Raw genomic sequence first — 144,179 nt, 5'->3', positions numbered from 1 at the left:
ACCCTTGTCCCAGGGTGTACTTCTTGCTGTCATCACTGCTCCTGCAGTGCCTCCACTGACGCGCTACTCCTGCCATGCCTCCCTGGTGGGACTTCAAGTTCCAGGGTGCCCAGCGATTTCACTGAGTGGACACAGCTGCGGGGGAGGAGCCATCACACGCTAAAAAGCGCTCCAGCCTTCCCGGGGCGCGGGGCGCGGGACGTGCGTGGGCTGCGCCTGGGCGAAGCCTGGGCCCAGGGCGTGCCTGTCCTTACCCGTCATTGACAGGAAGAGACAGGGCAGGGCCACCCCCCTTGAATTTATTCTCCATTAGCTTTGCTCCAAGACCAGTGCCAACGAGGGCACCATTGAACTCCAACCCTACCCCTCTTTAACAGCAAGTTAACTGATCACCTTTGGTGTTTTCTGGACTTTTATCACCTGTAAATGTTGCCTATCATATTTGAGTGACATTTTTTCGCCTGGACCTTAAGGTGATCTGCCTCAGAGGTACCCTCGCTTAAGAATATATCAAAGTCCTTTGTACCCTTCTTTCAAGCCTTTCCCCATAAGCCCTGTGTGTTTGTTTATTGCCACTTGATTTTCTTATTTCTTTTGATGGTTTTAACATAACTGGCTGCTCTTTCATATTTAAATATGGGGAAGCGCACTTGTATTCCCAAAAAAACCCGGGCCCAAGTTAATTCTTCTACCCCGCCCCGCCGACATCAATTGATAAGATGCTGCAAAGGGCAATAGGTGTTGTTACATCAGAAATCGAACGCACTGAAAGGCAGTTGTAAGTTACCCCTGACCTTTCCCGCCCATAGTGGACTTGCCCAGTCCCAATACGCCTTCTGTAGCGTTGTCATCTCCTGGAGATGATCTCCCGCCCCCCTTACTCCAAGTGAATGTCACAATGGCTACAACAAAATTGGTAGATGAGGGTGTAGGTACACTCAAGAACGGGAAACGTAAGCAGATAGCTGAGAGGACAACCACGAGTAAGAAGGCAAGAAGAGGGAGTGACTCAATGGCAGAAGATCTTGCCAATCGAAATCCATCAATAGAATCCGTATCAGTACCATGTGTAGATCCTAAGTATCCAGTCTGGGCACAGTCACTACTAGCAGATTTATTGTCCTGACTTAGTGATTTGATTAAGCAAGAGGTTGCCCCTTTAGATGATCAATTAAAATCTTTGACATCTAAGGTAACTATGAGGCAAATGCAACCTAGTGCCGGTGTACCACTATTTCCAGCAAGGGAGGGAGGACCAAATCCTGACCCTGATCCTAATTTGAGGGCACCTATAGGCAAAGAGGTGATTCTTAGCGTCCAAGCTTCTAATACCCGGCAGCTCACTAGTCGAGATCACATCTCTACCCCCCAGCACCCTGCAGCACAGCGAGAGCAAGACCACACTACAAATACAACACTGAGAACAGCTCGCAGTGCGGATGAGAGTACCCACCCAATGGTCAACACGTTGAGCACCCACCAACCCGCAAGTACTGTAGCAGATCCAAGTACAATAAGAGAAGAGCTGAGGAGCAAGGCAAATACAGCCCTGCCAATTATAAACTTTCCCCCAGAATCATCACCCTATGTATTTATTTTAACAGAGGTCCCACCTCTCAAAGACACTCAGAGAGAGACACAGCTAGAACTCAGGTACAAGAGCTTATTCTGGTTAGAAATATACAGGCAGTTCCCCTATGAGAGGGCTGGGGACATTTTAATGGTGCGGAGTGTAGATTGGGTGGGACCCAGTAATAAATCTAATCCAGGAGACTGTGTGGTCGTTAATTTTCAAAATCCCCAGATGGTACGTTTGTTAGTAAACCACCCCTGGTGAGCCTCGCACAGATGTGAGAGCTCTTCCGCTGGAATATTTCTATTCCCATTGTCTCAACGCTGGTAGGGCAAAAACACCTTTGGGGTATCTTAGACAAATGGAGGAGTAACAGAATCTTGGCCACAGATATCCTCCCAGTAGATCTTTGTTTTTTAATCTGCCTGAAAACAATCGATATGGGCCCCTGGAAGATGTAGATTGACCACTAAGTTTAAACGGTGTGGGCTCTCCAAAGAGTATCCAGGAAACCCAGGAAGTGTGTGTGCAGTTAGATCAGGGAAGCTCCAAGCTCCCCTTAGTGGGGATACGTACAGAAATGGGGGCTTGTGTTCAACCCACCTTGGGGAGTGGGGTTCCGGTGAGACCATCTTACCCACCTGGGTCTATATCCATTAATCTCTCTATCCATTCTAATGACACTATAAAGGGGATAAACCGTCCAAGTACAATCGAAGCTTCCACAGATTTTTCGGGAGGAGACTCATGCCCAGGTAGTGTGTTGAAGATCCTATCCTGGAACGTAGCTGGCATTAAGGGCAAACTTTCTTGCCCTGGGTGGGGATTTTGTGGATCAGTTTGACGTTTGTTTGTTCCAGGAGACTTGGGCAAGAGACAACTATGCTAGGGTGGGGTTTGTAATATTTAACATCCCAGCTACCACTAGAGAGAGGGCAGAGTGTCTGGAGGTTTATCCATTTGGGTTTCCTCTCATGTGGGCTGTATTCCTACTCCCCTGACTGCCCCCTCTAATGACATTGAATATGTAATGCTTAGCTTTCCTTCTAAACTGAGGCTTGCCCTTATTAATGTCTATTCTCGGCCTGTAAGCTTGTGCCAGGAATCCAAAACCCTTGATGATTTAAACTCTTTTATCCCCATGGTGCCGTTAAATTTGAGGCTGATAGTTGGGCGAGATCTAAATTTTCATTTCGAACCCCTCTCTGGCGCTCATGATATGATTATCAACGAGGAGGACCTGCAGTGGGCTATTCCAGAACCACAAGTCCATCCGGTCAAGACATGGTCCCCCTTGGTACTTCAAATAAATGCCATTTTTTAAAACCATTCTCTGAGAGCTTGTAATGGTCGCACATCTTCTGACAGGCCGGGTAAACCAACATTTAATAGAATCGGTCAAGCTTCTCTTATAGATTACATCTTAGTGGAGTGCAGATCATGGCATAGGGTTCTGGATTTTGCTGTCATGCCACAACATGACAGTGACCATAATGTCCTGACACTAACGCTGAAGGTCCCAGATTCAGGTATTCTCCCTGTTAATAATTCTCCTTGGAGAATAGTCTATCTCTCACCAGTAATAGGAGAAGAATTAGGTGGGGGGCAATAAAACAAACACCCGAGAAGCTGGGAGCTCTTTACGAAATGGTAATACCAGCCACACAGAACTTAGCAGCGTTCCAGACGATTGGGATAACCCAGCCCATATTTAGCAGGTTGTGGCACTCTATAAGAATCTGACAACTAAACTAGCCGATTTATTTAATCCGGTAGTACGCCCGAAAAAAACCAAAAATGATAACCCATATGTGGTTTAATGACAACTGCCGTAATGCCAAACGTGCGCTGTTAGCGGCCATTAAAGAAAAAAACAAGACATTAACTAAAATTAGGAGAGTTCAATACAAAGAAGTTGTTTGTCGAGCAAAGCAATTCTGGGAAGAGAATACATGGGTGGACATTAATACCGCCCTACTGAACCGGGACATGAAAGAATTCTGGGCCATAGTTACAACAGGTAGTAGGGAGGGTAACCCAGCGGTTGAACCAAATATTCCAGCAGAACTATGGGCTGATCATTTTCGGGCATTGTATGCAGTAGAAAATGATCTGGACCCACATTCTATTAGCCATAGAGCTCCTCTAGGCGACTCGGGCTCAGATAGTGGTCAGGTAGAAGACTCATCTGCCACTGCCCTTAGATACGTCGATAAGGTGGCTGTTGGGATAACCCTCAGTGAAGTCATCTCGGCAAAGCACCTGGTTTATATAGGTTGCCAGGGGATTTATTTCGGGAGGAACCATCCATCTGGTGTCCCTATTTCTGTGTGCTATTTAGTGCCATTATGAATGGCATGCCGATCCCTGATACCTGGGCGGGGGCAGAAACTGTCCCAGTTTTTAAAAAGGGCTCTCCCCTACACCCTGCAAACTATAGACCGATCAGTTTGATCGATGTCACACAAAAATTGTTTGCATGGGTACTATTAGATCGAATCCAGGGCTGGTTATAAGAGAATGACATCATAAGCCCCTACCAAGCCAGATTCAGGTTCACCTCTACCGTGGACCAAATATATAGACTCCAACTTATTGTTTGGAAGAAGGTATCAATTGAGGGTGGCAGCCTCTACTTGATTTTTGTGGACTTGAAAACAGCTTTTGATTTGGTGCCCAGAACTAAACTTTGGGGGGTGCTAAGAGAACTGGGGATTCCCACTTATTTGCTCAGCATGCTTATCAAGCTGCATGATGCCGCCTATGCTCAAGTAAGATGTGGCAGGAGTGGAGAATTAACCAACAGACTCCCAGTTGACAGATGAGTGAGACAGGGTTGTGTGCTTGCACCAACCCTGTTTTGCCTCTTTGTCAACGCTCTCATTGCACAACTTTCACAGGTTGAGGACAACGATGCCCCTAAGCTAACAAACTCAAAGGTACCAGCATTGATGTTTGCTGACGACACTCTCTTGCTGTCCAAGTCGCCGATGGGTACTGGATAGATTTGTAATTTTTTGTAATAATAGGGGCCTGGTGATTAACACCATGAAAACTAAGTTCATGGTAGTTAATCCGCCCAAGAAAACACGCTCAAATTCCCAACTAAACGGCATTGCACTGGAAAAGGTTTCTGTATTTGACTATTTGGGCGTCACCCTTACTGAAAATATGGAATGAGCGCCCCAAATAGCCAAAACCAAGCTAAGACCTCCGGGGGTATAGATAAATTGGTAAGAGAATCGACTACCAAATCTATTGCCCCTGCCATTGAGATTTACAGGGTGCAAGCGAGGGGAGCCATGCTGTATGGGGCCGAACTCTGGGGTCACTGTTCCTCTGCCCTTCTAAGTTAAGTTGAAAACAGTTTCCTTAGATAAATTCTGGGCCTCCCGCCTAGCACCCCGTAAATTCCTTTGCGGATAGACTTAGGCATAGCCCCGATCGAAGATGAGACTGCTCTACGGCCCCTAACTTTTTGGTGCAGGCTTTCGGTGACCCCGGAATTGGCTAAGTACCAAGCAAAAACCAAGGAGCTACAAGCTTACCCAGGGGTATTAAAAAAAGTTCCTTGGTTTGCTCATGTAAGGCATGTATGTGTAAGGATAGGCAAACCAACCCTCTGGACTAATCCTGAAGAAACCAGCTCTTTGGTTTCTCGAGCTGAACTGCTGAGAATCTATCGAACTCAAAAGCTCGAGGCCATCCAGGTAAATCCGAAATTAGGTGCTCTAATTACACAGTTCCTCATTGTTAAGGAGGACTACAAATAGGAACCCTTTCTGGATGACATCCTACCCTTTACAGCAAGGAAATTATATGTTCAGTTCAGATACAGTACTTTACCCCTCCGGGCCTTCACTTCTAAATTGGCTGGACTTGGGTGTCCTGCTTGTAATAACCAGGAGGAGTCTGAACTGCATGTTCTATTCTTTTGTCCCGGGTATCAAGCAGCAAGGCGGTGCTGGTTTATACAACTGCAATATATGGCGGCATACAGAGTTTTGAAGTATGACACCTCCAAGCCCATTGTCTTCTCTGTCTCTCGATTTCTAAATGCAATGTGGTGGAGGAGATGGGCTTTTTTAGAAAAGGAAAAACAAATGGAAATTGTTAGCCAGACTGCAGTATCAACACAAGTGTCCAATGCATAGACTATCGTATTGTCTATAAATGGGAAACAGCTTTCAAAGTTTTTATGTTGAATGTAGTTTTTTAATTGAATCCTGTATTTTTAACTATTTATTGTATTACCGCTGTTCTGTCATATGCATTGGGTTTAATTATTTACACTAAATGAATTCATCTGCTACCTGGTATCTCTGCCCATGTACTGTGTTTTTTCCTTTCTCTCGACACCTTAGCACTGTACTCTATTAGTAAAAAAGTTTTGTTGTCATGTGTAGGCAAATAATCTCTGATGGAATAGGTCTCATTTGCACTGTTTGGTATGTTTTAAATTTATAATGCTAGTTCCTTTTATCTTTGTATACTTTTATGGTCCCCGTGACCGAAATAAAGGTTTTTGAACTGAACTGAACTGTATTAACAAGAGATTTCACATAAATGAAATGCACTGTTAATAACTGAAAAGATGAGAAACTGAACCGTTGACTCACAGCTTGTGAGTTGTAAAGCCACAACAAGGCACCAACCTCTTTACAGGCCATTCATACACCTTTCATATGTGTGACACATACAACACCATTCACATAGCCAGCCGTGGGCCCAACGCATTCCAACACTCACATCAGCAGACAGCACCATTCCAGGGCCCATCACATTCACATGCCCACATGCCTGACACAGTAATCACCGAAGCTGAGGGATTGCGTGGCCTGATGTTTGGCTATCAGTGTGTGTAGTGACCAGTAGCAAGTCACTACTCACACACCACCAGACAAGCGCTACTCCACGCACACCATCAGCCAAGCACCAGTTCACACACACACTGCCAGCCAAGGACCAGTCCATTCACACCACCAGCTAATCACCAGTCCACTCACACTGCCAGCCAAGCGCCAGTCCATGCACACTGTCAGCCAAGCGCCAGCCGACACACACCACCTTCACCTTTAGGGGATTTTTATTACAAAAAAGAAAACACAAACAAACTGTAAATAGATACAAATTTACTAACACAAAATCTGAAACTACATACATTGCCCTAAGGCCGACCTTGAAACTGATCAAAAAATATAAAACAATACAGACCAGGCAGTTCACTTTACCACTCATGGATGCTCCCAAAAATTATTTTGTGTGTGGTACATTCTAAAACAAAGCAGGCACACACAGCGCAGAGTTAGGACACTCAGGGCAGTACAGATGAGTCTCCTTCCACATACCTCTTCGCCAACAGACTACATCTCCTACTGGGGAAGTCGTATGAGGGCGTGTTAGGAATGTGATCAGGAAAGTGGCGATCTTTCAATCTAGCCACATCCTCCACCACTTCAACTCTAGGAACACTTAACTGTTCCACTACAACAATGCCTATTACAGACCCCTGAAACTTAGCAAAAGACATCTTTGACTCAGGACAACAATACTTAAATACAACAAAAGTATTAAAGGTTAACAAGTGGAAAAGATGGATAGACAACTTCTCATACCAAATGTAAGCCTTACGAAGAGCAGTGTAAGGTTCCAACCTCTGAGCTTCTCTATCAACACCACCCATGTGCCTATTATAGTCTAAAATGCACACAGGTTTACACACTTCAGCAACCTGACCCCAAAGAGTCACAGGTGAAGTGCTTTCATCATGGATGGTAGTCAGCATGTAGACATCTTTCCTGCCACAGCTAGAGTTTTCTCACTACTCAACGCACTGCACTGTCCTCGCACAAGTATTTAACAAACAAGTTATTTTGGGAAACCTTTACGGTTAGAGCAGATTGTGCTACAAGCAACAGTGTCCACTTTGGTCAATTCCCTGAACAACTGCACAGCAGTGTAGAAGTTATCTACATATAAATAGTGACCTTTTCTAAAAAGTCCTGTACTAAGTTCCTGCACAATATTCTCAGTCAACCTGAAAGTGGACAGACAACCAGTGGGGTCAATCCTGAAATTCCTACCAGTGTACTCCCTGAAATTAGAGACATATCCAGTCATACTATCACACAGCATATACATCCTAAAAACCAAATGGCTCTTGAACAAGACCAAAGACTCATCCACTGCTATTTCTTTCCCTGGAGCATAGATCTCAGAAAATTGATCTACAAAATGATCAACGAAAGGCCGAATCTTAAAAAGACGGTTACAATAAGAGTGATCACATGGCAACGCTAAACCATTATCGGCAAAATGCAGCATCCAAAGCAGAATAAAATAGCTATCATGACACATGGCTGCCTGAGATATAGCTGTTGCCATCAAGTGACAAGTAAACCAATATGAAGACATCAATGGCTTCCTTAGCAAGCACATCAAAAAAGTTAAACCAAAGAACTTCTTCATCTCTTCCAGATTTGTGGGAGTCCACCGGGTAGCTCTAGAGTTGAGCCAAAGGCTGGCACTGTTGTCCCTCAAAAACTGTTCGGAATACAAATTAGTCAACAATCTCTGACAAAAATACATCGTACATAAACAACTGAAAAAAATGTATAAGAAAAACATTTTCAGTATCCACTCTTTACCCTGGAACACCAATAAAGTCTGGCAATGTCGGCTGCACCATGCCTGGGGCAATCCAGAGGTCAGCACTTCCAATGGGAGGCTGCAACCCAGATGCCTCTTGCTCCACTGTCGGCACCAGTAGCGGTCAGGGGTGGGAGTGCTGCTGGGCGGTGACGTGGGGCAGGGGAGGGGCAGGGTACGGGGTAGTAAACTACGGAATACAGCCAAATACAGGTAAGTAAGCACATAAATAAATAAAACAAATGTTGTTGCTCGCACTGCATCGCATTTAGCAATGCACAGCGCACAACAAAATTTGTTTTATTAATTTATATATTTACTTACCTTGGCCGAATTCCATAGTTTACTACCCCCCACCCTGCCCCTCCCCGCCCCTCTGCACTGGCCAGCTGCCCTCCCACCATTGACCGCTACTGATCAGCACATCAATGTCCTCCTCTAAGACAGGCACTTCATCTGCACTAAGAGTGGCTTCATCATCCGATGATTCCTCCTGGGCAGAAAACTCATTGCCAGAATCTTCCACTGCCTCCTCTGCCTCAGATGCAGAGTCAATCTCTGAACCATGGTCAGAGGAAGACTCAAAAAGCATACCAACAACCTGCTGAGCAGTAATCCTGTGGCTAGCCATAGCCCTTACAAAGAAAGGAGTCTTCACAAACAAGTCAACAACAACAAACACTGTGCAAAATAAGTAATAAAAAAAAGTGTGGCTTTAGCAAAAAGATCTATATACTCAAAAAGAATACGACTCACTTGCCAAAGATAGCTACACTCACCAGCACCTACTCTACAGAGACACAGCAAAAAGCAACGATATCCCACTAGAAAGAAGAAACAAAACCAATTACTCAAAGTGTCAAGGTTAGCAGCAGACAAGTAACCCAAGAGAAGAATACACAAGCCACTAACCTTAGGTGTCTAGCCAGCGGGGACCACGGAGAGAAGATAGTCTTCCCTATACCCGATAACACTGACCCTCTCCGGGTGAGGTACACACCGGAGACAGGTAGTCCTCCAGGTAAAGGGAAGGGTAGTTGCTCGGGGAAGGTTGTTGTGAAGACACCCCTCAAGGTCTGGTCTAAGGCTTCGGATGACTTCAAGTCACAACAATGTCTGTAAATACAAGAACACTTGTTTAGTACTGCTACGAGGCAAAGTTTACAAGGGAAACATATACACATATAAACAAGTGGTCACTTACGAATAATCACCGCTTGAATCGGCCTGAAGTCTGGAAAAAGGTGGAGACTCTAGTTCAAGCGGAATAGGGGCTGTTAAAGCACAGCTTGATACACAAGAAGGAATATTCAGGTTAACTTTCTCCTCGAGTAGTTATAATCACTATCGGGAGGGAAAAGGTTTTTGTTTGTAAGAGTTAGGTTCGGTAAGATCCACTGGGAAATATCCGCTAGAAACAGATACCTACTCTCATATAGCACGGCTGTGCTAAATAATGAATAGACCAGATTTCTACTTACTAGAAATACACAAAGTATTTAGGCGTCCTCAGCGGGAAGGCAAGCGTCCGCGCACCCTCTACTCTCGGCGTCCTCAGCGGGAAGGCAAGCGTCCGCGCACCCTCTACTCTCGGCGTCCTCAGCGGGAAGGCAAGCGTCTGCGCACCCTCTGCTCTCGGTGTCCTCAGCGGGAAGGCAAGCGTCCGCGCACTCGCTGCTCTCGGAAGGCTAGGTCCATACACGATCAAGAAACCGGAAGGATTGACAAGCAACCTGCAATGGGACGGAAGTGTTTTTATACCCTATCAGAGGGCATGGACTGCGTCGTCTGGCCCCAGGGCTTTCTGGGAGTTGTAGTGCTGCCTCGATATTTCTTTACACTGGCTCTCCAGCTATGGGTAATCGCTACAGAACCCCCTCTCGAGGATCGCCGACCCGGCGGTCGACCCGGCTTCCCTGGATACTGCTGATGAAATTGCGTAACCAAATCGGGGCAGTGGAGATTCTGCTCTGGTTCCCAAGTACGCTCTTCGACCCCAAATCCCTTCCAACCAACCAAATACTGCACTCGGCCCGATGGATCCGGGAATCCAACAACTCTTCTACCTCGTATTCCTCCAGTCCTTCTACCAACACTGGTGCAGGATGAACGGGCAATCTAGTGTCTACGTGACAAGGTAGTAGTAGAGAGACGTGAAAAACAGGATGAATTCTCCAGTTCTGGGGAATGGATACTTTTAAGGCCACAGGGTTGATGACTTCCTCAACACTATAGGGACCTATGTATCTAGGTTTGAGTTTGTTGATACCCCGGAGATGAATGTTTTTAGTGGAAAGCCATACCTTATCCCCCACCTGGTAGACCGGTTCAGGAGTGCGTTTCTTGTCGGCGTAGCGTTTCTGTGATGCCTGAGCTTCCGCCAAGTGACGTTTCGCGTCGATTTGCACAGCCTGTAAATGAGCATGATGTTCCTGAATACTGGGCAGGTTGGTCGTTACAGGCCACTCGAAGGGAAGAATGTTCGGATGGTACCCAAGGAGGCAAAAGAAGGGGGAACACCCCAGGGTGGAATGATCAGAGTTATTATACGTAAATTCTGCTAGCCATAATAGGGTGACCCAATCCGTCGAGTTTTGCAATGTGAAGCAACGCAGATATTGTTCGATAGTTTGGTTGAGCCTCTCTGTTTTGCCATCTGTCTGCGGGTGGTAGCTCGTCGAGAGTCTAGCATCAATAGCTAATGAATCGCAAAGGGCTTTCCAAAAACGGGATGTAAATTGAGTCCCTCTGTCCGTAATGAATACTCGGGGAATGCCATGGGCTCTGATGAGATGCTGCAAAATAATCATGGCCAGTTCGGCGGAAGTAGGTAGACCTTCCAAAGGTACGAAATGTCCCATTTTCGTCAAGTGATCTACTATCACCAGTACTGTAGTTTTTCCTTGACATAAAGGCATCTCGACTATGAAATCCATCGAGACCGTATGCCACGGTGCAGGAGGGATAGGAATTGAGCGTAGCAGACCCGAGGGTTTGGTGTGTTTTGCTTTTCCTTGGGTGCACACTGAACAGTTCCGTACGTATTTTTTGACATCATTTCGTAAATTCGGCCACCAAAATGAACGCTCTATGGTAGCTATAGTTTTATACACTCCCCAATGTCCGCCCAACACGGAGTCATGTGCCCAAGTGAGTACCTGCATTTGCAACCCAGGGTCCGGCACATACAAGGCCTGGCGGTAGTACAGGAGTTCGTCTTTTTGTGTCCTCCATTGGGGTTCTTCTTGTAGCCAAGCCTGGACGTCGATATCCGTTAAAGCCACTCTAGTATCTTCGAGGAAATCACTGGAGGTGAGTAAGGCAATAGTGGTTTCAGGGAAGGATTTTTCAGGAAGGATGGATGATGGTTCTATAGGAATTTCGGAATGGGTTTCATGAGTGTCTTGATTCCTCGAGAGGGCATCGGCTTTTCCGTTTTGAGAGCCTGGTCGATACTTGATGACGAAATCGTAATCAGAGAAAAAGAGAGTCCATCTCAACTGCCTGGGGGTTAGCGCTTTGGCAGTTTTTAAGAACAGCAAGTTCCGATGGTCCGTATAGATCTCAATGGTATGTCGTGCCCCCAGTAGGTAATGCCTCCACTCCTCACAACCTCTCTTGATGGCCAGCAACTCCTTGTCCGTGATCGAATAATTGACTTCGCAGGAACTGAGCTTCTTTGAGTAGAAGGCCACTGGGTGGATTTGTCCTGTTTCTGGGTGGCGTTGTGAGAGTACCCCTCCCAAGGCGTACTGTGAGGCGTCGGTTTCTAAAATGAATGGAAGTTGGGCATCAGGATGCCGCAAGATAGGGGCCTTGGTGAATCTGTCTTTCAAAATGCGGAAAGATTGTTCAGCCTCCTCTCCCCACTTGAAAGGAACATTTTTCCGTAATAGATTGGATATGGGGTGGATGATTTTAGAGAAGTCTTTGATGAAACGTCGGTAATAGTTCGCAAAGTCGAGGAAGCTTTGCACCGATTTCACGTCATGAGGGGTTTTCCACTGTGTGATGGCCTCCACCTTGCCACTTTCCATCTGAAAGCCATTGGCGTTGATCACATATCCCAGAAAGGAGACTTCTGTAGCGTGGAAGAGGCACTTTTCCAGTTTGGCGAATAGTTGGTGCTGTGGCAGACGACTCAGTACTTCCTTGACATGTTGTTCGTGTTCCTGGAGAGTACTGGAGTATACAAGGATATCGTCTATATACACCATACATATGGTATCCAGAAGGCCCCTGAGTACTTCGTCCATAAAGAATTGGAATGCCGCAGGGGCGTTGCATAAACCAAAGGGCATAACATTATACTCGAATAGGCCGAACTTTGTACGGAAAGCGGTTTTCCATTCATCGCCTTTTTTCACTCTGACCAGATGATAAGCCCCCCTGAGATCTAACTTGGTGAAGTAACGCGCGCCCTTTATCTGGTCCATCATGACTGGAATCAATGGAAGAGGGTATCTATTCTTCACCGTGATGTTGTTCAAGACTCTGTAGTCTATGCAGGGTCTTAATTCTGCACAGTCCTTCTTTGGGATGAAAAATAGGGGCGAAGAAGCAGGTGACGTGGAATGGCTGATGAACCCCGTAGCAAGATTCTCCTCAATGTAGTTTTGTAAATAGAGGTTCTCATGTTCAGTAAGGGCATACACACGACTACACGGAATGGTTGCACCCGGGAGGAGTTCGATGCAACAATCATAGACCCTGTGTGGGGGCAAACCGGTGGCCTTCTGTTTGTCGAACAGGGAACGATATTCGTTATATATCTCAGGCAGAGATGACGTACTGCATAGGTGTTTTTCTGAGCAAGCCACAGCCAGGTGACGAATACTAGGACGTTCTTCATTGTCTTCTTCGGACACAGAGAAGAGGTTGTAACAATGTTCCATGCAATAGGGAGAGGTTAAGGTGACGGTGCGAGCTGACCAACTCACTACTGGATCATGTAACGTGAGCCATGGCATGCCTAAGATCAGACGAAACTGAGGAGCAGCAATTAAATCAAATTGTATATACTCCGAGTGTTCTCCATGCTGCATTCGCAACGGGATCGTATGTTTAACAACAGGCCCAGAAGACAAAACGGATCCATCCACGGCCTTTACCTGTTCAGGTTCTTTCTTCTGTTCCCACGATATCCCAAGGGAGTCTGCGTAGTCAATATCCATGTAATTTCCAGTGGCTCCTGAATCTAACAACGCATCCATCTGCGTGTAGTTATCCCGGGTTGTCCACAGGGATATTGGCAAATTCATGTGTGCCACAGCAGGCATCATCGTATTGGCAAGTAAGGTGGAGATCATTGTTGGTTGCCGGTCCATCCCAGAGATCTCAATCTGGGTTGGACGTTCTAGTTTTCCGACGTCTCTCGTGATCCAAGAGCTGCCGTCTTTCTTGGTACAGTGGTTTTCTCCGTTTGTGGGGTTCTTGCTCGGCACTCTCTTATAAAGTGCCCCCCTTTTCCACAATACATGCAGAGTTTCATTTTTCTCCGTCGCTCTCGTTCCTCCGACGTCAGAGGACCACGAATATCCCCAATTTGCATGGGCTCCGTACCATCAGAACTCTTGGTGCTGTCTTCCGATGGGAGTTTGAATTTGGGATACCATCCACGTCCATCACCCCTGCTTCGATCTCCTCTTCTTTCCAACAGTCTATGATCTAATTGTACTGTGAGGTCGATGAGTTCTTCGCATGTTGCAGGTAATTGGACTACCTGCGACAAGACGTCCTTCAATTCGCTCCGCAGGCCTTGATAGAACAACGAGGTCCTCTTTTCTTGTGGCCAGTCAGTCTCGGCTAAGAGCCGATTAAAAGAGGTGATGTACGCTAGTAAATCCTGTGACCCTTGTCGCAATGTCAGGAGTTCTTTGTCTAAGGATAACATATGAGTCTTGCGATCGAAAAGTTTCCTTAAGGCAGTACAGAAGTCTGGGAATCGGTGTAGAACGGGATCATTCTTTTCCATCAAAGGGATAGTCCAGCTCGCAGCGTTTCCTCCCATATATGACATCATGAATGCGGTCTTTGCGGCATCATCTTGAAACACGGTAGGTTTACATAAGAAGTGGAGACGGCACTGGTTTAAGAAAGTCTCAAACTTCTTGGGATCTCCATAGAATCTCTCCGGGGCGGCCAAAGGTATTCCAGTGTTCTGAATGACGTGCACTGTGGGAGTGTGGTCTGTGGAGGATGAAGGTACGGCTGTGGGGTTAAAGAACCCACCCCCTGTTGCCATTGGGGTCGCGGGCTGGGATATGGATTGTCCGGGAGGAGGAAGCGTGGCTTCTCTAATATAAGACCCACCCCCGGGATTTCTTCGTGACATACCAGCGACTTCTCTACGCATGGTGTTCATATCTTTTCTAAGCTCTTGGTTCTCAACTCGGGAAGCATGAACTTCTTGTTGTAGTACGCTAAATCCCTCAAGTAACGAAGCCAAGGCCTCACTAGTATCCATGGCCCAGGCTGGTCTTTTTCCTTGGGCTTGTCAATCTGTCAAGGTTAGCAGCAGACAAGTAACCCAAGAGAAGAATACACAAGCCACTAACCTTAGGTGTCTAGCCAGCGGGGACCACGGAGAGAAGATAGTCTTCCCTATACCCGATAACACTGACCCTCTCCGGGTGAGGTACACACCGGAGACAGGTAGTCCTCCAGGTAAAGGGAAGGGTAGTTGCTCGGGGAAGGTTGTTGTGAAGACACCCCTCAAGGTCTGGTCTAAGGCTTCGGATGACTTCAAGTCACAACAATGTCTGTAAATGCAAGAACACTTGTTTAGTACTGCTATGAGGCAAAGTTTACAAGGGAAACATATACACATATAAACAAGTGGTCACTTACGAATAATCACCGCTTGAATCGGCCTGAAGTCTGGAAAAAGGTGGAGACTCTAGTTCAAGCGGAATGGGGGCTGTTAAAGCACAGCTTGATACACAAGAAGGAATATTCAGGTTAACTTTCTCCTCGAGTAGTTATAATCACTATCGGGAGGGAAAAGGTTTTTGTTTGTAAGAGTTAGGTTCGGTAAGATCCACTGGGAAATATCCGTTAGAAACAGATACCTACTCTCATATAGCACGGCCGTGCTAAATAATGAATAGACCAGATTTCTACTTACTAGAAATACACAAAGTATTTAGGCGTCCTCAGCGGGAAGGCAAGTGTCCGCGCACCCTCTACTCTCGGCGTCCTCAGCGGGAAGGCAAGCGTCCGCGCACCCTCTACTCTCGGCGTCCTCAGCGGGAAGGCAAGCGTCCGCGCACCCTCTGCTCTCGGCGTCCTCAGCGGGAAGGCAAGCGTCCGCGCACTCGCTGCTCTCGGAAGGCTAGGTCCATACACGATCAAGAAACCGGAAGGATTGACAAGCAACCTGCAATGGGACGGAAGTGTTTTTATACCCTATCAGAGGGCATGGACTGCATCGTCTGGCCCCAGGGCTTTCTGGGAGTTGTAGTGCTGCCTCGATATTTCTTTACACTGGCTCTCCAGCTATGGGTAATTGCTACACAAAGTCAACAAAATACACGTAGAGCACAAATGCAAGAAGATTTTGACACTCAAAAAACAGAAGACAAACATACTGCTATTATTACACCATTTGAAAAAACACATTCATGCAGGGAAATGAAACTCATTTAGAGTAAACAGTACCAAAAAAAAGTCTCTTACCAAACACATGCAACTACACAAACTTCAGAACCACCAGTAACGAAACCACAACCTGGAACATCAGTCTAAAGAGCAAAAGCCTTGAACTAGAATAAAAAAGAAAAAGAAAATGTTACAATTGCAATTCAGAAGAAATAACACAATTAACATTATAACACTCATTAAATGGTCAATCTGCCAGATGTGCCTTCAAATAGGGCTAAGATCATGGGGGGTGATCTCGCCCTAGGGATCTGGTGTGGAGGGGGTTTTCTACCAGGCCAATCTGTCCCCAGGTCGGGCAGAAAACAGCCAGCAGAAATGTGCCCCCTTGCAAAAAGAAAATAGATCCCTGGTGCCTAGTTGTGTTTTCTGCCCCCTCCCACCTGGGCGGTACAAAGGGGGTGGTGATGGACAGAGCATCTGAACGAATAGAACACTCACACCCAGTCAAAAGATCGGGGTTTAATCCATCACCGTTCTTTAGCCCACTCTGCTACCCCAGTACAGACATGGCCATATGCAAATCAGTGTGACCCTGTGCCTCATGGGAACAGTCCAGCCTGAACTGCCAAGCCATGCCTTCCCTGGACCGGAAACAAGCTTCCTAGGACCGGTTTCTGGCATTTCAGCTGTCTTCTGCCAGGCTTGCTTGAATCCAGTGGCAAAGTGAGCAAGGGACTCACGTCTGAGCATACCCTGCCAACTTATGAGGAACAAAGCGGTACAAAAGGTGGTGGTGATGGACGGAGCATCTGAACCAATCAAACACTCACACCCAGGCAAAAGATCTGGGTTTAATCCATCACCGTTCTTTAGCCCACTCTGCCACCCCAGTTCAGACATGGCCATATGCAAATCAGTCTGACCCTGTGCCTCATGGGAACAGACCAGCCTGAACTGCCAAGCCATGCCTTCCCTGGACCGGAAACAAGCTTTCTAGGACCGGTTTCTGGCATTCCACCTGGGGGCAGAAAGGCCAAAAAAACGGGAAGATCTGTCCCCACAGTGGGGCAGAAAATAAATATCTTAAGCCCCTTGGAAGCAACCCTTGGCCAAGGGGTCCCTTCCATCTGCAATAAAAAAAATCCCTGGTGCCTAGTGGGGGTTTCTGCCCCTCCCCCCCTTCATGGGAGCAAAAAGACCAAATAAATGGGCCAATCTGCACCAGGGGGTGGAGGGCAGAAAAAACAACAAGCCAAGTTGTCTCCCTTAGAATCGACCGGTGCCCATGGGATCGCTTCCTTACAATACAAACACAATCCCTGGTGCCTAGTGGGGTTTTCTGCCAAAAAATTGGCCAATCTGCCCCCATTGGGGACAGAAAAAATTCTATTTTTTTACCCCCTTTGGAAGCGATCCTTGACCAAGGGGTCACTTCCGTACAACTTCAAACAAAATCCCTGGTGCCTAGTGGGGTTTTGTGCCCACCCTGGGGGCAGAAAGGCCAAAAAAATGGGCTGAAAAAACATTGAGCAAATTTCTTCCCCCTTGGAAGCGATGCTTGTCCAAGGGGAAACTTCCATACAATAAATACATTATCCCTGGTGAATAGTAGGGGGCCAGAAAGGACAAAAAAAGGGGTTTTCTGCACCAGCTGGGAGGGCAGAAAAAACATCCAATACTTAATACCACCTTTGGAAGCGACCCTTGCCCAAGGGGCCGCTTCCATACAACTTCATTCAAAATTCCTGGTGGGGTTTTCTGCTCACCCCGGGGGCAGAACTGCCAAAAAACGGGGCGATCTGCCCCTAGGGGGGAGGGCAGAAAAAACATCCAATACTTAATAACCCCCTTTGGAAGTGACAGTTGCCCAAGGGGTCGCTTCCATTCAACTTCAAACAAAATCCCTGGTGCCTAGTGGGGTTTTCTGCCCACCCTGGGGGAAGAAAGGCTAAAAAACTGGCTGATCTGCCCCTGGGGGGAAGGGGCAGAAAAAATTCGAGCAAATGTATTCCCCTTTGAAAGCAACCCCTGCCCATACAATAAATACATTATCCCTGGTGAATAGTAGGGTTGTCTGCCCCCTTCCCCCCCGGGGCAGAAAGGCCCAAAAAATGGGGCGATCTGCCCCCAGGGGGAGGGCAGAAAAAACATCCAATACTTAATACCCCCTTTGGAAGCGACCCTTGCCCAAGGGGTCACATCCATAAAACTTGATACAAAATCCCTGGTGCCTAGCTGGGTTTTCTGTTCCCACTGGGGGCAGAAAGGCCAAAAAGAAAGGGCCAATCTGCCCCCAAGGGGGCGGGGACAGAAAAACATTAAGGACATTTGTGCCCCCTTAGAAGCAACCCTTGCCCAAGGGGTCGCTTAGTGGGGTTTTCTGCCCCCCTGGGGGCAGAAAGGCCAAAAAAAAGGGCCGATCTGCCCCCCTGGGAGAAGGAAAAACATCCAACATTGAAATCCTCCTTTAGAAATGTCCCTTGCCCAGGTGTCGCTTCCATCCCAAAATAAGACATCCCTGGTGCCTAGTGGGGGCATTTCTGCTGCTTGATTGAGACGCTGTGCGTGATTGTGCAGCACAAATGCCCTCCAGAGAGACATCAGGGGAGAGGAAAAACTCTTTCCTCTTCCCTGATGCATCAATGGCCAAAGAAAATCCCCCCCCCCCCACCCCCCGGAGCAGGAACACCTACCTACTCCGTCAGACGCCTTGAGGCAAATGGCTTCCAGCTTGTCCAGGGCTTCCTGATGATGCTGGCGCGTGATGTGCGCACTGACATCATGGGAATGCCCGGGGGTCAGGGGTGGCAGTGGAAACTCTTCCACTGCAACCCCCTTTGTGGGGGATAGATGGGCTGCCCATGGAGGGAGCGCCAGTGCTTCGCCCATGGGTGGGTGCCATGACTGAGTGGTTCCGTCATGAGCACACGCACACCGTGGCTCATGACGGAACCGCTCCATCATGAGCATAGAAAGGGTTAAAGAACTTATTATATGTAGTTCTTTTCTAACTATGCAGTTCTTTTCTAATAGTCCTATTGCTAAGACTGAGTTGAGCATATCCAAGTTTGAACTCGATAGTACACAATTATTTTCACTGAACACATTGTGTTTCAAATAAACTAATCCTCAAGAATAGAAGGTTTAGTTTCACACCTCAACAACGAATCCAGAGGTGGGAGGAGCCAAGCTCGACATCGTGATGGCCGCACGGTAGCTCGGCTCCGCCGGCCTCCCTGCCCAAACTCATTTATCCTGCCGCCCATCCTGCCCAAAAACAATAACATTTTATAGATGAAGGTCTGCTGATACTTACCACCCGTCCTGGTGGATCCGGCGTTCAGTGGGTCCGCAGCGGCGTCCTCCCAGGAAGTGCGGCCTCCGTGGGGTGGAGACCGGGGCCTTGCCTTCAGCGAGTAGCCGGCGAGACGGTGTCGGTGGCGGCCTCGGGTGGAGGATGGAGGCCGGCCGGAAGAGGCTGTTGTGCGAAAAAGCCGGAGGCAACTGAACGCGCCTGGGACTACCGTCCGGTGTCCAGAGGTGAGGTGCAGCAAGTTGTGTGTGGGGGATGCTGTGTTGGTGGCTCCCCCCTTTGTTGCCTTGCCCGGCCATTCCGAACCTCATCGCTCGGTGGCGGAGAGTGGCTCCAGCGGAGCGGTGGCGCCGGCGGGTCCCCCTCTTTTGGTGGTTCTCATTTCTGCATCGAGGTTGCTGTTTGGGTGCCTGAGGGGGATCCCGCGGGGGCCCTGCTTGTGAGCCCGCCCCAGGAGTTGGTTCCGAAAAGACGGCGCTGTAATCGCAAAATGGCGGCTGATGCCGTATGCTGTGGAGCACCCCGGGATGTCGATGCTGTACCTCTGTACTGTGCTGGGGCCTGCACTGGGGAGCGCGAACCCACGATTGGCGACGTCCTACGAGCGCTGAAGATTTGGCAAGTGACCTTGGCCCGGGATTCTTGTGTGCAAGACAATGTGGTGACCGCCATTGCTCCCGGGCCGTCCCTCAGAGATGCGGATGGGCCCGAGGTGGTTGCTGTTTTTTTCCCGCATTTTGGTGGGGGTAGCGATGTCTTGGTTCGCATGCGGGAAGATTTGCTGGTGATCATTGACACTGGTGTACATGACTGCCGTAAACAGCTTTTGCATTACCATCGGCGGAGGAGATCCCATGGGTTGCTTCCATTGGCCGTTCAGTGGCTGCTCCACGGCCTTTTCTCTCTGCTTTGTTTTATGCCCGCTACTTTGACATACATCGTGGCGATAGCTAAGAAAGGACTGGGGTGAGCCCGGTTCTTAATCCGGAGGACTGCTGTTCGGTGCACGGAGTAATGGACTGCCCCAAATTGAGATAATTTGTCGAATCCTTAATATGTATGGCTATCTGAAAACTTGCCAGTTTCGTTTTGGGCTACACTAATTGTTTGTATGGGCGGGGGTTGGGGGCCGTGCGCCCTGTTACATGGTATCCTCTCCCCTGGCTTTCCTTTGTCCCTTTTTATCTGTTTTCTTTCCCTTTCCCTATATTATCTCATTCTATATTTTGGGTTCATGTTTAGGGCGATAGGCACGCTGCTGGGAGGGGTAGGCCATAGCCTTCTGCAGGGGTGCAGGGTGGGGCGGGTGGATTGGGGTCTATTAGATAGTTACTTGTTTCTATGGCTCTTTTGTGTCCTTTTCTTGGGACTCCATGACTGTGCGTGATTCCCGCGGGGTGAGTGACTGGGGGGGGAGGATTGGGTATTCCTATATAATATGGTACTTTCAGGTTCTGCTTATCCTGACTTAGCCGCCCCGCCCCTAAGAATTTTTGCTGTCTGGATTGTTGATCGCCATTATCGCCATGGGGCGGGTCCAGTAACGTGGAGTCCCCTTTTCCTTTTTTCTAGTATTTTCGTTTTCTTTTACTCTCCGGGTTGGGCTGTATAATGATTGCAACTTTATCCGTCTCTCTGATGGTTTGACTATTATGAGAGTGATGTTCTGCTTGTCTTTGGGCACATGAGGTTGCGGGTGGACACTACCGAAGAAGAATTGCAAGGGCATCTATGGCTTGAACGCTTTGGACTATTCTGATGACAGATCTATAGATTCCCTATTATAATGTTGTTGGTTCTGTTCCCCGCCATGTGCACCAGGACGCTTATTATACAACCGATCCTTTATTCTTTCAACATAAAATTAACCTTCTCTGATCCTGTGCCCGGGGGTTACACTCAGTTAGCATTATGGACTCGCAGCATTGTGTAGTATTGCGTAACCACTCCGTACTTTTTATTGATATTGGTGCTTTCCCGTTTGTTCTGTGGCCGGCCTCTGGGTTGTAGGCCCGTATTTGTATGCAACCATCTACACAAATAAAGGTTTTCCAAAAAAAAAAAAAAAAAAAAACAACGAATCCAGAATATATGCCATGTTCTTTTGTGTCAAAGTATATAGATTTAGTTGTGTAGCTTTAAAGATATTCCTTAAAAACGTGTAGCAAATAAACGTCTTACTTTATTAATCCAAAATATATTAAAGTCAGCGCGTTGTGGAGAAGGACGGAATTCAGAATGTTAATTCACTCTATCTGAAAAAGAAATGAAACACAACATTGAAAGGGTGAAGTTACTCTGGATGTTCAAAATTCACAAACTATTCATTTAGCTTATTCTTTTCATTTTAACGCCGTCCTCGATCGACATGTAACCACAGCGTCTCATGCGCGTCTAACTTTTCTGCGTGAAATCCGGAAATTATATGCTACTGGATTGGGTAGACGCTAGCTCATGTATAAACGTGGTGGCCATTTTGGAATGGGGTCTTAATAATGGATGGTTACCTAATAAGTCACATTGCATGGTAAAGGTGCCTCCGATATAATTCTATGACCAATATCTTTACATAAATGCATACAAAACTTAGATAACAAACACAAAAATAAATGTGGTGTATGTCTCAGAAAATTTCCTTTAGGATATTTTAACCACTGTTTATAGAGGTAAACCGGGTAAACTAGCCCAGAGTTTGTCCATCAAATCAGACTAGAAAACATTTTCATTATGTTCTATCTGTAAACAGCATAGATAAAGAAAAAAGTATAGAAAAGGAACGCGTTGTTAGTTCCGTGCATTAGTCAATAGAAGCCCTGTGACTGAAAGAATATTCTATCATTCTTTTTATAATTTGATCATATATCGATCATCATTCTGTGAAAAACAAGATGAGACTCCAAGGAATCGGTTATAGATAGCACATTGAGGCTCATAGTTCTGTATTCCAAGTGCAAGGTTTTAAAATGCAAAGCATAAGCATTTCAATACTCGACATAATTTTTGAAATATCATCATCTATTACTCAGTATAAAGAAAGCCATTGGTGCATAAAGTTGTTCTGTCACTCGATCATATATATATATATATATATATATATATATATATATATATATATATATATATATATATATATATATATATATATATATATATATATATATATATATATATATATATATATATATATATATATTCACTGAAAAAACCATAGGTTTCACACCAGTTATGGTTAAGAATTATCATTTAAAAAACCTTTGAAATTCACTGAAAAAACCATAGGTTTCACACCAGTTATAGTTAGGAATTAGCATTTAAAAAACCTATTAAATTCCCTGAAAAAACCATAGGTTTCACACCAGTTATAGTTAGCGGGGAGAGCACCATCGCCTGCTGTTCTAAAACGTTGAGCGGCAGGATGAAGCTCATCGCATCCAAACCTTTGGTTGTGCAAAGAGCGCAGGACTCGTCATTGAATTGCAGCGCGCTAAAGCACAATAAGCAGCCTACTTAAGGTACTAAAACAAGCATAATTTACCCAAGACGATCGATGTGCTTGCATCACCATGGACTACAAATCCCATAATTCCAGCCAAACAGGACACATGCCTGTCCACGGATTTGCCTGATAGAAAGTGTCCATAAAACTGGTGACAAACACTGAGTGTCGACTGGAAGCAGCCCCTGAAGACGGGGGGAGTCCCCCAGAAACGCGTCGGGCATACTATTCCTTGCAACGTGGTGAAGCGTGCTGAGACATTGCAGCCCGGAGGGAAGAGCCCTGCAGTGTGCCTCTCATGTCACAGGCATTGTTGTATTAACATTTCTACGCGGCTGCCTGGCCGCGGGGAGAGCACCATCGCCTGCTGTTCTAAAACGTTGAGCGGCAGGATGAAGCTCATCGCATCCAAACCTTTGGTTGTGCAAAGAGCGCAGGACTCGTCATTGAATTGCAGCGCGCTAAAGCACAATAAGCAGCCTACTTAAGGTACTAAAACAAGCATAATTTACCCAAGACGATCGATGTGCTTGCATCACCATGGACTACAAATCCCATAATTCCAGCCAAACAGGACACATGCCTGTCCACGGATTTGCCTGATAGAAAGTGTCCATAAAACTGGTGACAAACACTGAGTGTCGACTGGAAGCAGCCCCTGAAGACGGGGGGAGTCCCCCAGAAACGCGTCGGGCATACTATTCCTTGCAACGTGGTGAAGCGTGCTGAGACATTGCAGCCCGGAGGGAAGAGCCCTGCAGTGTGCCTCTCATGTCACAGGCATTGTTGTATTAACATTTCTACGCGGCTGCCTGGCCGCGGGGAGAGCACCATCGCCTGCTGTTCTAAAACGTTGAGCGGCAGGATGAAGCTCATCGCATCCAAACCTTTGGTTGTGCAAAGAGCGCAGGACTCGTCATTGAATTGCAGCGCGCTAAAGCACAATAAGCAGCCTACTTAAGGTACTAAAACAAGCATAATTTACCCAAGACGATCGATGTGCTTGCATCACCATGGACTACAAATCCCATAATTCCAGCCAAACAGGACACATGCCTGTCCACGGATTTGCCTGATAGAAAGTGTCCATAAAACTGGTGACAAACACTGAGTGTCGACTGGAAGCAGCCCCTGAAGACGGGGGGAGTCCCCCAGAAACGCGTCGGGCATACTATTCCTTGCAACGTGGTGAAGCGTGCTGAGACATTGCAGCCCGGAGGGAAGAGCCCTGCAGTGTGCCTCTCATGTCACAGGCATTGTTGTATTAACATTTCTACGCGGCTGCCTGGCCGCGGGGAGAGCACCATCGCCTGCTGTTCTAAAACGTTGAGCGGCAGGATGAAGCTCATCGCATCCAAACCTTTGGTTGTGCAAAGAGCGCAGGACTCGTCATTGAATTGCAGCGCGCTAAAGCACAATAAGCAGCCTACTTAAGGTACTAAAACAAGCATAATTTACCCAAGACGATCGATGTGCTTGCATCACCATGGACTACAAATCCCATAATTCCAGCCAAACAGGACACATGCCTGTCCACGGATTTGCCTGATAGAAAGTGTCCATAAAACTGGTGACAAACACTGAGTGTCGACTGGAAGCAGCCCCTGAAGACGGGGGGAGTCCCCCAGAAACGCGTCGGGCATACTATTCCTTGCAACGTGGTGAAGCGTGCTGAGACATTGCAGCCCGGAGGGAAGAGCCCTGCAGTGTGCCTCTCATGTCACAGGCATTGTTGTATTAACATTTCTACGCGGCTGCCTGGCCGCGGGGAGAGCACCATCGCCTGCTGTTCTAAAACGTTGAGCGGCAGGATGAAGCTCATCGCATCCAAACCTTTGGTTGTGCAAAGAGCGCAGGACTCGTCATTGAATTGCAGCGCGCTAAAGCACAATAAGCAGCCTACTTAAGGTACTAAAACAAGCATAATTTACCCAAGACGATCGATGTGCTTGCATCACCATGGACTACAAATCCCATAATTCCAGCCAAACAGGACACATGCCTGTCCACGGATTTGCCTGATAGAAAGTGTCCATAAAACTGGTGACAAACACTGAGTGTCGACTGGAAGCAGCCCCTGAAGACGGGGGGAGTCCCCCAGAAACGCGTCGGGCATACTATTCCTTGCAACGTGGTGAAGCGTGCTGAGACATTGCAGCCCGGAGGGAAGAGCCCTGCAGTGTGCCTCTCATGTCACAGGCATTGTTGTATTAACATTTCTACGCGGCTGCCTGGCCGCGGGGAGAGCACCATCGCCTGCTGTTCTAAAACGTTGAGCGGCAGGATGAAGCTCATCGCATCCAAACCTTTGGTTGTGCAAAGAGCGCAGGACTCGTCATTGAATTGCAGCGCGCTAAAGCACAATAAGCAGCCTACTTAAGGTACTAAAACAAGCATAATTTACCCAAGACGATCGATGTGCTTGCATCACCATGGACTACAAATCCCATAATTCCAGCCAAACAGGACACATGCCTGTCCACGGATTTGCCTGATAGAAAGTGTCCATAAAACTGGTGACAAACACTGAGTGTCGACTGGAAGCAGCCCCTGAAGACGGGGGGAGTCCCCCAGAAACGCGTCGGGCATACTATTCCTTGCAACGTGGTGAAGCGTGCTGAGACATTGCAGCCCGGAGGGAAGAGCCCTGCAGTGTGCCTCTCATGTCACAGGCATTGTTGTATTAACAATATATATATATATATATATATATATATATATATATATATATATATATATATTCACTGAAAAAACCATAGGTTTCACACCAGTTATGGTTAAGAATTATCATTTAAAAAACCTTTGAAATTCACTGAAAAAACCATAGGTTTCACACCAGTTATAGTTAGGAATTAGCATTTAAAAAACCTATTAAATTCCCTGAAAAAACCATAGGTTTCACACCAGTTATAGTTAGCTGGAAATTTTACTGACATAAAACCATTCAAATTCCAACGTTATAGTTAATTGGACTCACTATAACAAGCGCGCCTGCAATGCACTGCTGATGATGTCACATATTACATCACTCATGACATGGTCAGTGACATCACTCATGACATCACTGATGACACCATCCAGTGAATGTGTGTCTTTCTGAAAAATAAATAGGTTTTATATATGTATTTGTAAAGGTCGATGGAAGAATAAATGGTTAAATAAGTGTGTAAATGGATGTTTTTTTAAAAAAAATTGATTGGTTAACTGGCTTATTAAGTGTATCTTAGTGAATACATATATTAGCGAGTAATTTTTAAATATTTAAATATATGTATCAGTGTTTCACTTTGTGTATAAGTGGCTGCATGGGATGGTGACTGACTCACTGTTTGTATGTGCTTTGAAGACAGCATATGTGCAGGACTGTATGGGTGGATGAGTGTGTATATGTGTGTGTTAGTGAATGAATGACTGTCTCACTAGTGTCTTTATTAGTAACGACATATGTTTTAATCTAGTATATGTGAGTATTGATGTATATAAGTGAGTATATGTGAGAGTGAGAGATTGAAAGAGTTCCTGTTTAAATAAGTATGTGTTTCTATAAGTGATTGTTTAAGAGAGTAAGTATGTGTAAGTTTCTTTAGATGTAAGGTGGCAGTGTGTGTATAGTTGTATATGCAAATAAATGGATGTTCAATAGTTTATTTGCATGTGAGAGTATGTGTGTGAGTAACTTTTGGATGACTGTCGGTGTGTAACAGGATGTATTGGTGTATCACTACATATGATGAGTGAGTATATGTATGAGTGACTATATAGAACTGTTGGTGAATGAGTGGATGTGTATATAGATGGTGGAATTACTGAATTGGTTGTTGTAACTGGTATGGGTATCTCCATTTTTTTGAAAATGTTAGTTTCTATTTTTGAATATGTGTTTCAAGGGTTACATTACACTGAAAGGAGGTCTGTCACTCTGTCACAAGGATGGTGTCATCAGTGATGTCATGAGTGATGTCACTGACCATGTCATTAATGATGTAATATGTGACGTCATCAGCAGTGCATTGCAGGCGCGCTTGTTATAGTGAGTCCAGCTAACTATAACGTTGGAATTTGAATGGTTTTATGTCAGTAAAATTTCCAGCTAACTATAACTGGTGTGAAACCTATGGTTTTTTCATGGAATCTAATAGGTTTTTTAAATGCTAATTCCTAGCTTTAACTGGTGTGAAACCTATGGTTTTTTCTGTGAATTTCAAAGGTTTTTTAAATGCTAATTCCTAACTATAACTGGTGTGAAACCTATGGTTTTTTCAGTGAATTTCATTGGTTTTTTAAATGCTAATTCCTAACTATAACTGGTGTGAAACCTATGGTTTTTTCAGTGAATTTAATAGGTTTTTAAAATGCTAATTCCTAACTATAACTGGTGTGAAACCTATGGTTTTTTCATTGAATTTCAAAGGTTTTTTAAATGCTAATTCCTAACTATAACTGGTGTGAAACCTATGTTTTTTTCAATGAATGTCATAGGTTTTTTAAATGCTAATTCCTAACTATAACTGGTGTGAAACCTTTGGTTTTTTCAGTGAATTTCAAAGGTTTTTTAATAGCACATTTCTATAGCTATGAAATGTTATATTTTTTATAATGAATCCTATAATGTATATTTATGTAATACTATTCTTTTTATGTATATTGTTCATATTTTTAATTTTTTTTGCCCTGGAGCGCTCCCGGTGCGCGTCCCGGTGAGCGCACCGGAAAGCGCAGTCTTCCGGCACGCCCCGGGGCGCGTACCGGTGAGCGTCCCGTTAGTGGTATTGCCGCGAATGAAAACATCATTGTGACGTATCGCGTAGCCGCGTCTGCGTGATACGCACGGCGTAAACGCACCTGGAAGCACTCGAGCGCATACGATCGCGCAAAGTAAGCATCCGACGCACTTACGCGACGCACCCCGGGGCGCGTAGCGTAAGCGCGTCTGGTCATGTGACCTAAAAATAACTATTTTCATTGGTTCAGAACAGTTTTGTTTTCCACATGATGAAAGCCCCCACCTTTTTTCCTCATTCTCACTTTGTTGTTTGAGTGAGGAAGACCTGCTTCTATTGTTAGAGAAATAGCTACAGTAGCAGCAGCAGCTGGAGCATCTGCACCACCACCACCACAAGGACCACCACAACATCACATTGGTGGTCAAGAAGAAGAGGAGGAGGAGGAGGAGAGAAGGCAGGGAAGGCATTTCCTGCCTGAAGACAATGCCCCATATAAACCTAAGGAGCACTTTATATGGGAGTTTTTTGAAATCCCAAGGGGTGCAAAGAAGGTAAACGCTGCAAAGGTGACCTGTCTCATCTGTGGCGCTGTACTATCTAGGGGGAACCCTGCAAAAAAATATTCATTTGGGAATCACACAATGATTCGGCACATGCAACGATTGCACCCCAATAACTATTCTGCAGCAGAGGTGAGAGAACTGTGCAGAAACCTTCCACAATCGTCTGCCAGCACCTCAACAACCAAAGAACCCACTCCATCGGGTCCAGAGGCAAGGCAGATGGTTCCGAACATACAAACTAAGTTTGGTGGATACAAAATCGTTTGCATATATTGTGGCAAAACAATTACTTATGGTGAGAAGAGTATTACCCTCATCAACGTTGCTGGTGATAACCACAAGTGCCCGAAGAAACCCTAATTTGTTTCAGATTTTTTTTTGCTCCAGTTGAGCCGTTTATAATTCCCTGTTTTTTGTTTCTCCCCATAAAAAATAAAAAAAAATATATAAAACTGTTCAGAAAAGCCAAAAAAGTAAAAAATGTTCACAAAAACTATAAAAAAATATAAAACAAGAAAAAGAATAAAAAAACAGATTTAGAACTACCTCCAATTTATAAAAAATGCTACTTTTTAAAAAAAATCTGTCATTCTTTTTTCCCCATGGTACGCTCCCCGGTTCGCTCCCCGGTGCGCGTACCGGGCGCTCCCCCCGCGCAAATCGAAAATGTTGTTTTTTTTTGCCCCGCAGGGCCCTTTTATGACCCCCACATCAAACCTAGGGGGTCAGGGGGGGGTTCTACCCTGCCCCCTTTTGGTCATTTCCCCCTTTGTTTTTGCCACCTCTTGTGTCTCGATCCTACCGAGACACAAGATGGCGGCCTCTCCGGACTGTTTGGAATGTTGACAGACACTCGAGAGCCAATCAGCTTTCCGCGTGCGAAGTCGCGTAGCGCGCTGGTTCGCGCCCCGGTGTGCGTACCGGGGCGTGCTTACAGATATATATATTTTTTTGAACCTAAATTACTCAAAATCCACTGGAGCACATATCTTGAGACATAGCAAAGGCACATCGGGCTACCAGTCCCTACAATTTTGCCAAGTTTGGTGGAAATCCATTCAGCCGTTCGGGCCAAAAGTGAGGTCGACCGCCCTATGGAAATTAACATGGGGAAAACACGTTTTGGGACCCCCCTTTTTTCTCGACCCCCGCTTGACGAATCCCCCCCAAACTTTAAGGGAAGGACCGGAGCTCTGCGAGGCAAATTTGAGGAAAATTTCAGGCAGATTCCTCAACCGGCGCCAAAGTTATTCACAATAGAATGTTGCGATTTCCCTATTCAAAATAATCCTAATTATAACTACCTACTGGCGACCGCCAGTAGGTAAAATACATATATATATATATATATATATATATATATATATATATATATATATATATATATATATATATATATATATATATATATATATATATATATTCACTGAAAAAACCATAGGTTTCACACCAGGTATAGTTAGCTGGTCATTTTACTCATACAAAACCTATGAAATTCCCCTGTTATAGTTAGTTCAGCTAACTATAACTCGCGCGCCCGCAATGCACTGCTGATGATGCCACATATTACATCACTCATTACATGGTCAGTGACATCACTCATGACATCACTGATGACATCTCAAATGACATCACTGATGACATCACGGATGGCATCATCCAGTGGATGTGTGTCTTTCTGAAAAATAAATATTTTTTATATATGTATATCTAAAGGTCGATGGAAGAATAAATGGGTAAGTAAGTGTCTAAATGAATGACTTTTTTGTAAAATTGATTGTATAGCTGACTGATTAATTGTATCTTAGTGAATACATGGGTTAGTGAATAATTTTTAAATATGTAAATATCTGTATCAGTCTCAAACATTTTTTGAATAAGTGGCTGCATGGGTTGGTGAGTAGCTACATGAGTGTCTATATAGGTTATTAGTTGTTTTTTTTAGTATCAGTATGAGTGTCTGAGTGTTTATATGGTTTGGTGGGGGTTATTACTTAGCACATAGATGCAATAATGAGTGACTCACTGTTTATATGTGTTTTGAAGACAGCATGTGTGCAGGACTTTATGGGTGGATGAGTGTGTGTATAGGTGTGTTAATGAGTGAATGACTGTCTCAATACTGTCTTTATGACTAAGGGGGTCATTAGGATTGCGGTTTTTCCGCATCCTCGGGGCCGGCGGAAGCCACCGCCGGCCCCGAGGATGCGGAAAAACCGCAGCGGACTGACCAAGGACCCACCGCCACATTAGGATGGCTGGTGGGTCCTGGTTTCCGTCCGCAGCTTTTCCGCCGCGGCTGGCTTACAACCGCGGCGGAAAAGCTCTGATATGGTGACGGTGTCTCTCAGACACCGTCCGCCATACCTGGATGGGATTTTAAAAGTGCTTTTCCGCGGCGGGTTTTCCGCCGTGGAAAAGCATACGGATCTTCACCTAGGGGGCCCGTTGCGGGCCCCCTAGGTGAAGGGGGGGTGGGGGGTGCACATGGGGGGTACCTATGGTACCCCCCTGCATTTGCATGCAGAAAGCGGCAGGCACCGCGCAGTGCCTGCCTCTTTCTGCATGCAAATGCAATGCGTGCATTTTTAACATTGCCGCGGGTGCAGCTTGAAGCTGCACCCGCGGCAATGTTAAAAATAGAGGATGTGACCGCCAGGGTGGCGGTCACATCCTAATCGCACAGGAGGGGACTCCGCAGCCCATGCGGACGTCCCCTCCTCCTCAATAATCGCGGACGGACGCAAGTCCGTCCGCGATCATAATCGGCCCCTAAGTACATATGTGGTAAACTACTATGTGTGAGTATTGGTGTATATAAGTGAGTATATATGAGAGTTAGAGATTTGAAGAGTTTCTGTATAACTAAGTATGTGTTTCTATAAGTGATCGTTTAAGAGAGTCAGTATGTGTATGTTTGTGTGTATAGCTGCATATGCAAGTAAATGGATGTTTGAGTTTTTTTCCATGTGTGAGTATGTGTAAGTAACTCTATGGATGAGTATCGGTTTGTAACAGGATGTATAGGTGTATGAGTACATATGATGATTGAGTACATGTATGAGTGACTATATAGAACTGTTGGTGAAAAAGTGGATGTGGAAGTAGATGTTGGAATAGGTTGTTGTAACTGGTATTGGTATCTCCATTTTCTTGAAAAATGTTGTTCTATTTTTGAATGTGTGTAACAAAGGTTATATTAGAGTGAGAGGAGTTCTGCCACTCTTTCACAAGGATGATGTAATCAGTGATGTCATTTGAGATGTCATCAGTGATGTCATGAGTGATGTCACTGAGCATGTCATGAGTGATGTAATATGTGATGTCATCAGCAGTGCATTGCAGGCGCGCAAGTTATAGTTAGCTGAACTAACTATAACAGGGGAATTTCATAGGTTTTGTATGAGTAAAATGACCAGCTAACTATAACTGGTGTGAAACCTATGTTTTTTTTCTGTGAATTTCAAAGGTTTTTAAAATGCTAATTCCTAACTATAACGTGTGTGAAGCCTATGTTTTTTTCAGTGAATTTGCAAGGTTTTTTAAATGCTAATTCCTAACTATAACGTGGCTGAAACCTATGGTTTTTTAAGTGAATTTCAAAGGTTTTTTAAATGGTAATTCCTAACTATAACATGCCTGAAACCTATGGTTTTTTCAGTGAATTTCAAAGGTTTTTAAATGGTAATTCCTAACTATAACGTGCCTGAAACCTATGTTTTTTTCTGTGAATTTCAATGGTTTTTTAAATGATAATTTTCAAATGTAATAATTGTTATATTTTTTATACTGATTTACTACATTATTATAAATTATTTATTTTTAGATATATTATTTTTTAATTACATTACATATTTTTAATATACATTTAAAAAAAAATGTTTGTACACCTCTCTGCAATGCAGCCCCCTGGCGTGTTTGCAGAGGGGGAACTAATTCCCCTTGCATACTGGGGGTCCCTGGGGGCCAACTAGCCCACCTGGAACCTCCAGTATGCGCCAGGGGGCTGCATTGCAGAAAGGTGTAATGAGGCCACACCCTTTTTTACACCTCTCTGCAACGCAGCCCCCGGCGCGTTTGCAGAGGGAGAACTAATTCCCCTTGCATACTAGGGGTCCCTGGGGGCCAACTAGCCCACCTGGAACCTCCAGTATGCGCCAGGGGGCTGCATTGCAGAGAGGGGTATTGAGGCCACACTCTTTTTTACACATCTCTGCAACGCTGCCCCCGGGCATGTTTGCAGAGGGGGAACTAATTCCCCTGGCATACTGGGGGTCCCTGGGGTCCAACTGGCCCACCTGGAACCTCCAGTATGCACCAGTGGGATGCATTGCTTTGCGCCGGGGGCAGCGGTCCCTGGGGCAGTGTGGGGGGGATTGGGGACCCCCCCCCACACTTCTTTATCACTATACCCTCGTGATTTGATCCCCCCGGGGGTAATTTTTAAAAAAACAGAGCAGGTTAATTTAAATAAAAAATTGAGCCTTTTTTGTCCTTGTGGGACCACCTGGGCAGGCCTAGGGGGTAATGGTGTGTCTACCCTGCCCCCTTTTTTTCTACACGTTTGTTTTTCTGCTTTCTTGTGCCTCGGTCTACCTAGCACAAGATGGATGCCAACACTTCCTGGTTAGAAGTGTTGACAGCCAATGAGCATGATGCTTTCTCGGGAAGGCATGCTGATTGGCTGCCATTGTCTGTCAACACTCCAAACCAGGAAGTGTTGGCAGCCATCTTGTGCCTCGGTAGAATCAAGGCACAAGAAAGCAGTGGAATAAAACGTGGAAAACACGCAAAGGGGGCAGGGTAGAAGCACCCTGACCCCCTAGGCCTGCACAGGGGGTCCCACAAGGACCCCCAAGGCCCTAAGCAGAGGTACGCGTATGATGCGCGTACCCCGTGATTTCTTTTGGGCCTGGGGGGTCCTTGTGGGACCCCCTGAGCAGGCCTAGGGGGTCAGGGTGCTTCTACCCTGCCCCCTTTTTGAGTTCTACACGTTTGTTTTTCTGCTTTCCTGTGCCTCAGTCTACCGAGGCACAAGATGGCTACCAACAATTTCTGTTTTGGAGTGTTGACAGACATTGGCAGCCAATTAGCATGCAGCTCGCGCACGCGAAGGTCTGCGCACGTACACGTACCGTGCGCACACGGTACACTTACGGTGCACACTTATAATATATACATTTTTTCAAATTCGATTTTCTCAACAACTACTGGAGGGATTTACACCATTTAAACAAAAGGGCGATCTGCGAATCAGACTCTACCATTTTGCAAAATTTGGTGTAATTCCGTTCAGCGGTTCGGGCTGTAGCCGTGTCTAATCGTCCTATGGAAATTAATATGGGGAAAACACGTTTTGGGACCCCCCTTTTTTCTCGGCCCCCGCTTCACAAATCTTCCCGAGACTTTCACGGTAGGAGCGGAGTGGAGCGGGCCATCTTCTTTGAGAAATTTGCAAAGATTCAACAACCGGCGCTAAAGTTATTCCCAATAGAATGTTGCGGATTTCCTATGGAAACTAGGTCCTAACTATAACTACTTACTGGCGACCACCAGTAGGTAATATATATATGTATATGTATGTATATATATATATATATATATATATATATATATATGTATGTATATATATATATATATGTATGTGTGTATATATATATATATATGTATGTATATATATATATGTATGTGTATATATATATATATATATATATATATGTATATGTATATGTATATATATATATATATATATATATATATATGTATATATATATGTATATATATATATGTATATGTATATCTATATATATATATATATATATATATATATATATATATATATATATATATATATATATATATATATATATATATATATATATATATATATATATATCACTATGTAATGTACAACAGAGTGCATATTAAGAAGAGAATTTAATTCAATAATAATAATAAACTACATTTTTCAATTTATATTCTTAAAGTACGGGGTCTTTTTGAGTGTCAATTTCACTTTCATCTATATATATATAAAAACGAAAGTATGCCTGTCTGTCTGTTTGTCCTTTATGCATTACTACACCATTCATCCGATCGCCATGAAACTTTGGGAAGTTGTTGAGTACACTCCCGCGAAGGTTTCCGTCTAAATAATTTTTTTTTAAATCCGCCCCCCAGGGCCCTAATAATCTTTCGAATACTGAAATAGACAGCGAATTTGAAAGCATCGTCGACAGTTATGACTCACAAATGGAAATCGATTGGTCAATCCACATCAGAAGCACGAAAGAAAAAGGCATTACGAGCTTCAGAAACAGACGAGCAACGGGAAGCAAGATTACAAGCTGTTCGAATACAAATTGCTCAATCCCGTAATGCTGTTCGAATGCAAACTGCTCAAGCCCGTAATTCTCAAACGAACGAGCAAAGAGAATCAAGATTGGAAGCCGATCGAGTACGCACTGCTCAAGCCCGTTCTTCTCAAACGAACAAGCAACGAGAATCAAGATTGGAAACAGATCGATTACGCACTGCTCAAGCCCGCTCGAATGAAACAGGAGAGCAACGGGAATCATGATTGGAAAACGATCAATTACGCACTGCTCAAGCCCGCTCGAATGAAACAGGAGAGCAACCAGAATCAAGATTGGAAGCCAATCGAGGACGCACTGCTCAAGCCACACTTAGAAATGTTTTCAAAAATAAAATGAATAAGTTTCAATAACAATGACACAATGTAAATTTAATGTTATCATAACGAGTTTCCTTGAATTTCCTTTCTTCTGAGATCGCAGCAATGCGCAACGGGTAGGCTATTATCATATATATAATAATCATATCTTATATAGTGACATAAGAGCCAGATAATAAACAGCTACAGAATAATAATTAATTATGGACAACACTACAGTATGAGTTCCAGTGATTATCATTCTACTGCCCAATTATGGCCTTTCGCTACAGTACCCGTTTTGCATATCCAGCGATTTTCTTTGATGGTAAGAATCCTGTCTATGTTGGGTGATCTGGCATTGGGTTTAACAACATCTATAACCCACCAAGATAAATCTTTTTCTGAATGTTTCAGATGTATATAGTGTTCAACCATAGGGGTATGTTCAACTTTACAGCGTTTTCTCGACTGATGTTGTGTTATGCGCTTCTTGATCTGTTGTGTTGTTTTACCTATGTAGTACAATCCACAGGGACATTCAAAACAATACACGATGTTGCAGGTATTACAATTGGTGAAGTGTTTAACATCAAACAACTGGAAATTGATGTTAAATCTTTTTGTCATTTTGGTTGTATTACATCCAACACACATGTTACATTTAAAGTGGCCAGTGACTGGTGGTAACTGTAATGTATTTTGTATTGTTGGTTTAGATGGTGGCTCAAAGGCATGAACTAATCTGTATTTCAGGTTAGAACCTCTTTTAAAAACAAACAGGGGTTTTTCTTTAAACTCTGGAAATCCTTTCAAAAGACTCCATTGCTTTCCAATTATTTTTTTGATCCTCCTTTTTCGAACACTTCCTTCGGAATTGAAGGAATTGTTAGAAAAAATTGGATTACTTCCTTGAAGCTCTCAAATTGAGAGAAAAAATGAAATCTCGAGGCTATCCCTCTAAACTTCACAAAAAATCTCTCAAACAAGCATGGTGCAATTATAGAGAGGCTTTTCTCGAAAAAAACAACAGAATACATTCCAGTAGATAATGATCTCCCAAAGATAGACTTGTTTTGGCCAAGGAGAATGCCCATCTTCCTTGCTTCTGTACAATAACACCATGTCAGGAAGCAAAGAATGTGGATACTCTTTCTTTTCCCAGACCAGGGTGTCTGGTGTATGCTTTTGCTCCCACCTGGTTAATCTATAGAGTGTTATGAACGATCAAGGAGGATCAAGCAAAAGCAGTGCTTAACTTGAGCTGGTGGTTTCCGGAGCTTGGCACCGGCACTTAATTGTCAACACCAGTGCTTGCCACAGTCAGCCACAAGGGGGTGTTATCTGGCCAATATAGAGATGACCACAGCCACAGTTAAGTATTAATTCAATTTACATCAGAAATGACTATTGCCTACGCAAATCACTCGACTCGGACCAATGCTGCCTTCTCATCCTCCTTGACCTATCGGCTGCATTCGATACAGTCAACCACAATCTACTGCTAAGGGTCCTTCAAGAAAGAGCTGGTCTACAAGAGACAGTCCTCCAATGGTTCTCCTCCTTTCTTCACAACCGATCACCGAGAATAAAAATCAAAAACTTCGAATCCGACCTACACCCAGTCATCAGAGGTGTTCCTCAAGGGTCTGTTCTCTCCCCACAGCTCTTCAACATCTATATCGAACCCCTCACCTCTCTACTCAGAAAATCCAACATCCCCTTTCACCTATATGCGGACGACACGCAGCTGTATCTGGAAACAACCTCTATTGAGGACATCCAGAGACTAAACAACACGCTCAGAGAGATACAAGACTGGCTCTCAACCAATCACTTGAAACTGAACCAAGACAAAACAGAAATACTACTTATTTCCAACAAAGATGATAACCCTCAAACCAAAGAATGGCTCAAAGCCATTGATGCCCTCAATGGTAACCTTTCCCTAGCAGACTCAGTCAAATCTCTAGGGATCACCCTAGACCCAAAACTCGGCATGAAGAAACACATCTCAAAATCTGCTAAAGGTGCTTTTCTCAACCTTAAACTACTATACAAAATAAAACCCTTCCTTCCACCCAAAGACCTTCAACAGGCCACCCAGGCTCTAGTCCTCTCCAGAATAGACTATGGAATTGCGACCCTGACAGGGACAGCAAAATCCCATCTTGCCCCCCTGAAGACGACACTCAACACAGCAGCAAGAATGGTCTCCGGAATTAAGAAATTTGAGCACATCTTTCCAGCCCTCAAAGAACTCAGATGTCTCCCAGTGGAGTCACGAGCCAGTTTCAGAACAGCCTGCATCACGCACAAAGCCCTGCATACAGGTAAACCAGAATACCTGGCCGCCAAACTCCATAGGGCAGGCCAGTCCAGAAACCTAAGGATCTCCAGCTCTCTACTGCTCATCCCGCCCAAATTGCGCAAGCTCAGAACTTCAGCTAAATCTTTTGCTGGCAACGCTCCCAAAATCTGGAACTCCATTCCTCCCCACATCAGAACAATCTCCTCATTTTCAAAATTCAAGAGGCTCCTCAAAGACTTCTTCCTCGACCGTACTCGAGGGACCTGAGAGTCCCTGGACTGCCCCCGATCTGGCACTCCAGCTTTAACAAAATTCCAAGTCTGACATCAAGGCTGCAGATCAAAATAGCTTCTGGATACAAACATTCTATCAACAGATTATGTATGTCTGAGTTTCAGTCTGCTCATTATGTCATTTACTGTATATGCTGTGAAGCGCTCTGATACCATTGGGTCCAGCCAGCGCTATACAAAACTACTAAAATAAATAAATATATATAGCTTTGGGGGCCTGTAATAATCCACACTGTCACACTTATAGGAGTTTGATGGTTAGTAGTTGTGTTGTTACCATCATTTGCAGCACTGGCAGGGGCAATTTGTCTGTCAAGCACTGACAAAGGTCTTCTTTGTAGTCCCAGGTTGAAACTACCATCTTGATTTCCCCTGCTCCTGCTAATGGCTCTCCAACCTCATTGCCCCCTTCTTCAAATTCCATGTCCTGTGAAGGGTTAAAGGTGTTTTAGGTATCATTGGCATGACTCCATTTAGGGATATGGTGCTTGATAGGGTAAATTTGGAAGCAACCGTTTTCTCCCCTGGGGTAGCCTCTTTAATACAACATTCCAGGCGTTCATCCACATTAAAATCATATTCTTCCACTGGATTCCTCAATGGTACGGGCAGATCCCATGTGTGTTCTAGGTTTCTTAACAGATGTTTTTTCCTGTATCTAGTGGTTTCTACACTCTGCTCCCAGTTGGAGGCGATAACAGTGTTCAGAAAATCGGAATGGCAACTAGAGCTCCTGTAGTAGCTAGGTTTTTGAAGCTGTTCCTGTTGAAAATGTCAGAGACTCACTGCCCGGATCCCTCTTGAGATTTGCCACTACTCCTTCAGATTTTGTAAGAGAAACATTTTGAACATTCAGATTAAGTGAATCTCAGATTTCTATTTTATAATACCATTTATTGGTAGCCATTTCATCCCACTGTTGGGTTCAGAACCTTTTTTAAGATTCTTCCAAGATAAAGTTTTTGTGTGCCCAGACCATAGTTTGTTCCTAAAGTCCCACCATCTTTCCACTGTTATGTTATGTTATTGTAACTAGATGAAGTGCACCAAATCCTACCCAAAGGTATATCTCGGCACTCAGCCAGCACATAACCAACATCCAGAGCCTAAAACAATCATGTTTTAAAAATGTTCTTGAATTTAGTGAAATCCACACAGCAACGAAGATGGAGGGGATGTTGAGAGAGGAAGTTGATTCCAAGCAGGAGGGGCTGTGATGGAGAAGGCTCTGCCCCGTATCTAGAAGTATGAACACGGGGGCCAATCAGTAGCTGCTTATAACTAAATCTTAAGGTGTGTTTTCCTGATAGAAGATAGCAGCCAAGGAAAAACCCTCCTCAGAAGTCTCATAGATGCAAAACAAGAACCACAAGTTGCAGCGATGTAATTCTGCATGGAAAGTTCCTGATCTAGATTAATGTCCAGATTTGTTATGGCGTGACTTGGAAAAGGAGCTGCCCCCAGTTCCGAGAGCCACCAATCAGGGCTCCAGAGGAGCTGAGCTTTTCCAATCAGCAAGATTTAATTTTTTTCGATGTTCAGCTGGAGACAATTAGTGGTCATCCAAGCTACAATTCCCCTCAGACAGTCCCCTCTGAAAACGATGTTTTGTGTCATCAGTGTCCTGCCCCAGTGAATTGATCAGCCAGGTATCATCGGCATATGAGATTATATCAAAGCCACAAGATTTAACAATCTTGGACATGGGGCCACCTAGATGTTAAACAAAGTTGGGCTCAAAGTTAAGCCCAGGGGCACTCCTTTGTTGATGGAAATCGTGCTTGATTCAAATGAACTCAGCATGAACGTTTGCGTGCAGCTTTCTTTAAAGTCGGTGAGCCACTGAAAAGCCTTGTCCCTGACACCGATCTCGTGCAGTCTGATGGTCAATACTGTATGGGAAACTCTGTTGAAAGCTGCTGAAAGATCTAAAAACACAAGCATGACAAGGGAATCAGCATTAAAGTACAATGGATAGTATCTATTACATCCACCAGAGTAGTCTCTGTCCTGTGGCGGCTTTGAATTCCAGTTGGGAGGGGTCTAGAATCTTATGGTCCTTCAAGAATGCCATAAGCCGTTTGCTCACACTGCTTTGAAACATATTCCTCAATAAAGGTAGAAGGGATTCAGGGTGGTAGTTGGACAAACTGTTTGGATTGGCATTCGATTTTTCAAGTACAGGGGAAACCAGAGCGGCCTTCCAAGCTAGTGGTATTTTGGCCGATTCTAGCGAGGGATTGAATAACAAAAGAATAGAAGGGGCTACCAAGGTTGCAAGATGCGCAGAAACTCTAGGAAGACATAAGTCTGCAGGTGAACCAGATTTGACATTAATCAGTAACTACTGAATTTGGCTCTACCTAACTAGGCTCAGGATAGAGACTCTGGAAGGCAGACTTAAAAGGGTTGAGTTAGTCTCACTCTGGATAGAAGGGAACTCCTTATACACAGCATCAATCTTATCCTCAAAGAAGTTGGGCAAAGAGTTGCATAGTTGTTGAGAGACTTGGATATCTGCAATGCAGGCTTGAGGCGAGGTGAACTTGTTGAACACTTTGTAAAGCTCTTTGGCGGAACTACTGTCGCAAGGATTCTGCTCATACACAGAACTGTGCACAGAGACCCAGGACCTCAGTGAATTGTGGTGTGCCAAAAAACTCACCTCAGTGCCTAGAAACCCTAACCAGCTAGCATCAGTGTCACATTAGCTCTTCCTCCTACAACAAAGGAACCAATGATTAGACAACCTAGAACATGCGACTTGGGTTATACTCAGGAATGGTGGGAAGCAAGAACACTCTTTCGTTATACTCTCATACCAGTCCACAACAGGAGTAAAACAGAGACACATTTAGGTTAAAATAAGTATTTCAACGACTTGCTCTCAGATGCAGTATCTTCGATAACATAATCAGACATATGATTAGAAAAATAATATGATCAGCATTGTTACTACTCCATAAAGGGGAAGCTGTTATTGAGGAGGTGCATGCTCTGGGGAGGACCTGCTGCTAAATCCCATTGCCGTGAGGGGAACGTCTGTTGTGTCCATAGCGCCAGCATCCTGACCGCCGCGAGGGCAAGGGACTACATCCCCCAGGTGCCCCGGTGGGCGGGTGACGGCAGCGGAGCGCCTGGAGGCGCGGGTAAAACTGTGGAGAACCTCTCGCATCGCGAGACGCGCGGGAGCGTCCGGGCTAAGCCCGGGCAAAGGCCGGGCCCTCTGTGGCCCTCCGAGGCACGAGGTGGACGGGACGGGCCACTTCTCTTGGCATCCCAACAAAAGAAGGTATAGTACTTTATACTATTCACAGACTATCCATGGACATTTTGCTTCTCCATCATAGACACTATTTTTGAACATACCTCATTAATCATGACACGCAAGGGGGCATATCAAAATTCCATACCACAGCGGCGCACGGGCCAGAGAATGGAAAAGCAAACTCAGAGCTATAAAACACTTACCACTATCAGTGAAATAGATATTGATGAGCGTCGCCAACCCCTCGATACAATGCAATCCCCGCCACAAACCCCTGATAGCCCGCAAAACTTGTCCTACTGGGAGGAACTAAATGCTTTGTGCGGGTCTAAGTTTGTTCCAGTAATATCCCCCCGCCCCGTAAAAGGCTTTAGTATCGACACTCTCGCTGACAGACCATGTGAACCATCCCTACCACCCAAGGAGGACAACAGCCAAGCTATTGCACTGTCGCAGGGCCAAAGTGCGAAAAGGAAGCACGACGGGGTTAGTGACTACGAACGTCAATCTAAAATACAAAAACTCTGTATTGATCCCCCATCGCCTGCCATAAATTCCACCATATCCAGGGGGGACGCTGAAAGTTTGGATGATGAAGTATCATCGCCTCAATTGCAACTACTGCCCCAGCCTGAACTGTTGTTAAGATCTGTAATAGCACCCTTACTAGAACAAATTAACATTCTAGGGGATAGGCTGACAAGTATAGAGACAGCTATTAAAGCCAACTCTTCACCCCCTATAAAGATGGCAATCCCTAATTGTTCCATCCCACCCACTGCACCTGAAGTGCCTATGTCAACTGACACAACAAAAACTGTCCCAACTGAAAGACAATCTCCCAGCACGTTACCTCTAACTGTTACCAAAATCGCCCACAAACCTGTGTTTAATACCCAAAAAAATGTCCCAATCGAAAGACAACCTCCCAAGAGACAACCCCCATTTGTCACTAAAATCGCCCCTAAACCTGTGTTAACTAATTACTCTGCTGCTAGAGCAGAGTCAAACAGAGCAGCATGTATAGACTTACCTCCGGAAGCCACCCCCTTTGTGCTTGTTCTTTCAGGAGTACCAGTTCCTACTCACAGGAAACCCGAGAGATATCAGGACCTACTACACAAGGTCATCTTCTGGTTAGCTAAAAATAGACCCCTGCCACCCAATAAGGACGGTGGTATCCTGAGTGTTAGAAGGGTGGGCTGGTTAGGGTCACTACCTAAAGACATTCCCGGGGACCTAATTCTTGTTAAATTTAGGAATAGGAACATCGTCCCCTACCTACGATCCTCCCAGCCCCACGAAGGTGACGGCCCCATCTCCATTTGGGATATGCATGATTTTTATCCGAGTACCCCACATATACCCCTACCAAGATCAACAGCAGTATACAATTATTTGCTAGGAAGGGGCGGTATTAGCTCTCCTGCCCCCCATAGATTTGACTTATTCTACAAATACTGCAATGTCTGAGAAGCTTTTATAAAGGGACAAGTTTACATTTTAACCCTGTCAGTAATGCGGTTTTTATGTATCATGCTTTTAAATAAGGAAAAGGCTGCTATAGGTTGGGCATATGTCTCTTCTAACTTGTATATATCATTGTATGTATTTTTCCATGCTCTTATGTTTATATTGTTTTTTATTTGTATGCTTTTATGATTTTAAATCAAAATCGAATAAAGCTAAGTGACTGACTGACTGACTACTCCATAAAACCCAAAAGGAGAAATCATATTACAATGATGGTGAAATTAGGTCCTATAGCGTCTAATAATTCACCATCTCTAGGTAGGAACTATGTTTTATAAAATATAGAAGGTCTCTTAGGCTTGTCTGGGGGACCCATACCTCTAAGATCAGCAGTAGTGTATCACATCAGGATCTGCAAACGCTCTGTCTATCTGGAAAAATGGGCTTCTTCCAAGTGTGTGGAATCATGCCTACAGTATGATATTAAAGGCGCCAGAATCATGTTGGCTACAGCTGCATTTGTGTTATGTCTAGACATGTGAGCCGATCAGCTTCGAAACAACAGCTACCTTGTTATGATGGCCTTGAAGCTTTAGAACTCAATGTGCAGACTAGAGTCTCGAATGCAAGTCTAGAGATGCCGAAAACAAGCCATTCTCATGTGAAGCATTTCACGCAGCCTAACTTACAATAACAGTTATATGCAGTGTTGTGTGCAAAAGCGGCAAACAGGTAAAATGGCATTTAAACTTCTAATAAGCCTATGCTAACTTAACAATGTGCGCAACAAGGCCCAGCCCATACTACACCCTCCCTTGATTGGAGAACGGACAACAGCGGGGGCAATTTTTTAGAACGCAGAGTTCAAGTTCGAATGAGACCGAACCAAGTTCAAAATTTCACCACAGTGGATAATTGGGAGTACAATCTGAATTTGCAAACAAAACATTTTTTCTTAAAATCCAACAGGGATGTATAGTGTCAAAACACACCACCTTCTCTATTCTGCCTGATATATTACTTCTGAGTTACTGATGTGAGCATGATACTGGGATAATGCTCATTTGTATGCAGCTCTATCAGCTGGGGTTTTAGTGTGGCACCCATGTCTCTCCAGCCTTTTACAGCCGGCTTTCAAAATAATCAGTTCCATAGTGTACGATTCAGCATTCAGCCTGGGGGAGATGGGCCTTTATTGTTTGAGTGGAGCAGTTTTATCAAAGGCTGAAGTCAGAGTGTTAAGACAGCTAGATAACACTTTGTTAATATTTAAATTAGTAGTCATAACTTCCAGGCTGAATGCCTTAGAAAACCCATTTGGTGAGATGGCATACCAAGCTCTATAGACCGTAGCCCCAACAGCAGCAGATTGATGTGTAAAGTCCGCCCTATCAATCTTAAACTTGATCAGATAATGGTCCGCCCATGTGAGAGAGAGAATCATCACTCTTTAAATGTAAATGTAGACGTATTTGTAAAGCGCACTGATACCCCGGCAAGCAGTGTGTCCTGGCGCTGTACTCATACCGCTAGGGAACCCGTCCTGGCTTTTCCCCGTGAAATGTCCACTCCTGGGCATCCCCGGGGTGCAACCAGGCATCCCCAGCGCTGTAGGGGGCCGTTGTGGAGGCTAAGCAAGCTATTGCCCAGAGTTGCAGCGTGGGACCCATGATTCGAATAGGCACTGAGGCGAGAATATCCAGTCAGCGGAATTTATGAGCCAGAGACCCGCCGAGGCGGGAATCGAACCCTGGTCCCTGGCCAGAACTCTGCATCAAGGTCTGCCGCTCTAACCATTGAGCCACACTCCTCCAATTCCTAACTAAAAGTTAGGAATTGGTAGAAATCATATCTAAGGTGTGGCCAGCCAAGTGTAGGGCCCATAACAATCTGGGGAAGGCCCAGCATCTCTAAGTCCTCAAAAAGGTGGGCAACTTCTGGGTTAGTGACATCTTCCCACTGAAAATTAAAGTCACCCAGCAGTAGAAAATTGCTGGAGGACAGTATAAAAGGAGCAATGCATTGAGCCCAAAGATGGCTGATACTCTTGGCGCACCAGGTGGCCAGTAGATAAGAGCACCCTTCCAATGGAGACTGTGCGACTACTCAAATCTGAAAATACTAATTTCAGCCCTATCTTCCAGGGAGGATGCAATGATTTGAAGCTTGACCGAGTTCTGAAATGCAATGGCAACTCCTCCACCTGGTCTGACTTCTTTGTCTAGTCTGATTAACTGGTAACTATCAGGTAGTGAAAGAGGAATGCAGGGGAGGGATTAGGTGTTTAACCAGATCTCTGTAAGGAAACAAAAATCTGGGGCAACAGAAGATCCCAAATTTCAATTGCATGTTTCGGTAATGATCTAATGTTACAGTTAATGCTAAGAAAGGGAATGGTGAGGCTGGGAACAGTTTTCCTACTGTTCTCAATAAGAAACACTAGAAGGCCTGCTGGTGAGAGCTCTGACAGAGAACCCGGCCCTTCACAACTCTTTGCCAGGGGCAGGGGGAATAGCATTCCCCAACACCTCAGCTACTAAAGAAGGAGACAAACAGCAAAACCTGCACACGAGAAAGAAAAATGGACCTTCCAAACATCAAAGGGGAGAGAGCCGCAGAGTAGGTTCAGACTTACCAAGATGAGCAACGTTGTCGGCAATATTGCAAAGGAATGCCACAGAGTAAGTAAGCCTCTTCTTAAATATAGAATAGTTTACTGGAGGGGCAGGGATCCTGGCTCCTGCCGAGGTTTAGGTGCAGACAGGCACAGACGGGCTTGCCTTTGGTATGCCTTCAGTGTGCCAGTGGCGCTTCCGCTTTATTATGCAGCTGATATAGGTAAGCAGGGAAAAATGCCTAGACAGCTAACCTACAATGGCCATGCGAGGCAAAACAACCAGGAAGTGTGGCAGCATTTACTAAAAGTATTGGGCAGGCACTCTCAGTCCAAACAGCATGAGTTGCGGCGGACCAAAGAGCTAATCACAAGAAACCAATATGCGGTGCAGAATAAAGTAAGTTTCCACCCACAAACACAATCCCACTAGAATTAAAAGTAAGGCGATTTAAAAATACAGGATGTGGGAAAGCTGTGTATGGTGGCACGTCAGCTCTATCATGCAGATGATGTTGGTGGGCCGAGAAGAATACCTAGACCACTAACCTACAATGGCAATGCAAGGCAAAACAACCAGGAAGTGTGTCAGCAATGATTTAAAATATTGGCCAGTCCTTCTCCACCTGAACAGCAAGAGCTGCGGCGGACCAAAGGGCTACGAGGCCAGAAACCAATAAGCGGTGAAAAATAAAGTAAGTACCCACCCATCAACACAATCCTACTAGAATTTTAAAAAACAGTGTTTTAAAAATACTGGTATACGTAGAACCTGTGTATGGCTGGGGAGTGATTATGGGGCATATGTAGGTAAATCCGTTTTTGCGATCCGGAAAATGCGATTCTTGGCGAATCGCACTTTCAGAATCGCAAAATCGGATGTAGGTAAAAAATCACTATTTATTATCGAATCTCTAAAAATCGCAGAATATTTGTGCGATTACTCAAATAGCGATTCCTTATTAGTGAATTCGCTAATAAGGAATCGCAAAAACGGGAAAGGGCAATTCAGGTGCAGAATGATGACATCACAACCAGGAAGTGTGAGTCTCCATGCTGCACCTGATTGCCTGCACCTGTCTCAGAGTCAGTTGCTGGCTGAGAGACAGAGAGGAGGGAGTGTGGAATTGGCTCTGACTTCAAACTGAGCAAAATGGAATCACAGGGTGCTGAAAAGCAAGGTGGTGAGAAGCAGGCAATTGAACAAAGCAGAAAAAGGAAACAGAAATGTTCTGAGAGGGAGTTGGAGGTATTAACAGAGGAGGTGGTGAGGCAACATGACTTCCTGTTTGGAAAAGCCTCACTTTGTGTGCCTGAAGCCAGAAAAATGAAAATATGGTCAGACATACAGGAAAAGGTAAATGCAATTGGCGTTACCCATCGTACCACCGAGGACCTCAGGAAGCGGTGGTACGATATGAGACAAAGGTCCAAGGAGAGGGTGGCCATGAGATTGGCAGAAGCCAAAGCAACTGGAGGTGGGAGCTCCACTACACCTGAACCGACGCCCCTGGAGGAGTTGGTGGAGACAACCCTCATGCCTGAGGCAGTGACGGACGTGGCCGACCTGGACAGCTCTGAAACCAGAGACACCACAGAAGGTAAGATGCATGCCAAAATCCCCGAATGCATTCCCATCCCATCCAGACCCCAAAATCCACATGCATGAATAGGAATCCAGTCCATGTTTTTAGGAATACCCAGTGAGACACAATGGGAAATGTAGTCCTATGTAATGTAAATAGGGGCAGATACACATACAAAGGGTACATATGGAACAGTTCCAATAGCAATTTGCAAAGTACACAAAATAGACAAGCAGGCATGTAAATAGTATTGTAAAAAACTTTATTGAAAAAAAATTCAATTGACACAACTCATGTGTGCTATTTTTTGGCAGATGGACCAACAACACAGGACACTGTTGCAGCAGTGGGGAAGACAGCTTCAGCAGAGGACCAGGCAGGGCAGGAGAGCCAGGGTGCCACATGTGACACACCTTCTGCGCAAAGCAAACGGCACAAAATAGTACCTGCATTGATACAAATGCCATCTGGGTCCACAGATGCAGAAGATGAAACACAGGCTGATCCATCACCAAGCACAGCTGAGGGCAGATCCCAAACACCCACATCCAACACGACTGGCAGTGGAGCCAGACAGAGGACACGGGCCAACACCTGCAGTGCCTCAACAGGTACTGATTCTGTTTTTGCTGGGCTGGAGGGCCAAATGTTACGTGTGCAGCGCCTGCAAAGCAAAGACATATCATCAATACAGCCTCAGCTGGCGCAACACAATCGGCACATGTCAGAGGTGAGGCCTGGCCTCACAGCAATAGCGACAGCAACAGAGGCAAAACTAAATGAAGCGAGGATTGCTAGGCAGGCCCAGCGCATGGACCAATGACGGTTAAACACACGGCTGGACCAATTTGCAAGGGCTGTGAGCTGCACATTAACAGCCATATCCATGCTTGCTAGAAGAACTGTGAGCATGCAACATGAAATGGCACACTGCTGTCAGGACGTTGCCAAGAGCCTGGTGCAGGTAACCCATGCACTTGATCAGCTGCGAGCTGCTGTTACTGGGGGATTGTTACGCCATGTAGCATAGACACCGATGGCCAATCCAGCAGAAACACACCTACTCCACCAATACCAGCAGAAAGGCGTAAGAGTGGCCGTCAGGGCAGAGGTGTGGACAACAACACTGAAACTACTGAACAGGCTGACGGTGGTGCATCAGGGCGTTCACGCCGTAGGTGAAGGATCAGAATGGACAATTGTATGTTGTGAAGCAACACATCCCATGAGGACTTACGTTAATGATATTTGGGCACTGTGAGGACATGAACACGTGCAAATTTCAGACTTACAGTCGCACTGTGTGGCATTGCATTTCCTGCATATAAGGAAGTAAACTTTTTTTAAACAACAACATTGGTCATTGTGGTTTTTTCTCTTACCTAGAAGTAGTTCTGTGTGATGGCATCACTTCTCATGCGCCCAGCAGCTGCCCCAGCTCTTCCTGCACGTCTGCGTTGGGGGGCTGGTTCCTCCTCATCGGATGTGTCAGAGGCAGTCAGATCCACTGGGGTGCCCTTCTTGATAGCAATATTGTGTAGCATAGCGCAGGCCACCACTATCTTGCAACACGTCTCTGGACTGTACTGTAGAGAGCCTCCACTCTTGTGGAGGCAGCGGAAACAGCTTTTGAGGATTCCAAAGGTTCTCTCGATGGTGGCTCTGGTGGCTCTGTGGGCAGTGTTTTATCTCCGCTCAGCAGCTGTGGTTGGATTTAGGTAGGGTGTGAGAATGTAGTCACGCACAGCATATGCACTGTCTCCTGCATGGAAGGAGAATTTTGATGTTTAGTGAGATGCTGCAAGTTGAAACATTTCATACTACTGTTTGTGTGTGCCATGAAATTAGCTAGCAGGTATCCCTCTCCAAAATTGCCATTTGTAAGTCTGCGATGTAAAGCAGTTTCTAAAAATGAAGGAATCATGAGTGCTTCCTGGAAATTTTGATACGATATCGGTGATGAGATTTTTGGCATTGTAGACTACCTGGATGTTAATTGAATGGTATGAATTTCTGTTTCTAAAAACATACTCATTGTGTGATGGGGGGGACAGTGCGACATGTGTTCCGTCTACACAGCCAATCACGTGGGGAAATCGGGCAATTTGATAAAAATCCTGTTTGGTTTGGTCTAGTTCCTGCTGTGTGTCTGGAAATGTGATGTGGTTATGCATCCTCTGCATCATAGCATTGAGGAAAGCATGGAAGAAAGACGAATGTGTGCTCTGGGACACCCCTCCCACTGCAGCAATTACCCCCTGAAAACTCCCTGATGCTAGGAGGTGCAGTGAGCACAACACCTGTATGTGTGTGGGCCCTGTATGTGGGGTGCTCAAGCTTGGGTATCAGCTCCTCTATCAGCTCAAGAATACTGTCTGGATGCAGCCTGTAGTGCACATGGATGTCCTCCTCAGTGCGTTGGAAGAGGGTGATGCCTGTCCTGTAGATCCTCTCCTGGCGTCTCCTTCTATCTTCAGCCTGTCGGATGCGCAGCCTCCTGGCTATAACATAAAGCCCAGCCATTGTGAGAAGCCACTGATGCATCATGGGCCACTTTAAATAGGTTGCACCGGGTTACCACCTGGCCAGAGTTTGATGGTAATTGAGAAGTGCAAAATTGCGATTTTCTTAAATTCGCTATTTGCGATTTTTTCCTACATTGGAAATTGCGAATTCGCTTTTTGCATGACGATATTTGCGATTTTCGCAAATACTGATACGCAGCTTGAGAATTTGCATATTTATTCGCAGAACCCATTACTCGCAAAATTGCTAATCGCAAATTTTGCGATTAGCAATTTTGCATGGAACATTTCTTACCTACATAGCATCACACTCTTTTACGTTCGCAAACACCAGTAATTCTGCGAATTACGGCGGTTTGCGAATCTCAAAGCCTACCTATTTATGCCCCTAAATCCTTCTGGTTCATGTGCCCTCTCCAGAGAAAGAGTGGTTCCATACTCTGGATATAGACAGGACACTGAAGATCTATTTCGTAAAAACAGTGACATTTAGGAAGTCAGACTTTCAGTTTGTAACATGCGGAGTTTCACTGAAAGGTTCTACGATCATCTGTATAGCTCCTGAAGGAGATGATTAAAACAACACATTGTAATGGGATATGAAAAACATGGTTAGACGTTAACATGTCAATTCAAGTAAGATCTAGAAGATTAACTGCAGCTTCCTGGCCAGCACTGGAGGAAGTTTAAATGGTTGACATTTGCAATGCAGCAGCACGCTCCCCCCCTGACCCCTCTGTCCTCCCCCCGCACCCACATTGAGACATTACAGACTTCATTTGTACGGAAATGCATCTACTGCTGTTGGATCTTGTGTGGCAAGTTCAGAAGCATTATTCACATAAACAAATGTATGCCCAGCCTCTCGGTTGCCTGTGGGTAGTATGTGAAAGCAGATCCCTCTGCTTGGTAATCAGCTTCAGAAGTAAGGACTGGGACAAGGAAGCCGAACAAGGAGGAAATGACCTGGTTACTAACCACCAATCTTCGTAACCCACAAGTTCTGGTCCTCCTCGTAACAGTTCGAGTTTCCCATCCTGTAGTCTATCAGCTGTAAAGAAGGCCAATGGTTTGGGATTACAAGAAGTTGGGATGGGTGTGTCCGTTTTATTAGAATCATGGGACAGTAGGCAGGGAGGCCAGCCATATTGGAGGGATGGGAAAATGTTTAATTTGTTTTTTTGTGTGAATGTTCTGTCCACAGGAGCAGTCACTCCAGAGATAAGGACGCGCAAGACAGGCTAGAACTCAAAGTAATCAAGATAACAGGTAAGTAACTGGGTCATTTGTGTGGCATGGAATGGTGTTAAATACATTTCAAAATGAAGCAGAACAAAAATCCCTCTTCTGCTACTGAGATATGGGATATACAGCAGTAAATCTAACTGATCTGGAACACAGGGAGCAGGCTGTTGAGAGACTGCAATGAATGAATTAACGTTACTCATGTGATTTCAGAAATGCTCCATCTCCATGACAACATTGCAGGCTCCGCCCGTGCCAGTGAGTGGACTAGAGATGTGCTGATCACCCCACCTTGAACACCTCATTCAGAAAGGTGGTTCCCTGGCAGCAGGGGACGATAGGGGTACATATTGCTTCTTTAACTGCCTATGCACTCCTCCTCATTCACACAGTGCAGCTTGGGACCCCCCTCTATTCCTCTCAGGCTTCGGCAGGTGCGAGTCCGGATCAACTCTAAAAAAATGTCAAAGTATTGAAAATCTCATTACAAAACAAAAAAACTTGAAATCGTTGTTCCCAATAGTCCCTGACCACTTCTACCCCTGTACACCCGACTAAGATACAATTAACTTGAGGTTTCCACAAGATGAACATCGGGCGCTGTGGGTTCAAGCTAAACCAACAGCGGTAACGCATGGCTGTTCTAAAGGCCCTAATATAAGCTTCGTCAGCGCCCATTTTAGCTGTATGTGGAACAAGCGCAGCTCATGTGACTCCGAGGTGGTTTCTCGCTGTCCTCAAGTCTGAAACCAGAGTGTGCTGTCTGTGAGGAAGTGAAGACGCTGAATGTTTTCCGACCCAGGTTAAACATGATATATAACCCTGCTGCGCGGTGCTGCAGAGTCATGACGTGAAGGCCGTGGCGTGGGACTGACGTGTTCTTCCTGGCGGAGTCTATCGAGAGAGAGAAGAGGCTGGTGGTTTTTTCAGATGCTCTCAGTTCTTCTACAAGGTGCTTCCGATCTTCGAGACACCAGCCCTGGTTAATCGCGACCTTGAATAGGGAGGCAGGAAGAGATGGCATCCCAGGGACCACTCTGCAGTTTCACCACAGCTCTCTACACCGCCATCTACTGGCTGATCGTGCACGGTTGCTGCCAGGTGCACGGCTGTTCACCAGGTACGTACCTCCGTGGAGGCTACTTTACACTTAAAAAAACCTCTGCCATAGGGAAATAGACAACAAGGGCAAATGTGACAGTACATTTGTTCTGGCTTACTTGGATACAAAGGCTGCATATGAGGTTAAGGCATCTGCTTCAGAGATCTTTGTGCCAGAGACTCGCAGGGAATAATAACGGTAAGTTACTTGAAGTTCCTAAACTGCAGTCCTTCTAGTATTGGGCAGTGAGCTCTGTACTCTGACATCAAGAAGCTGCATGAAAACTGCAAGGTGTTGGTTTTAGAGCCATATTTCTTCTCAATCAGTTACTAGAAGGCTTCGAACCTGTATTTCTTTGGGCACTAATACAGCCTTATTAGTACAGACAACCCAAGCCCTGTGTTACGTTTCAAATGCTGACTTAGTGTTTCTTCTTGCCATGCACTCTTAACATATAATGCCACTCATTACGGACGATATGCGACTCCTGCCCCTGGTAAACCTCATTTCCTGTACAATGATTCATACACATGTATGATTTATTGTCAATGTATAATGTATGTGTGTGATGTAAAGAGCTCTGACACCCTTCTTGGGGGTAAGCAGTGCTATAAATACTGACCATCAAATAAAAAAACAAATTAGTAAGGGCGTTTTAAATTATTATCATTGTAATTAGTCTCATCTGACATTTTTATAGTGCATGCATGTCTCTTATATACTAGGATTGAACAACGTCAAAAGCTTGCCTCCAAATCGAAGTTTCTCTGAAGTATTTGTGAAGTGCTAACAAGCTCTGTACCTTGGTTTCCTTCCACTGCATTGGTATCTAGGTGATGACACCCAGATAGGCCCTTTAAATTCGAAAATAAGAAAGCACCTGCACCCCTTGCACATTGATTCTCGGAAAGGAGAGCAGCCAATATGCAGGAGCTGCTTAATCAGCATTAGTGCAAGCTTAACTTACATACAAAAAACTGTTACAGCACAGGCAGCAACAGTAATTGTAATTGTATTTATGAAGCGCTTACTATCCCTGATGAGGCGTCTAAACACTTTTTGGCGAATAGCATGCTACTCCGGAATACAAAAAGGATTAGTGGTGGATTAGTATAGGGAAATATGCGTTAATGTGAGTGGTGGACATGTGAGTCTGTTAGTTGGATTGAAAAGGATAATGAAGGGTTAGAAGAGGGAAGAGTCTGGAGCATGGGTACTCACAAACATTTTCCCAGGGGCCGCAAATTTTGGTCTTTGGTGTGACCGAGGGGAGGGATGTGTGTAAAGTGGGTGTAGAGGAAGTGAAGCATGTATAGCTACTGGCTGAACTCAATTGCGCAATGTGAAACCAGAAAACCTGGGATTAATCCTGGCTTCTCCACTTGATCAAATTGTGTGACCCTGGGCAACTGTTTTATTTCAATTTCCCTCCTTCTGTCTTCGTTATCACATATAAAAGGACCTCGAAATACATGACTTCAGTATGTGTGCTGTACAAAACCATCTCCTGTGCTTGGATGTATTCACTAATGGAATTGTTTCTCAGGGTGGGGGCGGGAGGAGAGAGCATGAATGTTTCTAAATTCATGTCTAAAAACCATGTTTCAAAAAAAGACTTCTGAATGCAATATTATAAATTGATTTATTAAGGTGAAAGGGTTCTACAGATTCAGGTTGTACACTTTTTGAATTTTGAAAAGACTATCATATTTTTACATGTTTGCTGTCTCTAAAAATAATGGTGTTCCTAAAGTTAACAGCCTAATTACTTCCTTGTGTTTAACTGCAATTAACCTTTAAATAAGTGCTTGCTGCATATTTAAAAATGTTTTTGTTAGTGCGGAGTCGAGTAGACAGCAGCCCAGTGCTGCTGCTGCTCAGGGGCCACATGTAATGGTCAGGAGGGTCACATGAGGCCCTTGGGCTGTACATGAGTATCACTGTTCTAGGTAGTGTTATTTGGGAGAACATAGTAGTAAGATGAGGTTTGGGATGAGTAAAAAGATGAGATGGAAGAGTGAAAAGTCTCTAAAAAAGGATTAAGGACAGCGTAGCAGTAAAAAGAGGTTTGGGTGGGATACATGAGGGAAGAATTTTGAAAGGGTTGTTTGCGCCGGCACAGGGGAAAAGGACAAGAATGTTCCGTATCTCATTGATACAGCGCATTCCTGGCCTTTTTTTGCCATAGGCCAGCACAACAGGAAGGCCTGCTGTGCGACTCTACGGCAAAAACACATAAATGAGGCCCGAGGGGGATATTTACAAGAGAAGTGGCGGATAGTGTCATTAGCCTCCTTGTCTTAACGACACACTACACCACTTCTGAAACGCAGGGCTGCACCATTTTTACAAGAATATGGTGCACCCCTGCCTTTCCCCTTGACCTGGTGCTACACTTAGCAGTGTCCTACACAAACTAATGATGGACGGAATGCTGAATAAATCATACATTCACGCCCAGTCAAGAGATCTGGGTTAAATCCAATCGTTCTTTTGCTCACCATGCCACCCCAGTTTAGACCCAGCCATATGCAAATCAGTCTTGACCCTGTGCCTCATGGGAACAGTCCAGACCGAACTGCCATGCCAGGTCCTCCCTGGACCAGAAACAAGCATCCTGGGACCGGTTTCTGGGTATTAACCTTCATCAGCCAGGCTAGCTTGTATCTACTTGAATCCACTTAGCAGTGTAGCGCCAACACAGGCACCCTTGCATCATAGTGTAAGGGTGTCTGTGTGAAGTGGAAGATTGTTTATGTGCAGGAAGGTCTCCCTTCCTGCACATAAACAATCTTGAAATGCCGTTTTTTCACTTCTATGTGTGCTGCTTAATGCAGCACAAATAGAAGTTACAAAGTGTACTTTTTTTAAAGATTGTTTATGTGCAGGATGGGTCACCTTCCTGAACATAAACAATCCAAGGCGTTTTGCTTTGTCAGTGTGTGCTGCACTAGGCAGCACACGTGGAAAAAGCAAAAATGAGGAGAAATTAAGTATTTCTCCTCGTTTCGCCAAGTTAAGACCAGGTTTTCCCTGGTCTAAATTTTGGCGCTGCCTACTATTTACGTTGCCCTTGTAAATAGGGAGCAGTGTCAAAATCAATGGGTGTTGCAGTTGAATGCCCACCGCAACACCAACTGCCCACCCCTTTCACGCTAACCATAGCGTGAAAGGTGGCCTTATTTATAAGGCAGCGTTAAGTCACGTTGTGTGGCTTAATGCTGCCTTGCAAATAAGGCAAAGCCCCTATCGCTTTGGAGACGTCGCATAAAAAGTGATGTTCCCATGGCGATAGGGGCTTGTAAATATGCCCCTGAGTTTCCCTCATCAGCCTTTGCTTTTGAGCTAAACACTCTCATGCCTAAGTGTGTGGCATACAGTCCCCATCCCCATTCCCGCGAGCCGTAATACGCAAATCTTTATTTAGGTGATTTCTGAAATCTCTAATAAAGGCCTAGTCATCAATTACTCAAGGACACCCCAGCAAGTATGGAAATGTCAACATCCGAGAAGAAAGAACAGAAGGGGAACTAATATTAGGCGAAGCTGTTGCACAGATCGCACGTGTGCTGTGGCGTGGCAAAGTACTGGGAAAAAATCAACAAACACACTTTTGCTTCATATTTAAGCTTGCACAACAAGGCGGGAGCAAACAAGTTTTTCTAGCAGCCAATGTGTTCTCCTGTTCCAAATCACTTCTGTTACACGTAAGGATTTTTCGGGACTTAGGAAGATTTTTGTTGAGTTCGGTGCCCAGGCCAGCATGTCACACAGCGAGTGACTGTACGCGGAAATGGGTTCTTCTTTTCGCTGGTGTAGGATGGAAGAGTGAGTGATACCAAAGCATGGATGCGAGATAAATCAGGGCGTAGGGCAGTGCTGCAAGGAATCTTGCTGCGCTGCCCTACATCAAAACAAAAGGGCAGGAATGCACTGTACTTATGTGATATGGCTCATTCCTGTCCTTTTCCGCAGTGCTGGCGCACAATGGACTGCCATGCGCCAACGCAAGCGCCATGGTCCAAGGATGTATGCGTTGTAGGGGTGATTGATTTTGTGCAGGAAGGGATTCCTTCCTGCACAAAATCAATCAATTTAGCCGATTTCCTCTAACTATGTGTGCTGCAGAATGCAGCACACATAGAAAAAGAAAAAGCGAAGAGAAATGAAAACATTTGCGCCTCCCTAATGCCACCCCTGGGGTGGCGTTAGATTCGGATTCATTCCCAGGTTTACAATATCTTGTCAATCTGGGAATGTGGTACAAAAGGGGGTGGTGATGGATCTTTTGACTGGGTGTGAGTGTTTGATTGATTCAGATGCTCCGTCCATCACCACCCCCTTTTGTACCGAATCTGGCAATGTGTCAGATTCCATGGGTGTTGGGTGGGAACACCCACAGCAACACCCTTGGAAACACCCCTGTAACGCAGTGTTCTGCGTGAAAGGGGCACATTTTTACCAGGCCATGAAAAGCCACGTAAAGTGGCTTTACGTGGCTCGTAAATATACCTGGGCACATTAGGCCACCGGAACGTCAAATAAGTGAAGTTCCCATGCCGCAAGGGGACTCATGAATGAGGCTCTCAGTCTTTACGAATGACAGCTGGACTATCTAGAGGCAAGATAGCAACAGGCAGAAAAAGGATTTGAATAGAAGGTGGCATCATGACAATGTGGGCCCCAATGCACTCTGACCTCCTATGAAATGATTTACTAGTGATGCCCTATGAATTGACTCACCACTCTCATTTACCAGCTTAATAATTTTAAAATAGTTAGAAAAGTATGTCTTTTGAAATTTCTCTTGCCTGTCCTACCAGTGATCAATTTCTACAGAATGTATTGATGCACAGTGTAGAAGTGCATGGAAACAGCTAGTGAGTAAGAACTGGAACAGGCCTACATCACCTATCATCAGCAGGTCTTGTCCAATGTTTGCGATGAATTATCAATGACTGAGGAGGATCTACTATTGCGTTTGAAATTTCGGCCAGTCCAAGTAATGCTATGTAAGGAATGCTGGAAGTACCACTTGAAAACCACCAAGGCATGTTAGAGACCAAGACCGTACTGTGAAGAATAGGTAGGTTCCTGCATACAGGAGAAATTGAAGAAATGGTGGAAGGATGTGTTATGTGTGAAGCTGTAGATCTGCTAGACAAGTTAACTCTTGTAAGTGCTTCATAGAATACTTTGTGCCCATGGTATAAGGTATACACATATTTCTCATTGTTACCTAATAGATGGTAACTGCTCATAGTAGTGAGTATCAAACCATCTACAGAGGTAAAATTCCTTGGGTTTACCACTGCAGAACTAGAAACTACATGAGTTGATGAGAATGCACAGAATCCCAAACACCGTAGATGTCGCAGAGTCCTCCTTTTCAAGGAAGCAGATTTTGAAATATTTACTTCAGTTAGATTTGACTCATGAATGTACAACAAATGTTACAAGATAAGATGAACATTGAAATTCCTGTTTACAAAAAGGCAGCACCCAAAAGTATACTGTAAATAATATTTGGTCAAGGGAAGGGACGAACACATGCTGGATAGCCTAAACCAAATAAAGCCAGCAAGTAGACAGCAAGAAAATGTGAGTTACAAATCAAAAAGCCAATGGTAAGCAATGGGTGCAATGCATTCCCAGGGAAGCTATCCGAATGTTCCCAAGATGTCGTTAGCAAACCAGACATGCTTTGTCCTAAAAATTATGGAAGCCAGTCTCTATAAACAGGCAGTATTCTCTCAGAAATAAATAATATATCCCTACACGGGTGGCAGAACATTGAAAAGTTGCTGTGATTCAAGCTAAACATATATCAGCAATGTAGCATCCTCCCTAGCCTGGATACACACAAAGGACTATGCCACACACAAAGCTTCGTAATACACGTCTTTATTCTTCAGTGTGTATCTGTGAACTCAGCATTCTAAACTAGACTTAAGAGCATTCTACTCTAACATTTACATCACAGTTCTGAGGAGTCCATTTGGAGTCACAAGAGTACCATTATTTCTAATTTGTAAGACACTACATCTCCCCCCTTAGTTAAATAGAAATGTACAATTTCTACAAAACATTTAGATAGATAGACATATACATTCAAATCTCTTCAATCATTATTTTTGGCAGCTTTGATTGTTTGACCTGATCTTGTTCAGGGAGGTGTTGTCACCAATGTCCAGGATTTGCATAAATGGTGGAGAAACAACAGCATTTGCTGATGTTTCAGACCCAGTCTCGTTCAACTATTAGATCTGAGGAACGATTGGTCAAGTGTCTGAAATGAGAAGAGTCTCGGGTAATAGACTTCCCTCGGGTGCTGGGCAGTCACCATGTGTCCCATAGTAGATACCACTTGGGAAAGTTTTGCATCAAAATTAGTATCAGATTTTCTTTTACTGCATTTGTCGTACAAGCACTGGATCTCCTCTCTTAAAACACTTGATCTAGGCATGTTGTCTTTTGTCAGCATACACTTTAATCTTTTCTTTGTTAACCAAGTTCTTCCCATGACTTGTTGTCTCATCTTTCTTTCTCTGATTGGTCCATTGAGGTAACTTGGTATTCATTGCTCTCCCAGACATCAAAGTCACAGGACACTCACCTGTGGTCGAGTGGGGTAGCGAACAATAAGCACTCAAGGTAGAGGTCAATATAGTTTTCAAATCAAGTTTCTCAAGAGTGGCATGCTGCACTGCCTTCTTTAGCATACCCATGAAAACACTCAACAATTCTGTTGAATTGTGGCCACAGAGCTGTGCTCTTTTGGGGCCAGATGTATCAAGGCTTTTGCGACTCGCAAAGGCCGAAATTCGCAGAATTTTGGCCTTTGCGACTCGCAAACGGCCTTTTTGCATTTATTCCTATGTATCAAAAAATCGCAATTTAAGGAATCGCAATAATTTGCGATTCCTTATTTTGCCATAGCATTTAAGGAATCGCAAATTTTGCGATTCCTTAATTGATATGTATGAAACATTTTTGAATTGCGAATTTGTGTTAACAAATTGCAATTTACCACCAACTTGTAGTTGGTGGTAATTTGCGATTTCTTTTAATAATGCCCTATTTGGCATTTGTGAGGGTGGTATTTGACACACATACATGCCCATAGGGCATGTATGTGTGCCACATGCACACACATGTAGATTTCAGGGGTGCAGCAGGATGTCTTTGAGACACCCCTGCACCCTTGAAATAATTCTCAAATTGCGATTAGCAAATTGCGAATTCGCAATTTGAGAATTATTGCACTATCATTCATAGGAATGCATTGGAAATCATTCTTTATTTGCGAATTCGCAAATTGCGAATTCGCAAATAAAGAATAGTAAGGATTCGCTAAAAAATAGCGATTTTGTACATACATACCGTTTTGCGAATTCTAAATAGCGATTCGCAAAAAAACGCTATTTAGGATTCGCAAAACGGTATCTTGATACATCTGGCCCTTGATGCTTTATTTTCAAATGCTCCAAGAAATCTCTGAACTCTCAACTATTGAAATCCAGGCCCATTATCAGACTTCACTATGGCTGGAACACCCCATGTCACAAAGACGCCCTGTAGTTGTTCAATGACTCGTTCTTGAGTTAAGGATGTAATATCTTTAATTAGTGGAAATCGTGAGTATTCCTCCATAGCCACCAATAGATGATGGTCAAAGGGGACCGAAAAGGTCAATGGCTATTATTTCCCATGAATGATTTGGAAGTTATGACATGTTAAAGGCATGGTGAATAACATTTCTAGAAAGGCAGTTGCATAAATGACAGGCCTTTTATTCCTTTTCAACCCTGTCATCAAGGTAAAGAAACCAAACTCAGTTGCAGAGAGCATGTTTTGTGGCAACAATTCTGAGATGTCCTTAATGGTCAACCTCAATTATTTTCTGTCTCAGACTCTCTGAATTCTCGACTCTCGTAAACTCCTTCCTGAATTATGGACAGTTCATCCTTAACATTTTGGTATTCATCATCACTGGTGAGCCGTTGATTGTATTGGTTCCATGACTGATGCATAATTATATTCATCAGCATTAACATATCATTATCATGGCTTGTGGCAGTCATAATTTGGGCTAACGAAATGGCAGCTGGTGTGTTGGATTTTACGATGAAATCGATACAGGCTTCAGCAGTCTTGGATGGAGTACCATGACCTTGCATAGGCACTCTGGAAAAGTTGTCAGCAGGGTTCTGATCCTTCCCTGGATGATCCACAGTGGTATAATCATACTCTTGTAATCATGGTCCCCCTGGTTGAATGCAAGGAGGCATTTTGGCCGTATGATTTTTAAAATCTAATCAGTAAAGCTTGATGGTCAGTTACCATCGTAAAAAGTTTTCCATACAGGAATACATGTAAATGCTCATAAGCCCAAACCACAGCTAAGCTTCTGTTCTCAGGTTGTGAGTAAGCACCTTCTGTTTGGAACAAACTCCTACTTGCATAGGCCACAATATGCCTTTGAGCATTCAGGAGTCCACTGTGCTGGGCAAGGATAGCGTCTTACCTAACTGGGATAGCATCAACAACATTCTCTGTATGACGCTTTGGATTGTATGAAGCTTTGGATTGAAATACGTAGTTTCAGTGGTGTTCGCAATGGCTTGTTTAATTTTCTTACAACTTTTCTCACATTCATGTGACCAATTAAATGAAAAATATTTTCTTGTTAAGCCTCTCAATGGAGCACTTACAGTGGCAAAGTCTTGTATGTATCTGGAACAGTGAGTGACCACCTGGTTTGCTTCCCTCCTAAGTTGTCATTGTGACTCTGTTGCCGCCCAATCCACTGCACACTTTATGCTTTTTCACACTTTTTATTAAACTTTTAGATTGCTCTTTCTATGTCTAATTCTTTTGAATAAGCACTTTACTTCCTATGAGGATAGGCTGATCTGTCTACAAAGTTAATCATCGTTCAAAATGTGTAATGCTGTGCTTAGCTATATCATTCCTGCCATCAAACTGAGAACTTGTGCACTTTAAGAATTAATTTTAGTTTGTGAGTGACAGGGGCTGGGGTGGCTCCAGGAGGCTGGATGAGTCAGCACTGGGCTGAATAGCTCCATCTGCATCTTGAGTGGTGGGAGGGGATAGCACTTGGGCCTGAATAGGGCTGTGCCTTCCTTCCATAATGGTGGCTCCATCTCCTGCTGAATGTCTAACGACCCTGCCCCTCTCTCTCAAAGGAATGAAGGAGTCATGTAAACAGAGTGCTCCAGGATTGACCAGAACTGGTTTGGACTAGGCAAAGGCCTCTCTGCCTTCAGAGAGCAAAGAAAATATTGGTATAAAAAGGGATACCCAGACCCCAGAACTTTAGATCATCCTGGAATCAAGAAGGAACCTCTGCCAAGGAGAAAAGCTAGAAGACTGAAGAGGAAGGACTGTCCTGCTGTGTGTTGTAGGCTGACCTGCAGTTTCTATTCTGCCAAGGAGAGGGGAAGGACTTTTGCTTTTGCTGTGTTCCCTTGCTTGAAGCGATCTCCAAGAGCCTGAGAAGAGCTGGCCTCCTGTTAAGAAATCCCAGGCACAAAAGGACTTCACCCCCAGATTCCCCCCTGAACTCTGCTGTGTGAGTTCTGACCTGCCTAGAGTGCTTGATCCATATGTGGGGCCTCTGGAGGTTGTTGCCTGCTGTTTGGCGAGCTGGAAAAGAAGAAGAACAGGAAGATCTATAATTTTGCACGCATCGCTCTCTTGCAGAGTGCATCGTCGACAGTGCGAGAGAATTCCCGTCGCCGCGCAGATCGTTGCAACGCTTGTTGCCGCTACAAGAACCGACGCATCGTTCACTTTCAGAGCGCTTCGCCCCAGTTCGGGAAGATTCCTGTCACTGCGAATATCGTCGCAGAGCCTGTCACCGCTGTGAGAACCGTCACACCGCTTGCTTGTGGACCGCATCCCGTCACTGCGAACATCGTCGCAGAGTCCAACGCCATTGCATCGAGGGTCCACGGCAGAGGAGGATCAACCCTTTACCGCGCATCACCTCTGCACCAAAGACCATCACCGCCCCAAAGATCGTCACATCATGCCTGTGCGAGACGCTTTCTACCAGAGAACCTGCAACCCGGAAGGCATACAAGGTATCGTATTGCTCCCCATACAGACTGGATTCATCGCAACACGCCCGCTGCGTGCAGCGGAGTTGTCGCATCGCCTCCCCAGGGTCTCAGGAGTGAAGCATCACTTGTTTTTCGATGCTGCAGCCGTCGCTAGGAACTTTTGTCGCATCTAGGGCCGGAGCTAGCACGCAACCGTGATGGCCGCTTGAGCCCTTAGCTCCGTGCATTGTTAAAGGATCCTTTCATACATCCGGCATTCCCGTGGCGCCTTGCATGTTCCCTTCGGTGGCCTGAGCTCCTGATTCTATCCTTGGCTGAATGACCTAACTCCGGTCCCTGGTGGCCCATGACCTGCGACACCGGGGGGCGGCGGAGAAACGTGCCAGGCTAGGCTCAGATCCCGGAGCAACAGTGGAGGAGGAGGCGGTACCTGCCGCTTGGCGTACCACTGGGGAGCCGCGGAGCGGTTTGCCACACAGCGCAACAGTAAAGACTGCTGGTGAGACCACCCCTTCATGTCCGGAGTTGTCACCGTGCCTGGGGGTGCACATTGAAGTGCCGATTGCCGTGCTGGTAAACACGGGGAGGACCCGCTGTCTCCCGGATTTGTATGGGCGGTCACAGAGCTGTGGCCATTACCGCGACGCACAGCTCCGACTCGCAGCCATTTTTTCGACGATCCAATCTCCGTGTGGAGAAGTTCCACCACAGCTGCAGATTTGAAGATTGGGACCCCTGATTAACCCGCTTGGTCCCTGTGCACCGGAGAGGATTCCTACCCCCTAGGGCCTCTGTTTTTAGCGAGGAAGTGGCAATGGAGTGTTACACAGTTGTGGTGGGCTGGGGAGCCTGACGGCATGTACATTGGGGATCGCCTGCATGAAGAGGTACTGGTCGCTTACGGACTGTGGTGCGGGCTCTGGTGTGGGCTCTGGTGCAGAGGAGTTTGCTTTGTGAGCCCTACGGCGGCAGCGCCTGCTTAGGAGTGGTGCTTTTGGGCGCGCTGTGCGTGCTGGCTGCAGTCTTGTGTTGCACGTTAGCTGGAATAGTGTCTGCCTGCTCTTTGCTGATTACCCCCTCATTCTCTGAAGACGGACCCCTGGTCTTGCGCCTGAGCACGCTTGTGGCAAAGCCTGATGATGCAGAGAGAGTGAACTGAGAGAGCCTAGTTCGGGAGGCAAGTTGGTCCCGTGATACCGGGGCATAAGAGTGGTCCCCATAACAGGCGTGAGTTGGGTGCCCCTGACATCACTACAGGGCTGGCTGATTGCGGAGCGGGTTTGCCTGGGAGGTGGTCCCCCCATACCCAGGTGGTCCTTTGGAGTGAGTGCCCTTGAGTCTGATCGCCGGGGGTGCCCTGTCGGGGTGTCGCCATCGACTAGCACCATGGGCAGAGTGGACAGAGCTTAGCCCAAGTTCTTGTTCGAACAGAAGCGATCGAAATCGCATAATGCCACTGCAGATGGCGCTGAAAGGTCTCAGTCTGCCCCTGTGCCCGACTAGCCTAGCATAGACATTCAGGGAATGTTAATTGCAATGGAAAAAAGCCTGCAAAGTGGTATTGCGTCACTGGGTACGAAGATGTATCCTCTCTCCTACCGTATAGACAGAATGGGGGAACACCTAGACAAATAAGCAGAGCGACTAGACATGTCAGAACGGAGATTGACGGAGGTAGAGGAGGCACACACCACGTTGGACTCGGACCATAAGCAACTGGGAAGAGTACTGCGTGTTCTTCAGGACAAAACGGAGGACTTGGAGGCCCGCTCTCGTCATTGCAATCTCCAAATCACTGGTCTGCTGAAGTCCACATCGACAGGCAACATGGAACACTTCATTGAGAAATTGCTGGTCACGTTGCTTGGCGACTGGGTCTTTTCCGCCATGTGCATGGTCGAGAGGGCGCATCACTCCCTGGTTCCGCGTCCGCCCCCCGGAGCGTCTCCACATCAGATTATTGCAAAACAGAGACAGAGATGTTGCTCTGTGGCTGACCCGGGAAAAGGGTTCGCTGAACTATGAAGGCTTGGAGATATCGTTGTTCCCTGACTTCACAATTTGAGTACAGGAGGCGCATCGACAGCTTGTCCCCATGAAAAAACAGCTGCATGACATGGGCATACATTACGCTATGTTGTATCTGGAAAATGTGAGGGTCAACAAGCAGGGCCACTTCCACATGTTCACCGACCCAAAGGCCCTGCAGAAGGCCTTGAAAGATTGGTCCAAGGAGAAGCGCAATACCCCGGAACGGCAGCTCCTGGACGAGGCTGCTGGGGGACCCTTAGAAGAGCAAGACTAGCTATGAGGCCTGGCAACTGGGCGATAAGTGTGCTCAATTGGTTGGAGGGGCAAGGGATGCGGGTGGTATTGTAACACTGCAGATGGGTTTTTGTACAGCGGATGATAGCTGCCTATTCTTAAGATCACTGGGTGGTGGAAGAGGGCTGTGGCTGGGCTTGGTCTATCCCGCAGAGCCGTTGGGGGGACTATTAGATGCAGGTCTGGGAGAGGGCGTTTACAATTGACAGGTGGGGCAGGGAAGTGCAGAGTGGAGGGTCTCATCGTCTGAATTAAGGCTAAGGGTCATTGCAGCTCCACTAACAGACACACAGTGGTCATTGTGAGTCAATCATCCATTTAGTGCTAGGGGCTCGTTAAGGCCTGGTACACTGATCCTGTGGGAATGCACATCTAATTACTGACAATGTATGGGGTGGGCTGTTTCATGTTGGTTCTTTCATTGTTATTTCTAACGAGTTGAGCTACATCCACCCACTAGTTCATCACGCAAAGGGGTTGATAATTATTTTGGAGGGGGGAAGAGGGTGGGTGATGTGGGGTTATTGGGGGGTGAGTCAAGACCGAGTTGGGGGAGGTCAGTTGTAGGTGGGGGGTGGCTGGGCAGTAGGGGAAGTTGGGTTTTTGCAGTTGTTTGCAGCTCCTTGTCAGTATGTCTACGTAGTACTTTTTGCTAACCTGTTGCCTGTGTTGAAGAACATTTCCCACTCTACTATGCACAATGTGGGGTGGGGATGATGCAAGTACGCCAGTAGGCCCTGGTTCGATATGTGCCCTTACATGGAATGTGCGGGGTCTTAATGATTATCGTAAGTTGCGTAGGGTCCTGAACTATCTCACTAGACAGAGCATTGACATTGCCTTGCTACAGGAGAGCCATTTACCATTGAATAGTGCAGTGTTGCGTAGTAGAGGACTGTTGAATAATATCTCAGTCTCAGGATTCACCACACATGCCAGAGGGGTACTGACGTGGGCTAATCCCAAGTCGGCTATCACAATGGTCCAACTGGAATCAGACAGAGATGGTCAATTTGTGCTCTCCAGATGTCGAGGGAAAGGAATGGATATCATTGTTGTCAACGTTTATGGCCCCAATTATGATTGCCAGGAGTTTTTTACTTCCCTTGCTCGCACCACCTCAAGGCTTCCAGAGGCCTGATATCTATGGGGTGGGGATTGTAATCTAATCAGGGAAAAATATCTGGATAGATCGGGGGACCGCTAGAGACGACCTTCTGCAGCAGCTAGAGCACTTGAGAGTGCGCTGCTGAGCATGGATCTTTGTGATGTATGGCGAGTTAGATATCCAGATGAGGGGGGATGTACTCACTACTCTGCTTATCATAATCTGCACACTCGCATAGATTATTGGTTGATTTTGTCGCCACTTATGGGACACATTCGGGAATGCTTAGTACTTCCTCGTACACTTTCTGATCAATCTCCCATATTACTAGTTCTTGACACTCCCAAGAAGTCTGTGCCGGCACGTTCCAACATACCAACCCAAATACTAAATCAGTTGCGGTCTTCCTTGATATGGACAAGGCCTTCGACTCCGTCGAATGGCCATTCATGTGACAAGTTCTTACTTGGATGGGACTGGGCACAGTATTTCTCCAACTGATTGGCGTACTTTATAACTCTCCCTTGGTACGAATCAAAGTTGGCGACTTAGTGACGGATTCCATCATGATATCCAGAGGCATGAGGCAGGGCTTCCCGCTTTCCCCTATTTTATACGCCTTGGTGGCGGAGCCGCTGGCTTGTGCACTGCGAGAGTATCATAGCCACAAGGGTGTCTGCTTTCCAAACTATAACATCATAGTTTCTACATACGTGGATGACACACTGTTATATGTCCGTGAGCCAGAAAGCAAGAATTCCTCTGTACTCAGAGAGGTGGTGCATTTTGGTGCACTGTCGGATCTGCATGTCAACTGGCCTAAATCCCTGATGTTTCCGATCACCCCAGCCACACTACCCTTCGAGCCGGACTACCCGCTGCAATGGACCACGGATGCTATATGATATCTCGGAGTCCAATTGCACATGTACTAGGAGATTGTGTTCAGAGAAAATTACAGCACCACGGTCAGTAAGCTGGAGGATGATGTGGAAACCTGGATTCAATTACCGCTGTCTTTATTTGGTAGGTACAAGAAAAAAGTAGTCCGAGTTGAGTAGAAATATTTTACACTTATTTTACATTACTATATAGTTGTAACCACCACACTTATAATTCACAATTAATATGCTTGGCGCAATAAGGGTAAGGTATGCAGTGTTAGGAGATGAATTGTATTTATTCCACATACAAGTGCATTCGATGTGCTTGTCACTGCATACATTTACCTAAAAAGTCATCTGCATCAATGTAATTGTAAAATCATTGCATGATTGGTGCTCTCAGTGCAAAGAGAAAAGGGAGTGAAGGGTTTGTGAGGGACGAGGTAAAGGTGGTGTGACAATGTTGCATCACATTTAAATCATAACGCCTTTACAATTAAGGTAATAACAATGTTCCCGCAATACATCGCACATAGGTAAGATTAGATCATTCTTTTTTTCTATGGTGTGTAGGGTTGGGCGCAGTCTATGTTTCGACCCCGAAAGCGTTAAAGGGTTAGTCTTCCCTCATGTTGGGGTCTTCATCAGGACAAAGAAGAGAGCATATAAAATGACGGAGGGCGAGTCTTGCGTCACGTCTAGGGCCCGGTCGTGCTCCTTCTCATTTTGCAAATTGGTGTCTTTAGATGTATTGTAGGTTGTCGGTATTTCTCGTATAATTGGCTTCACTGTGCGCCACACATCTTTCTTGCGCAGAGCAAAGCTGCATCAGACAGCACACTACACTACATCTAAAGACACCAATTTGCAAAATGAGAAGGAGCACGACCGAGCCCTAAACGTGACGCAAGACTCGCCGTCCGTCATTTTATATGCTCTCTTCTTTGTCCTGATGAAGACCCCAACATGAGGGAAGACTAACCCTTTAACGCTTTCGGGGTCGAAACGTAGACTGCGCCCAACCCTATACACCATAGAAAAAAAGAATGATCTAATCTTACCTATGTGCGATGTATTGCGGGAACATTGTTATTACCTTAATTGTAAAGGCGTTATGATTTGAGTGTGATGCAACATTGTCACACCACCTTTACCTCGTCCCGCACAAACCCTTCACTCCCTTTTCTCTTTGCACTGAGAGCACCAATCATGCAATGATTTTACAATTACATTGATGCAGATGACTTTTGTAAGTAAATGTATGCAGTGACAAGCACATCGAATGCACTTGTATGTGGAGTAAATACAATTCATCTCCTAACACTGCATACCTTACCCTTATTGCGCCAAGCATATTAATTGTGAATTATAAGTGTGGTGGTTACAACTATATAGTAATGTAAAATAAGTGTAAAATATTTCTACTCAACTCGGACTACTTTTTTCTTGTACTTACGAAATAACCCAGGTCTTCCAGTTTTGAGGGCTTACCCCTTTTCTAACTCATAGTCTTTATTTGGTAGAGTCTCTATCATGAAGATGGTGGTTCTGCCGAGATTTTTGTTCCTTTTCATGAATATTCCTATTGTTTTACCCTCTTCCTTCTTCCGGAGAGTTAATACTCTACTCATCAAACTGGCTTGAGCGGGTAAACAGGTGAGGGTGAATTGCCGGATACTTACTTTGCCATATCACTTGGGGGGTTAGGCCCGCCAGATTTACATGTATATTATAACGCTGCCCAAGCTTATTATTGGATGCATGGCACATCTGATATACCGTTTCTACATATGGAGGGTGTTTTTGCAGCTCCCCTGTCTCTGCCGGCCACGCTATTCAAGCCCGCTGACCGTAGGACGGGGATTCTTGACTCGCTAAATACCACTCAGCACGCATGGCATAACATTTTGAAGATACAGGCGGGGACGCTGCTTTATTCCCCGGACATGCCCATAGACTGGGCGCGTTGGCTGGCCCCATGCAGAGACAGAGGGGTCATTCAGGCAATACAACATCTGAACATAATGACGACTGGTGACTTGTTCCAAGACGGTGTGGTTAAGACTTGGGAAGAAGTAGAGACCCCTTCGATAGCTAGTACTATGCTGCAGCGGTTTCAATTGGACAGAATGCAGAACAATGTCATACATTCACCCCAGTACAGAGATCTGGGCCTAAATCCATCGTTTTTTTGCACTCCACACCACCCCAGTTCAGACATGGCCATATGCAAATCAGTTTGACCCTGTGCCTCATTGGAACAGTCCAGCCCGAACTGCCAAACCATGCCTTCCCTGGACCGGAATCAAGCGGTTTCAATGTCATAAAGTGCGGAGAGCACCGGGTGGTATTTTAGGAGAAGAGCTACAGGAACCCCCTGAGGTGCCAGAGTTGACCTACATAATCAGAGCTCAGTCACCCCGGAAAATGGTCACTAATATATACAAATTGGGTATGTCCCACCGGGCACATCATTATACTAAGGCCAGCCTAGCCTGATAACGTGACCTGCAATGGGAAATAGACAATGCCATGTGGATTTATTGTTGCACCAGCACAGGGCGTATCTCCTCCCACAGTAGACCCAGGCTGAATAACTTCAAGTATGTTAACAGGGTGTACTACACATCAGAACAATTGCACAGGTATGGATTACGTAAGTCTGAGATATATGTAGAACACAACTGGCAGATTTCCTGCATCTGCCCTGGCAGTGTCCGGGAGTGTATGCATATTGGGAAGCTATATTTCATGAGTTGGGGAACATAGTGGACACAGAGCTAGCCCCGGACCCGGCTCTCGCTCTTCTGGGGTTTACTAAACAACTACCCAAGTCAATGCGCAGGCTAGTGGATATGGCTCTCCTTATGGCCAAGAGCGGGTTGCAGTGTGCTGGTCGAAAGGCCCCTTGCTCACAGTCACACAGTGGTCACATAACATGCTATATTGCAGCACACCAACTGAGAACTTAAGTGAATTGCTTCCTCCCAGGAGCAGGCCCAAGAATGTTTGGGGTCTTTACACGGCCTATTTACTTGCCCAAAACTCGGACACCACAAACACCAATACCACGGTTCCAGGCGACGCTACGCATACTGACACAGATTGACCTGCACCAGGTTTTGCACTCGGGCAGGGGCCCTCTTGAGTGTATTATCGTAACTCGCTTAGTTGTCACTCCCCTGCTGTTGAGGTTCCGGGAGGGTGGGAGGACCGGGTCGGAGTTTGAGTGGCCCTATTTATATGGTACCCCTCAGTGTGGTTATTTCTAAGCATCAACACAGCCCTATATGAGCAATTTGACAGCAGGGTATGGACGTAGGCTAAAACGTATTGTTTATGGAGCTTTTGTCAAGTTTTTGTTGTTTTTTTGTGTGCATATTTGTTATCCTTTTATTCTTTATCAATGTACGCTGCCTGCTCCTTGGGATATTGGCTTATTAGATGTGTTTACATATTCCAGATGTCACGCTGCTGGCCCCAGGGTTGTAGGCGAATGGCTATGTATAATTGTGTAATATGCAATAAAGGATAACAAAATAAAAAATAAAAAACTTTTGTCACATCTACAGGTACTTTGGGCTAAAACTGACGCAACTGTGGATTATTTTGACGCAAACCCTAGAACTCTGTATGTTGGATTTTTGTCATTTTGGTCTTGTGTAGTTTAGATAATGATACTTTATTTTTCTAAACTGGTGTGGAGTCAATTTGTGGTGTTTTTACTGTGTTACTGTGGGTGTTGGTACAAATACTTTACACATTGCCTTTGATAAGCCTGTTGCTCGTGCCAAGCTACCAAGGGGTGAGCAAGGGTTATCTAAAGAGTGTATCCCCCTTACCCTGATTAGAAGCAAGGTTCCCTATTTGGACATTGGTACCTACCTCTGCCAACTAGAGACCCCCAGATCTAACAATCCATCAATAACTCTCAGACGCTTAGCTTCTTCATCATTAAATGACTTGAATTTACAATGTCTGATGAGTGTGCCCAGTCTCTCCAGAAATTCATCAGTGGTTTCACCAGCTTTCTGGTGTTCCTGGTTGAAGATGTAACTTTCATAATCAACATTTTGCGTTGGATTACACTTAAAATTCAGCACTTCTTTAGTCTGAGAATATGTGACTTCTTCATTGGTTAGCAGCAATTTCTAATGACTTCTTTTACACCATCACCAGCAAGATTTTTAAGATACTTGATAATCTTTTTATCAGTTTCTTCAAGTGCATCAATGAAATCATCAAATGTCTCTATCCAAACAGTCCATCCATCACCAATATTTTGCTCTTTGGCAGTATCGAATGGTGGTGGTCGTTTAGGAAAGTGGCAGTGTTGTAGACCAGTGTGGAACTTACTGACACTGCATGTGGATCACTATGGCTTGGATTATGTGACTCAGCGAGCCCTTGCAACGTGCTGGCCTTGGGATCATCTTTAATGATAGCAAGAAATGTGATTTCCTTCTCTGCCCTTTAAAACATTTCATTATTCCGAAGATATTTGGAGACTGTGGTGTTGGTTGTGCTCTTGTCAAACACAACACCTGTTCTTGACCTTGGTTATGGCTCCTGGCACTGAGGGTGTACCGGCTCACTTTACTCAGGTTCTGGTGAGTAAATAATTGTTTTACCCTTCAGTGTATCTTTGCATGCACTTTGTCTTCACTACTTTCTCACTGTAATATTATCTTGCACTTTGTGATTATCAATAGTTGCTCTTAGAAAATCTGGTTGTATATGACTTTAGCGTTCATGCTCGGGATTACATGTCACTGTATTGAAGAGCGCAGTACCTTTACATATGATCTGACAAGCAGGTCCTTGGTCATCGATACAAGGATTTCTTTGCAATGGTTTAATAACCTTTAACTTCTTTACGGTGGCTGGAGTTGCGCTTTGACTCCACATTCGTTAAGCGTTAGTTCCTTACTTCAACTGCAACACACATGGCATGCATGAACAGTTTGCTTGGACCACGGCAAACTCTCTGGGAGCGCACTTTCGATCCTCAGGTTACTTATCCCCTAACTCGTCACCAGTTGTAGCGTCCTCCCCAGCCAGAGTACCCCCAAAGGAGTATGCCACACACAGAGATTAGCAATTAATACACTTCTGCATCCTTCTGCATGTAACTGCAAACTCAACATTCTAAACCATCTCTCAGTGTGGCCCACCTTAACGCTTAACGTTACAGTTCTATGCAGTCCATCTAGAGCCACAATGGTACCATTATTTCTAATTCGCAAGACACTACAAGCAACAAGCAGTAATAACAATAAAAAAACAAAAAATGTATGTCTGAATCATCTGAAGCTGGCATACAATGGTGGTGTTATGGCTGTATACATTTAAATAGCATACTTAACATTCTCATAATGAACACATTGATTTAGATCCTCGTCCCTAGAACATTCTGGCCCTCTCCTTCTCAACTCAACTTTAAAAAAAATCTTTAGGTGGGATTGACAGTCCACCATTCTGCTATAGACAACTTGCCCACTGAATTCTCCAAATTACGGTATTTGTCCATAGATTTGGCAAAGTATCCTTAAGAATCACGGCCCTTATTTATGAGGCCTTGCGTCAGTTTTGCGCCGCTGGTGCGTCACTTTTTGTGACGTACCAGCAGCGTACAAAATGCGCCTTGTTGCGCCATATTTAAAAAGTGACGCATCTAGGTAGATGCGTCACTTTTTAAACCCCTGCACCACATTATACCTGCGTCAGGTATAATGTATGCCGGGGGGGCGTTCCCCCGTAAAAAGCCCCGTAATAGTGACGCAGTGAAATCTATGAAATTTCACTGCGTCACTTTTAGGATGCTGTTGCGTCAAAATCTTGCGCCTGCCTCACAGCAGGCGTAAGACTGACGCAAGCCCTTTCACATGGGGCTTTCCCCATGTGAAAGGACGCAATGCTGGAGTTGCGTCACTTTTGCGCTTACAGATGCGTCAGAAATACTGACGTATCTGTAAGTCCTTGCGACATGATGCGTCATACATTAAATATGACGCATCATTGGTGTCGCAAGGAGTGCGCAGTGAAAAGTGACGCATCGCTGTTTTCACGCAGCGATGCGTCACTTTTCATAAATGAGGCCCATGGTCTTTCCAAATAATACCTTTAGAGTACCTGACAGAGTTGTTTGCATTTTAAACAGGCATTTCATATACCGTGTATTCTTTTATCCAGTCGATGTCTGGACTCCAAATAAACATCTGCATTTGTAACTTAAGTCCAACCTCATGCTGAATTACCCCTTGTTCGATGATTAAGAAGCCACGGGGATTCCCCGTTAAATGAAAACGTTTAGAATTATCGGAAGGTCGTTGCAGCAAAATGAGTCAGATTTTTCAAAGTGTAACCACGATTCTTCCGTTTCCTCACTTCCTCAGGAAAAAACAATTTAACGAAATCAGATTACACAGTAAGTGTTTATATTGTGTGATCGTCTCATTTCACAACTTAATTAATTTGGTCTCAATTAAATTATCAATAAATACCGATTAAAAATTCTAATTCGAAATGTCAACAACAGTTGTTATGGAAGATTGTATCAAAAGGGGGAATAACAAATCCGAGATCACAAAATTGGGATCCACTCTCTAACCCCCAAGTCATAGCATTGGCATGGTGGATAGGTTTTGACGTTTTCAAATCTGTAAGTGGTGGAAACACTGTTAATGGTCTGCCCAATTACAAAGATTTCATGCGGCCTGGGGTCCTTATGCACATAAGCACCCATGTAATAAAATGCACATAAAACTAAAACACTTTTATATTCACGGTGCCTTAACTCACAATATTTATTTAATCTGGGAGATAGGGGAAGTCCCACAGGGGTATGTTGAAATGGAATGGTCCCTCGCTTTATTTTGCAAGCATGCAGCCCTGCCCTGGATTAACCAACTGCAAGTATCCACCGCATTTGTATTAAAGCCCAGAGCTCAATGGACCTTCACTGGCAGCCCTGAGTCCTACTGTGGCAAATGTGCTGAAAACCTAGAACTGGGCTCTGTGGGCCAGAGGGGTGCACCACGCGTGCCTTCCTTTTGAAAGGGGGCTGCTGTCTATGCACCGGTTCATAAATGATTAGCAATGACGGTAGCATACCCTTTTTCAGTCTGTAGCACCAGACAGGCCTTTTTCCTGTCCATGGTAGCCAGCGAGTGTTTGGTACTGTGCAAGCAGTATCAGGTGATTGGTATTATACATTTTGATAGCACGCAAGTGTCTGGTTATGAGAGCAATGGAATCCATTGTGGATTTTACCTGGTAAATCATGCCACCAGATATTAAGGTGTGGGAGTATAGAGGCGGCGCTCTCAACAGAAATGTAGTAGTGACTTTTCAGCATTAGACTCCCTGATTATTCCTTCCTGAGCACTCCCAATAGGATAAATGGAGGGGGAACATCACTTACTACGCATTTTTTACAACGCACTACCATTACATCGCAACCATTACAACGCAAACCATTACAACGCATTGCGCTGGGGGGCGCTCTAGGATAGGGAATATATTTAATTTACTATCCAACACCTTCCCTGCTGTCCACGGGGACTGGAGTTGGAATAGTAAATTAAATAATTCACTATCCAGCGCCTAAAAGCATTATGCGTTGTAATGGACTGCGTGGTAAAAACCGCGTTGTAAAGGCATGCGATGTAAAAGCATGCGTTGTAGTGACACCAATCCTAAATGGAGGATTTGGGGAGTTTACGACAGCAGTTTCCCTTTTAAGAGCAAGGTCAACAATTCGGTCAGACGCTGTCTATTGTCTTCCCCAGATATGCTGCTCAAAAAAGGCTGATGGCTGTCAGGTCCAAGGACCTCATGAGTCACTGGGGTATATTTACAAGGCGCTGTGCCGACGTAATGCCCTGCTCCATATTTACAATTCGGAGCTAAGCGTCTTTGCATGGCTTAATGCCGCATTGAAAATATCGTACTTGTTCACTCCGTTTTTTGCATCAAAGGGGCGTGCAATGGGTGTTGCTGTGGAAGTTCAAACACAACACCCATTGCTTTTTGACACTGCCCTAGATTTACAAAGATTTGTAAATCTGAGGCAGCGCCAAAAACTAACGCCATGGAAAAGCAGACATTAGAGTGGTGAAACAAGGAGAATTACTTTTATTTCTCCTTGTGTTTTGCTTTTTCTATGTGTTCTGCATTCTTTGAACTTTGAAACCCATGGCTTGTCTCTGAACACTAATCTCCCACGGGAGACATCACTTACATTTCTGCAACTACTTCCTGGAGCAGTTCTGTGGATCTGCCTTGGAAAATCAAGAAAAGCATGTTGGGGCTGACCGGGCAATGTCATTCTCGGGCCCTGGGGGCAATATTCTAGGAATGCAGAATGAACAGATTAATTCTGTGCCTGAGGAGTCTCTTCCTATAAATAATAATCAGATTGTACCTAATGTAATAGTGACAACTCCAGCGCTAGGCAAAACAACTATTATTACGGAGGAGATATCTAGTGCACCAAACGCATCTAAATCATCCCAATGTACAATCTCCAATCAAACTATAGCAAATAAAGAGACCAATGATCCAGTTCCGAATAACAGTTTGCACTTGCTTACACAACCGGGGCAGCTGCAAGAGGGGGAAAAAGACCTCACGGAGTTCTACTCTTTTTCCGATGACACTGAAGAGGTAGGAGCGGATAACTTAGGAGAATGGTCTGAGAGCTTTGAATCGTCTGAAGATGAATCAGAAATAAATATATACTCCTCAGAAGACAGTTATGATGAGGGGGGGCAGATATCCAACACTGTGAAAACTAAGTCTAAAAATAATACCAAAACTATGTTAAAGAAAGTAACAGCAAATCAACTTGAATATACTAAGGCTTCTTCCTCAGACATCCCAGGTGACTCAGAAATAGCCCCCTCTGCACTAGAGACCATTCTCCAGGCTATAGCAGCACACAGAGAAGAGACGGCCCAGGATAGCAAAAGATCCCGCTTAGCCTTGCGTAAGATGCAGGGGGTTGTAAAGAAGTTATCCAAGACATGCACAAGGATTGGAGAGCGGGTAACTGAGATGGAGCAAAGGGTAATGGCAGCAGAGAAGGATTCTTCCGAGAACTGTGAGAAAATTAAATTACAGGAAACAGAACTGGTGGATATCAAGTGGAAGCTCGAGGAATTCGAAAATAGGCAACGTCGCAATAATCTTCGCATCCTGGGAATTCCAGAGAAAGTTGAGGGAGAGAACATACGAGCTTTTATTATTAAACTTTTTAGCGAAGCAATGCCTGAACTACAGAGTTGGAATTGGGAAATTGAAATCCAAAGGGTACATCGCTTCCCTTTTAATCTACCACCGAAACCGGGACTATATCCAAGAGCTGTTCTAGTGTACTTTGGTAATTTCTTACTAAGACAGGCGATAGCAGATAAAGCGAGACCAGACCGGAAGATAGCTTGTAATGGTTTTTCTTTCTTTGTGAGACCTGATTTTTGTCATGCAACCGTCGAAAGACGATGGAGGTTGCGAATGCTTATTAAACCATTTCAAGAGAAGGGTGCTCAGGCCTATTTGAACAATCCAGCGACTCTCAAGATTGTCCGCCTTGGTCAGACTAAGTTTTTTCAGTCTGAGATAAAGGCGAAAGCATATTTAGACGAAATGTCATAGAATCTAACTTATTTGGGCCAGAACACTTTAATAGTTTATGGGGAGAAATGTCTCCATCTTCGTGTATTGACGGTATGTTTTGATGGGTGAATTAAAGATGTTTCTCTATATGGAGATAGTATATAGTATATAGAAGTAAGATGTATGATATAGACTGTATACAAAGAGCTTTTTTTCTTTTTTCTTCTCTTTTATGAGAAATAATAGGATATAATGTGATATATTTGAATATGATGTAGAATCCTGATAAGAATACTTTGTCCTTTTTATTATTTTTTGGGTGTTTTTTTTTTCTGCTCTTCTATGTCATATTGGTAGCTCAGTAGAAGTGCAGCAACTTCATCACACAGACTCTGGGTGAGTCTGGAAGCCTCAGCAAGAAGGGAGGAAGCGGTGAAGGGGTGGGCAAGAGGGAGGGACGACGCAGAGGGAGGGGGGAAGGGAAGGGGAAAATGGGAGAAAAAAGGGGAAAAAAATCAGGCATAATAACAGGAGTAGAGCTCATTTTGGAAAATATAAAGCAGGGTATGTATATGGAATATGATTTGAGCAATACTACTCGACAAAACTACCATATCAATAATGGGTAAGCTTAATATACAAACCTGGAATATAGGAGGACTATTGACTAGAGACAAAAGAGTACGACTTGAAGAATTATTAAAACTATATCCCGTAGACATTTTATGTCTACAGGAAACCCATATTCCATGGAGCAAAAGAGCATTATTAAAACTGAGGGGATATAATCTGATAGTAGCGTCAACTCAAACGACAAATATAAGGGGGGTTGCAATATTGGCCAAGAGGTATTATGGACATGGAATACGCTGTGCATCCGATCCATATGGGAGATGGGCAATTGCCAAATTAGTTAACGGAATTACGATATGTACTGTTTATGGATCCAATCAGGATGATCCTATAACTTTTGAAAAACTGGAAACAGAATTAGCCATTTGGCAAGGGCCATTAATTTTTTGCGGCGATCTGAACGTTTCCTTAATACCATCTTTGCCATCGCAGGTAACTGGATTAAAATATATAGGTCGGAAACCAAAGGTTTATCAGGCTATTAGTAATTTAGTTTGTAGTCTAGGGCTAACTGATATTTGGATGCAAAATAACCCTGCAGACTCTGGTTACACGTATTATTCACACCCCCATCAAAAATATGTACGGATAGATTACATTTTTACATCTAAAGACTTAACTTCCTTTTCGCAAATAAAGAAACTTCCGAAAACCCTGTCAGATCATAATCCCTTATTATTATCAATTGATTATCAAACTAATTATGGTCAAAAAACTACATGGTCTTTCGATAGGAAATTACTATGCAACCAAGAATATATTGATTTTATTAAAGCCTGGACTGAAGAATTTTTTAACATGAATCGCTTTAGTGCTTCAAGGAATATTGTTTGGGATACTTATAAAGCCGCTTTAAGAGGGGAAACTATTAAGTATCAAACTAAAATTAGGAATGGGGAAAAACAAGAATTTGGAGTGAAAATAACTGCTCTAACTAAAGCCGAAGAAGAGCATATCAGTAAAATCAGGCTAAGACAAGATATAACCCAGGTGACGATGCAGATAGCTATACTAAAGTCAGAATTAAACTCTAAACTCAGTCAGAAAGCTGCTGAGACATACCAATCACATAGGAAACAAGTTTATGAAAGCGGAGAGAAAGTGGGTAGACAATTGGCACTTAGCACGCGCCAGAAAATTACAAAAAGGGACATAGCTACTATAATAGAAAATGGACAGACATTTACTCATGCAGCCGGAATCAATTCCCAGTTTCAAGGTTATTATCAGAAATTATATACAGAGGATATGAACAGACCAGATAAAGAAATAGAAGCCTTTGTAAATAATTTTCTCAGTAACTCTGAGGCTATGGAAACATTGGACACTGATACAAGGGAGGACCTCGAAAAAGAAATAACAATTGCAGAAGTCAGGAACGCATTATCATTGTTAGCCTCTGGCAAAGCAGCAGGTCCAGATAAAATACCGATTGAGCTATTTAAGATACTTAGCCATCAGCTACTACCGATCCTACATGATTTATTTCTCGGAATACAATATAATGGTGTACCTCCAACTTCTTGGGAGGAAGCTAATATAATCGTCTTTCCAAAAAAGGGGAAATCCCCAGAGCTTCTCACATCATATCGCCCCATATCCCTTATTAATTCGGATTCCAAATTATATGCAAAAGTTTTAGCACTCAGGCTCAGTGGGGTCATAGAACAGCTCGCCTCCACATGGCAACATGGTTTCATCCCTGGAAAGGGAACCACCGAACACATCCGTAGGGCAATTGCCTTGTTTGACGTCATGTCAGCTAGGGGGGAGCGAATGTCTATGATTTTACTGGATGCTGAGAAAGCTTTCGACCGTGTCACCTGGAAATTTCTATGGGAAGTTATGGCACGTAATAATTTTGGTCCCAAATTTATTAACTCAATAAAATCAATGTATCACCGCCCCAAAGCGAAAGTCCTCGCTGCTGGATTGTTCTCTGAATCTATTAATATAACAAGAGGTACTAGACAAGGTTGCCCATGCTCACCCCTGTTATTTGCTTTATATATCAACCCTCTTATTTTGAAATTATTAGAGAGCCCTATTATTAAACCGATTGTTAGTTATCAGTATGAAACGAAAATATTGGCATATGCTGACGATATTGCGATAGTCACACCTGATCCTACAGAAGCTATTCATGAAATAGAGGTAATTACCTCGGAGTTTGGGACTTACTCTGGGTATTCCCTTAACAAAGGAAAGACGATTATAATAAGCACACCGGACACAGTTTGCATTGATCCTCGAAGAATTGAAAAAGCTACTTATCTAGGCGTTGAACTTTGTGCAAACACTAAAACAATCACACAAATTAATTTTGATCCATTACTGAAAAAAATTGAGAACGATTTTAAAAGGGTCAATAGCCTTCATCTGTCTATTATAGGGAGAGTTAATTATGTTAAAATGAACACGCTGCCCAGGTGTCTATATTTATTTAGAGCAATACCGCTAGCCATTAAAAAGGAGGTTTTAGCAGCGATTAACTCACTTATATCTATGTTTGTGTGGCAGAATGGGAAAATTAGGAGATCTATTGAACTACTGTCTCTACCTATCGAGAAAAGCGGCCTTACTATACCTAATATGGAATTATATTATTGGGCAGCACAACTAAAACAGCTTTTGCCACTGCTCAGAGGTGATAGCGAAGGAAATATAGAGGAGCATGCTGAAATACCGTCAATCTATGAACTTATAGTTGGGCGAGAGGCAGAAGGCTTGTTACTGCGTAAAACTGAGACAAGAAACTATAAAGCTTTTAAAGGTGAAATTATGATTAATGCTTGGAAAATTTGGAGTAAAATTGCTAAATATAGTAAAGTTGAGAAAATTAATCGCTATACACCACTTCTTTACTCTAATTCTATTCAAATACAGGATTCAGTTGCCTTTTTAAAACATTGGGCTAAGATAGGAATTAAGACAATTGGCGATTTTCTAATAAAAGACTATGACACAACTTTTTTAGATCTAAAAATTCAATATAATTTACCGAATGGGGATTTTTTGAAGTTTGCACAGATATTTGCCATACTAAAAGCTAAGGAATCACTAATCTGCCTACAAAAGTATGAAATAATGGACGTAATTTTTAGGACAAATAGTAGAATTGGAACTCTATATAACACTCTTTTAAGCATGAAGAAAGACGATCTTGATAAAACGGAAAAAAAGTGGTGTTTAAAATTAAATATCCCAAATGTGGATTTAGACCGGGTCTTAATTTTGAGTCAAAAGTTATTGATGGCAAGCAATCTTAAGGCACAATTGTACAAAACTATCTTTGACCTTTACTTTACTCCTGCTAAACTATTCACATGGGGTAAACGAGAGAATGATTTATGCCCAAGATGTAGTCAAGGGCCGGCAACTCTTACTCATATGCTCTACACTTGTCCTAGTTTGACATTAGTAAAAACCATGATAAATTCTTTTTGGGAGGAAATCTTTGGACATATAATACCAGAATCAGAAACCCTATTTATTTTTGGTCATGATCTTACTTTAAATCTGGAAAAAGATGAAGAAAGATTAGTTTTTATTGGTATGGCGGTCTTCAGGATACTCCTATCTGCGAGATGGAAAGATGCAGAGCCTCCAAGTTTTCAGATGTGGCTAGCACGCCTTTTGGCAGCTTATAGATATGAATCTGCAATATTTAAAACAAGAGGGATACGATCCAAATTACGAGGAGATGCGTTGTGGTGTCCAATAACTGATTGGAAAAATAGCATCGTCCCTGGTGGTATTGGGTGATTTTTTGACCATGTTTATAATTGATTTAGAATGTGTTTATTTTGCTGTATAATTTATAACTATTTAAAATTCTATACATGTTGATTCTTTATCTTTTTTGATCACAAACCCTGCAATTCAATTATCTATAATATTGTATTATTTGAGTTAAATTTGATCTGATGTACTGTTGTAATGATGTCCTATTTATTATGCCTGAATAAAAAAAAAAAAAAAAAAAAAAAAAAAGGAAAGGAGTCTACCTTGCCTGATAACAATGGGGAGGGGAGGGCATCCTTAGAGGAGGATGTTGGCCAGAGGTGCAGCCTAGCTGCGGCGACATGGATCAGGTCATTCACAGAAGAGAAGAGTTGATGCAGGAGCCAATCCAAGTGTCGGACTGGGTCTCCCTACAATCCGTTGTTTGAGCATGCTGTGTGGACAACACGCGACCAGGAGAGACATGGCAGGAGCTGACCAATGTGCTCGAGTGATTCTCCTTGAATCCCTCCCCCATTGAAACACTGTGCTGGAGATCCCAAAAATGGCTGTTACCCAAGGTGATCCCTGACCAGGAGGAACATTACACGAGCCAACAGAGTGCTGGAGTAGGTTTCCCTACCTTTTACTTCACGATGATGATGAGAGGCGTGATTGCCTCACATGGTCCTCCTCATGTTGTGCTTCAGAGAACTGTGACGGCTGCTAGTACCAACCATGACCTTGCATATAGACTCACCAGTGACTGTGGTCAGCTCTCTACGCAGTCTCGGTAGGAGATTTGTATTTGGGATTGCATTAAAACACTGGGAATTGCAGATGCCCATGTTGAATGCCTGTGGTATCTGCAACTCAACCAGTTGCACTGACAGAGAACGTACAATCAACTGCATAAAGCACATCCAGTGAGGAACTAGCACCAGTGACTGTCAAAAAGTGCTCTCTTTCTTGTATGGTATGCCCCAACTTTTTGCCGAATTACTGATGTTCTTTGACTGAGTGTGCGCTGGGCTCCTGCTAATCAGGTACCCAGGGCCTATGCTCCTTCCCTAAAACTGCATTGAAGCATAAACCCAATTGGCATCTCTGGCCACTAGCCATCCCCTGGTAAATGGTACCACAGGTACCGAGGGCACTGTGACCAGAGAAGGCCTCTAAGGTCTGCAGCACTTTTTGTGCCACCCTTAGAGGCCCTGTACCCTGATACTCACACACTGCCTTTGCTGGCTGAGTGTCTTGGTGCAGAACAAAGTGAAGAGTCGACATGGCACACATCCCTGTGTGCCTTGCCCACAAAGCACTACCCTGGCATACATAAGTCTCCCCTCTAGCTGGGTGCCCTATGCCAGTGGTGAGGGTACAGGTGCATGAGCCCTGTAGCACTACAGTGCCCAAGTCCATTCCTGGGCACTGTAGGTGCAGTGCTGCTATTAAGAGTATATGGTGCTGGGAGTTTGTCATTACAAATTCCACAACACCATAATGGCTAACATGAAGACTGGGACGTTTGGTATCAAACTTCTCAGCACATTAAACCCACACTGATGCCAGTGTGGGATTTAATGTAAAATGCACCACAGAGGGCATCTTAGAGATGGCCCCTGAGTCTCGACCAACTCCTAGTGACCTGACTGAGTGGCTGCTTAGGCTGCCACCACAGACATGTTTCTGGACCCCTGGGTCGAGAGCTTGCTGCTCTCGTGGCCTGAAACAATGCACATCCTGGGACGATGGGGGGCCAAGCCTCCTCCCCCAGGTTGGGCAGGGTCCATGAAGGAGAAGCTTCAAAGGCATGCCACCCTTGTGAGCCTCTCCAGACCATTTGCTGCTTTCAGCAACTGGTCCCCTACTGGTTCTACTCCCCCTTTGGGCGGGGGAACCAGCGGGAAAAACAAGTGAGGAAGGGAGGTGTGCCCACCTCTTCCAACTCCACCCATCAGGTGGGGGAGGCAAAGTGAAGCACAACCTCGATTCCCCACCATCTTGAGGATGGCGGACCTAGCCAATCAGGGACAGGCCCCTACCCCCCCCTCCGGCACAATAGGGGTGTACCCACCCCAGGGAAGGGACAAATTGGTCCCTGTCATAACCTACCTGTAATGCACCAAAATCTAGTATTTAGGGGGCACCCTGAACCTTGTTTCCTTAGATCCAGATAATAAACAAGAAAGAAGATAAGAAGAAGGACTAAAGAGCCACGCAGAGCTAACAAGAGGACGACGCCCACTGACTTGGCCCTAGCCCTACTGGCCTGTCTCCCCCTCGAACCTGCTCCTGCGAAATCCCAGTGTGTCCTGCAGCCAGCAACCTCAAGAAACCTGGAGAACCTGCCTGCCTTCACTTGTTCAAACTGCAGCTTCTGGAGCCAGCCAGAGACCGGGAATCCAGCCCACTCTGCACCCTGCGAAGCCGGCCCGAGCTCGAGTGGAAAAACACCATGAGGAGGTTCCCCGGGCGATCCTGACCCGAGATCCGGCAACCCCTGACCTGCCTCAAGCCTCCAGCCGACGACTGCAGCCTTAATCCAGAAGGCCCCCACTAACCGCGACCAGGAGCTGGTAAGAAGATCTGACCCCAAAAGGCACTCCTGCACCTGACACCCCACGACCTTGTGTGCCCAAACCGATGGTACCTAACCAACCCTTAACTTCCCAACTTACCTCTCCAAGTGGTGGTCGCACCCAGAAGTACTTCGTCTCTCTGCCTGCAGTGCTTTTGCAAACCGGAGCTGCTCCTTAGAAAACAACAGGGCGCCCGATTTGAAACAGCACTCTGCACCCGGCTGACCCAATGCCGCTGAGGGTGCACCTTTTGTGTGACTTTGTTTCTCCATTTGCCCTGTCCTTAACCCTAGGAGCTTTGCTCCCACAACCCAGTGGCCTGTTTGCCAGCAGCCACCAACCAGAGGCCCCCTATCCCCCCTTGGATAACATTGAGCCTCAACACTCTGCACCCAGCTGCCCTAGTGCCGCTGAGGGTGCAACAACAGTGCATCACTGACCCTGGGAGACCCCTGAGAACCTTAACTCCCACAGTCGATTACTTACCTGTCAACCGTTAAACTGTTTTCCCTCCATAGGATAACATTGATACTTTTTCACCAAAAAGTTTCTAAGTGTGGAGTTTTGAAATCTAAAAATATTCTTTAAAAATCGTACAAATAACCAAAACATGTTTACTTACCTGTTTGCAGGAAATGTACCATTGCTGAATCTAGGTACCCAGCAATGAGTTAGAAAAGTGATGTGAAAAGTAACTGACCTGCAATTTACTGGAAAAGCCTATTCATTTCAATGTACTGCTCCAAAAAGTTTCTGTGTGGACTTTTGAAATCTAAAAATATTCTTTAGAAATCATGCGAATAACAAAAACGTAATTAGTTACCTGTTTCCAGGAAATGTCCTAGTGGTGAATCTAGGTGTCCAGCACTGAGTTAAAAAAGTAATGTAATAAGTAACTTATCCATAATTTACTGGAAAAGCCTATTCATTTTAATGTACTGTATTTGTAAGTGTGGCAGCTTACTGCATCCCCTGTAAATCAAACAAAGTACAATTTCTATTGCATTTTCAAACTGTTCTATATCCAGTAACTTATTACTGAAAATTATTTAATGCTTTCCTGTGCCAGGCTTGCTTGGTTCTAAAAATAAAACAACAGTATATATTTTTATACAAACAAATTTGGCCTATAGTTCAGTTATTGAGTGTGTGAATTCATTTGCTGAACGAGTGTGTACATCATCTGCTTAACACTGTCCTCTGATACTGCCTTACTGCTCGACCACTCTACAACAATTAGAGAGAAAGGTTCTATCTAATTTTAACCTCTGGGATCACTCGGTCTCTATACAGACTATACCTCATTTTGGTGTAGTATATATAGAGCCAGTTTCCTACAGAACCAGTGACCTGCTCCGACTAATAAAGTGAAGGTCAACTGAACTATGCCTTAGAACAGTTTTGGCACACCGTACCATTAAGAGACAGAACTGAAGGTCTTAGACACGGTAACCTGCTTGCACTTCCCTCTCTTAGGCTGCACCTGTCATTTGTGTTCTCTTGCATAATCTATATGTGTTGTATTATGTGCTAGGTATGATAAAGCACTTTTCCTTTTGTATAATGCTCAAGCATTGAGCTGGACAGTCATAACTGAGTTCTATTGTGTGATTGTTGAATCTCTAACCACCCCACAACGCTGTTCGCCCACAGACCCACAAAGGCCTTGAACTGCCACCCTTGGTACCCTGAGAGTCAAGTCTTGAAAGAGCCTACTTGGTGCTCAGCTTTCAATAACTACAGAAGGTCAGGCACTGGGACAGCAGAGGTAAAGTGCCTCAACCACCTCAAGTGTTGCCACGTAACACCTGCATGTGGTGAGACCCCCAAAGTGTTTGCAACAGGATATCGTTTAATGTGTTTAGCAGTCACAATTCTATTTACACACTTCGGAACAAATACAAGCCCCTATATTATGGTGACCAAATGTTCCCTGTTGTAATATCTCATGTATAACTTACTTAAGTTTTGTACCTAGTATCTCGCAGTTCATAAGTAAGAATGAGCCATAGCAATATGCGTTTCACTTGGTTTGGTGCATGTTTTTACTTTTAATCTGATCATAAAATGAGCATCTAATGGGAGGACGTTTCCTACCGAATTCCTCTTAATATAGATTACATTCCTTTGCTCATGAGGTTATATTATCTTTTTACAAAGTCGGCATGGTATACACATTTGTCTTTATCTTAGTTTTTGATTTAAATGCACATTGACTGAACACACACTACCACCTGTTGTCTTAAACACGTGTATTTCTATCAGGCAAACAGCATGCCTTACGTGATCCTACAAGACCCGTAGGAGGTTTGGTGCAGACATCCAGACTCACCCAGAGCACACCATTACCACCATGTCCACCTTTCATGTCACAGTCATTAAAGAATGTGATTTCCTTAATTTAATAGGTAATGTTTACCTATATTAACCTTTGAAAACAGAAAAACACATCTCCTTTCTCACTAGGCATAGCTCGGCCCCTTCTCATTTGCTATTAGAAATGACATGGGTCAGCATACTTTCATTTTTCGGTCTCATCTGAGACAGCGTCCTGTATCTTGCAAAACATTTTTACAGTTAAATAACGTAAAAAGGACTTAATGCCTACCCATTACTTACCCTTAGTTGGCTTCAACTCATTTTCATTTTGTTGCTTCTCATTGGTCAACACATACCGGATTCACTTTTTAGGTTTTGCCTGGCGTCCGCTGCGCAGCAGCGTTCGCGCAGGCGAAATCTTTTGTCAAGAGTATGGTGCTTTGTCACGCCTCTCACTTCCATTGGCTACCTCCATAAATGGAGGCTAGCCATTGGAAGTGAGATCTGCCTGTCATCGTTCGAGCCGACTCGTGGGCGTTTCTGAGAATTTTTCTCATCCGGCCCCTTTTGTCACGTCAGTGCGGCGGTGGGCGGGGTTTCTTTTTTTTGCTCGTCGAGGTTTGTTTTGGCGATTCCGCGGCGACCGAAGTCCAGGTGAGTTGCTTTCAGCCTCCATTCCCGTAACGTAATGCACTGCATAAAATCGGGTTGTCTCGGTTAAGATTACACTGCGAAGTCGTTTTTTTTTTAATTAACAAAAGCTCTCTCTCAAAGTCGAATGTTCCCGTCGGTCGCTTCCCCCCCTCCCGCTCTCTGTGAATAAAATCGGGTCGGCTCGGTTAAGATTACACTGCGAAGTCGTTTTTTTTTTTATTAACAAAAGCTCTCTCTTAAAGTCGAGTGTTCCCGTTGGTCGCTCCCCCCCCTCCCGCTCTCTGTGTGCCCGTTACCTTGATCATACACTGTCACTTTTATTTTCAAAAATGGTTAATGCGAGCAGCGTGACTGGGGCGAGCCTTGATGCAGGCAGGATTGGGCCCTTCGGGGTCTGCTCTCGCTGCGGCGTATTTTCATTTTTATAAAAACAGCGCGCACATCTGAAGGGCGAGCTGGCGTTTCTGGTTTCTTGAGATGCCTTGCCCATTGATCCACCGCGTTTGTGAGAAGAGCAGTAGTAGTGCCACATAACGCGAGTGGTTTGAAGAGGCGATGTCTGGGAGTGATGAAATCGGCTTTTTAAGGTTAATCCAGGGTGTCAGCTGGTTGAAGGGGTGCTCCTAGAGCGGGGGTACCTAGGCCCTCCCATTCCGGCGGGCAGCGCTCTCGGCGCAGCTCCCGCTGGACCAATTATGGCGGCGTCTGCCGCTCGCCGTGCTCGTCATTCCATGACCTCTGTAAAACACATCCCGCCGCTTCCGCCGGGCTGCCGGATTTGGGGGGATTGCAGGCTACGCTTTTAATGGGCAATAAGCATAGCATTTATTTGCAGGGGTGTCCTAGCTGATGAGCACCTTGAGAGGATGAACCCTCTCGAGAGTGTGACCGGACTAAAGGGGCGGGAGGCCCTTCAGACAGAAATAGCTTCACTCTTGAGTGAGAACTACCCCAGTACCGCGTCTGAGCTAATGCCCACCGAGGGCCAGGTTTTAGGCTTTAGTCCGAATGAACGTGGTAAAGGTTGTCCTACTGTCTCTGCCATCATGTGAAGCCCCCTCCCCACCTGAAGACCTGACCTGTTTTGCGCCCTCTGTCCCCACGTGAAGCCCCGCCCCCACCCGAGAGCAGACCTGGTCTGTTGTCCACCCTCGACCCCCATGTGAAGCCCCCACCCGAGAGCAATGCCTTGACTGCAACAAGTCCATCGGCCTCTAAGGAGAAGGGGTGAGGGTCTATTGCCCCCTGCTACGAGGAGTATTTACATATCTTCGGCGAAGATACTGCAGTGAGTGGCCAATGAACAGACGTCCTTCCGGTGTCACCAAGAGAGTGTGTGTAGTAGTCACACAAACAGGAGACTCGCCTTTTCCCACAGTGCATCAGGCTAACTCACTGGGCATCTCAGTGGGCGGAGGATTCACTGCAGAGGTCGCTGTACACTGTCGGGAATCCGCCCGGCAGGGCCTGCTCGGCGAATTATCCTCCCGAGGTAGTTACCCTTAACAGTGAGTTTCTTTATTATTCCTTGTGGTGGTCACGGCGAAGAGATAGTCCGGTCTGGTGTGGATCGTGTCACACCATCAGTCAATTACAAAACGTTTTTATTTGCTAATGAAAGACATGGGCTCAACCTCGTGCACACACAAACAAAAGTAGACATCCCTGCATTGTACCTAGGCAGGGAAAATAGCATAATCAAAAAATACTGTGGATATTAATATTAAAATAACTCCGCGCCTGTGAGTGTCGTCTTGTGGCAGTTTGGGTGGGGATAGGCAAGAGGCGAGTCTTCGTTGGGTTTAGACTAGGTTTTATTGCGTGAAATAGTCTGTCAGTACAGGTGGGGCGCACAAACAAAGGTCGAGGGGACCGGCTTCTTTCTCGGCGGGGTTTGCTGTTTCCGTCGGGCTCCCGGCGTCGGGTCGGGGTCCTCCTCCCAGGCACTGCGGGCTCCGTCGCGACCCAGGCTCCACCGAGGGGGGGAAACAGAAAACAGAGGAGGGGTGAGTATTCGGTATGTGGCTACAGCCAGCACAAAGGGGAAAGGGAGTGAGGGAAGACTGGGTGCTTTACTCTGGATACGATCAGTGAGGGGAGTGCAGGGGGACGCTTTACACTAGGGGCCAGCCGGTCGTCCTTTCCCCAACCTCAACCACCCAGTGACCAGACCCCGTACCTCTGTTAGCCACGCCCCTCCGGGGGAGTGGCTGGGCGGATCGTGGGTCCGGTGCCCTCCTGGGATCGTGGGGGTCACCTGTCTCAGCAGCCCGTCTGGGTCTTGGTAGCTTGGGTCTTCCTCCTCTCCGCTCTCCGGTGCTCCCCTGACCGCTATTCCGTCGTTCTCTCGCTCGGCGGATTCTTCCTTGGCCGTGCGGGTTGAGATGTCCCCGTGGATTCGTAGAGTCCCTCTGTACTCGCTCTCCCAGGCAATCCGCGATTCCTGTATTCTCCTCTCCTCTCCGTCTCTTCTTCTCCCCGCTCCGCACTCCACTCGAATCCTCTGCTCCACGCCGCTCCTCCACTCTGCACCTCTCTGACCACTCCTCCGGTGTATAGACACCTCTGGTCCTGGTTTCGTGCTTCTTTTAAAGGGAAGGTCAGTCCCTCCTCCTCATCACCTGCTCCGGGCCAGTTAAAGGGGCCGTGTTCTAGGTCCTCCTCATCACAGCTATACTGGACCGCCCCCGGGGCCCAATTCGTGGAGTCGGCCACCTGCGGAGAGAAGAGGGGGGGGGTCACAGAGTTTAGGTACACTCCGGGGTGAAAGGGGGAGCGGCCCCTCGGCCCGGTTACACGTCTGTAACCAGGAGCTGGTCTTTCCAGCAGCGCAGGCATCAAGAAAGGCTGACCGATTCCGTATTGTGGGCGCATATTGAGCAGTGTCGTACTGCACTCCATTTAAACTTCTTTTGAAGTGAGTGTGAGGTGTAAGGATAGTTCAAGTCCCAAAGTGTGGTGTTAGCATGTGGGTAAAATTAGAGGGTTACAATGATGGTTAGGTCTTTAAAACCTAATTCACAAAGGCGCTTAATCTGTTAAAGGTGCACATTGGACGTGATTTGAAAGCAAATACACGTTTTGGTTAAAAAAAAATACTGGATATTTACACCTGTAAACCGATTTACACACACATAACACCACAAAGGAATGAATCCGGTCCCTTGGACACCTGAAAGCGTGGAAACGTCGGTAACCGTACACTCACTTGTGAACTTGGGCGTATTCATTACCTTTCTCGTGGCATACTCAAGCCGTAGGAGAGTTGGTGATTTACTTCTGTTAGCTGGAGGAGTAAATCTCCATCCACCTTTGGGAGGCGGCTCCTTTAACATCGATAGGGGATTAGGTTCAGGGGGTTCTCCATGAGAAGAACTATTTCCCCCTTTGTCCATGTAGAGGGTTAGAAACACAAATGTGCAAACACCCTCCTGCTGAACACTTACGCATGAGTAACTTCAGGCCTAACACTTACACACAGGTGTAACTGCTTACGCACCAGAGTCCTCCTAGAATTCTTTGAAATAACTAAAATATGTGATTGTACTCCAAACGTACGTGTAAATGTACAGAGGTAGGCGCATCCGTTACTCCTGCCCACCCTGGAGTGTGAGCACAAGAGGGGTCGGAGCTTTACGCAGGCTTTGGAACCGGCTGGTTCCGATGATTTTCGAAGGTGTGCAGAGTTCAGAGGTCGTGTCCGGATGTCATATTCAGGCCTCCATTTTCTTGTTGGGTTTAGGGGTTAAAGGTTAGGATTCTAGCTAGACTTGCCATTCTTGGGTCTGGGATGGAAGAGGAGTTGGCCTAAGGGCTAGGGCGTTTGACTTCGAACATGACTCCCCCTTTTCATGATCAGCAGTTCTGGCTGTAGTGCCACATCCTTCTTTATTTTATATTGTGTGGAGGACGTTTGCATGTTGTACTGGCTTTACCTTGTTGTGTGTTGTGGAGCATGCTGCTGTGTTGTTGTACATTTAGAATAGGTTGAAAATCACTTTGTGCATTTTGTGGGGTCTCCTGCACACTTTGTGCATTTTGCATAAGGTACTGCAGTGCATTTTGTATCTTGTGATGCCAGAAGTCGAGTGTATGTTATGCCTTGTGAAGTGGGTGTCTGCTGTGTATCTGTGTGCCTTGTGAGACAGGCATTGTGAGACTTCGACCTTCATTGAGGTTGGCAATGTAAATAACAATGCCATTTATTTATAAGTAAAAAAAGGAAAAAGAAATGCCATGAGCAATGCCAATAGCTCTAACTTTTCCAAAGGCGAACCCATTGCATTGTAAATGCTTGTTCTTTGTGTGTTTGTCCATTCCGTGGAGCATAGACGAAGTACTACTTACATTCAGCATCCAGTATCCTTCTACGGGAAGCTTTATGAGGTACTTAAAAAATGTAAGATGTAGCATGCCATGAGAGAGCTAGAGGTCTACAGGTCGTTTCCCCCTCTGCGGTCCCTCTCCTTGTCCCCCCACCAAACATTGTTGCTTGCATTTGGCCCTCCCATGCCCTTCTGCATTTTGTTGTTTTTACTTTCCCTTTCTCCCTTCACCCTTCTGCCTCACCCCATGCCTGATATCTAGGCTGTATGTTTCGGACCACAATGGTGGTTTGATTTTGACTAACGTATTGTGATTCTTTTTAACTTTCGTTTTTATCATGTATAGTTTTATGATGTCTTTTAATGTTTATTGGTCTATGTGTACCTTTATTGGTTTGATATTTTAACCGAATAAAGGAATTTTACTACTTACTACATCAATATCATTAACAATCCTTTTTTTAAAATTACATCCTATAAGATTTGACACTTACTAAGTTAAAGCATACACCCATTTGACCAGACACTGTCCATAAAACATGAAAAAGATCACTCTAGATGCACCCCTCCCTCCATCGCAACAAAGAATTTTGAATTGTAGGGTTTAGACACCAAAACAAAACAGCCATACGAACAGATAATTTACTGTGCAATAAAAACAATACAGTTCCTACCTTTTACCAATATTTTTTTTCAGAAGGAACTGTTTCCTACAAGAAGAATCTGTTAAAGCTGCTGCGAGGATCTAAAAGAGATGTTTCACTTGGGTAAATACATTTATTGCAAACGGACCCTAAAAGTATAGGCTGGTTATCATGGAACGGTGAAACAACCTTTGGTAAAAAAAGAAATGTGAATGAGTACAGAGGATAACTTCGTCATTAAGCGCTGGAGTGTAAGGGGCTCATTAGGATGGCAGGCGGACCTGAGTCCGCTCGCTATCCCTGTGGTGTTTGGACTGGCTGCCAGACATGCGGCGGTCCCGCACCGCAAATTAGGATGCGACCACCACCATGGCAGTACCATTCTGCAATTTAGTATTGCGGCGGGTGCTGCTGACAGCAGCACCCGCAGCGATGTTAAAATCGCATGTCCAGCATTTCACTGCACCACATGGCAGGCACCACACGGTGCCTGACACTTGGTGCAGCGAAATGTAGGGGGGTACCATAGTTATTTCCCAAGTGCACCCCACCTCCCCCAGACACATGGCCTAATCCTCGCCAGCCTTTCCATGTCGATGCCGCCATGAAAAGGCCTTTCATTTCCCACATCCTAACATGGCGGACGGTGCCTGCTAGGCACCGCCACCATATTAGTGGCCCATCTCCGCCCGCGAGGCAACCGTTAGGATTGCCACTGGCGGCAAAGCGGCGGACGGACTTTGTGTCCACCACGATACCCACCGCCATCGTAATTTGGCGGTTGGTTAATCTCATTATGATGGCGGAACGATCCCACCGCCATCGTAATTTGGCGGTTGGTTAATCTCATTATGATGGCGGAACGATCGACATGACCGGCCCGGTGGTGGCGATCGTTCTGCCATCGTAATGAGCCTCTTAGTTCTGCTAACATTTTAATGCTTCCAGTTCACTCACTCTGCTTAGGGAAGTGATTGAAACCAAGGAAACTACCTTGAGTGATAAAACTGCAGAGAAAGGGAACAAATTGGTTCATAAGATGGCCCGATAAATCATATTAGTAATACATGTGAACCCTAAGCTGGGAGAGGGACACTTTTAGGAGGGATTCTCCTCTTTAGACCTTCCAAAAAGCTTTAATAAAATTAAATGGGTGTCATCGTTTTGCAAATAAGTCAATACAGTACGTTGTTATAGCTGTTATTTAGGGTAACATTACGCACTGAAGCCCATAAAGGATTAGCTTGCGACCAAGCTCAGTAATGTGCAAAATGTTTATATTTAGCTGAGTCAAAGCATGTAGAAGGGCTTGCTCCTTTCCTTACAACTGGCATACAGTCATGTGGACGTATTCAGACTTCAGGGGCCAGATAGCTAGACTAGGGAACTTTGGATATGGGTGTACAATTAGCCCTGTGTTTGAGATAAGTCCTTTACTGGCCAGAAGTGTGTGATGTATGTGGACTAACTTCTCTAGTTATCTGTAATGTCACGCCTCTGTTGCTCATGTAGGAGCAAAGCGTATCTTTGTCATGGGTACTTGTTGCATTTTGCAGACCACTTAAAGGAACAATAGGAGACAGTTAAACGTGCATTCAATGATCCACAGCAAAGTTGCTATAAAGTGGTGTTGTGGAAGCCTAGGAGACTTATTTTGGCATTTCTCTATGTCTTGGTGGCAGACAGATTTGTCTGTGGGGTACCCACATTTGGAAATATTTGAGAACCGTACTGGTGTTGATTTTTCTTTCGCTGACCACTAATGTTGTTAAAAATAAAATAACACACCTAGGGAAGGCCTTCAATCAATAAAAAAAACAAGCAGTACAGCAAAAAGAAAATATATAATTGTTATTTCGACTTACCAAAGCACCGGCGTGAAAAGGCTATTTTGGAGTCTAATGCTAAATGACATGAACTTTCTCTCAACTCAAGTCGATGGAAGCTAATCATATTAGAGAAATTTGTTACTTCCAGAAAATATATACAATGAACAGGTGGAAGGATCTTCTCCTGCAGAAATACCAGGACATCTATAAGGAGAAGATATCATTCCTGATTACAACACTGAGGGGCATATTTACAAGCCCCTATTGTAACAGGAATGTCACTTTTATTTAACGTTCCTGTGGCGATATGAGCTTTTTCCTTATTTATACAAGGCAGTGTTAAGACACTTAAATTAACGTAGTTTAATGCCGCCTTGTAAATAAGGCACCCTTTCATGCTATACTTAGTGAAAGTGGTGGGTAATAGGTGTTGCGGTACGCGTTCCGCTGCAACACCCATGATTCTGATGCTGCCCCATATTTAAAAGGATAGCGTACATATGGGGCAGACCCAAAATCAGAACCAAAAAAAACCCTGGTCTTAATATGGCGCAACGAGGAAAAATGCTTTATTTCTCCTCGTTTTTGCTATTTCTATATCTGCTGCATTGTGCAGCACACATAAAAACAGCAAAACGCCATGCTTAATTGTTTATGTTCAGGAAGGTGTCCCTTTCTGCACATAAACAATCATTTTAAAAATGAAGGTGACGATTCACAGAACTAATCTGAGACAAAATCCTAAACTTACTACGTTTGGTATTCACAGAAGGCATTTAGTAGCAGTAAAGTTAGTATTTTGTCTTAAGTTAGTATTTTGTCTTGTTAGTACGTTGTCTTAAGTTAAGATTTTGTCTTAAGTTAATATTTTGTCTTAAGTTAGTATTTTGTCTTAAGTTAGTATTTTGTCTTAAATTAGTATATTGTCTTAAATTAGTATTTTGTCTTAAGTTAAGATTTTGTCTTAAGACCAAAACTTAAGACAAAATCCTAAACTTACTACTTTTGCTGTTCACAAAAGGCATTTAGTAGCAGTAAAGTTAGTATTTTGAATCTATAATTCTTTTTTATAGTTTAATAAGCAATTGATCTTGTAGTAGTGCGTTGTTGAGTTTGCAGGGGAATAGGTTAAAAAGTTATTCAAATGTAATTGTTTTTTCTAATTTGTTTATGTTATTCAAATATTTTGTTGTTAATTAATTATGTAGATTTTTAATGAATTAATTCTTGTGTGAATTATGTGTTTTAGTTAAATTATTTAAGATTTTATTGATAATTGTATTTAATAATATTTCTACTATGTGTTATATATCGTTGTTGCTCATTTTATTTGTTCTATTTAAGTAGTATTTTCATGATATTACTGTTTTATTTATAATTGAATTCAGTTTTGATATTTGTGTTTCTTTTGGGGGCAGTAGGGATGAAACTGCATCTTACCTAAATGTTTTAAATATACAATTTTGTATTTACACAGTACATATTTTTTCATTTTAATATGTTTAACTTCAAATTTCCCATAGTTATTAGAGGAGGACAGATATCCAAACTATTCAGAATAGGTTGGATATCTGGCCTCCTCTACTAACTATGGAAAAATTGAAATTATACATCGATTATATCATGCTCGTAATAAAGCCTTAGAAGGAGGTGCAAGAAAAAGCTTTTAAGATTTTTTAACAATTTGAGTTGCTTGGCTGTTATAAAATCAATTTAAAAAAGCAGAAATAATACAGTGTAACTGTAAGCCTTAGGATTTACATCCCGATATTCTACCCTGTTTGAGTACAAAATCGAAAAGATATCTGGGTGTTTATTTTACGGCTCAAATTCTGAATTATATGATTTAGATTTTGCCCCACTTCTGCAAAAAGTTCATGACTTATTCTGTCGATGGAATTCTCTTCCATTAACCATATTGGGTAGGGTCACATTGATTAAAATGTCTGTCCTTCCGCTATTTAATTTCTTATTTTCCACGATTACCTGTGTCTCAACTGCCTCTTTCTTTGCTAAATGAGAGTCTACGTTTACATATTCTCTCTGGCCAAGAAGGTCCCATGAATATATGTCCAGGTTTAAGTCAGAATTACAAACAGGTTTATTTATTAATTATTTTATGAACCTAATTTATAAAGAGAATCAGATTTACTGCCCACTAACAATCGTAAATCTCCTAAACTAGTACGTTATAAGTGTATGCAGTGGTTTTTCTATAAAGTCAGGCTTTTTATAGAAGATATTCAATCCCTGTAATGAACTCATCAACTCTGGCTTCATTTCACTATCTGGGATTTGAGATTCGTCGGCAATTACACAAAAATGGGCCAAGGCTGGCTTTGGGAAAATCTCTGATTGCCTAAGGAATAATAGATGGCTTAATATAGTTGAAATGTCTTATTTAATTCCAAATGATTTCCTTCACCTTGGTCATATAACATTTTTAGTAAATTTTTGAGTAAACTCAATTTGGTTCAGATAATCGAATGGAAATGCTTAGTATATGAATTATTAGATGAGCTCAAAGTTAAGAAACCCAGGAAATGGAAAAAGCGTTTAGCTTCTATCAAGGGTATGGATCTTGTGGAGAAATCAATAACTAAATTGGGAAAACATGAGGAGATGGAAATCACAGTGAGTATGTTGCCAGTAGTCAATAATGTCAACTTGTGCACGCTAAGGGGCGCGAATTGGAGTAGGATGTTATTTTTTAAGAAATGGCTGCTTTATAGAACCCACTTTTCTTATCTAAAGTTTATTCCTACCAGTCTGGGCAGCATTCTCGTTGCCTAAACCATCGTTCAGCCAATTGGACACATATCATATCACAATGCCCCTTGATCCAGAGATTCTGGAATTACATTTTTTGCTATCTTGACGCCGAATGCCTAATTACAATAGATTTCAATATTCGGCCGATGGTGTTTGGCTATGACCCAGATCTTCATCTTTCTGACAAGGTGATCAAAATATTATATATCGCAATGGCAGTCGCTAGATCACTTTTGCTTCAGATATGGCAATCAGATCTTATACCAACTAAAAATGAATAGGTCTGGAAAATGAAGCAGGGTAAAAAAAAAACGAGTCTATTCACTGCGAATTTGGGGCGATTAAGAAGTTTGAGATGGTTTGGGCAGCCTATTTCGATTAAGATCTTAAAATTGAGCCTATATCTCAGAAGGGATTTTCAGCATGTTCGAATCCTATTTATAGTAATATTGGTATTTTTTTTTACTATACAACACTTTACATTTTATTGCTACGTAGCTATATTGATTGATATAGGATGAAATACTATTCTGGATATACTTGCTGATTTCTCTGCATATGTTTTAAGGTACCCAAAGCTCAATCAATTGTTTAGTTTGTGTTAATATTGGCAGTGGATGATATTCCAAAATATTATGTATATTATCTGCCGAATGCTGGCTTGAACGCATATATTGTCTTTCTTTTACTGATTTTAGGATGTACTGTTTTCAGGCCCACTGGTGTTATTTAATGATTTTGTATTATTCAACACGTTTAATGAATTATATGGATGTATGTACGGATAAAAAGGTTATTTTTATATGGATTTCAATAACAAATAAATCTACATTTTTTAATACATTTCAATTATTGTATGTAGTTAGGTATTTAAATGTATTTCTAAAAATGATTATGAAATGTTTTGATGAATCAGTGGCTGTATGTGAACCCTCAGAAGGGCAACACTTTCACTTTTGTTGCTGGGATTGCAATGGGAATAGTTAATCTAAGCCCTCTGAAGACAAACACTTTCCCCATTTTTTCTTAGTGTGAATATCTTGATCATGATCTTAACAAAATGCTCGCAAACACTAATGAAATACATTCAAAAGTCCTTACATCATTTCCTGTTTCATGTCACAAGCGCCCCCTGAGAATCACTTCGAATCGCTGGTTATCCTGCCACTTCTGGCAGCGGGTTTGCAGCGAGGTAGTATTTTGTCAATCACTCCCTTATATAAATCTTGAAGAAAACAAGCCGCAGCCCAATTCCTTAAGCGTGAATATTTTTATTAGTTACAGCGAAAACGCCTGATGCGTTTCAGAGCTGGCTGCTCTTTGTTCCCGGATCCATCACTTTTGCTTTCTCCATATGTAAATAGTAGTGCAATTTTCAAAAAATAAAGGTAGGACTACATGATCTTATACATCGTAATGCAACTAAGCGGCCATTTTGAAATGGTCATTTCTATTCTAAAAAATCAATCATAACATATTTTATATGCTAATTGTCTAAAGCAATTGATAATCCATTGGTTAATTTTGAGAATTTCGAATACATGATTCAATTTTAGAGCATTAAACCATAATATTTTATAATATAGACAAACTACCTCAAGATTTACATGTCCTCATATTTTTAGTTCTCCCTAAAGATTTTATATTCATGCCTCAATGGGAAATTAACTTCAAATACCCTCTGTAGTGTCCCTTTTGATATTCTGTTTGCCTCAGTGGGCTCTATTCATTCTGATCATGTTCCACAAAAAATAATCTTAATATTCAACCAATTTATCAAATCGGTCAACCAACTGCTCGAGATCGACCCAGATATAGCCAGCTCCTTTGCATTCCTCTTCTTCATATGATGATTGCCATGTCTCCTACAATGATAAAACCCAATGCATGACCAATTAAGATCAGCCCTATTGCCATTCAAAACAACATACCTGAAACTTAGAGATGCATATAAATTACAAAATTCTTCTTCTACAGATACGCTTACTCCAATCATAAAGTTTACCCTAAGTGAACAGATGACCCCTTGTCTTTATTCAAAGCTGTAGGATGCATAGTCTCATATTTTATCTAAACTGTAGACGTCACAATTCTTCGAACTCTATTCCCTCCTCTCTCAGAGATAGGGATTCTGTCAATCGCACAATATTTGAGTAACCTCACATCCTTATCATGACATTCTTTAAAGTGTTTTGCTATGGGATATTGTTTGTCTTCTCTTGTGATTGCTCTCAAATGCTCCAGAACTCGTTTCTTTACTTTGTGGATTGTGCTTTACTTTTACTAAAAACATTATGTACTCCTTTTACTGATGTACACATTTGAAAAGTGACCTGTGGATTATCACCTACATGTTTTATAAGAATATCATCAGTTCTCAAAACGTTCCAGAATTTCTCAAGGCTTTGTTTCACCTCCCATGCCTGGTTACTAAATGAGGTGATAAATCTAACTGGTTGCTCTTCAGTCTTGTCCTTAGTTTTCGGAATCAATAAATCTTCCCTTTTTACATCTCTACAGGCCTTTTTAGGTAAAAGTGTGGTTCAATCAAAGAGCAACATAAACACAATACAAGGTTTGTATGTATGTGGGGAATGCAAAGCCTGTAGGCTCAGTACCAGCTGTAACTCAATTGAACTATCGAAGAACAAAAAACCATATGTGATTACAATACATCTAACCTGTAACTCTGATTTTTGTGTATATGTGCTAACTTGTCCATGTTCATTGTATATCGGGAGCACAATCCACAAAGTAAAGAAAAGAGTTCTGGAGTATCACTACTTTATAATTCATATACAGACGCAGCACATTTTCCTATCCTTTATTTCTGACTATACTACTCCTGTTTGATAATGTGCCTAAAACCACAACTCCCAGAATGCAAATAATATAGATGAATCTATTCTGCACATAATGCTTAGACATTTAAAACATTGTAATTTTTAAAGGCATTGCTCATAGTGATTTTGAACAGTACTAAAATCTTAAACACATTTACCCACTACCAGATAAAGTTCATCTGATAAATTTGTTTTCACATCACTGCTATACACTTTTTAATCAAACTCCCATATACACCTTTCTTTCTAATCCACGTTTTTTAAATAAATAAAAAGTTATATACATACCGGTGAATTGAGTTTGTTGATTATTTTGTTGTTTTATTTCTTTCTGGATAGTGTTAACACTGTTAAGATCTGAAAAAACTAAGCTCAAGAATGGTACACCACTCTCATATAAAGCAACTATAAAATGGCAACCTCTTCAACTTTCCACTCTATGACCATGAGAAAGGCAGCAAACAAAATCATATCTTTAATTTTAGATTAGTGCATCTCCACTTGTGAATGGTTAGCATCTGTTAACACTTTCCCTCTGTTCCAAAACGAGGTTCTTGTCTCCGCATGTTTGAGATGTTTTTGTGATCATCACAGAGTCATTGCGAAACAAACAGAAGCCCATACCAATATTTAGCTTCAGTTTTTTTATTTAGATTCTGAACAAGAGTTTATTACATAGTCCTGAGTTGAAAATTAAAGTTTGCCATTACTTAAATTGTGTCATAACTCCTCAACTTAAAAAACATTCTGTCTCTTTAAGACCCTTCCCCGCATTACACTCTTAGCTCAGTGTACCTCGCAACCCAGTGAAACCAGTAGGTCACAAAATCATAGCACATTCTAGAAGGAACATGAAACTTCCAAATAAGATAGAGCAGGTGTGGTTTACTCCTCAAATTCAAAAGCATATCTATGTCAGTATTCATTTTTTTTAAACAACAGCCAATAATAGGACTTGTTGCTAAGGTATCCAACACACCTAGTTTTATTCACTCTCTTGCTGACAGCTTCCAATAAAATAAATCTTTTAAAAAAACACGCCCATTTTACCTGCTTTTCATTTGGAAAACTAGCTAATTCAGCTATAGCCATCTCCTGACTGCTATTGCTCCTTCTCTTCAAAATGCTTAGTGTGGGCCACAGCTATGTGCCCATACCAGTACTTGCACACCCCTTCACTGCTCCATATAGCCACTCACACACTCACACAGCCTGTCACACCACCCTGGGGCTGCAGGGAAGCTGTGTGGACCCCCCTGCCTTTATTTACTTTGTTTTGCCCCGTGGAGGTGGTGGGACCTGGGGCGCAGGCGGGCCTAGTGGGCCCGCCGGTTTCCTTTTTTTGAAAGTGCCCTGGGGAGGTGGCCATACCCGGGAGTTTCCTTAAGCCTTGGATGGGGCCCCCATGCACCCCTCAATTATGTTTATAATGCCCTCATGCACTCTTGATGTGGCCTACCCGGGGGCTTCCTTGCAAAAGATGCATGGGAGCCCTTACTTTATTTTTGTTTTGTTGTGCATCTGAGCATCCCCCCTATGATTTTGCTGCAAAATTTATAAAAGATTTTTTTTTAACCCTCGGCGCGGTCCCTGTGGGATCCCACACCAATTTAATGGGGTCAGGCTAGCCTTAGAATGCCCCCCTTTCTTTATTTTTTACGTTTTGTGGTGGGACTCAACTCAAGCAGAGTCCCAAGATGGTTGCCAACAATTCCTGGTTCAAGAATTGGCAGCCAATCAAATTTCAGCATGGGGACTGCTGGCTCCATGGAGGATCTGCGTCCCTACATATATATATACAAATTTGGATTTCCCTCAATATTGCCAAAACGACTAAATGGGTTTTCACGAAATCAGAAAAAGCTCTATCTGTGGACCAAAAGCTAGCTTTCTGTTAAATTTGGTGTAATGCCACCCAGCGGTCCGGGCTGTAGTCGTATCCAATGGTCCTGTGGGAATTAACATGGGCACAACATGTTTTGGAACCCCCATATTTTTGTCCCCCCCCCATTTCACAAATGACCCAAAACCTTTCAGACAAAAGCTGAAGTAGAGGGCACATTTTGGGGGATATTTCATGAAGATTAATCAATTGGCACCAAAGATATAGGCAACTGAAAATCACCTTTTTTGATAGAAATTGGGCCCTAACTATAACTACCTACTGGCGACCCCAGTAGGTAATATTTATACCTGAGTATATAGTCACTGAAAACAGCACAGGTTAAAGTAACATTATACTTAGGTAAATTTGTCAGTGACAACATTAACTTTTTGAGCTAGAAAAAAACCCCACAGAAATTCACCAATAACCATAACTTGCGCCCCTGTCATGCACTGCTCATGATCTCACATATGAAATCACTCATGGCATGTTCTATGACATAATTTATGATATGACTGATAACATCTCAAGTGACATTATTGATGACATCACCTTATAAGTCCCTGGGGACCATTAGTTTTCTAATTAAAGGGGAGAGGGGCCACACAGCCCCCCTCCCCAAGTCTTGTTATGCCATGCGGACCACATCCCCCAGAGCCAATTCTAAAAGTAATGGGAGAGGGGTACTCACCCGGAGTCTCTTTAGGCCCTGGGGATCCCATCCCCTAGAGCATATATTTTTTTAACGAGAGGAGACCCCTTTCCCCAATTGAGCAACTAGCTCTTCTGACAGCGCGGGGACACACTGACAGTGTAACCAGGCTCTATACAAACTCAGAAATAATAATAATCAGCTCTGGGGATCCCATCCCCCAGGTTACTTATTTAACCTCTCCCATGCTGGTGACGGAACCGCTACGTCACCAACACCAACATCGATCGCGCTGGTGACGGAGCGGTTCCGTCATGGCCCGCTCGGCGCGCCTGCGCTGGATGTTCCATTGAGCAGGCGGGGCCATGACGGAACTGCTCCATCACAAGCACAGCGCGCCCGAGGCTTGTGACGGAGCGGTTCCGCCACGAGCATGGGAGCGCCACACGGCCCCCCCTCGCCCTAAAGCTAAGGGGTTAAATAAAGGGAAGTAGTGCTGTGTGGCCCCCTCCCTGAGCCTGGGGACCGTATGCCCAAGGGCTCCTCTTTCAAAAAAGGGGAAGTTGGTGTGTAGGGCCCGCACTCCCTGGGCCGATTTCGGCCACAGTGACCCCATCGACCATGGCCCAGGTCGATTTTCAGGGGAGGTGGCGTGCTTCCTCCATTCCCTGCTGATTTCGGTCCTTGGGACCCTATTCCCTGGCATGAGTTTTAGGGAGAACGGGGCAGGCGACGCTCCCTAGGCCAATTTCAACCTCGGGAGCCATCCCCTGGTGCCCTCCACTGTTATCTGTTGGTGATCTGGTGACCATGCATGGCACACTCTATACTCTCACTAGGGCCGCGGGCGAAGCTAATACTGCTCCTTCTGGGTGGAGGCAATATTTTGAAAGCCCGCTCTCAGCGGGCTAAAGCATTTTCAAAGCTCCCGCCCACTGGGAGCAGACCTGGTCTTTGCTCCCAATTGATGGGAATTAAATAAATGCTCCTACCAAATGAGAGCAAACACAGGTTTCCCTACCTGTGCTGCCCCTACCCGGGGGTGGGCTCCCCGGAGCATCTGAAGGCTTGGACGGGGGCAATGCTTCCACCCTTCCCTTTATGAACACCCCCGTGGGGGGCGGCCTCACTGGGCCATAAGGCTATTAAATGCGACCCGGCTGCCATTTTGTTTTTTTGATTCTCCTTTTGGCCTCTGTGTGGGCTCCTTCTGGACATTCCCCGCTGGTCCTAGGGGTCAGAGTATTCCTACCCGGACACCTTATGTTTCTTTTTTTTTTACTTCAGGATAGATGACTAAGTCCCTGAGTCCTGTAATGGCTGAAAGCAACATTTTTCTTATGTTGCCGACAACTAATCAGACAGCTTGCTCCCGCTGGAGTCTGAATTCTGCAGGAGGGAGATGGTCCAAGGGAAATAAAGCTTCCTGGGCCAATCAGAACATTCTATTTTTAAATTGGCGCTACTACGAAGGTCACTCAAGACTCTCCTGGACCCAACTGTTAACATGTTACTAGCACAATGTTCCGGAGTTATTGACTAAGGGCTGATTACAAGTTTGGCAGTCCACTGGGCCGTCAAACCCATGGTGTAGGTGGGGTAGCGGTTTGGGAGCGCTGCACCAGCGGTCGGACACTGTATTGTGACTACGGCAGTCAGACCACCATAGGACCGTCACAAGCATTGGGGACTGTGATCCCTCAACATTGAAGGAGCAGTCTGGGGAAGCAATATGCTGGTGGAGCTGTTGCAGCACCGCCTAGCATATTAAGACTTCCCTGACCTCCACATCTTTCATGGCGGTGATCCCGCCATGAAAAGTGTGGCAGTAAGGGGGCCCTACAGCCCCCCTGGTGCCTATGTACATGCAGGGTGGAACATGGTGTGCCTCCCTGTGTGCATGCACCCCAGTTCCTTCATGGCATGGACTGCACAGTCCATGCTGTGCAGAAACTTGCGTTGGGGCTCCCTCCGCGCCGCAGTTCAAAGGCTCACTTATGAGCCTTAGAACTCAACCGCTGCTGGGCCGCCAAAGCACTGCCCACCAGACCATGAGAAAATTCATAATCTGGCGGGCAGTCGGCTGTCGACTTTGGTGGTGTGGGACCGGGCCACTGCTGTGGCTGCCTTCTCCCAGGCCATCAAAGTCATAATCAGGCCCTAAGTATGCAACTTACTGCTAATCACATCCTGACTCTGCATTCTTATACATTATAGGGCCAGATGTAGGTAAGTAACATTTACCGATTTTTAATTACCGAAAATTACCGAATTTTACCGATTCGGTAATTAAGAATCGGTAAATGTGAGGGGTGGGTATGTAGGGAATCCAGATGTTCCCTTTTACCGAATCGGTAAAAGTCGGTATTTACCGATTCGGTAAATACCGAATCGGTAAAGCCTATTGATTCCTATGGGCTTCAAAGCCCATAGGAATCAATAGGCTTTACTGATTCGGTAATTACCGAATCGGTAAATATCGAATTTCACAAGGGTGCAGGGGGTGTCACTTTGACACCCCCTGGCACCCCCTAAACAGTATTGGGTGCCATGTGGCAGGCATACAAGCCCTAGGGGCAGGTCTGCCTGCCACATGGCATAGGTGTGCATGCACACATGTGCATGCACACCGGAATCGGTATTTACCATGAAGTTGGATTTCATGGTAAAATACCGATTCGTTTAGGCCTTTGGGACTCAGAAGAGTCCCACCTACATATGGAATTTACAGAATCGGTAAAATTACCGATTCGGTATTTTACCGAATCGGTAATTTTACCGATTCTGTAAATGTAGATTTACCTACATGTGGCCTTGGATTTAGGCCCCTACATACCGAATGGCCATTTACCGGTCGGTAACGGCCGAAATCGGCCGTTACCGGTCGGTAAATGGCCTGAAACGGCCACCTACATCGGGCCCTAAATTACCTGTAGAGCTTTATCACCCGGCCCACAATGCTGTGTGATTAAAGACATCCACCTTTCCTAAATGAGCCACAACAACCTACAAAGAAATGTGACCGAGATTAATTAAAACTTACATGCTTCAATTGATGATTCTTTTGATTAAAAAAGAAAATGACTTTGTTGAATTTATTGAGAATGGAATGTGAACAAGTATTTGAACATTTACTACCACCAACACCACCCCAAGAGGTGGATGTTAAAGATTATGACTGGTTTACTGAAGTCTTGGATAGACTAAACACACTTTTTAAAGAGGAGCCACATAATGTCTTAGAATGGTCTAATTTTTATACTTTAGTCACACAAAAGGTGACGAGAGGCACTGTGTGCCTTAATATCCACAACATTCCTCGAGGTCTAACTAGGCCCAATTCGGTCTGGGGTTGCTTGTTTTCCATTCTAGATCACATCTGCCAATCTGGATGGACTGTTCCCAAGAGGAGCACGGTCAGTACTTATTTTGATAAGGTGGGCCTCTAAGTAGAATGGCACAATGGGGGGAAATGATGCGGTGACATGCTACCCAGTGCAATTGCCAGTGTTTCAGACAATTTTTAAGCACTCCTCCCATCACCTTGTGTGAACTGGATGCAATGCTGTAAGTGGTTAGGGTGTGCCCGGGCATCGGTTCTTGCTTGTTGTGTCAGGGGATCCAAGCTATACCTCACTGAAGAGGCCTAACTAGGCCAAACCCTTTAGTAGATGGATTCCCTCCTGGAGAGGACCATTCCTGGCAATTCTGGATGGACTGTTCCCATGAACTGTAGGATCAGTACTGATTTGCATAGAGAGACACAGTGGCAATCACTATGGGCAACATTGCAACCCATAATTGTTCTTCCAGAGTTTTTAGACTATTTGTAAGCATTCCATCCATCACCTTTTGCCTGTTTATTTTTTATACTTTTTTTAAAACCAATCCAAGACCAACTTGGCATCCCCATTTTAGTCGACTGATTATATAACCAAAAGTGTAGAAGGATCAATTGCTTCAATCAAAGTATTCAATGTAGGCCCTATAGTAAATCAAGTGCTAGCTATTTACAGCAAGAGTTTACAAGACAAAACCAAGATAGACACGCTTTCTCACAAAACTCAGAAGATTATGTTTCAGGGTGCTAATTCTATAAACAAATGCACGTGTTGTTCAAAAAATCAACAGGCTTATTTCTGATCTTGTCCGGCACTGGGGAAGGAATGCTTTAAATGTGGGAAGTTAGGATAAATCTCGAATGTGCATGTGTGAAGACTGATGGCATCCAAAAAATGTCTTTGGTGAGAGAGGTGAATAATCAAGAAGATTCAAAAGGCAATTTAGTCTGTGGTTTAGTAGAATCTTCAAAGAATAAGCCATACTAGGATGACATCAATAATTGATATCATTAATAGCTATCTAACAATAAGGGTTTGAGTATTGATGAAGATATAGGAAAGCCTAGTTATGTTGAAATTAATATTTTAGGCATTGACTAGGAACCTTAGAATCCACCAAATGTTATAATTGAAATTGATTGTAAACACGTTGAGCTTATGGCGGATTCTGGTCCCCCATTTAGCATTCTATGTAGCATTGTCTATTTTCAACAATATTGTGGAGATAAACCGTTGCAATGTAATGAGGTCAAGGTGTATACAAATAGAAACAAACATTGGCAACGTAAATAGATCGCACCTATGCAAGATCTATTAGCTTTATCAATGTTTTATTTAGCCAGGTTGAACAGCAGCATGGCTGCGGTACAGCACTGTTGAAACAATTTTTTTTTAAACACTATGACGCGGCAAACTTTGGCTGCATCACATTGTTTTTTTTAACTTTCAACCATATAGCACAAGAGCTGCGCTGATGTACAACATGAATAAAAAAAACATTGACAAAGCCAATGGATCTCACAAAAGCGAGACCTATTGGCTTTGCCGATGCTTGTTTCAACATTCTACTGCCCAAACACTAACACAGTTGTGTTGCAAAGACCATTCATGGCTATTACAGTGTTTCACACATATTAATTTACACAGATGCGGCATGCTTAATTATAATTCATTGGTGGTCATAAATACTGGAGCACTAAATATTAGTGCACACAAGTCTTTTTTGTAAAAGAAAAAAGAGTATGGCAAGAGATAGATGTATAGCGCAAACTTTGTTTTGGTTTCTAAATGACTCTCGGGGACACAACCCTTCATGACCAATCACAACCTTTGTAGCATTTCACGTGCAATTGAGGTCACACTCTATGAGCAGGACACAAGCAGCTTCGTATCACCAACTCACGGGGTGCGAAGATCTCACACAACTACTAAGAGGCCACAGAGAACACTAGAGTGAGAACACAGTAGGTGAGAGTCCTAATAAAAAAACAGTAGGGTAGCCAGAGTGGACCTTGCTGGGATGATAGGTACCATCAATTTGTGGGTATCCCCCCTTTTTTGTTTAAAGTGATGTGGAAGCAAGGGGAACCCACGTGAAAGTTTTTTCTACCTCCCATGATTGGGACTCCTATCAAACATAAACTCAGGAATATTCCCGTTACAAGAAATGTGTTCTACGGGCATGAGTGATTTGGGGCATGCTGCCGAATGGGCTTTTCCCACAGTTTTGGTAAGAAAGACGATAAGCAATTTCAGGCTATATGTTGTTTTATGATCACTCAAAAACAAATTCTGGTGCATTGTCATCTATATGCCTGCATAGTCTTGACATATCACCACATTTATAACACCTAATGGTGCATTTAGGTATACTAGGATGCTATTGATTTGGCACCTGGTTTTTTGGTACTCCACCAGATTATTCACATTTTGCTTCAGAATATTGAAGGAGTGGTGGCGATCCATGATGACTTCTGGGTTTTTATCGACGGAATTGAAAAACATAAGTAGATTTTATAAAATGTGTTGGTACATTCTTTAAGACAAGGGGATGACTCTTCAACTCTACTTTTTGTATCTAGGGAATTAAATACCTGGGTCATAGAATTAATAATGAAGACAACAAAGATCAGCTCAGGTGCTTCCAGAGTCTTTTCGATTATTTTTTTTCAAGTTTTTTAGTATTTCTAAATGTTGGCAGCTCCATAAGGCTGTGTATTGTTGCAAGAACATGATAAAAGATTGATAAAACTAAAGGAGAAAATTGTAAAAGCTGCTGCCTGTGTCCCTTTTTACTGTTTGCCTAATTTTCTCACTGTTGATGGTAGCGGTGAAAGACTCTAAGCTGTTGTTAGTAAGAGTAAGGCAAGCAAGGTAGCCACAGTATTTGTTGAATCTACATTGTTGCTGAATCAGAATCAGAATATTCCACATTGGAGGGGAAGGTACTGACTTCTTCATGGAGCGATGAGCACTCCAAAACTGATACTTGGAATAAAACATTGCCCATCAGGACTGACCATAAACCACTGCTATCCTCTCTTCATAGTAATGGCACTGACAAAGCTTTCACACCGCTTGGCTCATTAGAAAATTTGCTAGGTTGAGTATAATGTTGTGTTGCTACATTCCTGGTGTTCTTACTATGAGAGTGGACTGCTTATTCAGATTGTTGGTACAAAGCAAAGGAAAATGCACAATGAAGTGTGTGGTGTGGCCACAGGTAAGGATGTCATTGCAAATGTTGACCATGGAGCTAGTGAAAAGCGCAGGTGGGGGCCAGACAACCGGGGAATATTTTGAATACTGTCTTAAGGGGATATTCACAAGAACTCAACTCCAATTTACCCCCAACCTAATGCAACAAATGTAGAGATAGATTTACCACCCCATTCACAAGCTGGTGCAAACTGCAGACATTGCCAGTATACCTGTGATAACTGCCCCAAAATGTATCACCACGGTGGACACCACATACTAACCCATATGAGATGAGGCGTTACCGTGCAAAAACACACAAAAAAATACACAATACCACTTTCACAATGAAATGCAAGACCCGCGATGCTAAACAAAAACAGGCAATAGGTCGCTGTAGCAGCAGGGAATAAACACCTGCTCATTGCTGGTGTAAAGCAGGACGACTACCTGCAGCATGAAAGGGAGCCCGGCATGAGCCACATCGGAAGACCCACAGATGCCATGGAGACAATGATCATGCAACACGGATACCCATGAGGGCCACAACACCCACCGCAACCACCCCAGGCCCGCCACCCCCCCCAGGACTCGTACCACCCTCCACCCCCACGGAACACCACAGAGGCAACGTACACTAACCTAAAACGCATCTGCTGCCCACAGACATGCAACTCATGACACTGCCAATGGGCACGCAGCACAACTACATCCAACATGACACACAACATGCCAACCGACCGGACATGACAACACGACTCCATAGTTAATCTGGCCCTGCCATGCCCACATCCCAGCCACGGCATGGCACCACAGACACGCAACAGCAGGATGTGAGGAGGGGCATGGAGCAGGCATGTGCGAGAGCGGCGAGTGACAAAGGAATGTTAACCTACCCAATGCCAGGTGTGGCGTGGAGGTGCCGGACAGACCACAGAGTGCAAACCACATAAATAGCCATGTGGAGATCAACTGCTGGTGCATGGAGTGTAGTGGCCAGTGGATGCTACCATGTCCCCACAGTCTGTGGGGCAGAACGCAGAACTGTCGCACATTACGTCCCCCCCTGCATGCGCTTGCATAGTGGGTTGGACCTGCGTACGCCAGGCCTGCGTAGGGGTGTGAACAAAAACACTGTCGCCCTGGACTTGGTTCTCATTCGGAATCGACCACGCGTCAGCCAGGGCGTAGCCTCTCAGCCTGCTACGAGTCCTGCGCCGAGTGGGGCGGGGCCTGCTGCCCTGAGTGCCTGCTGCACCCCCGGCCGCCGGTCCCCAGACCTGCCATGCCTGCCCCCAAGGAGGCTCCGCTCACCTGTCTACATCTGCGTGTGGCAAACAGGGCCCACCACGTGCCGGTGCAAGCTCCAAGCACCAATCCCGCGATCTCTGCTGTGCCCAGTAGGTCCCACATGTGGAACTGTGTCCTGAGTCCTGAATAGCAGTGACCCCAAATCAGTGGCAGCAGCCACAGCACCAGACCCCCTTCGATCAGTGAGGCATAATTCCATATGGCAGGTCGGCCAAACGAGGTGCCACTAACCCTGTGCAACGCCAGCCGGCCGCACGAGGTGCCACTAACCCTGTGCAACGCGAGCCGGACACACAAGGTGCCACTAACCCTGTTCAATGCCAGGCGGCCACATGAGGTGCCAGTAAGCCTGTGCAACACCAGCTGGCCACACGTGGGTGAGGGCCCAGGCATACCCTGTGGACCAGTCGCTCCCACATCCAGCACCAGTCGTGACTCATGAATGGCAGAGTCCCCACCAGTGAATGCACAGAGAGGAGTAAGAGGAAGATGCAGCACAAAGCCGGATCAGAGTCAAAGAGGTGTTCGAACACTTACAACATCTGACCTGGTGCCATCAACCCTATTCACCCAAGTCACCGTCTCATGGCGGTGTGCCTGTTCCGGCTGCAGTGCATTTGGGGCCACTCTGTGCTGGTATGTGCTGGTCACGTCCGGGACCCTTCTTCAGATATATTGGATGACCTCTGTGACAGTGGTCTTGGGCTCATCAATGCCATGTGTCTGTGGCCCTGCTCAGGCCTACACTGCGGTCCAGTAGGTCACACATGTGGAACTGTGTCTTGGGTAAGATGTGGAGGAGTCCACACCATTGGACACGCCTCATTGCAGCTGGCATCCACAACAGCACTGGTGCCACTAACTCTGTGTGCAATGAGTCATGGGCATTTTCTGGTTGTACCTTGGTGGCATCTGAGTCCATGGCCTGGTGGCTTCCTGCATCTTCCACATGCCGGACCGGACTTGGTGTCCGACATGTGTCTGTTCCATAAGTTGCCACCATTGTGACTGTTGCAGCCTGGTCCTGGACTCTGCATCATGCCCTGGGGGTACTCCTTCCACTGTCCACGAGATACTCCGTAGCAAGCTCCTTTCACATCTACGAGAACCTGCTCTGCACTCGTGACCGTGCCCCAGTGCCCCCAAGTCAGTGTCTCATAGCGGTAGGCCTGTGCATGCCGCTGTGCATCCGGGGCCACTAACTCTGTGTAGCAGAAGCCATGGGGCCTTTATGGGTGAATGGTTGTGTCCATTGCGATGTACACTGTTGTTGATTTGTGACTGCGCCCGCAGCCCTTGCCTACTGGTGTGCACTCCCCCACACACATCCAATCTGACTGTGTGCACGTGCATATAGCCATTCACACCATCTGAGCAAGTGTGTCCGTGTGGTCATTGTGTCAGCATGATGGGCATGGGCCCTGCAACATCACAATGTGCTGTCTTCAGCGGACGTTACCATGTCCCCTCAGCTTTGGCAGTGACCCTGGAATCGCACCCCCCTGCATGCACAAGCGGAGCATGCTGGTCCGGCGTACATCAGGTCAGCGCAAGGGTGTGCATAGTCCGCAGGGGGAGCTGGGCGTGGCTCGGACCTGGCCTTGGGCAGGAAGTGCAGTAAGTGTGTCTCTGTGTTGAGGTGTATTCGCCACCAGGGCTACAGTAGTCGATGTTGCCATGTAGCATGCACCAGGAGGGCAGGTCCGCACGTACGAGGACATGTAGGAGCACTAAATCGCACTGGGTCTTGGCACATGCATGCCAAGTGTCTGGTGTATCAGCCCTGCGGATGCATGAGTTATTTGCTTGGGCTCAGTTGTAGCGCGATCCCAAGAAGCAATGGAAGGTACACCTGTGTCCGCCCTGTCCGGTCCATTGGCCTATGCTCACGTGGCCCCACACCTTCAAAGGCCAGCGTCACGGTGTTCCCAGGGTCGCAGACATCCCACCACACCCACGCCAGGCCCTGTGCATCTCCTGTATGCATGCAGATGGTGAAGTAACTATACAGATGAACGGTCCTTTTTTTTTTTGTAAATATCTTTTTATTGCAGCAAAATCAGAAAGGCATACAGTATATTTATTGATAACTGCCACCTAGTAGCTCTACTGGCCAAACGTTTAGCATACCATGCATCACACTTCCTTTAGCTTAGTTCGAATCCCCGCCATGACCAATTATTTCTCTATTTAATATTTTTCTTTAGCACGTATTTGCATCTTTTTTAGATTGTACTTTTTAATTTCTGTACCTTACTATTGAAGCACTATGAGCGTTAATCCGCTGCGACCACATTCGCATAATCTGCTACACTCGTTACACATGGTAGTCTTTCTTTTCTCTCATTCCCACGTGACCGAGAGAACTTCCTTAAAACTAATGAAAGCCGGAAGCTAACTGCTTACACCGGCTCATCGTAAATCGGCAAACGGGGAGACTGTAGCGCGTTCTAACATCTTCACAGGTTAGTAGGAAAACCCTAGCGCTGCTTTTGCAGCGCGCACGCATTTGTGCTTTAGGCTAGTTTTTTTCGTATATTTGACAAACACCTAACAAACGCCTATACTTTTACAGATTAACCGCTATACCGACATGACAGGCATGTGAGTACTAAGAGAACCATTTTTTCACAAACCCTCAGCACAAACCCCAACTATCTTGCACAATGTCACCAACTGTTTTTTTTAAATGCATGACATACACGTTTTAGGATAAACATGTTTTTTGCACGTTTAATTATGTGAATGTAACATATTGTAATGACAATGAGTTAAGATCAGCATTATTGATATTTTGTTTTATCTTTATTTGTAGTGTCATTTCCCTGATGAAGGGCACATTATGTTAGTGCCCGAAATGCATTGGACACGCCTTGATATTTGCCTGATGTTGAAAAATGAAATAATTTGATGAACTTTGATTCAAAATCATAGAAAATACTACGTAAATCATGAACAACCTTTAAATAAACCAAGATCTAAATGAACATTGAATGAAAGTGTTTTTCTGATCCAGGGGAACATAACCTAAATGTGTGCCAATTAGGGATGACACCAGATACCATCTGGTCTCACTTCCTTTGCAAGTTTTCTAGACGTCGTGGGGCTCTCGACGCCTCCTAATTGAGCACCAACAAACCGGAATAAAGTACATTTAGCCTGAATAAATCAATCAAAACCAGCTGTGCATCAAACCCACCTTGTTCATACAGTATATTTAATCCATTCCCCTTGGTGCTCAGTGAAAGCGCCACTCCCTCACCCCTGTATCACACAGCCATTCAGCTCACACCCCGGAGGTCGAGCGGCAAAGTCACGGGTACAAAGAAACTGCGCTGGAGCGTTCTGTATATGGCTGTAGCCACCAGGTGGGTGGGAAATGGCAGAGCTGCTTTTGGGTCCTAACACTCCCTCTCCCATGTCCCAAGTCCAGTTTGAACCAAGAGTCACTGTACACCCTCCTTGAACAAACCCCCCCCCCCTCCCCCGTAACACCCTCATCCCCACCTACCCCGCCACCCTCGTCTAGGATCCCCCCTGACCACCCCCTGCCCCTGCCCGGACCCCCCAGGCGTGCCAGAGTATCACCTAACCGAGCTCTTAACCCCTCCACCAAAATCAGATCCGAAGCATGGCACCAGGATTTATCAGCAACCATTCGTAACTCATCACATTGGAACGCAAAGGTAGTGAAGCAGCAAAGTGGGCCTAAGCCGTCCCCCCGTCAGGCGGGTGCCCCGCCGGAGCCGGACTATGCACCGGGGAGTCCTCCTCTTCCACGTCCAGGAGCGTGAGATCTAGGAGCAGCCCCTCCCACGCCCTGGCTCTCTCCAGTGCCATGTCATTGTCTATCCAGGCGAAGCTCACCCTCACATCTGGCCCATTTAAGCAGCTCAGCCTTCCAGCGCTCTATCACGGGGCCCCGGGACGCCTTCCATTGGGACGTAATGGCCCGCTTCGCCAGGAGGAGCCTCAAGTCCAGAAACTTGCTAGTGACTTTATTCTTTGATGTGTGTGGGAACCAGTGTAGTATGCAATGTGCCATGGTGAGTTGCAGGTCCCTCTCCGTCACCTCCCTCAGAACCTCCACTACTTCCTTCCAAAAGGGCCCCAGCTCAGGACAGGACCAGAACATGTGTTGGAAGTCGGCGGGATCCGCCGAGCAACGCGGACAGGACGCCGGGCGTGCCGGGAAGTACTTATGTAATTTATCAGGGGTCAGGTATGCCCTATGTAGGACATAAAAGTGCACCAGCTGGAACCTTGCGTTGCGCGTGCTATTCCGGGCCCCCTCCAGTATGCCATTCCAGGCCTCCTCAGGGATCTCAGTCGCCAAATCGGCTTCCCATTTCGCCTTCAAGGCCAGCAGGGGAGCGGTGGATTCCGAGACCATGCGTTGAGACAGGCACATGACAGCCTTGACCGTCCCCGCCATCATCACGACGTACTGACAGCCCAGGGACAATGGCGGCTCCGACATGCCCGCCCCCCAGTGTTTGCGGATCGCCGCCGTTAAAGCCGCATGAAGGAGGAAGTCCCCACCCGCCAGCTCAAAACGGTCCTGCAGGAGGTCGAAGGGCAATATCACCCCGTTTTCGTACAGATCACCCATGGATGACAGCCCCTGCTGATCCCAACCGTCCAGCCCGTGCCACGAGCCCCCGTGCGGAAGCGCCCCTCAGAGTCTAAGTGGGATCTCAGGTGCGTACAGAACCATAATACCGCATCTCCGGCGATATCTGTTCCAGCATTTCCGGGCCGTCGCAAACTCCTGAGTGAGGTGGAAATCCCCCATCGGAAGTCCCAGGACAATCCGGGACAACACCTGGACCGGACCCGCCGGCTCTCCCGATCCGTCCGCCCCTCTCCTGGCCCGCGCTACCCACTGTGTCAGCCACTGCAGCTGCGCCGCCAAGTAGTAGAGCTCATAGTCCGGCACTGCTAGACCTCCGTCCGCCCTTGGGCGGAGAAGTGTGGCATGGGCCACCCTGCGCCTGCCCGCCCCCCACAGGAAGCCGATGACCATCGATCGCAGCCGTCGAAAGTAGCTCGCCGGGATCCAGATCGGGAGGGTCCCGAAGAAGTAAAGCAGCCACGGCAGGGTTACCATCTTGAGTAGCGCCACCCTTCCCATGAGTGACAATGGGAGCGTGCCCCAAAAGTCGAAGTTCCCTTTAGTGTGCCTGATCGCCGTACCGATATTCCCCTCAAGGATATCGGCTCTGTCATGGAAGATCGAGGTATCGTAGGCTCCTCTCTTCCCAAGTCACGCCCTCCGTAGTTTGCGGGCATGCTCTCCGTGGGCGGGCCGGGAATAGGTGGGACTTCGCCCAGTTCACTCGGAGGCCCGAGATTCTACTCAGCGATTGCAGGAGAGTCTTAGCTCCACGCAGGGAGTCCGCCGAGTCCGCCAGGAACATCAGCAGATCATCTGCGTATAGTGCGATGTGGTGTACTTGGCCATAGACGTCCAAGCCCCGATACGCCCGGCCCAGCCGGGCCTGCGCCGCAAGGGGCTTGACGGCCAAGGCAAACAGCAAGGGGGAAAGAGGGCAACCATGACGGGTGCCCCTGCCCACCCCGCACATCTCAGAGATAACCCTCCCTGTCCTGACCCTCGCCGTCGCGTTCGTATAGAGCAGCCTCGTCCAATCTACGAAGCCTTTGCCAAGGCCCAGCGCTCGTAGAACATGGAAGAGATAAGGCCATTCCAGGCTGTCGAAGGCCTTCTCCATGTCGACAGCAAACACCACTGCCTCGTCGCCGTCATAGGTGTCGGCCTCTAGTATATGCAGGAGTCGCCGCACATTAAGCGCTGTATTGCGGGCCGGGATGAAACCCGATTGGTCCGCATGTACCAGCATGGGCATGTGAGGGAGCAAACGCGTCGCCAAGATCTTGCTCAGAATCTTGTAGTCCAGGTTGAGCATGGACAGTGGGCGTTACGCCGATCTGTCCCATGGCTGCTTACCCGGCTTCAGTAGGGGGACAATCAGCGCCTCTCTCATGGTCGCAGGGAGACAGCCCAGCCGCTTCGACTCGTTGTACAGCCATGTCAGCCGGGGCGCTAGGAGATCCGCGTAGGTGAGATAGAATTCCGTAGGGAATCCATCGGTGCCTGGCGTCTTATTCCTCGCCATGCTCTTGATGGCGACCCGCACCTCTCTCTCCTCGATCTTGTCCCCGAGTCGTTTCACGACCTCCTCTTCCAGTTCCGGCAGGTCAAGACCCTCCAGAAAGGCCCGGAACTCCTCCACCGAAGGGAGGACCCTGCTGCGGTAGAGCTCTGTGTAGTAGTCGTAAAACAACGAGTTAATCCCCTGTTGATCAAGTCTCGCCGCCCCCACATGGTCTCTGAGCTCAAGGATGACCGAGCTCCGGCGGGTCGGGTTGGCCAGCCAGGCCAGGAGAGCCCCCGATTTGTCGCGTTCCGAGTGCGCTCACGTGAGGTAGGCCTTGTAATCAAAGCATCGGAGACGCTCCACCGTCGCCGCCACCGCCTCCCGCGCCCCCAGCAGGGCCTCGTGAGTGTCCGGCCGCTCAGGCCTCGCCCTCTCCAGCCTCCGTAGGGTCTCGTCCTCTTTCTCAATTTCTTCCAGTAGCGTTCTCCGCACTCCCGATGACGTCGCAATGCACTGGCCCCGTAGTACCGATTTAAAGGCGTCCCATTCCAACGCGGCCGAACCCGCCGTGCCCGCGTTCACCTGGAAATATGCCTCGATGCCCGAGGCAATCGTGGTGCGGAAGAGCTGATCCTCTAGTGCCTCAGGGCGGAGTTTCCAAGCCGGAATCCTCGGGCGGATCTGCGACCAGCGCAGCCGCACGAGAAGCGGGTTGTGGTCCGAGATCGAGCGCGTGAGATACTCACTGTGGCACACTTCCGCGTGCACGTCTTGCGAGCACAGGAAGGCGTCAATACGGACATGTAATTCGTGGAGAGCGGAGAAGAATGAGTAGTCCCTGTCCGATGGGTGGTTAGCCCTCCAGGAGTCGACCAGTCCCCACTGGTGTTGCCAGGCCGAGCGCGCGAGTGCAAGTCTACCAGCTGGTGCGTTCGAAAGGGGGGGTGGGATCTATCCAGAGCAACGTTGGCCACGCTGTTAAAGTCGCCGCCCAGGAGCAAGGGCTCCACCAGGAACTGAGCTAGTTTTTTGGACAGTAGTGAGAGGAATGCAGGTTGGTCCACATTTGGGGCGTACAAGCAACCCAGGTTAAGGTCCCTCCCGTCCAGCTTGCCACGCACCATTAAGTATCTCCCCTCTGGGTCAATTACCTGTTGTGTGCACTGGTAGGGTACCCCCGCCCGTATCCAGATGGCCACCCCCCTAGCATAAGCAGAGTAACCAGTGTGAAAGACCTGCCCCCTCCAGCGCCGCTGCAGTGCCCTCCCTTCTTTATCCAGCAGAGGAGTTTCCTGAAGGAAGGCGATGTGTATGCCCCGCCTGACCAGATAGGAGTGGATCTTATGACGCCTATGCATCGAGTGCATCCCCCTTACGTTCCATGTGAGACATTTGTAGCCTAAGTCGAATCCCATGGTAGAGTCCGCCAAGCCCCATCCACTCTCTCGGCACCCCCCCAGCACGCCTAGGCCCCACCCCCGTCCCCCCCCCAACTCCCCTAACAACAATCAGGAGAGGTCCCCTGACTCTCCCGGTCCCCAAGGTTTCAGTAATAAGTCCCGGGGGGCATCCGCACCCCACTGCATAGCGTCCAGAAGTGCCCCCCCCCCGCCTGCGTACCCCAGTACCTTACTCGTGTGGCCAATGTCTCACGAACCGTCTCAGCCAAGGATACCATCCGCTGTCTGGGGAGTCACCACCGGCAGGTCCGTCTCTGAAAGTTCGTGCCCACTGCTGGAGCCAGGGCTGGGAGTACTGGCCTTCGACTGCTCCGACGCGCTGCTGGAGGGGCTGGCGTCCCCCTGGCTGATGGCCGCCACTGCTTGCACCGCCTTGGCTCGCTCCTGCTGCCAGCCCGATGGGGAACCAGATCGTCGTGTCGGCGTCGCTTCCGTGGAGTGTCTCCTGGGAGGGGTCCGTGGCGTGCGGCCTGTGCCCGGCTCCCCCCTCGCGTTCAACCAGCTCCAAGCTTCCTGCGGCGTCAGGAAAAAGTGGGTGCGCTCCCCATCGACCACCCGCAGCCGCGCCGGGAACAGCATAGCGTAGGGCAGTTGCAGCGATCTCAATTTCCGCTTGACTGCCAGGAAGGAGGCCCGCTGCTTTTGCACATCTCTGGTGAAGTCCGGAAAGACCATGACCCTGCTGTTGTCGATTCTCAGGTCCGGGATGTCCCTCACCCTCCGCAGTATATGGTTTCTGTCCCTGAAGTGCAGGAGCCGCAGTACAATCGGGCGCGGAGGCGCCCCCGGCTTGGGGGGACGCGCAGGGACCCTGTGTGCGCGTTCAATGGCAAAGAATGGCGAGAGTCCCTCCGGGGCCACCTCAGATCGTAGCCAGCCCTCCAGGTAGGTGACCGCGTCTCGCCCCTCCATGTTTTCAGGGACCCCCACGAGGCGGAGGTTATTGTGCCGAGAGCGCCCTTCACTGTCCTCAGCTCGGAGCTCTAGCACCCGTACCTTCTGCGCCATTTCCGCCAGTGTCGTTTTTAGCTCCGCCACGTCCCCTGGCAAACTTTTCAGGGTAACCTTGGAGGTCGCCACCCGCTCCTTCAGCTTCCTGTGGTCGTCCTTCAGCAGGGTCAGGTCTGATCCAATGGTGTCTATGCGCTTCTCAAGAGCCTCCCGCAACGCCACAATCACCTGCATTATGTCCCCCAGGGAGGGATCCCGCGGGCGGGGCGAGCTCCCGGCCCCCTCCCCCGGCGGGACGTCGTCGACGAGGTGCCCCGGGTCGTCCAGCCTCAGGGCCTCGAAGCCTTTCTTCCTGCTGCCACGTACCATCCTGGCGGGCAGCGACCGTCAAGTGCCCCTGCGGTGGTCGCCGATGTTCCCGCTCTCTGCCCTTGGTCCGCCTCAGGTCTGTCGTTCCCTCCGACCTCTGGGCCCGCGCCTCGTGGGGTCCAGTTCGTGGAGCTGTCCAAGGGCCAGGTCTCTCTTCACCAGGGTCGTGGGGCACCAGTGCCCCGGGTCCGGGCGCTTAGAAGGCTCAGGCAGGGTGTGCACCTATGAGCACCCGTCTCGATGTGGCCCGCTGTACTCGGGCGTCCCCGGCCAGGTAGGCGCCTCTTCCCGCCCGGAAATTCAGTGCCTCGTGGGGGTGGGGAGCCAGCACCGCATCCCCTGCACCCCTCGTCTTCCTCTTTGCTCGTGCGCCGCCCACCACCAGTGGCGCAGGCTCCCTGGCAATTCCACCACCAGGAGGGCGGGACAGGTGCTCCCCGCAGACCCAGTTCTCCACACGGTCCCCGCGGCTCCGTGGACGGTCGCCGAGGCCAGGTAGGCGCCTCTTCCCGCCTGCAACGTCAGTGCTTCGTGGGGGAGGGTAGCCAGCCCCTCATCCCCCGCTCTCCCCGTCGTCCTCTGCACTCGTGCGCCCCCCAACCACCTGTGGTGCAGGCTCCCCGGCAATGCCACCACTAGGAGGGCGGGTCGGGTGCCTCACGCAGATCAAGCGCTCCACGCGGCTCCAGCAGCTCCGCAGTCGGCCGCCAAGGCGGTCACTGGGTCTCCGTCGGCGCCATTTTAAGGTCAGGCAGGGCGGTCATCTCCCGTCCTCCGGATCCACCTGCTAGGGTGCCAGCCAGTTCCCCTCACCTCTGCCCGCTCTCCGGGGGTCCCCGCCGGCCAGCGGTCAGCTGCCACAATGTTAGGGGGCTCCTCTTCGCCTCCCAAACTCCTCCGCCAGGCGCGTCAGAGCAGGACGGCGGCCGCCATTTTGGGCGCTCTCTTCTCCGGGTGCCGCGCTTGTCTCTCAGAGTCCAGCGGGGGTAGTTACAGGGGCCCCCAGTCCTCCAGAATCACCCTGCGTGCTCCCGATGCCCTTCTGGGCACTTTTGAGGGGTAGGGATGTGAGTAGGGGCGCAGGATATGTGGTGGTGCGAGGCGGGCATGGAGGAGCTCCGGAGTCCCGCTTCCACCTACATCAGCGCCTCAGCCACGCCCCCCCAGATGAACGGTCCTTTGTGTGAACTATCAGGTGGTAGCACATCTGCAGCTCCGAGCAGGAACTGGCATGTGGCCAGCACCCCTTGACAGATACAATGGCATTTCCTTGCGACTCCCACACTACGCAATGCTCGAAGTGAGACCAACATGTACACATCCCACACAAAGTAGTCCTTGGTTGTAGTGGGCGTGTGTGATATGGTCTTCACACGTACTCCCACCCCACCCCAGGCCTGCACCCGTTGCCCACAGACACTGCTCATTGCACTGGGCTGTGCCATTTCATCCACAGGACTGGTACAGGGCAAGCCAGTGCCGCTTCTAGCAGGGCCACTGACGCCATGGCAGACCATCCTTAACACATGCATGGAAGCAGTCACGTGGACCTGTACCTTGTACGCGTGCTGCATGTACGCGGGGCACTCCTGTTGGCCGTCTTGCGGATCAGTTACCAGTTGAGCTTCCGCCTAGCAGACATCACCTGCGTTCAGCCTGTGTTTCATTGTCGCTCGTGCATATTTGAGTGGTCCATGGATGTCTGCCTATCCAATGGAACGGTAGCTGACCTGGATTACGACGTGTGTGTGTGCACCCCCTGTTGGTCCACGACCAGGAGCGTCACCGTTTGTGGCATGCATGGCTGTTTGGCATACAGGCTGGACACTGGACCTGGGAGATTGCACGAGTCCTCGGGTGCAGTGAGCACAATGTGCCACTACCCGATTGGGCTTTGGGTGCACATTGGGGCCAGTGGTTGGACTCAGCACATCTGTCCAGGTCAGCTGATGGATTACGTTGACGACATGTCAGATGTGGTGGACGACGAGCGTTCATTGGAGATGTTGGCTTACACAGCTGCAGTCAAGTTCATGGACGAGTGACAAGGTACCCACAGCCACAACTGGATGTGACCCATGGCACATGCCACTATACCTGGTTGTATGTTGAGAATCTGGTCACATGTCCCAAGATGACAGTGGACATGGCTGCTTTTGCCTGGACTCATGATCCATGAGCGGACAACCGACGCGGGTTGACACAAACTTGTGTGGTGATGTACTCCCCCGAGTTGGACATGGGCGCCGTCGTATGTTCCTCATTCCGACATGCTGCTGCATTGGTCTGCATATCGTGGCACTTCTCTTGGCCATACTGGCACGCACTTGTTGATAAAGCTTACACACTTTAACCTTTCTCCAACTGTGTTGTGTCTTGATTTGTATGCCAATGTGTGTGTCACAGACTCTCTGGCTCCCTGCCATGCGTGCATTGCTACCCCATCAGGACTGTGGATTTGTACTTGTGCATTGTCCTGTCCCTGTGTCGTGCTTAGCCAGATGTATGTGGCGGTTTACCGGCACCAGGCGGGTGCATTTATGTCCTGTGTTCGGTTGTGCAAATGTTGGTGTTTGTGCCATATTGTGTTCGAGGTTGTGGTGCTCTGCTTCTATGTGTGTGTGCTGCATAGTGCGTGAGATGTCCCCTCAGCTATGAATTGGCTCACCCTTCACCCCTTCAGGCATTGTGGTTTCGACTTCTGTGCTTGTTCTGTGGTGTGATATTGCCTGGTTGTGTGACTTGTGCTCTTGGTTGGTGTTGTCACTCTTGGGCATGGTCTGTCTGCAGTGGTCATGAGCTTAATTGTGCGTGTGTGCCATTGTGCCCATCTCCCCCAGGTCCCTGCTGGTTCCCCTCCCGGTTGCTATTGTGTCTGGTTTGGTCAGTTTCCAGTTTCCAGTCCCCGGTCCTGCCACCGTCTCCAGACTGATGTGGTCAACACCATGTCATCCTGCTCTTGGTGTGGGGATGGCCTCCCACCTCCGGTGTGCATTGCTGCCTTCTTGTTGTCGGCGTGTTTCTGATTGTTTGTGCGTTTCGCATCATTCCGGATGTTCTGGTTTTCTTCCATTGTCCACCTCCGCTCTCAGGCTGCATTCACCTTGTCCGAGATGGCGTGCCATGTACAATGTTTTGTTTCCAATGGGGCTTGAGGGGTTGCATGCTGGCTCGGTGTGGACTGGGCTTGTGGATCAGGGATGATAGATACACCAGGTTGTGGGTCAGGGATGAGAGAGACACCGGGTCAAAGAGGTAAAGATGGTTTTATTGGAATCACACGTTTTGATTTTAACATCAAAGTCCTCCTGGTTCTGAATGTTAGTCTTTCCTTGGCAAACTGACTGGGATCCGTTTTGGCGTTCGGGTTGTTTCCTTCTTGGTTTTCTGGTCGTAGCTATTCGCTTCAAGGTCTGGTCTATAAGGCGACTCCCCTGGCTCCGGTTTCCCATGCAAAAGAAGACCAACAGAGAGGGTGCAGTTAGTTCCAATGTCTTCTGGGGGTTTGCACCTTTGGACCGTGTGTAGTGAGACTGGGGATCACCGGTGACAACGTGCATCTAGCTGAAGTCAGTGGTGTGAGACGGGTTTACAGACAGTGAGGAAATAAACGCGGGGTAATGGAAACGATAGGAAGGGAAAAGACGAGGGAGAACGAACACGGGGCTATTTACACTATTCACACACGCTTGCTTCCCACCCAAGCCGCCATACGCCGCCATACCTGGGACAGCCACACTCCTCCCCCGGGAGCGTGGCACAGCGGCTCACGGGGTCGTTGGCCTCCTGGCTCTCCGTGGGACTCTTCTCCGCTTCCTCCGGGATGTTCTTTGGGAATCCTTTGTACTCCTTCGCTGCAATCTCCAACTCGCTCTCCAATGCCTCTCCTCGCCTTCTCCTCCGGGGTGATGTCACACGCCACAAACAATACTTCCTGGGGTTTATCCAATCCGGCGTTGCTGACGTGTACAGAAGGAGTGTTCTCCTCCTCAGTGAACACCCAATTAAAGGTGCCGTGTTCCTCTTCCTCAAGTTCGTCCTGTCCTGAATCCCAGGGGTCCGTCTGCAATGAAGGAGGCATTACGGGGTCATTTCCAGGTGTCCACCACTCCTTGTTTCCACTCAGCCTCACCTCGTTACACTCGGGTTGCCTTCATTGTGCTTGGCTGTTGTTTTCTGTTTGGATTGTCACTTTTTTTAAGACTTTTGTTGTGCTTATTCGTGCCTGTCGTGTGTGTCGCAAGCCTGGCCATGCTTATCCCTGCTTTCCTCATCGCGAATTGTCTCTTCGCACTTTTTTTGTGTTGTGGTTTGTGTTTTTATCTCCGTCAAAGTGGTTGTATAGTGGACATTGGCTGCGGTTTCGGCAGACTATCACATGCTACCACCTTGTTGTGAATTCCATGTTGACACAGGGTTATTTTCCCGCGATAGGCTGCGATGTGTAAAGGGGCGTTAACATTTTTTGGTGATGTTTAGCACACGTTCTTGTGAATATACCCCTTAGATTTTAGTCTTATTGGTTGACCTCGGGAAAAATAGCTGGGGCCTGAACTACAGGTGTTGTGGATGGGTCCAGAGGAGTTTTCTTTAGAAGGTGTTCTCATCATGACGGGGAATGACCTTATTCTATCTGTGTCTATTTGTAGAATTTGCACCACACATGCAAGGGGATAATTAGCTGCCTGCACATTGAATCTGTTTCTAATTAGTCAATGGCCTAACTCCCATAGCAGTTATTTCTGAGACCATTGTTATCTTCGAAAGGCGCCAATTAAACTTCAATGTTAAACATTCGAAACTTTGGCAATGCTCCAAAAAAGATCAAAGTTTACCTGAGCAGAAGAATGTACTGCCATCCTTACAGCAGTACTTATGCACACCGATAGACAGGGTGTGAAGTTTATGCTGCTGTTGTGGTGGACACTATGAACATAGGCTCTCTGCCCAGAATCTATTATGGTCACTAAACTCATAGAAGTAGGATGTTACTTGGCGGGAATCACCAAAAGTGTAACAGGCTAAAAATACAGATAAGTAACATTTGCTGTGGTAAGTAACATTTTGGGCCAGATGTAGGTCACCAAATACCGGTCGGTAATTGGTTTTTGAGATGTAGGGGGCCCGAATATTACCAAATCTGTAAATTTACTGATTCGGTAAATTTACAGATTCAGTAAAATACCGACTCGGTATATTTACCGAATCGGTATTTCGAGATGTAGCTGGCACTTCAAAGAGTGCCACAAGCCCTTTAGGAGTCGGTATTTACCAGCCAATCCTATTGGGTGGTACAAAAACCGAATTCCAGTGTACATGCACATCTGTGCATGTACACCTATGCCATGTGACACACAGACATGCCCTTAGGGCATGTATGTGTGCCACATGGCACACAAGCCTGCAACTGGGGTGCTACAGGGTGTCAAAGTGACACCCCGTTCCCCCTGCCAGGATTCGGTATTTACCGATTGGGTAAATACTGATTCGGTATTTCCTATTGATTCCTATGGGCTTCAAGGCCCATAGGAATCATTGGGAAATACCGATTCAGTATTCACCGAATCGGTAAATACCTAATCTTACAGAATCGGTAATTGAAAAATAAAAATTACCTACATCTGCCTACTTCCAATTTACCTACTCTTAAATACCGATTCTGTATGATTCGGTATTTAAGAGTAGGTAAATCGGAATTACCTACATCGGGCCCTTAGGGTGTTTATATAGTCGCACTGTACAAATAAAGAATAACACTTTGCTCATTTAAAAAAGTTATGTTAGGTCTCGCCTATGCAGCGCGCATGCGCTACATAGGAAAGAGAACTCATGAAATCGATTCAGCTTTGCAGGCAACAACGTGCACGCGATGCATTGCTTTCAATGCAACGGGTACACGTTTGGCGATTCCCTTGTGGGAGTGGGCAGCGCCTTATGTTAGTAATTATTGCTCTCGCTCCTGTAAGGGAAACGCTGCCTGCTCTCTGCCACACTCTCCCACCACCTACTTGCACAAGGCGCACACCCTTTTTTTTGGCAAAAGAATATTTTTCTTTTCCTGACTGAGCCATAAACTCCTCCGGTTTGCAGGGACTCCTTTCGTCTCAAGAGGTCACTCACGAGACCAGGACTCCAACTTTGCAAACCACGTCGCCCCACGGTATTTCCAGCTCAGAGCTTTATAGGCATCTAAGCATTTGAAACATGCACTCCCAGGCAGGCAGCACTCCTCTGCCTCTCTCTTCCCTGACCATATTTAGGCAAACATAGCAACAAATAGTCTCTCAGCTGTCGATTGTCGATCCGCGCACCCTGGGAAGCCGCGATCGTCTTCTCTACCTATTGATTGTTCATCCTGCAGAATCCCAACACCGCTTTGCCATTTGTTGTTCTATTTTTAGCGTGGCCAAATAAAGCAGTCTCCTATGTTCCCCGTTATATTTCCCAACGTTTCACTGAGCTTGCGCGGCTACTAGTGAAGCATTGTGGGGCCGGCACAAAACTTAGAAGCATTGCGGAGCATGAAGGATAAAGCAAGGTTTATGGAGAGTTGAGGTGAAACAGTAAATATCCCCTGACTGCCACCTCAGGTTTTGTAACCTGATTTCGTGTTTACTGAGCAGTCGCAAGTGCAGTGAATATATTAAACTGTTTTGGCAGGCGAGTAGTAGCCTCGTGACTCAGTGTGTGCCCGGTTTTAAGCCTCTACTGAGAAACTGTTGTTTTGTGCCAGTCAGAGGTGCGCACGGCGCTGGGGCTCTCCCTTGAAAACATGGATAGAATTTTCACAGCTCTCCGGGTGTCACTCTGGCACCTTCTTCTTTGTTTATACGAAATATAGTGATTCTCCTACTGTTTGTGGGACATTCAGGGCATTAAAGGGGCGGGTGCTGCTATGGCTCAGAAACAGCAGTAACTAAAAGCTAAAACGGTTCCCGGTGCATGGGGTCCTATGTTCACCCGGGGTACTTGCAAGTGCATACTTAGAAGCTGGCCCGGCTCTATAATGTTTCCTTTGGGAGGGCCGTAAAGAAGCAGGTACTGGCCAAAAAACAACTAAGTAGTTAACCGATCGGATATTTTAGGTATTGTCATCTGTCCGCATTTAACATTTTTAACACAATACAAAAATCAGCACCCTGAGAGCTGCTTTCTTTGATGTGCTTCGGTTTTGGGGAAGTGGAGGGACGATTCTTGTCAAATATTTAAGATGCAGAACTTAAAAAATGCAGCATGCTCCTGGTCATGTGCAGTAGCAGAAATGTTTCTGTTAGCATACAGAGCAAATTTATAGCTTTTCATGTTTAAAAAAAAAACGTTGGCAGCTTTTTACTTTGCAGGGCATTGAAGTATAAAAATACGATGCAATAAGCCCAGAATCATAATTCAGTTTTCAGGATATCTATCTAATTTGTGCATCCCTTCAGCTAATAAACTCTGCTGACTTCAAACCTCTCCCCAGGCCTGAAATTATCATATGCCAAAGGTGTTAATCATTAAAATAAACGATAAGGGAGCTCCCACGGAAACATTAAGGTGCAAAACGCTTATTTTTCAGTTTTTACTGGCCTTGGGTGGGCCATGGTTCCCTTGGGTCGTTCTGGCCCACCCTCTATAACCGGGCCAGCTGTGAAGTTAGTTGCCACCAGGGGTCCGAGGTTGTTTGTTGGGGCACAATACAGAGCTCTGGCGTTTAGGCTAAAGGCAGTGCGAGTTTCTCACAGTGCCCGTTAGTGGGTCATAATAGGGTTCAAGCTACATGCAGTGTGTAATTACTTTAGTTTTTACAATGAACCCTTATTTACTTGGGCAACTCCTGTTTTAGAGATCCCACACATTTTCGTCCCACTCAGGGCACTGGGCAGATTTATTGTAACTGGTTGCACAAGTAACATCTACCTGCTCTGTGAAGGTTGTTCGTATATGCACATCAGGGAAATGTGCGTGCATTAATATAGCTTGTTCTTTATTTTAAGCTTTATCCACACAAACGCTTATGGTTGCTTTAAAACGGCCATCCAGCAAGGAAGCTTGCTTCTGGCATTGGACATATCCAACTGCCTAGCACATAACACAACATGACTTCATACTTCCTTCCCTGCGGTTAGTTACCTACTAGCCTTGAAGTTATGACTTGTAGTAATGCTAGTTGAGACTACAAGAGTATTCCGTTGTTTTAGAAAGCAAGTGGAATATCCTGAATCTTAAGTCTAGTTGAAGCACATAGTTTTCCAATTGATCTCTGTAATCCAGGCAGCCAAGGTAAGGTAGCCCAGTGAGTGAACTATCTGTGGTTCAACAAACGAGTTGACAACAGAAGTTCATATCTTGTGGCTAGCGAGCCATTTGGCTATTTACGTTTTTGAGTTTTATATAACAAGTACGTCTGAATTGCTTAAAATGGTGGAAGCAACCATTCTATATCAGCAACATTCATTCCTGTGTCCTTGCATCCAAAGGTGGTAATACGTGAGCTGCCTCTAACTAGAAACAAGCATTGGCATAGCCAATAGGTCTCGCTTTTGGGACCTTATAAGTATTAAGTTATGAAGCACAATATCCTTGGTGCATCAACATCAACTGTTGCATGGCTAAACACTTATAAGGTCCCAAAGGTGAGACATATTGGCTATGCCAATGCTTGTTATATTTATTGTAGCAATGCCTTCACCTCTGAAGACACAACTTAGATTCCCTGAGGCCACTTACATTTTTGACAATTGGTCAAAAATAAAATCCAGGATGACATTATATATTTGAAACATCACAGGAGTTTTATTTCGGTTTTGAAGTGTTGTGGTTGCGGGTCGCTGCTCTATGGTCTCTGCAATCCTTCTTCAAGGCTCATTCCTGCATGCTGCACCTTGAGGAGCTGCATCAGGCCTCGTTTTATAGGAAGCCGAGAGCTTTTGCCGGAAATCACTGCACGTCGGAGTGAAATGCGCTTCATTTTGTGTGATCAACCTTGGACTCAGGGGGTGGGAATGTGAAAAGGTTGATTTTTCAGGAGGTCTCCTTCCAAATACAGCAGATATGGGAAGAAGGGGCGGCAAAGATCTTTCCTCGATGCATCTTAGATGTAGCAAACACTAGCTAAAAAATCCACGGGGGGGGTAGTACTTACTTTGGGAAGTGCAATGCATACCCACTCTAGATGTGCTAATTGCGGAAATAACTACTTTAGCAAATGCTTTATATTTAAAACATATACTGTAATGTTTAGACATTTTTTTTCAACACTGTAAAGTACTTCCTGATGCAAATTATTGTGACCATGTTATATTCCACACATCCGTTAGTAATTATTTATTGCTACTAAGTTAAATGGCACGATGTTAAGTCAGAGATCCTGTCTCAAGTGGCTGTTGGTGAGGAAACAGGGATCAGGTACAATGAATGAGACCTGACTCTGGCTTCCTTCCTGGCCAATCAGCCGCATCTCAAGAACTCACTCTATGCCTTGTGTGAAGACGGGCTTCCGTTTCAAGAAGGACAAGTGAAGCAGGGAATTGTTGTGATGTAAAAACGAGTTTCTTGCAGTATATTATTTTCAGGTGATCTTTCAATTCTCTTTTGAACTTCTTTGCTGAACAGATGACCTTTTCTCTTTCCTTAGTGAGCGGAAATCCCAGAAGTGGACAGAAGCTTGGAAGCTATAAGGTTTGCAACAGCACTGAAAAGTTCCTAGACCCCTCTCAGCTGGAATGGCTCACAGGACCATTGACCACCATTTTCCTTCCAACCATCTATTCCACGGTGCTGTTCACTGGACTGCCAGCCAATGCCCTGGCCATCTGGATCCTCGCTGTCAAAATCAAGAAAGTGCCATCCACCCTGTTTCTGCTCAACTTGGCATCAGCTGACCTCTTTTTCATCCTAGTGCTGCCTTTTAAAATCTCCTACCACTTTCTGGGCAACAACTGGCTCTTTGGCGAGGCCCTTTGTCGGATGACCAGTGCCTTCTTCTATGTCAACATGTACTGTTCTATCCTCTTTCTCACATGCGTCAGTGTGGACCGCTACTTCTCTTTGGTGCACCCGTTTAAAGCCAGAGGATCACGGGGATGGAGAAAGTCATTCTTCATCTCTGTGGCAGTTTGGGTCCTGGTGGTAGCAGTCCTGATTCCATTTCTCCTGGTTCCGCAGACAGTTACTTTTACAAATCCAGATATCACCACCTGTCATGATATTACCGCCGTATGCTCGGAGTATGACTGGCTGCTCTACTACATGTTGGGCTTGGTCGTTATTGGGTTTGCCATCCCTTTTTTGGTCGTGGTGTTCTGCTATGGTTCTATAATTCTGAAGCTCATATCCAAGAGGAAGAACCACAGTCGGGTGATTTGCCTAGTCTTCCTTGTGTTTGTAACTTTCCTCCTGTGCTTTACTCCAAGCAATGTACTTTATATTGGCTACTCCATTAACAAATCGCCGGAACGCCAGAACCAGCTGTACAGATGGTACACCCTCGCCCTCGCACTTGGATCATTCAATAGCAGCATTGACCCTTTCATCTATTACTTTACGTCAAGGGATTTCCGGGAAGTGGTGAAGACTATGGTGTGCTTCCAAAAACAGAATAACAGCTTGATTTTGGGCAGAACATCTGAACACTTGCTTCAAAAGAAAGCCACAGTGAGCAGTGATTAAATCAATTGGCCACTATTCATCCACAAAGGTTGACATTCAGAGTACACACTTTCCTTAATATGGTCCACATTCAACTGTGTCAGTAATGGTGCCTAGAAGAGGAAAGTCACGTCTAGTTACATGCAATAACGTAGACTCTATTTTGTCCTTTCTTTTGGCTTTTCAGCTATGATGACTTTTACATAAAATACGAAGCCTCCTTAGAGTACCGACTGAAGATTCTAGTCCTTGTTATCAGAAAAATCAAGAACATTAAGACAATTAATGGATAATCAGGGACCCTGGAATCATCCGGCATGGAGAGCCTATGTGTAAATAGGGGAGCTTCATTCTGCAGCAAGAGAAAAAAAATACTCAACAAGGAAATGCACAATATAAGATATATTATAGGGTGTATGTTGCCGCATTGTCTGCTAATTGTTTTAACTTTAAGCACATTGATACAAAAGAGTTCTCCTTATCATAAAACATATACTGAGGGCCTTATTTACTACAAAATGGCGCAGCGCAACGCTGCAAGCCACTTTGTTGCGCCAAGCTGCATTATTTTAAAAGCACAGGTGTGCATCATATTAACATCAATATGACACATCCATATGCTTTTACCTGTGCTGGTGCACAATTGGTTTCCATGCACCAGTGCAGGCACCCTTGCGGCATGTTGCACCAGTGCAGGCACCCTTGCGTCATGTTGCAAGAGTGCCTGTGTTGTGGGGATGATTGTTCTTGTGCAGGAAGGGACACCTTCCTGTTTAAAAACAATCATTGATGGCATTTTCTTGTTTCTATGTGTGCTGCCGACACATTGAAAGAGGAAACAACTAGGAGAAGTTAATGTATTTCTCCTTGTTGTGCCACTCTTATGCCTTTCCTGGGGAGGAGTAGTATTCTGACACATTCCCAGCTTTACAAAACATTGTAAATTGAAGGATGTGTCACGGTTCCATGGATTTTGCGTAGGAGCACACAGAGCAACACCCATGGAACCTCCCTTTCACGCAGAGTAATGCATGCAATGGTCTATATTTACAAGGCCATGAAAAGTCACACAGAGTGACTTTAAATGACCTTGTAAATATGGGCAAGCCCATTGCGCTGATGGTGCGTCAATAAAAGTGAGGCACCGGTAGCGCAATGGGCTTGTAAATAGGCCCCTGAGTTCCTAGGAAAGAAACATACACTGTTATTGATTCTGCCCCAGGAGTACCATTTTGCTAACCCTTGTCTATCGCCCTTCCCACGTAAAGTAGTTTAAAGCATATACGATGCTGCACTGAGCATATAATGAGCCAACACGTACACTCTGATAAAAAGGTCTGCCTCTCGTTCTTCGTTTCCCAATCATGCTTCGAAATGTGTCTTCAGTTGAGTGTTTACCCTGCCTACACACACTAGAACCCCTGAAAGCACCTCTGTTAGAGCGGCCCTATTAACGAGCAGCTCTGTAGAAGGGTAATGTGCATCATACAAGGAAACTGCACCACAATTTATGCCCACTATACCCCATACCTTCAAAAGAACCTCCTCTTCAAGAAAGACCCTCGTCTTGGCTCTAAAGAATCGCCTTCCGCATTTTACACCCCCTCTCTCACCCCGTTACCTTCCACACACTCCCTCCCTCTCTATGCCCCAGTCCCCACCTGCCTCTCTGTCCATTTAATTCACCTGCCCTCTTTTTCACGTTGTTTTCTGTAACACTGTTGCTATTACAATGTATTGGAATTCCATTTTCATAAAGGCATCCGTTGCTTTGTTACTAATTTTGCATGCTAAAAATCTTATACTCACATAAATAAGTATTATAATGTATATATCGCACTACCAGGCACTTTTAAAATACAAGCATTAGACCATAACATTAGATGTAAGATGTTTTGGATTCTTCTACACTGTGAATAACCGACTTGGAATAACTGTTGCTTTGAGAACCGTGCTTGTGATGTAAACATGAATTTAAATGAATTGTGAAAAAAAACATTTTTATGACAAAAAGGATTTTTTTATATTCTATTGGAATAATATATATATATATGGCTGCAAGATTTTTGTTTCCTGCTGCAGACGAGTGCCCTTGTCCTGGCAATCAGATTTGGAAGGGAGAATGACCTTGCCAAAAAAGAGTCACATTTAAACATTTTTGGGCAATGCATTGTACTATGTGTGCAGCGTTTTAATGTCTTGGATCTGTATTTATTTTCATTAAAATCTGCAAATACTATAGCAAATTTCTGCACATCTAGCATTCTACCTGTACGGTATTCACAAGCTCCAGGTCTCAGTTCCTGTCCGGTAGGAGAGTTGAGACAACTACGACTGAAACTATAACTGTGTGAGGAGCTGTTCCAGCAATTGTGAATACCTCCACTTCTGTATGCAGAAACAGGAGTGGGGTAGAATAGGAAAACTGCATTCACCTGAACAAAGTCAAATTAACCCAACAAACATTCACCCTTCAAGATAATAAATACAGCTCTCACCATGGGCTCTGACCTCTTCCACTTTTACTGTGTAATGCTGTGGATGCCAGATCTAGTCTACTTAAGGCAGTCTACCCCATCCAGGAGGAAAAATAAGTTCACTGAGGAGAAGACAGACCTTGTAGTTAATTTTGACGTAGGTCATAACAGGTAACTACATTATTTGCCCACACATACCCTCAGTGGAGTGGAGATGGCAGGAGCTCACAGATGCCATGAAAAGTTTGGGACGGAGGTAACTGCTGTGTGGGACCTCGACAAAAGAATTAGAAAGACTAGAATAGGTGGGTAAATTAGAGGTTTTTTTAGGAAACGGGAGGCAAAGGCGCTCCCAGTAAATGGACAAAGTGAGGCCTCGATTTCAACCCCCTCCATAAACTTATCCTCTCCACTATCCATTCTGATCTCTTATATGATCTGCCTGTTCCAGTGAGTTCCAATGTTATGCTTGGTAAGAACAAAACACCTCTTTCTTTCAACTGTATCTTCCCACTCATATCTCACTCTTTTCAGGCAGAACACATCTTCCCAGCCACAAGCATGCATACATCCCACACGTCACTCATACAGCTTTACTCTTCTTTGCATTAAAAAATCTTTAGACCAATCCTGACCACTTTCTCTCATTTACATGGACTTCAGCAAGTTTGTTCTTTCGGCTGTCTCCCAAGCTACCCGGATGCCTCTTAAATCTGGATTACTTGCCACTGCCTGACTCCTCTGTTCATCAGAGAAATATGACCACATCACCCCAGCCTCACTCCTCCCATGCCACCATCACTTTCAGCTCTTCCCCCTCCAGTCTTGGTCCTCTCTCCCAGATCCTCCTCACTTTTCCCTCTCTTCCCACCGTCTGGAACTCTCCTCTCCTGGACATCCAGACCAACCTACTCCTTAGCCTGTTTCACTACTAAAACTCAACTCATCAGAGCACATCTGACTCATCTTCGAACTCCTTCCCTGGAGCTGCCCTCCCTGCACCTTCGCCCTCCTATTACTGCCATTCCCTACTGCTCTCTCTCCTTCTGCTTCTTCTCCTTAATACTTTCATCACTCTCCGTCCGTTCTTGTTCAATGTATGTTCTTCATGTCGCTGTTGTTGTTACTTTGTAAAGCGCATCTATAACTCTTGGTGCTTATGCATAGTATAAAACTGTTAAATAAGTGTATACGTCCCCATATCTAAAGCATTGCATCTAGCAGTAGGAGCAACAGTGACCCTTTTGTAGAACAGCGACACCCAGGCCCCGCGTCTCAGCACATCCCTGCAACTCAGCCAGCTATGCCTTACTGCTACAAGATCACAACAAAGATTTTGTGAATTCTATATCTTTCATTGTTATCACTCAAACCTGCCAAAAATGTATCTTGTATGTAAATGCAGAGAAAATGTATATATCACATACTTCTACTCAACTTAGATAGACCTCAAGCATGCACATCCATATCTTGTTATCTTTAAATTTGAAACCCCCTATGTTGTCAGTCCCTATTGCCACATCCCACCACCTCCACTGCTGCTACCCATGAGTGCTCCATTATTTGAATAGGCCTCAGAGACCAGACACATGACGGAGCTTAGTAAGTCTACAGCTTGGTCATTTGTGGTTTAGCTAAGCATAGCTCCTTGTGCAGAACTGTGAGGATAGTGAAAATAAAACTTTATAGCACAATAAGTGCGCCAGGTTGAGCATGTTTAAACAACAGGTATTATGTTTGAAAATATAAGACTAATCCCTGTGTCCTCGTGTTGCAAATTACAAATCTCAACTCTGCTACTCCATTGGTAAGTATACTTACGTCTCCTATCGCCTATTCAATCCACTCTTTGAGTGAAATGTCCTTTGTGAGGCCTACTAACACTCTCTCACATTAGGTCCATGTCTGCCTATGACTGACACCTTTCTCCCAGTACCAGTCACCCAGGAGAGGATTCTGGATCTTTATTTCCTAATTAAAAATAATGTTACCATAGCCTTATACTATTTGAGTTTAGATAGTTTAACATTCTGTCTCTGTCTCTGTCAATAGCTTTAGTGATACACCTGCCCCTGCTGCCCACATTATGCACCATCCATCAGATGACATAAGAGGACATCCAGCCAGCAGGAATTCATCCCTCTACCATCTTTGGGGCAGGTACACCTGTGACTAGAATTATACATACTCTACTACCAAGATCCATTTGTGATTGTTTTTCCCCCTGCCATGTCTAACAAAGGCCTGCCTAGTTCTTCATATGAAAGGAGTATGCCACATATTTTACATGTATCATCATTGACACGATTTGTTCCACCTACATCAGTTCTCCTTAGTCACACCCTGGGAATGCTACAGTGTTTCTACACTGTTTGATGCACATGCTGCCTCGAGAGCACAAGTCTACTGCCATCTTCTCATGCACTCATACAAGAACTGACATTAAGGGGTCCAGCAATAGAGTAAGCATACAAGGCAGTTGCATGGAATACGCTATTACCTCATGTGTGGGTACATATCAAGCAACAAATATCCTTATATAATCATTTACTGTTTATTTGTTTGCTGAAGTATCATATATTCAGGCTAATACACAACATGTCTGGTTGGGGACTATGCACCATCTTTAAAGTTGATAAATAAGAACTTCCATGCCGCTTCTCTTAGAGCAGATTGGGACAAAAAGCCTGAGCATTATGCCATACAATCCTTAAGTGGATGAAGGCCTGCAACCCTCTGAGAAAACATGATCCTCATACAACCCGGCATTTCACTGGACTTAATTTTTGAAAGAGAAGACTGCTGGCCCCTCAGAGGGTTACACCTCAAATAGCTCACGGCCAGCCAGCAGTCACCCTCCTTGCGATTTTCTGTTAGTTGCTAGTCCTCAGACACCAGCTAAAATTCAAAGATGCCTGTCTCGGCTACACAAGACTCCCTTCCCATTACCCCTCAGCCTACAGGTTTCTTAGTTGCCTCTCCGCTAGCACACACCATCGCAGGTGCAACTCCGGTCTTCCTTCCATCTTCTCACAGATAAGCCCCATATGAAGAGGGCTTGTCCTCCCTTTATCACTTTCCCCACTACAACCTTCCATATGTCAATGCTCTGTGTACAAGGCAACCATATGGCTGTTTTAGAGGGCCATGTACACAAGGTGAGGTGTTTTAGGAGTTGGCATTGCCAAAATTATGTCCTCTGAGATGATCAGATCTTTGAACAGCAAGCAACTGGGCAGGCTGATATTCGTGAAATAGGCAGGACTATGTACATCTCCTCTACTCACCTGGCAGACCTCCCTAATTAATTGAGACGTACCTGGCTCCTGAAGAAAATAGATACTTGTCTCCAGGATTAGGTGAAGTTGCATCTGGAACATCTTCAGGTGACTATGGATAGGATACTTGGGGCATATCAAGTTCAAGCAATATATATTGATTTTTGTTCACAAAAGTTGCAGGGCCAAATTGTGCACCTCCGGCTACTTGGATTCAACAACCACCTGCCACGCCCACTCCACCCACCCACCAATCCAACCAACAAACAGCACCCCTACACCCATGCCACATTCATATCTTGTACTCGATGTGGGCCCAATATCGCATAGGGAACTCTTCAACTCCACGGTCATAGCACCCACTGGACTGCACGACCTGGCAATGTGTTGCCAAATTTTCATGGGCACTGCATTTTTCAGCTGGGTGTCTGGACCCTGCACAGCTTAAGGAATTATTGGAGAATTCTCATCCTGATGACCATCAATTACTCCTGGGAGAAACTCGGACCCCATCCTCTTTCTCCTCTCCCATTTTAAGGGCTACCTGATGAAAAAGGGCAGCAGGGTAGAGAAAGATTCTGCTGTCGCCTTGGATGTCACAGCTATGGCCGGCTTCCTCTTCCAGTGTAAATTTCATGTTTGTTGTGTTTAGCGTAACGCTCCACCTCTGCACTACGCAGTTCTCTGCCTATCCAGCACATTGGCATAGTAATTGAATAAAAAGTTTGAAGGGAACAACTTGCCTGGTTTGCTCTAGTGCTATCAGACAACATTTAGCATCAACATAAAATGTTTTCTACATTTCAAAGTAAAATATGTGAATTAAGGTAGGTTTGTGAACTATTCAAACTCCATTCATTTTTTTGTACCCTAAATGTATTCCTGAATGAAGTCTTACACAGCAGTGCACATCACAGCTTGAAAATATGCGTTTACATTACACTTACATACTCACACTGCATTCACGTTACCGATGACTTTTTAATTATATTTTTATGGATTTCACATTAAAATAATAAGCAAAATTTACATTACAAAGTAACACATTTTTCCAGAACTTTGCAAAACAGCTAGATACAACGTGGATACTCAGTAAAAGAAACAAAAGGAGAAAGGAAATCCTCCAAGAAGACATACAAACTGAGTGACCTGCCTGCAAAAACACAGTTCCTTGTGGCAAATCACATTCTAGGGGGTCGATCTCTGTACGAGAAAGACTTGCAACAAGCACGACCCTGAGGACTCTCAATGTGCCAACACAAACCACCATATCATGCTAAAGATTGAGATAGATCAAGGTCTGTCATCAGATCTCGGGACAAGCTACTAGCAAGGCTTCTCAATTCATAATGACTGCAGTTGTCCGCTCCCTTTTGAATTTCACTAAGGAGGCATATTTATCAAAGAGTTGTGTTGCCCTTGTGCCACATAATGGGGCGTATGAATGATGCAATTACTAAGTTAGGCTTATTAAGCCGCACAAGGCTGTCTTGCCTGGCCCGGCCCTGAGTGGTTTGATAAATCTAGAGCAATGCAGCGCCAGCGAGGCGCTCGATAGATGGAGCATGGGTGTTCCCATGCATCCACCCATGGATTTTGGCTCATTTGCAGATCTACCAAGACTGGTACACCTGAGAATGCATCAAAGTGCTACACTTCCCAGGTGAGATGCAACAAGGTAAAATATCTGCATTTCTCCTCATTTTTTTTCTCTTTCTTTGTGGGCTGCCCTCCAGCACACATATAAAGAAGAAAATGCCTCAGATGATTGCTTTTGTGCAGGAAGGCGTCCCTGCCTACAAAAAGAACTCCTGTATACAATGCAGGTACCCTTGCTAGGGTGCCTGCGTTGACGCAAGGCAGCACATAGTGCACCAGCGCTAGGAAAGGACAGGAATGCGCCATATAATGTTACGCATTCCTGCACGTTCCCTTTCACGCAGCGCAAGAAGCTGGCTCAATGCGCTGAGTGAAACAATGATAAATATGCCCCAAAGGGTTCCACTCTTTCTTATGGCACATTTCAATAACTGATTTACATGTACAGATAGGTGCATGTGAAGCGCTCGACAATCAGAAGTGTTATACAGTTTAACCTATTGCCCATGAAACAAAGCATCAATCATAGGGGGCATGTTTTTGGGCTGCATATTTTACGCTTATCAGGGCTGTTAACCATTCAGTTATGTCTTTCTAAAATCCAACCTGTTGTAGACATTGACACGACATATGAAGGGAAGTTTCTGTGTCAGTTCCACAAATGGGACAAATGTGAGAGGCTCTGGGTTACATTTTATGTATGCATGTAGTAGTCAGGTAAGTCTGATGAGTGTTGTGAAACTGAATACTTTTAAACCTAATGTTTCTTGACACCCCAGAGACATGACACAGTGTCACTGACCATTCATGTTCCAAAAATTCCGCGCTCAGGTCTGTGTCTCATTTGGCCTTGGGATCATTCAAGTCGAGTCTGATGATTTTCCTGACAACCCGATAACAGGACGTGGCACATTTTCTAACGCCTCCCAGGACTAGCAATGCATGTAGTGTTCCATAAATGCCCAGTTGGGTTATTTGTACGTCCACATGTCAATTTAGCTGCCCTGATCAGTGATTTGAATGTTAATAACTGGCATGCCAGAGCTCCAAATTCGGCTTAAATTATTGGCGAAATTGTGATAAATCTCAGAGAAGTAAATAAAAAAACCACCCACATATTACAGTCCAGCTGCAGGCAAAGGCAAAATGTGCACCATTTTAGCCAACTCCCGAAACCTAAGCAAACGCCATGAGGGCAGCTGGGCCGCACACGTTATCCTAGAGATTGTTGATCCAGAGGGCCACACCACCATGACCCTCACGACATACTAGCGGCATTCACTACCTACTACTAAGCTATATACTTCATAACATACATTTCTCCCCACGCTGGTTGCAGACTACTTAGAGGACAGGGCAGTGACATGCCTGGGAGAGGCTCACAGGACTTTCCTTACACAGCTTTTTGAGCTAGATCAAATCCAGGCCGCCATGAGTAAGCAGATTGGAAAAGCGCCGCACCAGATAGCTTCTCCTGTCGATTTCTACCGAACATATATAGATATAGTGGTCCTTACCTGTTGGAAATGTATGAAGAAGTCCACCTATACAAAATCCTGGTACCAGAGATGCCACTATAATTACTTTGCTGAAACCCGGGGCGGCAATGACTCGCATAGGTGTAAATCCTACCGCCCGCTTTCACTCATCAATAGTGACGTCAAAATCCTTCCCAAACTCACTACCAATCACTTTATCCTCGTGCTCCGAAGTCTGGTCAGACCTGACCAGTTAGGGTTTATATAGAAGGCCGCTCCATGACTCAAAACCTATGCAAGTTATTTGCATTAATGAATGACTTACACCCAAACACGGTTCCCACCAATGCTTTTGGAAGCCACAAAGGCTTTTGACTCTTTAGAAAGGGATATCTCTACCTAGTCCTTGCTCAGAGCACGATATTATACATGCCCCCGATTTCCCAAATAAGAGTAAACGATGTCAGTCCCCCCATCCCGATAACTGGGGGCACTCACCAAGGCTGTCCACTGTCCCCAATATTATCGGCCATTTGCCCTCGAACCCCTAGCAGTGAAGTTCCAGCAACAATTTAGGGACTATGCTTTACGATACAGAATCTACCACAAGCTTATCTCCCTATATGCAGACGATATGACATTATGTATTCAAGACCCGGCCACCAATCTTAACCTGGTAATGCGGGAATGCATGTGACTTGGGGCACTCTCTGGCATCTAGATCAGCTAGGTAAAATCCCAACTTTTTCCACTTACAAAGACAATGTCGAAATTCACACAGCACTTCTATCTAGATTGGTGCAACGAAACCATAAAATATCATATTTGGACATATACATTAGCCGTAACATAATCGCAACAGGCTATAAGAGGAAATTATGGAACAGCCTAAACCAAGAACATTGAGCAAATCACTAGGTAGATAACCTTACCGCTATCGGTGGTGGGGTGGGTCAGCCTTATAATGATTAAACTACCACAGCAACTGTACCTGTTCATCAATATTCAACTCCCACTAATCAAAGCATTCTTACAGACATGAAAAACTCAACTGACAAGCCTGGTGTGGGCAGGCAAGCACACAAAGGTAACCTGTGGCACACTAATACTGCCATTCCATCGGGTAGGCGTCGAGGCACTGGACTGAAATATACTACTGGAGTGTACAACATCACTTCACACATTACTGGCATCACCCCACACCTGACTCAGTTCACTTCTTTAAAAGGGAAACCAACCACACTACTGTCTGATAACTGTGGTCTGCACTGCCAAAGCTGAGGAGGTCATAAGGAAGCGGACAGCACATAGTATCATTTATTCTCCCAAATATCCCATGCATGACCCCCCGCTACTAACTGCGACCCAAGAACCCAAAGTGTGGTCACAAGTTTGAATCATAAGAATTGCACATTGGGGAGACATATATAGAAATGTAAAATTCCTTATACTTGCTGAACTTGGGGGACCAACAATAGCACCATCCTCTAAACACGTTATTTTTCCCTTCTAGCTCTGGATGAACCTTGGTCCAGAAAACTACCAAATGTCTCACATCCCTGTTATATCGTGCAACAATAGAAGAAATGCCGGATGTGGGACAATTGCTGAAGAAGCAGTGGGAAACCCAAATGGGTCTAGAGATCACACCATACATCTGGAAATCTTGCTGCATGCAAATAGGAATAATCTCACCAAGCAGCAGACTGTGAATAATCGTCTTCGAGTTCCTGTGCCCTAACAACCTGCAGTGATTTAGCCTCTAGGTGGACATTTGCAGTGCACAGTCTGGAGCCCCAGAGGCAGACTACTTACATCTTGCATGGGAATGCCCCGGAGTGTGGGGATACTGGTTGGAAGTAGTTTCCACTTTACAGTAGATGCTAGCCAGAGACATTCATCAGAACACCAGGGTGACGCTATTTGGCTGGATGGAGAATGTCCGCATGACCTATAAGACACTCCCAGTGTTGGCACTCCCATTGGCTAAAAGACAGGCTGTGTGCTGCTGGGGAAATGGCCATTGCCTAAAACCGAAACAGTGGATCCAAGCAATGACATTTTGTAATAAACAACTAGACCTCTGCAGAACTTAATCCTCTGGAATCTACACCTCAAAGATATCTGCACCCCATTCAGATCATACCTCCTGCAGTCCTCGCCACAAGTGGTATATTGTAAACATGCAGGGAACTTGAGACAACCTACAGAGAGAGAAACCCACTGGGTAGCTGTTAGACCTGGCACCATTGGCGTGGGTCTCCCTTCCAATTTCTTGCTGTTGTCTCCTGTGTTCTTGCGTGTGTTGGACTCCGTTTTGATGTTCTAGATACTTTGGGCACTTTGCCACTGCTGTTCAGTGATAAAAAGTGCAAGTGCTCCCTTTATGAAGTGTTGTTATGGTTTAGTGATTCCATGATTGGCATATTTGATTTATTTGTCAGACCCTCGCCCTCCGCCTGGGACGACTCCTGGTGGCCCCCCACCCTGGGCACTGCACCCAAACCGACAGACCACGCACGCAACCTGGGCTTCATCCTGGACTCCTCCCTCTCCATGACCAGAGTAGTCAACGCCGTCTCCTCGTCTTGTTTCAACATCCTACGCATGCTACGTAAGATCTTCCGGTGGATCCCCACTGAGACCAGGAAGACGGTCACCCAGGCCCTCGTCACCAGCCGTCTGGACTACGGCAACGCCCTCTACGCCGGAACAACCGCCAAGCTCCAGAAGAGACTCCAGCAAATCCAGAACGCCTCAGCGAGACTCATCCTCGACATCCCCAGACACAGCCACATCTCCGGACACCTGAGAGACCTGCACTGGCTCCCGGTCAACAAGAGAATCACCTTCCGGCTCCTCACCCACGCACACAAAGCCCTACACAACCAAGGCCCGAGTTACCTCAACAGCCGCATCAACTTCTACGCTCCCACCCGCCAGCTCCGATTGACCAGCCACGCCCTCACCGGCGTCCCCCGCATCCGAAGAGCCACAACAGGAGGAAGGTCCTTCTCCCACCTGGCCGCCAAGACCTGGAACTCCCTCCCGACCTACCACCCCCTGACCCAAGACCACCTCGCCTTCAGGAAGCAGCTCAAGACCTGGCTGTTCGAGCAGTAGCGGCCCCCCCCTCCCCAAGCGCCTTGAGACCCTCCGGGTGAGTAGTGCGCGATATAAATGTCTTTGATTGATTGATTGACCCTAGTATAGTGCACTGTGTGTGCCCAGGGCCTGTAAATCAAATGCTGCTAGTGGGCTGCAGCACTGATTGTGCCACCCACAGAAGCAGCCTGTAAAATGTAACTCTGGCCTGCCATTGCAAAGCCTTGTGCAGTTTGGGACTGCCATGTCGACTTGGCAAGTGCACACACTTGACAGTCCCTAAACGTTCCCTTTTCTACATTTTAGTCATCCCTAAGGTAGACCCAAGGTACCTCTGTGGGCAGGGTGCATTGTGTGGGAAAGGTAGGTCATGCCCTGATGTGTGTGGCATGATCTGATAGTGAAATACTGCCAATTTCGTTTTTCACTATTGCAAGGCTACCTGTTCCCATAGGACAGAATGAGAAGTTTGCTATAACATCTTATAGATATAACTGCCCTTGATACCAAGGTGGAAAATACAGTTTAGTATGCCTGAACTCAGAATGTTAAACTGCATCTTTAGTGAGGGTGATATTTGCATTCTGTGTTTGAAAATACCTCTTTTAGAAAGTAGGTACTTTCTTGCCTAACCATCAAGTGTGCCTCTGCTAGGTTTGTGCATTGCATGTCTGGCTTTTGAATGACAGGGGCTGGAGAGGGACAGCGGCTCCAGAAGTCTGAAGAGTCAGGGATCGGCTGAATAGGTCTGGTCTGCATTTGGAGTGGTGAGAGGAGGAACACCTATGCCTGAATAGGGCTGTGCCTGCCTTTCACAATGATGGCTCTGCCCCCCTGTGGTGTGTCTGGAGCCAGGACTCACACTGACAATGGAGGATGTTGTGCACTTGCAAAGTACCCCACAGAACTGGTTTTGCCTGGGTACAGACACTGTCTGCCTTCAAGGAACAAAGGATTTTGGTGAATAAAAAGAGTGGCCCAGACTTTTGTTGTGTGGCGTTTTAGGCTCAGAGTGAATTTTCCGGATTCATGCCTTTATATAGGTATATTTCACATTGCCCTTATATAGGCATATAAATAAACCCCTTATTTAGACATAGCCCATGCAGACCAAATACAGGCATGGCTACTTCCACCCGTACCAAACGTCACAACGATTACTTGGAAAATCAGCTTAAGCAGTTAGGGAACTTCCCCTCGCTTGAATATTCATTTGTCCAAGAACTCATGTACTCTGCAAAGAACAACTATTCCCTAGGGGTTCTTTCCTGACGTTATGAAGCCCGACTTTACGTCAATCTACGGCATCCCTAAACACCTTCAAGGTATAAATATACCTTCACTTGCAATAGCAAACTACGGTGGTTCGGAGCAGTTTGACTATCTACTTGCCTGACACAGCTCGCTACAGCAAGTGCCGAAGGAAGCAGACTCTCCAGCTGACGCACTGATCAAGAGGCTGCCTTTCTCGATAAACCTTTGGTAGATTCTTGGCAAAAACAACTAAACCTATGCTACACAATACTTACTTCTTCCAGCGAACTAGAATTAGGTTAGGTACATTGGTGTAGGCATATTTAGAAGCAACAGTTGAGTATTTTTAGTCCATGTTATTTATGTATGTATTTTTATATGGCTTAGAAACCATACAATGCTTTTACAGTATTATTTTATAATACTATACTCGCTGTATGCATTATACTTTGCAGTCCGCTTAACGATTGTAGCAGTTCACTTCTCTTGTATGAGAAAGAAGACTGTTCAATAAACCTTTTTATTGAAAACGCCTGTCTCTCTATTTCTCTACAAACTCTGTTGAAACGAAGCATGCACGATAGACTGAGTGAAATACTTATCTATTGTTGCCGCGACTCTAGAGATATATTTCTTATTCTTGGGAAATAAAGTGGTCATGTTTATGCGGTTGTCAGAAACTAATCCCTTCTTGTGAATTCGAGAAACGTTCTAGGACCTCTGAGCTAGCTGGCACTCACTATTAAGTTTAGTATATTCGATAGAGACCTAGTCAACCTCAGTCCTTCGTCTAATCTATAGGATATATTATTCCAATGTGCAGAGCCTATTGGGAATATAGGAACTACACTACATGGCGCCCAATGTTTGGTAAGGCACTAATTTAACGCTAGATACTAAAGTAACTCAGTCGTGCTTTTCTCAGAGACCCCTTTTTTCCCGTAAAATACTCCAATAGACGTCTGGAGTGGGTAAAGGGATAAAACATCCACCATAGGGGTTTTTGGTTGAAGGATGAAGCGTTCCAAAATATTGTGCACCTTATCTTTGTTTTCTTGAAACTTGCTCCGCAAACTTTCATTAACAAAAATGCCCGAAGACGAAAACACTGCAACCGGTGGAGCTACAGGCAGCAATGCCATAAAAGCTTTAAACTTTACATGTTTCCAAGAGACCGAAGAGGATGCTATAATCCTCCCAGAAACTTTAAGGAAAGCCATCACTATGAAACTTATAAGAAATGGCCTATCAGCAAGAGGTGGTGGGGTCGTTTTAGTGATAGAGGCACATGAATATCATCAGACAGAGGTATTCCATTCATGGATAGTCTTCCCTGAAGCAAATCCAGTTCAAAAGTGTTTCACTTCTACAAAGAAAATGAAGCTCCAGAGGAATACATTCCTTTCGAGGATGTTGAAATTCCACTAACATACCAAGAGCATGCGCTCTGGTTTAAGGGCACCCTAAAACATACACATCACATTACCAGGCTCGGTCCACTAGGTAGACCAGGAGCAACATGGACGGTATTAGCCAATTATACACCACAACCTACCATTGAACATATGACAGATGAGGAACTATTAGTTCAAATAAAAGAGCTAATTAAAATCGGTTCAATATGTCATGCGGACCTTTACTGTCCAAACACAAATAAGGATTCCGCAACACACCCCTTACCAGGGGAACACAAATAAAATTACACCACAGACTATACAATCAGTCATTGGTAAATTACCCGCAAAACAGGAACAAATTCCATTCTGGATAGCTCAAAAAATTACTCAAATCGAGGCAGTATTTCCTGATACTACCCCTCATGAGAAACACAAGATTCTAACAATCTGTTTACCAATGGGGATCACACCACACCTGGAGGACTGCAACACTTGGGGTACAGTCTTTGCTGCAATCTACACCAAAACACATGGTGTTCCGTCTATTGCGGTAATACCAGACGTCCTGAAACAGAATAAAAATGAATACGGGGCAGAGCCTGCTTTAAATCTGGGTACTGAAAGATTCAAACAGGTCTCAACAATAATATTAGCTAATATTAAAGGTGAAGCAGCATCAGTGGCGATCTGCCAAAAGTTAAGAGAATTTGATGTAACTCAACAACCTCAGGAACTAGCCAGAATAATTGAAAAATCCTATGAAGAATTAGGAAGAGACAGTTTGGGTGGTAAACCAGTGAAACCCCAACTGGAAAAATCTTTACTAAAAACACTCTTACTCCTCCCAAAAAGAAGTGGGAGAACACTAAACAAACTTCTAAAGAGAAGCGTTCTCAATCCCGAGGTGGGTCTCCTCAAAACGAGCCCTCTGAAAAGAGATACAACCTCAGGAATAGGGATAATTTGAGAAAACCTGATAGATATCAAGATACTGATACACGTTCTTCTCGTACCTTTCAGACTTCCTCACAGAAATCGGAAAGAAGAGGACAGTCAGAACAAAAAGAAGAATGTGTGATGTCCAAAGACGATCAACACGTTCAAAAAATAAGAAAACTCGATTCACCAAAAAGAAGGTAGCAGGTCTAAAAATCAGACATGCCAAAGATCTTGAGGACAACTCAAGAACGGGGAATGGGCTCAGACGATGTTGGACAGCGCAGCAGAAGTCACCATAGCTCGCAAGAACTTGAAGGATCATCTGGAGACAGTGGACTTGAAGGAGTACATCCAAGTTGAAACTGCAGATACCAGGGTTAGTGTCCAACATAAGTTATATGAAGTAACACTCAAGATGGAGGGGGACATAACTATAAAAATAAGATCACTCTTTTGGGAGAAGCTCTCTCAGGGTTATGACATTCTTTAAGCTGAACAAGGCTGGCCACCTGAATTTGTCAGGGAGTGCCCACATGGCAAAGACATCATTATGCCAGCTTTCTCCAACCATATTCTAATTCATAAAAAATATACCTATGCCAGGAAATGGGCAGTGGCCCAGGCTCCAGCATTATACAAAAACCATGTAGGATGGGATGAGGATTCTCCTCAACATAAAATACAGCTAAAAAATCAACCGACTGCACAAAGGCAGTACCCAGTTAAGCAAGAAGCTAAAAAACAAGTCAGGGAGATATTAGATCAACTTGAATGTCAAGGGGTGATTGAAACATGCACCTTGTCAATGAACAATTCTTTGTTTCCTGTCTCCAATCCAGACAATACATATCATCTAGTTTTGGATTACAGACATCTAAATTCCTGTTGCAAAACTTTTGCAGTACAAAATGCTAACAGTGCAGCACTAATGAATAAGATTGTGCGTAAAAAATATAAAACCACATTAGATATTTCGAATGGTTTCTTCTGTCAAAACATTGCACATGAAAGCAGGTATTTGACCGCTTTCTCAATCATGGGGGCACAGCGTCAATTCTGTCGTCTCCCACAGGGATTCAAGAATAGTCCAGGGTTATTTTCAGCCAAGGTAACAGAGTTAACACAAACCTATGATGATGAGGCATTATCATATGTCGATGACATCTATCTAACAGACGATGACATGGATAGGCACTTGAACAGAGTGAACACCATAATATTTGGTTTCGCCTCTGAAGGGTACAAATTCAATTTTAACAAGTCACAAATGGCCCACCTCAACGTCCTTTTTCTAGGATACAAGTTATCAAGTGAAGGCAAAAGCCTGGCAGCAAACTTTCTAGAGAAATGTGCACTGCTCCAACCTCCAAAAACGCTGAAA

General features: G+C 45.4%; 1 protein-coding gene across 2 annotated transcripts; it reads left to right on the top strand.

Annotated features, from left to right (window-relative positions):
* Positions 1-50,680: 50,680 nt before the first annotated feature.
* LOC147702694 (proteinase-activated receptor 3-like) lies at positions 50,681-129,416 on the top strand. 2 transcript variants are annotated; one of them, XM_086931359.1, is made up of 3 exons: positions 50,983-51,027; positions 89,963-90,032; positions 126,259-129,416. In XM_086931359.1, exons 2-3 carry the CDS (start codon positions 90,020-90,022, stop codon positions 127,290-127,292), a joined length of 1,047 nt encoding a protein of 348 aa, XP_086787485.1. In that variant the 5' UTR covers positions 50,983-51,027; positions 89,963-90,019; the 3' UTR covers positions 127,293-129,416. The 2 variants fall into 2 exon arrangements, with proteins under 2 accessions (XP_086787484.1, XP_086787485.1); XM_086931358.1 differs by lacking the exon at positions 89,963-90,032 and having other exon boundaries at positions 50,681-51,027.
* Positions 129,417-144,179: the final 14,763 nt, after the last annotated feature.

This window comes from Lissotriton vulgaris, chromosome 7 (genome assembly GCF_964263255.1).
Source record: "Lissotriton vulgaris chromosome 7, aLisVul1.2, whole genome shotgun sequence".
Lineage (NCBI taxonomy): Eukaryota > Metazoa > Chordata > Amphibia > Caudata > Salamandridae > Lissotriton > Lissotriton vulgaris.
The sequence above is the reverse complement of the archived record's forward strand: the minus strand, read 5'-3'. Positions and strand labels throughout refer to the sequence as shown.

What these genes read in the sequence shown, in the direction of transcription:
- LOC147702694 (XM_086931358.1), top strand. Translation starts at nt 50,925, where the DNA reads ATGGCATCCCAGGGACCACTCTGCAGTTTCACCACAGCTCTCTACACC. An exon ending in GGTGCACGGCTGTTCACCAG is followed by an intron (nt 51,028 to 126,258) that starts GTACGTACCTCC and finishes CTCTTTCCTTAG; the next exon opens with TGAGCGGAAATCCCAGAAGT.